We start from the raw sequence: 144,179 nt of genomic DNA, 5'->3' as shown, positions 1-144,179 counted from the left end.
CTTGCCATCCCTTGAGATTCATTATCAATACACTCTCTTAACTGTCTTTTCACCTTGAACATATATTACAGTACCTATAATCCAATAAAATAAAAGGAAAGTCCAGAATATAAGAGACATTACCACCATGGAACATGTTCTAAAGAAACCTGAAGGAATAAAGCTGAGCTGGCATAAAAGAGAGTTTACACGTGTGTAGGATACAGAGCCCATTGGAGCACAGATAATGACCTCTTAAGTTCCAGAAGACAGACAGAAAAGTGCAGGATTTAGTGTTCACGTGGTGGGTATTTTTCTTGTTTTCAGTCCAATTTCTTTTGACTCTGCCCTCATATCTCCATTTTGGAATGAAAATGTTTATTTTTGTTTCATTGTATACTGGAAGTATCTAACTTTTAAAATTATTGTTGTTTTAGTGGTGCATATTTTTTTTGAGAATATTTTTTCTTTCCTGTGCCTTCTTGGGGTTGTCTCTATGCTCTTAACTAAAATCCACAAAGCACTGTGATTCTTTTGTTATAGAAACATGCAAGCTAAGACTTTTTTTTTTTTTTTTTTACTGGAATTGCCTTTCCTGTTCAATCACATGCTCAGTTTATCTCCATATTCGCAGAGTTGGTGGATATTACACACTTTTTGGAACCAAAGGTCATGCTCTCCAGAAATTTCTCTTGAAGACATCATCTGCCCCTGGCTACTGTACTGGGTAGCAACGAGAAAATAAGGTTGCTACTAGACTCACCAATCTGTCACTAGACAAGTGTAGGACGCAGACTCGAGTCAACTTTCTACTGTCACTTCACACAGAACTGGGCAGTAACTAATATCTGAGAAAGTACCTTATTTTAGGGGAAAGAGCCACCTTTGATACACAGATTGTAGTTGGGATCCTCTCTGTAACATTTGGTCAGTTTTCTGTTCTACTGATCTCTGCATTCCAGGTTCATGGGATTAGATTGAGCCCACATGGATAATCTAGGATAATCTCTCCATTTGAATGTTCAGAACCTTAATTGTTTCTGTAAATTTCTTTCTTATCAATACATAGATTAGTGATTGTTTGAGAGACTCTGAAGAGCCTTCAGAAGCATCTTAGGATCTTGCTTAGCAATGTAATTGACAATAGAAGTCATATGACAAGCAAAACTAAGAAGGAACATCACGGCAGAACTGAATATAAAAACTTTTATCTTCTAAGGTGTCAAGGGGTCAGGATACATAGGAGGTTATAATTTATATCAGGAAAACTAAACTCATAAACTACAAGACTCCGGATTTTTAAATGAATAAGAGAAGGTTGCTTCTAAGAGCTGAACAGAAAGATAGAAACCTAAAGTATTTTGCATAACACATGAAGATAATTGAGGCGTCAGGTCTTCTGATCCAAGCATACCAAAAAGCGGGACTCTAAAGAGAAATACCCCATGTCGTCTTTCTTTGCAAATTCAACCTCAGAGCAGCTCCAATCTTCTGTACTGTCTGTCATCATGAAATGACTTCAGGGAGAGGGAACAAGGGAAAACTGGTGAGCATTGTGCCTGGGTGGGCAGAGAAGAGGCAAGTGAATGAGCTGAGTGAAGAGGAGCGATACAAGGGATACAAAGTGATGAAGCCAGAAACAGCTGAAAAAACCCGCGAGACAGAGACCGCTCAGAAATCTCAGTTATTTAGTGAGAACCTAAAGGTCCCCACAGGATGGGAGCTTGAGCCAATTTTGCACTTCAAAGAAAATTATAAACTTTCCTGAAACCGGAGTCACCATTTAAGATAGTTCTCAGTCCTGGCAGAATGTTAAAATACCTAGGGAGCTATTAATTAAAAAAGAAAAAAAAAACCTCCCAATACTTGGGCCATATCCCCGAGAAATTAAAACAGACCCTCTGGGGGTATCAGACTTTATATTTAAAGTTTTCTCTGGTGATTCTTATGTACAGCCCGAATTTAGGATATAGGAGAATCTTAAATTCTTACTTCTGAACAATGGCCATTGGGAGAGAAGGAAATGTCAGGAGCTCAAGGAGCTGGGAGGAAAAAAACTCAGTTAAAGACATTAGGGCAAGATGATTTGATTCTGCAGTGAATTTGAGTGCACAAGAATATAAAAGAAGCCTTCAAATTTGACTAATACCAAGGTACCAGTTTGTTCTATGTAGTACATTAGTAAAATGGTAGGGACAGCATTCAAACTAAAGAGCTCAGAAGAGCAAATGGAAGGGGAGCAGAGAGGTGGCTGCCTTCCAAGACTCTAAAGGGTAAATGAGGCACAAAACAGAGACTAAAGAGATTCTCTCACACTCTTACTTCCCTGAGGAAGAAAGGAGTTTAAGACTGGGTCATGGCTAACCCATGCTGTTTCAAACTTACTAAACAATGAATGCCTTGAATTCCTGTCCTCCTATCTCTGCTTCCTGAGAATTGGAATCTCAAGGGTGTGTCTTATGCAAACTCTCCATACATTTTTTATAGTCTTAAACAACTACAAAAATCATGTCTATTCAGAAGTGAAAAACACTCTCATTTTTCTCCATAAGAGATGGAAGAATAAAACATAAAAATCATAATGCAAAATATATTTAGATATAAATTAATAAACTTTATAAACACCAATATATAATATTATAACTTTGTAAACACCAATACTTTGCTTTCTGTGATTGTCTCTCCAATCTAGTTCAAGCTGTAGAGGTTTGGTCCATAAAATACTTTGCACTAATAACTTACAGAAAACAAGTAAACAATATATACAAATGTACAAATGTTCTCAGTTCTCAAAACTCTCATAAATATTTGTCATCTGAAATACAGAAAGTCAAAACCAGGCACTGTGATTCACACCTATAACACAAGATTATGAGTTCAAGGACACCCATAGGTATATAGCAAGTTCAAGACTAGCCTGGGTTATATGAAATCCTGTCTCCTAAAACTACTATATATATGCAAATATATAATATACTATTAATATAATGTGTCTAGCTCACTTCAGAATTTGCAAAAGAAAAGCTTCAGAATTCCTTCCTTTCCAGCAGAAAGCCTTCATTCAAGCTTACTGTCTGGCTAAACGTGAGTTCTTTAAAGTCCACCTCAGTAAACTAGCCCTGTTCTTCCCAGTCTCAACTCTGATTGCATGTTATAGGAAAATCCCAGTTTGCTCTGACTGGGACCTCTAAGATAGCTCTGGATCCTGAGGGAAATATAGAGAAGGTGAGAATGGTAGGAGCTATTGTGAGGCAGTATTCCAAAATAGACTCAGAATATCAATCAAAAATCTCCTTGTATTTTCCAAGGATAATAAACAAAATCATATCTTTATAAACTGTGTAGTCTGTTAGTGTTGTATGATCAGTTAGAATAGTTTATCCATAAAGTGTTCTTCAGATCACTGTGATCTTGCCATGGGGAAAGGGTGTTTTCTGGTTTTACTTTTTTTAAAATATCCAATTTTATTTATTTATAACTTATTTACTGATTTATTGTAAGTTCTTTCCTTGGTGGCACGTTGCATGGACTTCTCTGTTTTCCTTTAGAATGCACATGACCTTCTGAAAATTGGAAGACAAGAGGCCTGTCAGTGGGCTTCTTGTGTATCTCTGTCTCCCTTTAGATTTTATGACAACCTTGAAAAATGCCTTGAGGAGAACAACTATTCTTAGCAGACCCTGAGGAAAGGGCACTCAGAGTTGCTGGTGGCCAGTGTGGAGATGAACCTCAGGAGCAGTCACAGCAACCAGGCTTCACCACATTTTAAAGGTCACCTGAGAGCAACAAACAACCCCTCCAGCTACAAGGACAGCAGCTTCCTCTGGATGGGATAGAAGCTCCAGTTAGGGTCACATACAATGATCAAGTATCATGAGGAAAGTCATTTAAGATTCGATGGGGTCATTTTAAACATAATTTTAAAGTAGAATGTTAAAATAGATCTAATGCCCTCAGCACTTGGAATCACATTTAATAGATAATGAGAATGTGGAGGGTCTGGGATGGGCTCTGCTGCTGGCATTTGCATCACTTGACCCACCTTCCTCTGGTCCACAGTAACACTCATCCTGGATTGAAGACTCTCAGGGTCGTCTTGGGTAATAGAGGTGAGTTGGTTTCCTCACTTAGCACAGTATGGTGAATGTATCCTTATTCGTAGGTAAGATTTTCAAGGCTTAAATATGTTAGTTTAGTCAAGGCCAGAAAGAAAGACTGAAAATTTCTGCCTGAGACCCACTTGACGCTGGACAAACTGACTCAGAACTAACTGCACTATTGTGACTACCCAGATTATATCAGTTTTCTGTCTGTTTATAAAACTCCCTGGCTATAGAATAAAAGAGATCCAATCATCTGTGCCTTCAGAAGTTCAGTACATCACCATACAGTGAGAGCACTGAAAGTGATTACAGAGACGCTAAAGGAAGTTGTCAGTGGGTGAGAATGGTTCCATCAAATATGAATAACACTGGATACTCTGAGATTGCTACTCCTAGAGAAGAAGAGAGATTATTTTTTCTGCCTTGGATCATAAGACCACTAGCTCTATTTCAATGAATAATTTCAGAAATTATAGGCTGAATTTGTGAGTTTATTGGTTCCAAATAATAAGATCATCTTCCTAGCTGACATCAGAGACCCTGTGAGGAAGGGAAGAAGATAACCTTAAGATATTGGAACAGATATGAAATAGGAGAAATAATAAATTATAGTAACTTATTAGAGTAAATGATGTATAGGTAAGAAATAATAGTCAAGTTCTTTATTACATGTTGTTTTTATTTTTAGATTGATTGAATTTGTTGATAATTTCATATATATACATATATGTGTATATAAAATATATATGAAATATTCTGCTTATGCTCATCTCCTTCCCACCTTTGCCATTCCCCTTCCTCTCTACAGTCCTTTTCTATATTTATGCCGTCTTGGGGACTGTTTGCTTGTTTGTTTATTTGTTGTGTAATACACTGCCCTTAAGCAAGGCTACCAGTGTGGCTACAGCTTGGGAAGGGCCCACTGGAACTTGATGGACCAACCATTGGGTGAAGGAAATGGCTGTCCCTTCCCAGAGTCCATCAGCATCGTTTGCTAGAGGCTGTTTTTTCTCTAATGTGCATTTTTGGCCTCTCTAGATAATAGATGGACAGAGAGAAAGAAAGAGAGAGATTGAAAGAGAGAGAGAGAGAGAGAGAGAGAGAGAGAGAGAGAGAATAGACAAAGAGACAGACCAATTAAATAAAAATAAAATTGGACCATAGTTGCATGATTTTTCATTTGAATCTTCTTTTCTATTCTATATAAGTCTGTTTTCGTGTCAATACTGTGCTGTTTTTAATTCTTCAGTTCTGTTGTATAACTTGAAATCATATATGGTTATACTCATAGTAATATATTTACTAATGGTAATCGCTGTAGGTATACAAGGTCTTCTGTGTTCCCACGTGCATTTTTGGATTATTTTACATTAAATCCACAGGCTGATTTTGGCAAGATGACCATTTTTACAATATTGGCTTTAAATCCATGGCAAAAAGGAGGAGCTCAGACATTCCCTGACTCTCTTGACTCCCTGGTCATTATGCAGGGGCTAATTCTTTCTCCTCCTATCCTATCCCTGCTTTCACCCAGGAACCCATTCCTCCCTTCCTCCTTGGGGCCATAAAATCCCCCAGCTCAGTCATCTTGCACACTAGGACTGGGCTGTAAGGGCAACCCAGCAGGAGGGAGTTCCTGTGTTTCAATAGCCTGCCTGCGGAAAGGTAGACCCTGTGTCAGCACAACGAGATTCCTGGCCAGCAACGGGTACTGATCCTGTAGCAGAAGATTCATCAGAGGGGTGAGTTTGTTCCTGACCCATGGCAGAAGCCTGGCAAGAAGGAGCTTAGACATTCCCTGACCCCCTTGACTCCCTGGCCACTCTGCAGGGGCTAAGTGCTCTGGCCTCCTATCCCATCCCAGCTTTCACCCAGGAACACCTTAGTTTATTCCTCCCTTCCTTCTCGTGGCCATAAAATCCCCCAGCTCAACCGGCTTGCACACTGGGACTGGGCTGTAAGGGCAACCTGACAAGAGGGAGTTCCTGTGTTTCAATAGCCTGCCTGCAGAAAAGTAGGTCCTGTGTCAGCTCAGCGAGATTCCTAGCCAGTAAGGGGTACTGATTCATCAAAGGTGGGAACCTGACCCGGTACCAGAAGATCCATTAGAGAACATTTGAAGGAAGAGATGGACAGATGCCAAGGCAGGAATTCCTCCATCAATCTGAAAAACAACAGGAAAGCACCAGATCCCAGCGACCCTACAACAGAAGGACTTGAACACCCTAATCCAGAAGAAGTGGGAAAAAGTGCCTTTATGAAAGCAATAGAGTCTCTTAAACAGGATATGAATAAGTCCCTTAAAGAAATGGCTGAGAAGTATAACAAAAAATTTGAAGAAATGAGTAAGAAATGGAAGAGAAGTATAAAAAAAGTTTGAAGAAGTGAGGAAATCCGTAAATGATACCCAGGGAAACCAAGAAAAAACAAGCAAACAAGTAATGGAAACAGTTCAAGAATTGAAAACTGAAATGGAGGCAATGAAGAAAACACAAACTGAGGGTCGGCTGAATATGGAAAATCTAGGTAAATGAGCAGAGACTACAAAATCAAGCATAACCAATAGAATACAAGAGATAGAAGAACGAATCTCAGATTCTGAAGATGCCATAGAGAAAATAAGCTCTGATCAAAGAAAACAGCAAATCCAACAAATTCTCATCACAAAACATTCAAGAAATCTGGGACATAATAAAAAGACCAAACCTAAGAATAATAGGAGTAGAAGAAGGAGAAGAATTGCAGATCAAAGGTCCAGAAAATATATTTAACAAAATTATAGAAGAAAACTTTCCCAAACTAAAGAACGATATTCCTATGAAGGTTCAAGAAGCATACAGAACACCGAATAGACTGGATCAAAAAAAAAATCCCCTCGCCATATAATAATCAAAACACAAAACATACAGATTAAAGAAAGAATATTAAGAGCTGCAAAGATGGCTCCCTAGGTGAAATATATTGTTCCCTGATCCCATATTCATCCTACCTCCCTCCCCCCCCATCCCCGGCCACCAAGCTTTCCCCGTTCCTCCCCTACTCCCTTCTCTCTAGTCCTCTCCCCCTCCATCGACCCTCCCACCCCCCCATGCACCCGAGGTTACCTGGGACTCATGTATATTTCCTACCTCCTGGTGGATAGCTAAATAATCTTCATCAGGTTCATCTTCTTATTTAGCTTCTCTAGGATCACGAATTATAGGCTCAAAGACCTTTAATTATGGTTAGAATCCACTTATGAGTGAATACATACCGTGTTCCTCTTTTTGGGTCTGGCTTACCTCACTCAGTAAAGCGTTTTCTATTTCCATCCATTTGCATGCAAAATTCAAGATGTCATTGTTTTTTACCGCCGAGTAAAACTCTAATGTATATATGTTCCACACCTTTTTTAACCATTCTTCTATTGAGGGGCACCTAGGTTGTTTCCATGATCTGGCTATTACAAATAGTGCAGCTATGAACATAGTTGAACAAATGCTTTTGTAGTATGTTAGGGAATCTTTAGGGTATATTCCCAAGAGTGGTATTGCTGGGTCCTGAGGGAGGTTGACTCCCAGTTTCCTGAGAAACCACCACACTGATTTCCACAGTGGCTGCACGAGGAAGAATATATTTCAACTAAGGGAGTCATTTTAGGGTTTACAGGAGACTTGATTATATATGGGATCCCAGGTCCAAGGAGAAATCCCCCAGATTGCTCTCTGGACAGAGGAGAGGGTGCCTGAATCGGCCGTGGCCCATGACCATACTGATGTATATTTTGCTTATCACCATAGATCCTTCCTCTGGCGAAGGACGGCTATGCAGTCGGAGGCCCACATTGGAGCACCGGATTGAGCCCCCCGAGGTCCGGAGGGGGAGCGGAAGGAGGAGGAACATGAAAAACGAAATCAGTACTGCGAGGGATGCTATCACCCACTGATACAAGGGAACGGATCTGATGAGAGTTTACCAGGGCCAGCCGGACTGGGACTGAACGAGGACGTGATCTAGCCAGATTCTCGGAATTTGGCCGGATTCTCTGACTGTGGCTGGCCCGGGGTCTTTCTGAAAAGCCATTGACTATGACACTGGGACCTGTTTCCTCTGCATATGCTGGATTTTGGGGATCCAGTCTGTTTGGACGCTCGCCTTCCTGGACCTGGAGGGAGGGGGAGGGAGCTGGAGCTTCCCACAGGGCAGGAAACCCTGACTGCCCTGGGGGACGGAGGGGAAGGAGGGGGGGAGTGGGAGGGTGTTGGGAGGGGGGGCGGAAATGGAAACTTTTATAATTTAATAAAATTTACTAAAAAAAAAAAAAGAATAGAAGGGGCCATGGAATTTGCCTCCATGACTATGACAAGCTGTTGAGTCCAAGCATGTGTCAGTGGTGTCCCTTACTGGAGGCCTAGGGACATCATTGTGTGATGATAAAAAAAAAAAGAGCTGCAAAGAAAAAAGGTCAAGTAACTTATAAAGGTAAACCTATCAGACTTACACCGGACTTCTCTATGGAAAGCATGAAAGCCAGAAGGTCCTGGAAAGAGGTACTGCAGAAACTAAGAGACCATGTATGCAAGTCCGGACTACTATACCCAGCCAAGCTATTGTTCACTATCAAAGGAGAAAACAAAATATTCCAGGATAAAAACAAATTTAAACAATTCGTAGCCACAAACCCAGGCTTACAGAAAGTAAAAGAAGGAAAACTGCAACCCAAGGAATCTAACATTGCCAACACTGCTTACAATAACTCAGACATCTAAAACCCTTCACAAGCATAACTCAAAGAAGGGAAACACACAAACTCTACTACACAAAAATAAAAATAAAAAAATAACTGGAGTCAACAACCACTGGTCATTAATATCACTTAATATTAAGGGACTCAACTCAACTATAAAAAGGCACAGACTAAGAGACTGGATAAGAAAACAGGATCCAACATTCTGCTGTTTACAAGAAACACACCTCAACCACAAAGACAGACATCTACTCAGAGTAAAGAGTTGGAAAAAGGTTTTTCAAGCAAATGGCCCTAAGAAACAAGCGGGTGTGGCCATTTTAATTTCCAACAAAACTGACTTCAAACTAAAATCAATCAGAAGAGATGGAGTCAGACATTTTATACTCATAACAGGAACAATTCATAAGGAGGAAGTCTCAATTCTGAATATCTATGCCCCTAATATAAAAGCACTCACTTATGTAAAAGAAAAAACTTCTAGAACTCACGGCAGTCATCAAACCACACACACTAATAGTAGGAGACTTCAACACACCTCTCTCACCAAGGACAGGTCGATCAGACAAAAATCTAACAGAGAAATAAGAGAATTAATGGAAGTAATGAATCAAATGGACTTAACAGACATCTATAGAACATTCCACCCAAATAGGAAAGAATATACCTTCTTCTCTGCAGCTCATGGAACCTTCTCGAAAATTGACCACATACTCGGTAACAAAGCAAACTTCCACAGGTACAAAAATATTAATAACCACCTGTGTTTTGTAGGATCACCATGGAATAAAGTTAGAATTCAACAACAATTCTAACCCCAGAAAGCCTACAAACTCATGGAAGCTGAACAGTCAACTACTGAATCACCCCTGAGTCAAGGAAGAAATAAAGAAAGAAATTAAAGTCTTCCTTGAATTTAATGAAAATAAAGACACAACACATTCAAACCTATGGGACACAATAAAAGCAGTGCTAAGAGGAAAATTCATAGCACTAAGTGCCCAATTAAAGAAAACAGAGAAAGCACACATTGGAGACATAACAGCACACCTGAAAGCTCTGGGAAAAAAAAAGAAGCAGACTCACCTAGGAGGAGTAGAAGACTGGAAATAATCAAACAGACGGCTGAAATCAATGAAATAGAAACACAGAAAACAATGCAAAGAATCAATGAAGCAAAAAGCTGGTTCTTGGAGGAAATCAACAAGATTGACAAACCCCTAGCCAAACTAATCAAATGGCAGAGAGAGAACACTCAAATTAATAAGATCAGAAATGAAAAGGGGGACATAACCAGAGACACAGAGGAATTTCAGAGAATCATTATATCTTACTACAAAAGCCTATATGCCACAAAGTTGGAAAATGTACAAGAAATGAACTTGTTTTTAGATAAGTACCATTTACCAAAGTTAAATCAAGACAAGGTGAACAATCTAAATAGACCTTTTAGTAGCGAAGAAATAGAAGCTGTTATCAAAAACCTCCCTACCAAAAAAAAGCCCAGGACCAGATGGTTTCAATGCAGAATTCTACCAGAACTTCCAAGAAGAGCTAATACCTATACTCCTTAATGCATTTCACAATATAGAAACAGACGAGTCATTGCCAAATTCTTTCTATGAAGCTACAGTTACCCTGATACCAAAACCACAGAGAGACACAACCAAGAAAGAGGATTACAGGCCAATCTCACTCATGAACATCAACACAAAAATTCTCAACAAAATACTGGCAAACCGAATACAAGAACACATTAGAAAAATTATCCATTATGATCAAGTAGGCTTCATCCCAGAGATGCAGGGCTGGTTCAATATATGCAAATCTATCAATGTAATCCATCATATAAATAAACTGAAAGAAAAAAACCATATGATCATTTCATTGGATGCTGAAAAAGCATTTGACAAAATTCAGCACCCCTTTATGATAAAGGTGTTAGAGAGATTGGGGACACAAGGATCATACCTAAATTTAATATAAGCTATTTACAGCAAGCTGACAGCTAACATCAAATTGAACGTAGAGAAACTCAAAGCCATTCCACTAAAATCAGGAACACGACAAGGCTGTCCACTCTCTCCATACCTCTTCAACATAGTGCTTGAAGTTCTAGCAATAGCAATAAGACAACATAAGGGGATCAAGGGGATTCGAATTGGAAATGAAGAAGTTAAACTCTCGTTATTTGCAGCTGATATGATAGTAGACATAAGCGACCCCAAAAACTCTACCAAAGAACTCTTACAGCTGATAAACACCTTTAGTAATGTGGCAGAATACAAGACCAACTCCAAAAAATAGGTTGCCTTCCTATGCACAAAGGATAAAGAAGCAGGGAGGGAAATCAGATAAACTTCACCTCTCACGATAGCCACAAATAGCATAAAATATCTCATAACCAAGGAAGTGAAAGACCTATTTGACAAGAACTTTAAGTCTTTGAAGAAAAAAATTGAAGAGGATACCAGAAAATGGAAAGACATCCCTTGCTCTTGGATTGGGAGAGTCAACTTAGTAAAAACTGCATTTCTACCAACAGCAGTCTATAGATTCAATGCAATCCCCATCAAAATCCCATAAAATTCTTCACAGATCTTGAGAGAACAATAATCAACTTTACATGGAAAAGAAAAAAAACCCAGGATAGCCAAAACAATCTTATACAATAAAGGAACTTCTGGAGGCGTTACCATCCCTGACTTCAAACTCTATTACACAGCTACAGCATTGAACACAGCTTGGTATTGGCATGAGAACAGAGACGTCGACCTATGGAATCGAATAGAAGTCCTGGATATTAACCCACAAACCTTTGAACACCTGATTTTTGACAAGGGAGCTAAAGGTATACAATGGAAGAAGGGTAGCATCTTTAACAAATAATGCTGGCATAACTGGATGTCAAATTGTAGAAGAATGAAAGTAGATCAATATCAATTCCATGCACAAAAATCAAGTCCAAATGGATTAAAGACCTCAACATTAATTTGACCACTTTGAACCTGATAGAAGAGAAAGTAGGAAGTAGTCTACAAGACATAGGCACAGGAGACCACTTCCTAAGTAGAACCCCAGTAGCACAGACAATCAGAGAATCAATGAATAAATGGGACCTCCTGAAACTGAGAAGCTTCTGTAAAGCAAAGGACACTGTCAGTAAGACAACAAGGCTACCTTCAGGCTGGGAGAAGAAATTCACCAACTCCTCATCAGAAAAAGATCTGATCTCCAAAATATACAAAGAGCTCAAGAAACTAGACACTAAAAGTCTAATTCACCCAATTAAAAAATGGGGTACTGAACTGAAAAGAGAATTCACAACAGAAGAAGTTCGAATGGCCAAAAGACACTTAAGGTCATGCTTAACCTCCTTAGCGATCAGGGAAATGCAAATCAAAACAACTATGAGATACCTTCTTACACCAGTCAGAATAGCTAAAATCAAAAACACCAATCAGAGCCTATGCTGGAGAGGATGTGGAGTGAGGGAAACCCTCATCCATTGATGGTGAGAATACAAACTTGTGCAGCCACTGTGGAAATCAGTGTGGCTGTTTCTCAGGAAATTGGGAGTCAACCTCCATCAGGACTCAGCAATTCCACTCTGGGAATATACCCTAGAGATGCCCTAACATACTACAAAAGCATTTGTTCAACTATGTTCATAGCAACACTATTTGTAATAGCCATAACCTGGAAAAAAACCTAGGTGCCCCTCAATAGAAGAATGGTTAAAAAAGGTATGGAACATATACACATTAGAGTTTTACTCAGCAGTAAAAAACAATGACATCTTGAATTTTGCATGCAAATGGATGGAAATAGAAAACTATTTACTGAGTGAGGTAATCCAGACACAAAAAGAAGAATATGGTATATACTCACTCATAAGTGGATTCTAGCCACAATTAAAGGTCTTTGAGTCTATAATGCATTATCCTAGAGAATCTAAATAAAAAAGTGGACCTGAAGAAAATCATATAGTTATCCTCCTGGATATTGGAAGTAGACAAGATTGCCAGGCAAACTTGGGTACACGGTGGGGTGGGTGGTGGAAGTAAGAGGAGATGGTTAGAGAGAAGGGAGAAGGGGAGGATGGGGGATAGCTTGGGGGATTGGGATGGGGTGGAGGGAGGAAGGAAAGATATGGGAGCAGGGAAGTATATATCTCAACTAAGGGAGCAATTTTATTGTTTCCAAGAGACTTGATTCTAGAGGGGTTCCCAGGTCCAAGGAGAGGTCCCCAGATTGTTCCCTTGGCAGCAGAGGAGAGGGTGCCTGAACTGGCCTTGGCCCATAACCATACTCATGAATATTTGGCATATCACCATAGAACCTTCATCTGGCAATGGATGAAGTTAGAGACAGAGACCCACATTGCAACACTGGACTTAACTCCCTAGGTCCAATTTAGAAGCAGAAGGAGAGAGAACGTGAGCAAGAAATTCAGGATCAGAGGGAACCTTCATCCAACGATTGATGGAGATTGAGACAGAGACCCACATTGGAGCACTGGACTGAGCTTCTGAGGTCCAAATGAGGAGCAGAAGGAGGGAGAACATTAACAAGGAAGGTAGGACCGCGAGGGGTGCTTTCACCCACTGACACGAGGGGATTGATCTAATGAGAGCTCACCAAGGCCAGCTGGACTGGGAATGAACAAGCATGTGATCAAACTGAATTTTTTGACTATGGCTGACATGGGGGCTGTCTGAGAAGCCATTGATAATGGCACTGGGATTTGTTTCGTCTGCATGTACTGGCATTTTGGGATCCTAGTCTGTCTGGATGCTCACATTCCTAGACCTGGAGGGAGGGAAGAGGAACTTGAACTTCCCACAGGGCAGGAAACCCTGACTGCTCTTAGGTCTGGAGAGAAAGGAGGACAGGGAGCAAGGGGTGTGGGTGGGTATTGGGAGGAGGGGAGGAAGTGGATATTTGTATAAATTAATAAAAAAAGAAAAAATAAAACTCAAAAAATTAAATAAATCCATGACAAGCCTGCATTATTTTCAAGTGCTCTGTAGGTGAGCAAAAATAAGTGAGCCACAATATATCAGCTCTAAGAATTTAAAATACAATTAGGAAATAGAGATGAATACAGCAGTGCACACTTTAGTGTCAAAATAAGAAGTGCCAATAATAAACATTAAAAACCTTGGGGAAGAAATAAAGAACTTAAGACTGGAGTGCTCATTCACACAACTAATGTGTTTATTTAAATTCTCCTGTGGGCCAATCATGCTTAGAGAATCAGTGCACAGCTTTCCAGTGACCACATTCAATAGTTAAGAGGGTAGGACACACTTGTACAAGCAACAACTTCCTAGGCTCATAAATAACCACGTGTTTTCTACCCTAAACATTCAAAGATGAAAACAGCTTACGGCTCACAGCACATTCTGTATATTAGCTTGTTTTCACTCCATAAGAACCCAGTAACTAGCATACAGCTGGATCAGGTGTAGTCAGGACTTTTCTTCTACAGGGACCCCAGAAGGGCACTGATGAAACAATCGAATTTCTTACTGATGCAATTAATACTTGGTGCAATTGAAAACTGACTATGTTACTTTCATGTGTGTATATTACAGAGTAGATTGTTTTCAGCCTATCTAATTTCGGTTCCTGATCCAATTCTATGCTAGTCACCGAGTTCTTATGGTGTCGAAACAAGTTAAGACAGGAGAGACAATACACTAAGACAGACAAGGAGGCAGCTGCAGGATGTGTGAAAATTTTTACTAAGAGAATGAAGGATGCCAAGGAACAGATCACCAAGAGACTTAAGACTGCTCTCATTGAGAGCTTCTGAGTCTAGTCAGAAAATAAATCTTTAGGAGTAATAAATAAAGGATCAGACTTAGAAATCTCCTAAAAAAAAAAGGACACACCTCAGTCACAGCATGCTGGAAGCTGAGGAAGGAGAACCAAGGGCAACCTGGACTGAATAGCAAAACCCTGCCTCAAAGAATAAACAAAGTAAAAGAACCAAAATACTGTTCCCATTCGCCCCGCCACAAATCTTATATCTGAAGTCTTTCATCACTGAGCACGAAATTTGACATTTCTATTTACACATCTCAGAAATCACAAATTCCACATGTCTAGACTTGAAATCGTTATGTTCCCATCAAAAATGTTCTCTTCTGTTTTTTCCCATCACTCTTAAGAGATGGCCCAAGTCAACAGCACTTTGGAAACATCTTTGACTCCTTCCCCATCTGCGCACATCTAATTATTGTGTTGTAGTTGCTTTTCTATGTTAGCTATCTCTTTCAATAAACATTTAGTAAGTGCTACTATCTGGGGGCTGGGTTCAAATGGAAAGATGCAGAACCCACCCAACAAGACTCCTCACCGGATGATAATGCAGCATGAAAGATCCACGTTGGTTGTGTCATAGAACAAAGGGCATTTGTATTATTTTAGAGTCTGTATTAGGTAGTTTAGGAATGGACCAACAAATACAATGCACTGACTGGGAAATTATAATGATCCAATTCTAATCTTTTTTTGTATTTTAATCAGCATATCATGTGTTATATAACATGATGGATTTTTTTTAACAAAATACATTTTTATAGTCTTCCTTTTCCCATTTTTCTTTCCTGCTCCCCAGAATGACCCCTAATAACTTCTTCCCCAGATTTCATTCCTCTTTCATGTCCTTAGTGGTTTTTTGATTCCTTTCATACTCATGCTTCCTCACCACTTAATGTTACACTCTTCCGGTCTTCTTTCTTTATCATTAAACTTTGCCCACAATTGTGGTGTTGTGGGGTGTGTGTGTGTATGTGTGTGTGTGTGTGTGTGTGTGTGTGTGTGTAGTAATAGGATTGGATATTAGTGAAAACATGTGGTTTCTATCTTTCTAAACATGGGGGTGTCCTTGCTTTGCATTAGACTTTCAAAATGTACTATTGTAAACAGAGACTGAGCTTTCATTTCCTGGCCACTCAGACCCAAATAATCACACAAAATTATATTAATGAGAACATTGTTTGGCCAATGTTTCAGGCATATTCCTAGCTAGCTCTGACATCTTAAATAACCCATATCTATTATTTTATATTTTACAACAAGGTTCATGGTTTGTTGCCTCACATCTTGCTTCTTGGATGGCTACATGGCATCTGTCTGACTCTGCCTTATTTTTCCCTGCATTCTGCTTAATTTTCTGCCTGGGTATATTTTACCCTTTCATAGGCCAAAACAGCTTCATTATTAACCAATTGTAATAAAACATATTCACAGCATACAGAGGGGGAATCCCACATCACACCATTTTCCTGTAAGTGTTGTGATTCAATTTTCTTTATAGCTGACACCACATTTCAGTTATCCGTTCATCTGTGGCTAGACATCTTGGCTGGTTCTACTTCCAGAATATTTTGTAAAGAGCAACAGTAAAGATGAATATGCAAGTGTCTCTGTGGAAGGGTACAGAGTCCTTATGTTCAGGTGTGCCATAGCTAAAGCATATGGCAGTTCTAGTTTTAATTCTTTGAGGAACCTCCATACTGAACATGTATGCTAATTTGCACTCCAACAAGCAGTGATTCCAAGTTACTCTTTCCCCATCCTATCCAACATGAATTAAATGATGATCCATGTCTTTAGGGTGCGTCCTCATATCACTTTGAGAGGTTCAGTAAGTTCCTAAGGAATGTGCCTCTGCCAATTTTCCAGATTCATGACAAATTACTTGCTAGAAAGAGACCCCATAAGGGTACCATCTGGATTTGAGATCTGGAACACTTCCTGAAGGTTTATGTATTAACAGCTTTATTTTTCAGCATAGCCTACTGGGAGGCAGTAGGTCCTTTAGGAGATGCAAGAGGTTGTTTGGGACCAACTGATATTTATCCTTGTGGTGGCTTGTGCTTTTTCCACAGGCAAGGAGGAACCCCAGGTGGTTTTGAACAGGTGGCTTACATGATGTGACATCACAGGACCACCATTATCTTCAAACAATTGCCTCCAAAAGAAAATATAGGGCCATCACAGTAAAGTTCTAAGAGAGGCCAGATATTAGGCATTTAGGTAACATAGCCTTATTTCAAAATGATGTACTACACAAACAAAATCATCCTTGACTAATTGCCATTCTCTGACCTGGTCTGGAGGATCAAATCCCAAATTTTGGATCCAAAAGGAATTGAAGTTCCCAAGGAATGAGCCTCTGCCTCTTTTCCAGGCCCATCTCAAATTACTTGCAATAGTAAGACCCTAACATCTGATTTGGGTTCTAGACTACTCCCAACAGTTCGTATATTAACAACTTGTTCCAGCTCAGTCTACAGGGAGGTGGTAGGGACCTTAAGAGGTTGGGTCTAATAATAACTCTTCAGTTCACTGGGAGTATGAGTGATGGGAACCGTGACATCTTGGTCCCTTCTGCTTTCTCTTTTTCCCTTTGCTATGAAGTAAGTAGTTTTCCTCTGTCATATCTTTCTGCCATGATGTGCTACAAAATGTTTAAAGGTATCAGGCCAAATGGTTATGAGTTGTGCCATCAAACTATAAAACAAATAATCTTATTTTGTATATATAGGCTTATTGTCGTGTTTTTTTCTTTATACAGTGGCATAACACTAGCAAACACAAATGACACTGTTGTCCTTCTATCAGGGCTTAGAGCTCCTGTCTACTGTACTTTTACAGCCCGGAAACCTTTCTTAAATACTCTTTAATCAACTTTCATTCATAGACATACATTTGATATTATTTTATAGTCTGAATATCTGATTTGGGTTAGAGATGAGAAAAGTCTTGTTAGGAAAATTTCTATGTTTACCCCTAGTGTTTAGCAGGTAAAGTTAAGCCAATGAAGGTTCAAAGCCAGTCTGACAGCATATTGAGATCTTGTCTCAATAAAATAAAGCAAGTTCTTTAGGTAGACTAAGACAATTACTCAAAACTATGATATTAAAAAAGATTGTAAATGCCTGTTGCGTTCTGAATTCTATGCATAACCCGTCACACACTCAGTGTCCTGTTTCCCTCTTGAATTATTTTTGCTTGCTTCTTTCACCACCTACCTGGGACTAACCATGAACAGAAATTGTGTTCTATTAATTTGGTGTCACCTATAGCTAGAATATAATATGCATTCAACAAATATGTGCTGAACTAAAACATACTGTATGTTTGTTTCGGTTTGCCTTTTATTTCTGAGACAGGGTTTCTCTATATTGCCTGGGGTGGCCTTGATCTCACTAATGTTGTCTAGCCTGTTCTCAAACTCGCAGCTCTCCTGCTTCAGTTCTCAGAGTTCTGGGATTACATGAATATAACACTATAGTCTGGTGCAAACTATATTTTAAATGCAAACCGTATTACCTGGTCTTTTCATTGAGAAGTTCTTTGCATTTATTTAAGTATATTTTATTTGCTTTCAGTCATTAAAAAGAAAGTTCAGTGTGACCTTGAAATTCATTACCTTTCAGGGGGTAATGAACCAAAAGTCAGGAGTGCTGTCATTTTGATGCTATAATACTTGACTTTTAAAAAAATCATTTTTTCTGGGCATACTTTAGAACCCAGAGTATTAACTTTCCAGGCCTTGAATTCCAAGTTTCAATTCAGCAAGAAGCCCTACTTAAGGAAAGAATCTTATCCAATGATTTCAATCAGACACACTTAAACTACAGTTGGTATGTCTTCTTTGTATACTGAAAAGAAACTTCTATGTGGGATAACATTATAACCATATCTTCTTCCGTAAGTTACTTACACTCAATGTGATCTTGACGTATGATAGGTGACAGATTTGCAGTTGATACAACATAAATATTCTAGAGTTACTTCTAATGAAGAGGGAGAATTTGTCCACAGCCATTAAACTGTCTTATGTTTCCGCAAATATTTGTTTTGAAGGAAAGAAAATTCCAATCTGGCTAGAGCCTCAGAGGGTAGAATGATGTCCGAGTGCAGATTTAAACCATCTGCCTCAAAGCAGTATTTTTGTACCTTTACTCCCCCTCCATATCTCTAAGGAATCAAGATTAACACTATCCATAAGCCTAGCTACAGTCCTCAATCTAGGAGAAACCGGAGTTGAACAGGAAGAGAGATGATGTCTACATAGAGATAATCATTCGGAATATCAAGGTACATCTGGAGCTTCCCTACCTGTGACTCAGATTAGGTGTGTCCCTGACAGCGTGACTCCAAGCCCCTTTCCTAAAATATTTCTGTCCCTCAAAGAAGTTTTATTCCACTGGAGGATATGGTCAGGCTTTCCTGGGGAACATTTGTTTCCTGGGGCTGTACTGAATAGCGTGTGAACAGACATTCTGAGAAGGGAGATAATCTTTGAAGTGATCTAAAAGCCACTCTCCAGAGGTACTGGAAATGCTCCCATCTTGATATTTTAACAAACGTGGAAGTAAAATGTAGAGATATATGATGACATGATATTTTGTGTCTTCTAAAATATAAAGCAGTGAAAAAAGTTAGATTAAAGTTTTTGGAGTTATCTCTGTCAAATCACCAATAAATATAATTTTGACTCAAGTGGCTAATATAATCTTTTAGAAATATAACATGATTTTAATTTTTAAATTTTCTTGTTATGTTTTGTAGTGAAAGATGTAATTTAATTTATAGGATTATTAAGAAGCGATTATTGAAACCCCAAATAAAAAGTAACAAATATAGACATTAGTGGCTGGAAGGAAAGCTCAGCAGGTAAAGTCACCAGAACGAGTAATCTTAGTTCAAGCCTACTCCACACACATGCCACAGCACACACATACAAATCCATACATGCACTCACATACATGTAAATAATAAATAAAAATAATTTTAAAAATAAATTGAGTCCCATACTCAAGTACATGACCCCATACCCATGAATACATGGGTGGCACTAACTCCACTTGTTGGGACACACACATACACATACACAGACACACACACACACACACACACACACACACACACACACACACACACCATGAAATGAAGTTGAGAACTTTACATGCTGAGTGGACACGAGAGGAGCTAAGGGGAATGAAGCGTAGATGTGATAATATTTCATTTTATACACATGTGAAATTCTCAAAAATGAAGTAGAATATTTTTTAATAGATTCTCAAATTCTCTATGCCCACTAACTAATAGGGAAGTCTTGTAGGATTAAACTGTGTATATTTTCACATGCCAACTCAGATTCTTCCTTTAATGTTTTCATATTAAAAGCAAAACTTATGCATCCTTTTCCCCCAGATCCAATTCTCCAGTCTTCACCCCAGCTCTGCAGAAGAACACCTGTGTCAACCTTCACTGCTCCCACCCCATTCTTCCATCTCTGGTAGACCTTCCCCTTCTAACTTCCTTCTCCCAATTGTTGTTCTCACCCAGCAACCAAGTCAAGAAGGCATCATCTGCAAACCAAAAGGTTTTGTGCTACGGACCGGCTCAGGAGAACCACTCAGTCTATGAGGAAACAGGATGAAGGACAGGAGATTTCAGGACATGGCGGAGGAAATTGACAGGCAGACACCCTCAATGTATTTTGAACATGCTGCTGCATTTTTACTTTTTTCAGTGCAGGATTATATATTTTTTACAATCAAAGAACTTGGCAAAGGCATACATCATCAAATCATAAAACAGAAAAGAACAGCATAAAACAGTTTACAAAAAGAATCTTTGAAGATGTTTTGACTTGAACACAAGGACTTCTGCTCTCTCATATTTTGTAAAATAAACTCTTTTTTCTTGCCTTCAGAAAGACTATTGCCCTTGAGCTAGACTATCTTTATCAGTTTGTACCAGGTGGCTGGTTGGTTTAAGGTAGGTGACCTTGTGTGCCTGGGTGGGAAAGAAGAAGGCTACTATCTCCCTGGGAAAGCTTTCTGCTAGGAAATTTCTAATACATAGTCTTGAATCTCTCTGAAGTTCACTCTATATCACTAACCTCAACTCTCCTCCCTTCTCAATTCTCAGGCTCAGATATTGCCAGCTTAGGTTAGGTCTTTTTCTTCCCACGAGAAAGGTTTCATAGGCCTTCTATTTACAACTGTACATATTGCTCAGGCAAATGCCTAAGGCTTCTAAGGATTTTCCTAGTAAAATTAACTCCTTTTGTTCCACATCATCAAGGAATTGTCCTAATGATGACCCTGCCAATTCCCAGAACTGGCTACTTCTTTTAAGGCTTTAATGAATAGTGGGACAGAATTCAAAAATGTCCTTAGCAGTCTTGTTTGTATCCGCAACTGCCTGGATTAGTCTGATCTGTTAGCAATATGCAAGAATCACAAAGAACACACAGACAAGGGAAAAACAGACATATGGCTCCAAGTCGAGTCAGTACAAATGGCGACTCAGTTGTCATACACCACAACTGATTGCCAAGGAACCACATGGAACACACAGCTCCGAAAAGCACAAATCTCAATCCTCTGGCAACACTTGCCTGCCCAGTCAGCATTTCTGCTACACTGGCATGACAGCCATGGATGTAGCAGTTTTGCTGCTCTTTTCAGCTCAGGAAGTAGACAGCAGGTGGATCCTTACTTCTTTCTTCTCCTCCAGGACCAATCTGCTAGACTCATTCCCAGCCCCATAACAACTTTCTGAGGTCTCCTGTTCCTCTCTGACCCCTTACCCAACAGATCCCAAAGACATTTTCCTCCAGCCTTTCTTCCCTCAATTCATCTCAGTATACCAGTCTCTATCACCAGAAGGCTCTCCTGTGAAGACACCAGGTGAGCAGGCTGGGCAAACAGGTAAGTATACTGAAGACCCTCACTCTCCCTCCTCTCCTCCAAACCCAATCCCGCAGTCTCATTCCTACCTCTGCGTCAGAACACCCATTTCAGCCTTCCTTCCCTTCTGCTACATCTATGGATCTTACAGGCTTTCTCCTCCAATCTCCCTCTCCTTACTTGTTTCTTTATTTCAGTCCCCAACTCCAGCTGACCTGTCCTGCTATCCCACTCACCTCTCTTGTCAAGAAATAAGATAGATTGTGTCTAGATCTTCTGCTCTTCTTCTGTTTCTCTAAAGCCCATTTGCCTGTATCATTCCCAGAGCTATAGAAGAAACTGTGGGGTAAACTCTCTTTACTGTCTTCCCCTGATTCCAAGGATACAAAATAAACAGATCCTGGTTGATCACCCTACTCTCAACCCCTCAGATTCCTAGCCCGTCCCCATTAATTAGGACCATCTCTCAATATTCAGAAATACATTTTACATGAAACACTAAGTGGCCATAGTTATCAGTTTCAGAGATAATTTCCCACCACAGAGGTACCACACTCTCTGAAAATCTAGAGCAGAAACGGAAACCATGAAACAAAATCCCACCCAATGAAGACAAATCCAGATCAGCAAGTAGATATAGATTCATCCCTATCTCAGATATCTATATAACAACATGAAAGCACAAACAATAATAACACGAGTATTATGTCTCCACTAGAGCATCTGAATATTCCAACATAGCTGACACATAGCTTTTCCTTAAGGTCTTAAGGAAAAAGACCTTAAAACAACCTTATGAATATAATAGGGGTCCTGAAACAAGAAATGAATACATCCTTCAATGAAACCCAGGAAAATACAAACAAACTGTTGTCTGAGGTTTTCTGTCCTGCCTGGTTTCTCTCCTCCCACCAGGTCCCACAGCTGTTTAGCCCCAAAGAAATCACACAGAGGTCTATATTAATGATAAACTGATTGGGCCATTAGCTCAGGCTTTTTATCAACTCTTACATTAGCCCATTATTCTAGTATATGTTAGCCACCTGGCTCAGTACCTTTTTTTGGCAGGAGAGGTCACATCTTGCTTCTTCAGTGTCTGAAATGAACTGGGGAGGAATGGGCTTCCTCCTTCCCAGAATTCTCCTGTTTTCATTGACCTACCTCTACTTCCTGTCCTGTTGTCCCACCTATACTTTCTACCTGGCTTCTGGCCAATCAGCATTTATTTAAAACATAATTGACTGAATGTAGACAATTGTCCCACACCAGCAAATGGTGGAAGGTAATGAATACTATGAGAAGATGTAATCTAATAAATATAGAGGAAGGAGGAGAAATCCAGCTGAATGTCCAGGCAACTAAACAAATTCATCATAAATGGAAATTATAAGATATCGCATGAAAGAAAACATATTTAGACAACATTTATCTACAAAGCCAGGTCCACAGCGAGTGGTAGTAGGAAAACTCCAATCTAAGGACATTAACTACACCATGAAAATACAGGGAATAAATTATCCTACATCAGAAATGAATAAAACTTCTCAAGACTTGGAATTAGTAGTAGAATCGATAAAAGAAACCTCAAACGGAAGGAATTCTAGAAATGAAAAATTATGGACTTCAGAAAGAAACTGCAGTGGCAACCTTTGCAAACATAATACAAGAGATGGAAGAGAGAATCTCAGGTGTTGAAGACACAATGGGAGAAGGAAAATGATAAATATAAAAAATTACTGACATAAAATTTTTAAGAAATCTGTGATAATATGAAAAGTGAAGTCTAAGAAATATGGGTATAGAGAAAGGAGAATAAATCCAGCTGAAAGGCCCAGAAAATGTTTGGAACAAAATAATAGAAGAAAAACACAGGCCAAAGAAAACAACAAATCTAAAAAAATTACTGATGCAAAATTTCCAGGATATTTGGTATACTATGAAAAGTGAAATCTAGGAAATATGGGAAGGAAGGAGAAGAAATCCAGCTGAAAAGTCGAGAAAATGTTTGCAATAAAATCATAGAAGAAAAATTTTGTAACCTAAAGAAGGAGGTGCTTACAAAATCATAGAGAATACCAACCAGATTGAACCAGAAAGAGCAAAGATAGAATATTGAAAGCTGCAAAGGAAAAGACCAAGTCATGTATGAAGGAAGACCTACTAGAATTACACCTGACTCCTCAATGAAGATTATCAAAGCCAGAAGGGCTTGGACAGATGGGCTGCATACTATGAAAGATCACAAATGCCAATCAGGGTACAAAACCCAGCAAAACCTTCAGTCACCACAGATTGAGAAAATAAAATATTAAATGAGAAATCCAAATTTAAACATCATTTATATACAAATCCAGTCCTACAGAAAATGCTAGTAGGACAACTCCAATCTAAGGAGGTTAACTACATCCATAGAAAAACAGGGAATAAATGATCAGATATCAGGAAAAACAAAAGGGAAGAATACACACACACACACACACACACACACACACACCCACACACACCACACCACTACCACTACCACCAACAATAACGACAATAAATATGAATTACCAAGCATTGGTCATTGATACGTCTCAATATCAACAGCCTCAATTCCCCAATAAAAGTAACAGACTAACAGAATGGTTGTGTGCCATGGAACGCCTCTTGTGGAGACCACAGACCGAGGGAGAACAAGGGCGAAGGCTCAGGAGAATTCAGGAATCAGCAAGGAAATGACAGACAGACATATTCAATGTGGTTAAATACGCTGCTGCAACATTACTTCAATCAGCGCAAGGTTTATATTCTTTTACAATCAAAGAACTTGGCAAAGGCATACATCATCAGATCATAAAATAGAAAAGAACAGCATAAAGCAGTTTACAAAGAGAATCTTTGAAGATGCTTTGGCATGGATACAAGGACTTTTGCTCCCTCACATTTTGTTAAGTAGCTTCTTTTCTTGTTTTTAGAGAGGCCACTGTTCTTGAGTTAGGCCATCTTTATCAGTCTGTACCAGGTGGCTGGCTAGGTTGAGCTAAATGACCTTGTGCTCAGAATATCCTGGGTGGGAGAGGGGAAGGCCACTATCTTCCTGGGAAAACATTCTGCTAGGAAATTTCAAAGACATGATCTCAAACTTTTCTGAAACTTGTCTCACACCATTGACCTCAACTCTCCTCCCTTACTGATTCTCAGGCTCAGATATTGTTATCAGTCTAGGTCTTTTTCTGCCCACAAGAAAGGCTTCATAGGTCTCCTGTTTGCAACTGCATGTATCCCCCAGGCAGATGCCTAGTGGGGACTGCTGCAACTGTTTTTCTGTAGAAGGCCTTTAAGGTTTCTCCTGATAAGAGCAATCCCTTTTGCTCCACATCATCAAGGAATTGTCCTAACTATGGCCCCCAATTCCCAGAACTGGGTACTTCCTTAAAGGCTTTAATGAATGGTGGGGCAGAGCTCAAAATGTCCTCAGCAATTTCATTCATTGGAACAGCATGGTCTGTTGGCAAAATACAAGAATCACATAGAACAAAAGAACAAGAAAGAAACAGCTTCAGTGGTGCCAGTGGCAGCGAGTTTGAGTCAGTGCAGGTAGCAACTCAGGTGGCATCATGACCATAGCTGACTGCCAAGGGACAGCCTGGGGCACAGCTCCGTGTAGTGCAGACGCCGATCCTATGGCAACAGTCCGTCCAGTCAGCATTTCTGCTACACTGGCGTGACAGCCGTGGATTTGGTAGTTGTGAAAACAGGATCCATCCTTTTGTTCCATGAAAGAAACACACCTTAACATTGAAAATAGATACTACCTCAGGGCAAAGGTTTGGAAAAAGTTATTCCAAGAAAATGGATCTAAGAAACACTCTTTGCATCCATTTTAATATCTAATAAAATATACTTCAAAACAAAATTATCAGAAGACATAGAGCTGGACACTACATATTCATCAAAGAAAACAATTAAACACAATGACATTTCAATTCTTAATATATATACTCTAAGCACAAGAGCATCCATGTTTGTAAAAGAAATACAACTACAGTTTAAAATGTATGTTGGCCATCAAATCCTGATCTCAGGAGACTTTAATATTCCACTTGAACAAAGAGAGAACATTCAAACAAAAACTTAAAGGGAAATACTGGAGCTACTAGACATTATAAAGCAAATAGAGCTAACATATTTACAGAATATGTGACAAACACACACACACACACACACACACACACAAATATTTCTTCTCTGCACTTCACTGATGTTTCTCAAACTCTGACCACATACTCAAAACACAAAGGAAGTCTCAACAGATACAAGAAAAGTAAAATAACTTCTTGTATCCTATCAGATCCAAACAGATTAATGTTGCCTATTAACAACAACAGTATCTACAGAAAGCTTAAAAGTTCATGGAAACTGAACTATTCTCTGCATAATGGAAACTGATTAAGAAATTAATTAATTAATTAATTAATCCCTAGAATTCAATGAAAATTATTACACACCATATTAAACTTATGAAATAATTTAAGTTGTTATAAGAGGCAACTTAATAGTATTAAGCACCCATATAAAAAATAAATAACTGGAGAAAGCTTATATTAGCATATTAACAGCACACCAAAAAGCACACTCAAAAAGAATAAATCAACTGCTGCCAAGAGGAGCAGTTGGCAAGAATTGATGAAACTCTGGTCTAAAACCAATACAGCAGAAACAAAAAAATACGAAGAATCAATGAGTCAAAGAGGTAACATTATGAGAAAATAAACAAATAGACAAACCCTTATCAAAACTAACAAAAGAAGAAAGAACATATCCAAAATTGTAAAAGAAGAAATATAATAATAATCTCCAAGGAAATTTATTGAATCACTAATACATATGTTTAAAATCTTGAACTCCCCCAAATCTGGAAATCAAAAGAAATGGATAATTTCCTGAATAGGTACCACTTATCAAAGTTAAATCATGAATAGATAAGCAATTTGAACAAACCTATAACCCTTAGTAGAATAGAAGTGGTCATTAAAACTTCTCAATGAAAAAATAAGAACCCAAGGATCACAAGGTTTCAGTGCAAAATTCTAATAGACTTTAAAAGAATTGTCAAACCAGCCAACAAACTACAATCCCAGAGAACTTAGACAACAATGAGGACACTAAGAAAGACTTACATAGATCTAATATACGTGGGAAGTAGAAAAAGACAAGATCTCCTGAGTAAATTGGGAGCATGGGGATTTTGGGGGTTGAAGGGGTTGGGGAGAGGCAAAAAGGGGAGCAGAGAAAAATGTAGAGCTCAATAAAAATCAATTAAAAAAGAAAAAAAGAAGTGTCAATCCCAATACTCCTCAAACTATTCCACAGAGGAGAAATAGAATTACCATTTGTCCATTTTTTATGAGGCTACATCTACCCTGACACCCAAACAACATAAAGACCCAACAAAGAAGAAAAATTACAAATTTCCCTTATGAACATAGATCCAAATATATTCAGTAAAATAATTGCAAATCAAATCTAAGAACATATTAAATAGATCACCCACAGTGGCCAAACAGGCTTCAACCCAGAGATGCACAGTTGGTTCAGTACATGAAGGTGAATAAATACAATTTGGTATATAAATATACTGAAAGAAAAACTCCATCTTATATTTTCATTAGATGCAGAAAAAGACCTTTGACAAAATTCAACACCTTCATGATACAAGTCCTGGAGAGAGTATGAATATAAGGGACATGACTAAACACACAAAGGTAAGTTATAACAAGCCTATAGCCAACATCAAATTAAATGGGGAGAAACTCAAAGCAATGCCATTGAAATCAGCAACAAGATAAGGGTGTATAGTCTCTCCATATCTATTCAATATAATACTTGAACTCTTAGCTAGATCAATAAGACAACTGAAAGGAGGTTAAAGGGATTCAATTTGGAATGGAAGAAGTCAAAATATCTTCATTTGCAGATGATAGGATAGTCTACATAAGTGACCCTAAAAATTCAACTGGGTAACTCCTAGAGCTGGTAAACACCTTCAGAAAAGTTGTAGGATGCAAACTTAACTCACAAAAATCATTGGCCCTCTTATATTAAAATGACAAAAGGACTAAGAAAGAAATTAGGAAAAAACCTCCCTTCACAATAGCCTCAAATAATATGACATATCTTGGAGTACTCAAGCCAAGAAAATGAAAGACATATATGATAAAACTTCAAGTCTTTGAAGAAAGAAATTGATGAAGATATCAAAAGATCTCCCGTGATCATGGATTGGTAGAGTTAACATAGTTAAAAAAAAAAAAAGACATGTTCACTGCACCTTATAGAAGAGGAAATGGGGAATAGCCTTGAACTAATTGGAACAAGTGAAGATTCCTTGAACAAAACACCAAGAGCATAGCCACTAGAATTAGGAATTAATAAATGGGACCCGATGAAATTTAAATCTTCCATAAAGTAAAAGACACCATCAGTGGTACAAAGCAGCAGTCTACTGGGGAAAGATTTTAATGAACCTCACACATAATAGAGGAATAATATTCTAAATCTATAAAGACCTGAAGAAAAGTAGATATAAATAAACTCCAAGCAATTGCTGCCACCTAGGGATCTGCAGTTTCCTGGGGTCTGATCAGCCAGCTGGGACCATGCTGCCACCAGCTGAGCTGATCTGGGTGGTCTGAGATGCCACCAGGACTGTGGTGGCATCCGACCTACGCTTCTGCCAAGGGTCTTGTCTCTGTCATGGTCCTATCACATCTGGGGGCTCTGGTGGGATCTATGGGCCATGCTGACATGGGGTTCACTGGCCCTAGGATGGATGGCCCTACCCCCTTGCTGGAAACTGCAGCAGGAAAGCTGGCCCTACCACCCCCAGGAGAGAGCTTGCCCCTGCAAGCCAAAAAGATGAGCTCACCCCTCAACATAGGCATGCACTTTACGTAGGAAGTGCACTACAGCTGTTCCTGTAGTTTGGGACACAGATGGTCTGTCCCCGAGGGCATGAGAGCATGAGAGTTGGGGAGTTTACCCCCCAAACCTTCCTGACAGCCCTGCTCTCCTCCCATCCTCTACTCCTAGCTACCTGTGGCAGGTAAGAGAGCAGGTACCAGGGTATGGAGAATGAGAGACTAGGCTTTCCCCACACCAGCTCCAGCACACCAGAAACTAGACCATGCACCCCACCTGGACAGTGCAATAGAGTTGACCCTGTTGTCAGGGCCACAGATGAGCCAGTCCTGAGGGTCATGAGAGCAGGAAAACTGACCCTACTACCCTTCAGCAATCTGTAGAGTAGGCCCTGTGCCTTGCTTGGAAAGTAGAGTTGTCTATGGTGAGTCAGAGAGACCTGGATGTGAAGTCCCAAGAGCAGGAGTACTGGCTCCACTCCTTGCTGTAGGCTGCACTGGATGAACTAGCCATGGGAGTGCTGGGGAGCTCGCTCAGGTAGTGACAATGACAATAAGGGAAATCTATAGAGCTGACCAACCCAGCTACCACCCAGGCCCATAATTAGAACTAAGGGTTGGCATACCCCAGCATCCACCTCATCTATGAACTGCTGGAGTCTGTGAAAGTGGGATGAACCTAGAGATCCAAAACAGCAGGATCTTCATGACACATGACCACAAGATATCCGAGATGAGCCCCAATGAGAGCCCATTATTGGTGGTGTAGCAGAAACCAGATGCCTCAAGTCAGACTAATGACAAATGAACACTTGCAAGTAAAGATGAACGGACCAAAGGGTAAACCGTGTGACTCAGCAGCTCAGCGGGCCACACTACAACTTCCACAATCATCATCATCATCATCATCATCATCTTCTTCTTCTTCTTCTTCTTCTTCTTCTTCTTCTTCTTCTTCTTCTTCTTCTTCTTCTTCTTCTTCTTCTTCTTCCTCCTCCTCCTCTTCTTCTTCCTTTCCTTCTCCTTCTACTTCTTCTCCTTCTTCTCTTCTCCTTCTCTCCTTCTTCTCCTTCTTCTCTTCTCCTTCCTCTCCTTCGTCTCCTTTTTCTTTCTTTTTGCTTTTATTTTCATTTTTGTGATTTTTTTCTCTGCCTTTTTTGGGATTTGGTTATTTCGTTTGTTTTGAATTCGGTTTTGATTTATGGGAGGTTGCAAGTTCAGAGAGTAGATGTGAGGAGATGGGTGGATAAGTGGGAATGAAATGCATGGTGTGAAATCCACAAAGAATCATAAAATAAAAAAACACAAAAATCATCCTATTGAAAAATGGAGCAGAGACATACATGGAATTCTCTAAAAAGAAAATGCAAATGGCTGAGAAACACTTAAAGAAATAGTCAACATCCTTAGCCAGCAGAGACTTCTAAAACAAAACTACTTTGAGAATCAACCTTAACACCTATCAGAATGATTAAGGTTAATAACACAAGTGACAGTTCATGCTGGCAGAGATATAGAAGAAGGGACACACTCATCCACTGCTGGTGATAGTGCAAGCTTCTACAGACACATTAAAACCAATATGGCAGTTCCTTAGAAAGTTGAAAATCAATCTCTCAAGATCCAGCTATATCCCCTTCAGCATATACCCAAAGTATGCTTCATCCTACCATAATGGAGGATACTCAGCAGTTAAAAAATGACAACACAAAATTTATAGGCAAATGGATGGCACCTGAAGAAATCATCCTTAGTGAGGTAACTCAGAACAAGAAATATAAATATGGTATGCTTTCTCATATATGTGGATATTAGCTGTTGAGTAAATGTTAACCAATCTACAATCTGTAAACCCAGAGAGGTTATATTAGTTAAGATTTCTATTGCTGTGGAGAGACACTGTCACCATGGCAACTCCTATAAAAAACACTTAATTGTGGCTGGCTTACAGGTAAGAAGTTTAGCCTGTTATCATCATGGCAGGAAATATGGTAACGTGCAGGCAAACATGGTGCTGGAGAGGTAGCTTAGAGTTCTACATCCTGATCAGCAGGCAGCAGGAAGAGAGAGAGATGCCAGCCCTGGCTTGAGTATCTGAAACTTCAAAGCCTACACCCAGGGACACACTCCCTCCAACAATGTCACACTGACTCCAACAAGGCCATATCTCCTAAAAGTGCCACTTCTTTTGAGTCTATGGGGCCACTTTCATTCAAACTACCACAGAGGTTATGTATCCAGGAAGAAGCTGTGGTGGGGTATGTGCGGATCCTCCTGAGAAGGATCAGTAGAACAAATTTTGTCCAGCAGTCAGGGTGCCAGTAGGAATGTGAATGTGAGGATCAGGTAGTAAAGAGTAGAGATTATGTTGAGTGAGGGAATGAAGAAAGAGATAGCTGTATTTGTGGGGCATTTGAGAGATGGTATCGAAAATTCATAGGGCAGTAGAAATCCCCTTAAATGTAGGAAAGCAAACCAAATCAGGATTCCTAATAATGGGGAAGGCAAACACCTAACTTGTCATCTTGTCTCAAAGAAGACTTTTAGTAACAGGAATGCATTGCATTCTACTAATCTGTTTACCACGAGGTCCTACAGAAGTCTCCAAACAACTGAGACTGTTGTTAAGAGAATGGTTTTCTTTCTACAAACTGACGAAGGGGACCCATTGCCAAGAACAACATCCACATACAACTCATTGAATGAGTTTAATGGTGCCTACATGGAGCCTTCGCTGCTGTGTTTTGTTATCTTTGGTCTGGGAAGGTACTTTGTAGGCTACCAAAAGAGAAATGCAAGCATCAAACCAGCCACTAATCCTTGGACCTATAATCAATCTTATCTGTAATATATGGTAAGGCAATGATGACACAGAAATATGGGAATAGCCAACCAACATCTGATTTGACTTAAAGCCCACTCCATGAGACAGAACTCATACCTGATACTGCATGACTAGACAGAGAATAGACAGCCTAGAGACCAAGGGTAAAAACAAGTGCTACTGGTCTTAAGATAAAAGAGTATAAATAAAATGACTCCCAACAATATTCTGCACAAACACACACACACACACACACACACACACACACACACACAGAGAGAGAGAGAGAGAGAGAGAGAGAGAGAGAGAGAGAGAGAGAAAGAGAGTTCTGTGTATTCTTGGAATACATGGATCTAAGTAGAATGTTTCCATCAAATTCCTCCTTTCAGAGCTCCAGAACCCAGAGAAAGAGGAGACAGAAAGAGTGCAAGGGCCCAAGGAGATGGATGACACCAGAAAAATGGTCCTCTGTATCAACAAAGTTCAGAAGAACTCACAGAGACTAAAGCAGGAAGCAACGGTCCTACAATTGTCTTTACCAGGTCCTCTGTATCTATATTATAGCTTTCAACTTAATATTTTTATGGGGCTTCTGAGTGTGTGGTGAAATGTGTCTCTGATTCTTGTGACTGCTTTTGGGGGCTCTTTTCCTTCTATTGGGTTGCCTTGTCCAGCATTGATGTGATGGTTTTTCTTTTATCTTATTACACTTTATTTTGCCATGTTTAGTTGCAGCCTCATAGAAGCCTTCTCTTTTCTAATATGAGACAGAAATGGGATGCATCTGGAGGGGAGATGAGGTGGGAAGAACTGAGAGGGGTAGAGGGAAGGGAAACTGTAGTCAGGATAGATTAGAGAAAAGAATATATTTACAAGATAAGGGAAAATAAGAAGCCCTACAACATCTTTTTGAGTTAAAAAGTGTATATTTTAATATATTCAATAATTTTAACACAGATTATATTATTATGCTCATAATAACACTTATGAGATTACAATAAGTATATTTTTAAATGTAACTATTTACTATTATTGTTTTAAAGGTTATCAATATGATATTCCATTGATGATGGGAAAAGATACAATTCTTACCCAATGGAGAAATCTTTTAGAAATTAAGTTTTTTCTTGTTTACTTGCATTTGCTTTCTTAACTACATTCTCAGTGTTTTGTTTTACACCACGATTATAGTTGCAAAGTGCCAAAAGACTAAAGAAGGTCAAAGATGCTTGGAAAATAATACCTGAATAAAGAAGAAATAATAATCAGGAATGTAACTATTCCTTTAACAAAACTTTTGAAAAATATCTATTTACCTAAACAAAAGATAAACTTCCTTCTTAAAGTATTACTTTCCCAATTACAAATATAGTTAATAATATAAACTTACCTCAAAATATTTATTTAAAATCTTTACAATTTTTTTATATTCATCATATAGAGTCTAAAGATTAATATTCAATAAATTTATGAAGTGTGCTAATTTGTGAACACATAAATGAATTATATTTTTGATAGTTAACCAAGTTGCTTTAGCCTTCATGTAGCTATTTAAATATTAATTTATAGAAAATAAAATACTTTTATAATAATTATGTACTAAGACATGTGCTTAACACCGAGAGGGCAGAAGTTCAAACATTAAAAGGGTAAAACTATGCCGTGGGTAGTATTGGCCTTGTTATTCAGAATCACAGATGAAAAAAAAAAACAAATGAAAAGACTTGGTGAGTTTATAGCCTGGTCAGGAAAGAACAAGACCAAATGTTTGGAAGAAGAAAATACAAGTAGGGCTCAGCAAGCACTTGCTAATGAGATTAGTGTGACTAAACAGGAGTGGGTCATTGTGAATCAGAACAATGAAAAGGGGTCTTCAGAACATTTCAGAACTCTTGGGAAAATAGTCTGCTCCTGCCAGGGGAGAATTCTTCAGTGGCTAAGCTTCATAACTCTAAATGGACTTTCTGCTTAGGGGAACTTTTCTTGCTTCCAAATAAGTACCACTAGGAAGTTGTGGCTTAGACTTAACTTCCAATACATGTTGGAAGCAAGTCTTACTAAGTGGTCCTAGTCATCCAGAGGAGAAACTGCAAATATTTTGGGATCTTGACACCTTCAAAAATTTTGAAAAAAAAAAAAAAAGCCCGAAATCTGCTGCAAGATTGGAGCCCACATAGAACAGGCCTAATAGGACAATGCCAAGTTTAGCTTTTGAAGTGGACATCTAGAGTGAACAATAGACAGCCAGAGAAGCTAGAGATATTAAGCAATATCTGTAAAAGTTGTAGATGGAATATAAAGGCAGACCTAAAAAGAAACTATGAGTCCTGTAGAATCTCCAAAATCACAGATATAAGTTGCCTGAGAGGGCACCCTTCACCACAGTGATCATGGAAGATCAGGTTTGGAGTTTTAAGAGTATTATCTGCTGTGACATTCTATTCTGTGAGGATTAGTGTGGTTGACTTTATGTTGAGGACTTTGATTCATTTGAACTTAAACTTTGTGTATGGTCATGCATATGGGTCTATTTTCATTCTTCTACATGTTGATATTCAGTTATGCCAGCAAAATTTGTTGAATATATTTTTTTTCTGTTTTATACTTTTTCTGTTTCTTTGCCAAAAATCAGATGTTTGTAGGTGTGTAGATTGATATCTGGGTCTTTGATTTGGTTCCATTGGTCCTCCTGTCTGTTTTCTTACCAATACCAGGCTGTTTTCAGTACTGTAGCTCTGTAGTAGAGTTTACAGTCAAGAATTGTGATGCTTCCAGAAGTTTCTTTATCATACAGAATTGTTTTGTCTCTCCTGGGTTTTTATTATTTTTCATATGAAGTCAAGTATTGATCTTTTGAGATCTGCAAAGAATTTTGATGGGATTTTGATAGGTATTGTCTTGAATCTGTACATTTCTTTGGGTTAGATTGCCATTTTGACTATGTTAATTCTGTCTACCCAAGAGCATGGGAGATATTTCCATTTTTTGGTGTCTTCTTCAAATTCCTTATTCAAGGATTTAAGTTCATGACATACAAATCTTCCACTTGGTTAGAGTTACTTCAAGATATTTTATGTTATTTGGGGCTATTGTGAAAGGTTATGATTCTCTGATTCCTTTCTCAGCCCATTTATCATCTGTGTACAGGAGGGCTATTGATTTTTTTCTTGTTAATCCTGTATTGTGCTACCTTATTGAAGGTGTTGTTTACAAGTTATTCAAGTTCCTTTGTATAATTTTTGGGGTCACTTATGTAAACTATCATAGTGTCATCAAACAGTGAGAGTTTGACTTCTTCTATTCTGATGAGTATCCCCTTGATCTCCTTTTGTTGTCTTATGCTCTAGCTAAAACCACAAGTACTATATTGGATATGGAGAGAGCAGACAACTTTGTCTTGTTCCTGATTACCGTGGAATCAATTTGAGTTTCTCTCCATTTACTTTGATGTTGGCTGTTGGTTTGCTGTATATTGCCTTTATTATGTTTATGTATGTTCCTTGTATCCCTGATATCTCCAAGACCTTTACCAGGAAGGGATGTTGTATTTTGTCAAATGCTTTTTCAGCACCTAATAAGATGATTGTGTGGTTTTTATTTTTCAGTTTGTTTATATGGTGGATTATTACATTGACAGATTTTCATATGTTGAAATAGCTCTGCTTCTCTGGGATGAAGTCAACTAGATCATGGTGGATTTTTCTGATACGTTCTTGGATTCAGTTTGCCAGTAATATATTGAGTATTTTTTGCATCTGCTACTTTCATTATTTCTCTGTTTTCCATCTGGCAGAACTGTCCAGAGGTAAGAGAGGGGTGTTGAAGCCTCTCACTATTATTTTGTGTGATATAATGTGTGATTTAAGCTTTATTAGTGTTTCTTTTACATATGAGGGTGCCCTTGTATTTGGGACATACATGTTCAATATTGGGATTTCTTCTTGATACATGTTTCCTGTGACTGATATGAAATACCCTTCTTTGTCTTTTTTGATTGAGTTTAGTTTGAAGTTTATTTTGTTAGGTATTAAGATAGCTACACCAGTTCATTTCTTAGGTCCATTTATTTGACTGGAAAATTTTTTTCCATCCCTTTGCTCTGAGGCAATGTCTGTATTTGAGGTTAATTTGTGTTTCTTGTATGCAGCAGAAGGATGGATTCTGTTTTCATATCAAATATGTTAGAGGTGAGTTGATTCCATTTATATTATTGGATATTAATGACCAGTGATTGCTAGTTCCTGTTATTTAAGTTTTTGTTGTTGGTATTGTTATTGTGTGTGTTTTTCGTTTTTGGGATTTGATTCTGTGAGATCATCTATTGTCTGTCCTTGGGTTGAACATTTTCTTCTAGTACTTTGTATAGGGCCAGGTTTGTGGCTAGGTATTAGTTACATCTGCTTTTGTCATAGAATATCTTATTTGTCCAGCGATGGTGTTTGAAAGTTTTGCTGGGTATAATAGCCTTGGGTGGCATCCATGGTCTCTTATTGTCTGTATAACGCTTGACTAGAACCATCATGCTTTTATTGTTTCCATTGAGAAGTCAGGTGTAATTCTAATAGGTCTGCCTTTTTACGTTACTTTGCCTTTTTCCTTTGCAGCTCTTAGTATTCTTTTTTTATTATTATTTATACTTAGTGCTTTGATTATTCTGTGGCAAGGAGACATTTTTATGACCTGGTTTATTTGGTGTTCTGTAAGCTTCTTGTATCTTCATAGGCATGCTTTTTAAGGTTGAAAAAGTCTTCTTCTATGATTTTGTTGAATATATGTTCTGTGATTTTCAGTTGGACTTCTCCTTCTTCTATCCCTATTAATTTTAGGTTCGGTCTTTTCATGGTTTCCCATATTTTCTGGATATTTTGTGTTAAGGTTTTGCTAGGTTTAATGTTTTCTTTGATCTATGACTCTCTTTTCTCTATTGTATCTTCAGTGCTTGAGATTAACTCATCTATGCCTTATATTCTTCTGTTCATGCATGCATTTTTGGTTTTGATCATTTTCTCTTATTTTCCATGTCCAGAATTCCCTAGTTTCTGTTTTTTTATTGCCTCTATTTCAGTTTTCAAGTCTTTAATTATTTCTTTAATCTGTTTGATTGTTTTTTCTTGTTTTCTCTAAGGGATTTGCTAATTTCTTCCATTTTTTTGTTTGTCTTTTTCTCCACTTCTTTGATGGAATTTTTTCTGCTGAGGTCACTGGCTCAGGTGGTCCCTGGTTCTGTCCTAGTCCTGCAGATGTCTCTGACTCTGAACTCCTCCCTTGGCTGTTAATCCCTTGTACCTGCTCCTGTGGAGGTTATAATGTTCTGTCTCTTTAACAGACATGCCATGCCCACTCCCTTCCTGCTTGCAGCCTTAGCCTCTCTCTCTTCTCTTTCTGTCCCTCTCTCTCTCGAAGCAGCTTCTAACTCTTCTCTCTCTCTCTCTCTCTCTCTCTCTCTCTCTCTCTCTCTCTCCCTTTTCTCCCCTTTTCCCTTCCCCTCCATAATCCACCTAATAAATGTCCAACTTCACTGTGCATGGGTGTGCCTATCCATCTCTCTCTCCCACTGCCATCACATGGAAACCTGCAGACCTGCAGCGTGGTCTCATGCTCGTCCCTGCTTGGGGCTGGATGCTTTCGGTACTCCACAGCAAGCTGCTGGGGACTCACAACAAACCCATTACATTGGTACCAAGACTCAAGAAGTTCTCCCGCCCCTGTCCCTCTCTGGGAGGTCGGAATCCAGAACCAGGTATTTTCTCCACAACAAGCACGTGTTCTGTAAGCCCACTTCCATTGGTGAGTTTCCCCCATTCTGCTATGGTCACTTCCCTTAGCTAAGATTGTGTTTGGACTGACCTGGGTGCAATCTATCTGTGCTAGTACTGCACACTCTGTGTGGTGCATTTGACTGGGGGCCCAGGGTCCCTCAGATTCTTCTTTCTTTTTTCCCATTTCTTTTCTTTTTTTCCTCACTGTAAAAGGCTGCTCAGAGTGGCTTCTGACCTCTCTGGCTTCTGAGTTGTGACCAGATCCCATCAGGCCTTACCTTCCCATTCATGGTCTGGGTGGATGCCCCTCAATGAGTCTTGCAAGCTGATTCACACCCCGCCCACAGTCGAGAGACATCTCACTGTGCACATTGTGGTCTTTCGCAGGTTTTCACAATTTCAGCTATGGATAGCAGCCAATCCTGTCTGTCCCCCGGCTTATTTCAATTCTAACCATGGCATGGTTTAGCTTTTTCAGTTCCAGCCTTTTGCTCCCCTCTGCAGCTTGTGGCCTGGCAACTCAGCCACAGTACAGATCACACCTCTATGTCTCTTTTATTTAGATTAAAATCCCTGCAGCTCAAAAATTGTGGCTTTTCCATACAACATGTGATTGCTGCCATTTTGACCAGGGTCAGGTGACTTCATTGCCATCTTGGCTAAGAGCCAGGTCAGGTGACCAAGTTCCGCCATCTTTACTGAGGTATTATTCCCTGCCTGGTTCCCTAGTGTTAACTCTTGTTACATGGATAACTTTGTGGCCATCTTGGCTGACAACCGGTCGGGTGACCAAGTCCTATTTTTACTGAAGTATACCTTGCCTTGTCCCCCTGGTTTATTACCTTTTTTTTCCACTAAGTTCCTCTTGTTGACTCTGTTACATGTGTGCTTTCTGAAGTGGCATGCCTTTGGTAGGGCCCACCAAGAACATCCACTTTCCCCAATCCCTGTCCACTCTATGAGTGAGTGCTCATGCATGTAACTTTAAATGCAATTATGTTTACTATTAAATGTTACAGTTGTTCATTACATCTCATTTCATACTACAAAAACAATAAGTCTCATGTTTTAAACTGATATATACTTTTAAGTCTCTTACAAAAATACCTTATATTTAATCCAACCCTCATTTAAAATATATTAAGCTGTTTATCTACTATTTTCAGTTCTGCCATTAACCTTCTATTGCTAGCAGTTTTTCTTCTTTCTGTCTTTTTATTAGTATAAATCTTACATGTTTAACATATATATATATATATATGTTAAAAAATAAAAAGAATTAAAAGTGGGGGGATTGTAAATTCCTCCTTCAATGGTTCAGTTTGATGCTGAGGTCAGCAAGCACTTAGCAGGTCAGTCCCTTCGAAAGGTATGCTCTAAGAAGCCATGAAGCCATGAAGTTGTGAAAATGAATCCTGGTTTACCATTGAGATTACAAGATTTTGAAGATGCCAGAGCAGTGAAATATCTACCAGAGAGCACAGGAAACAATGTGGAATAACATATACATTGTGTTCAACAAATATGGAGAGGTAGAGCCATCTAAAACTCTTGATACTTGGCATGGAGTTACAGGGCTAGATAGTTTCATTTCTGGGTTTTGGTCTTGCTTTGGTGTGTTATTTTCTAACACTTTTCTCATCCCTCCCTTTGTGAAAGTAATGTATACAATGTGTGTTGTAGGCTGAAGTATGTACCTGTTCTTTTGACTTTATGTAGGGGTACAGCTAAAGGATTGTCTTGAATCTCAAGAGACTTTGGTCACTGAAACAGTGTTAAGACTGTTGAAGTGAATGAGGATTTTTAAAGGTAAACTAAATGCATTATATATGATGATGCAGCCATGAGCTTATTTATGAGAACCAGGAGTAGAATGTAGTAGTTTGAATGATAATATCCCCATAGGCTCAAGGATTTGAACACTTGGTTTCTGGTGATTAGCACTATTTTGGGACGTGGAGCAGCCTCGATGGAAGAAACACTTCACTGGGGACAGGGAAGGGCTTGAGAGCTCGTGTCTTTGTCCTGTATCCTGATCACTGATCACTGTCTCCACTTTCTGTTTATTAAACAGACATCGACTGTGGGAACAAGGCAATGACATGTCAACATGTATTTGAAAGAAAAATACTAAGTAATTTTATGAGATTTTTCAGTGTCTGAAAAATAACATGTGTCTTGTATTACCATTACAAAGGAGAAATTGTGAAGTTTAATCTTCAGAAGATTGTGATAATATTATTTACAACTATGATAATTTTTATTCAAAGTTACATAATATTTAATACTATAAAAATGAAAAATTCATAAAGGAGATCAATTGGGCTGTATCAATGTATTGCTAAAATTAGTTAATAAATTTAAATCATACTAATTATAACTCTTTATTACATAATAACACAGAAATCAAGAGCATTTAGAACAAATCTAAGTATCTACATAATTCTGTAGTACAAGTTTATAAAATATTTTGTACACAATTGTATAAGATTTAATTAGCAAAGTATTTACACATGGTTAATTATTACCTTATTATAAACAATTATAAATTCTAAAAACAATTTTATCTGTATGCATCACTTACATATTCCCATCAACATGTGGACCACTTTTGAGCCATTGTAGATCCAACAGTGTCCTCTGAGTCCACAGTTATTAATGCTCCAGTAAATGCAAGTTTCTTCTAATGCTTTTTTAAAAATCACTGGTACAACGATAGATCCTATGAAGTAGTCAATGATTGTAAGTTCTCCATAGAAACACTTTGATCGCTATTAGAATAATTTCTTCTTAAAATGCACACACATACACTCCTCTAAACACATTATTTAAAATTCATAATGATATTTATAGATTGACCTATTAACGCTGGTAATCAATATCCTGAATCCTGAATGTGAAATGTATATAAATGTTAGCAGTGTGAAGTGATTTTAGAATTGTGTCTATGCTATTGTTTACAGGGCATCTTAAAAGTAGTTGCTGAATTTGCATGGGAGATTTAGGAGGACATATTTAGTTTAAAGGAAGTAAACTAGATGATTTTGTTATTTCTAGTATCTGTAAAGATACACAACTATGAAATTTTTTAATGACTGAAATTGACTTAATGTTTTCTGACTGTATTCTCTTTTTTTTCTACAGTACTCTTTCCATACTCGCAGGAGATTCCAAGATTCTCCAGTGGATGTATGAAACTACATATGGCACCAAACTGCACACACTCACACAAACATGCACACATACACACTACTTTCGGGCACAATGTGCTACTGTCACTTAAAATGAAATACATTGCCTACTCATGTGTTTTATTTTCATTTAGCTTACAAACTTGTGAGATATCATAAATCTTCTATAATTCTTAGCTTTGGATTCATCCCCTATTTTTCTCTCATCCATCTCATCCCAATTCTCTTAATTATTAGCTCCCAGTATTTCTCTTCTGCCTTTTACATCACATGAATCACATTATTCCCTTTTATTATACTTTTCCTCAGATACAAGATCATTGCTGCTTCATTTTGTGTAACGCTTCCTCTTGCTCATCTTCCTGCTACTCCATCACTTCACTTCCTGTCTGAACCCTTCTGTTTCCTACTTTCATCTCACCTATATTCTGCTATCTCTTCTTCCCAAATGCATCCCATCAAGCAATGAATCATTTCAAGTCCACGTGTACTTTATGTTAACATGGAAATGAATGGAAGCTGTAGTCACATGAGATGGAACATTCTGAGTTGTGTCTTCTGACCTGGATGGCATCACTCTGTATAATTTCTTTCAGTTATATTAATTTGCCTGAAAGTTTCTCAATGTCACTTTTTCTTTTCAGGTGAGTAATATGTATGTATGTATGTATGTATGTATGTATGTATGCATTCTCATTGCCCATTCACTAGCTGATGACCATCTAAGTTGACTCTATTCCTAGCTGTAATGGCTATAAAATCAGTGAACATGAATGTGCAAATACTTTGTAATAGCCTATAAACTCCTTTGGTTATATGCCCAGGAGTGGTATATCTGGGTCAGTGGTAAGATCTAGTTCAGAGTTTGAACCGAAGTATGCCACATTAGTAAATGATCCTGCTTCCTGTAGATATGTATCATTAAATGAAAATCTCATTGCCAAACATGGTTTTCCTCTCCTTTGGGTATTGACCAGGGAGGACAGAGAAGTACCTGAATCAATACAGTCTAATGCCAGTGATCATAATCCCAACATAACCCGATAATAGTAAGACCCTATTACTGAAGACACTGCACTCTTTGGTTATGAGACACAGAGAAAACAGCCCTAAGCTCCCGGCTTGCTTGTATTCACAGTGCTATAAGGCACTATGCAGCCTGATGGAGGAGAAAAAGCAGTTCTTACCTAGCTAGCACCAGACCCTGCCATAGTACCAACCTACTGGTCTGGTAGTACCTTTGGTGCAAAAGTTGCAAGACTTTATATAGAGACAACCAACTACTCTCTTGATTGATTCTGAGGTCTCTTTGATGGAGGAAAATCATGACTTGTGCTGTAAACATTGACTAGGGAAAATTATTTAAAGAACTCTTTTGGCTTGGGGACTTCACAGGCACATAAGAAGTATGAAATTACTGTGAGCATGTGGATTCTTTGTATGATCTCTTGGAGTTACTTGTCTGGTTTGGATCCAATTGCATGGCTCCAGGTGATGCAATATGATTGATGCATTTCTTTGTTTAACAGGATAGCTTTTATTTCACTTAATTTCTCTCTATATTTAACTATATTTTTTAAAAGGAATCTCCCAAATTACTCAGGAGATCTTGTCTTTTTCTACTTCCCATGTAGATCCCATGTAGATCCATGTATGTCTCTATTAAGGTCCTCATTATTGTCTAGGTTCTCTGGGATTGTGAATTGTAGTCTGGTTTTCTTTGTTTTATGTCTACTAGCCACTTATCAGTGAGTACATATGATATTTATCTTTCTGGGTCTCAGTTACCTCACTCATTATAATGTTTTCTGGATCCATTCATTTGCCTGCAAATCTCAACATGTATTATTTTTTCTGCTGTATAGTATTCCCTTGTGTAAATGTGTCACATTTTCCTTATACATTCTTCAGTCGAGTGGGGGACGGAAGGAACAGGAGCAAAGAAAAATATATAGTTCAATAAAATCCACTAAAAAATTTTAAAAATAGGGAGGAGATAGTATGTTACAATGAGTGTACATGTATATGCAGTAAACTATGCACCAGGCAGAAAACCCATGACTAAAATATAGAACTAGAAGTATTGGGAGAGCCATAAAAAAGCAATCTCCTATTTTACATTATTGTTTACCTCTAGGATTAAATACATATATAGGCACATTTATATATTAAAAAAGGATGATTTGGTACATCAAAATACATACCCATTAGTCTCCAAGTTGTAAATGTCACACCCATGCTCAGTGAATTATAACTGATAGGTGTACTTCTGAAAGCAAATAGCAATGATATTACTTACTACATAAAACTAGGTTTATGCTTTAAAATATATTTATATATATTATATGATTTATATAATTATATTACAGATTTATATATATATATATATTTATACTACAGATCATCAGCTAACAGAAGTTCAATTTGGCTTATAGATATAGTGTAAATCTTTTGATTTTCCCATTCATTCTTTGCCAGCTCTTTATTCTTCCAAAGAGAAGGAACTTCGTGTATTAAATTCCCCGTAAGCCTCCTTTTTTTTTGAAATGACATAGTTCTCTGCCTCTCAATTCATCTTTCCTCATGCTGTCAGGAATAGGATTGTTTAGAATCCATTTCAGCTTTGTGAAGTCCACTCCATATTTCTCCAGTTTGTTGACTGTTTTGGATTCTGTACTCCACAAATTATATCAGCAATGTTACCTTGGAAGGAGAAGAAAGGTGAAGTCAAGTCTCTGTCTTCAGGCTTCCTCCCCATAGTTACTCAGGGAGACTGAGTGCCACAGGAAGGTGTCCTCCTTACAGGTGTTTCTTCTCACTCTTAGTCCCTTGAGTAGGAGGTGGCTACACACCATACTCTGCAATGGTGTTCCTTACATCCAACTGGCAACTTTATTCAGCTTTATTTACATAGTCCTAGTTTCTGAGTGTTTTATTTTCTGTGTTACCCTTATTATAGTCATTATATTTGATATACAGCCATATGTTTAAATAGATGACAACTAACTTCACAACGTTTTAAATAAGTGGTGTCCACCCACAAGGATTCAAACAACTCTAATTCGTTCAGCAAGTCACACATGGAGAGAAGTCACTAACGAAGAAGCTTATTGGGAACAAGAAAAGAACATATTACATGGTAAAAACAACTAAATCCCATATTTTAGTATGAAAGTGTTGAAAAATAAGGAAGAAGATATATGTATTTCTCACTGATTAAATATTTATTGAAGAAGAAAATTGACACATAGGTATATTATTCAGTTAGCATTTTGTCAAGAAACTTACTGCTTTATTTCCTTGTACTAAAACAGAAAACACTTTGCATAATGTCTCTTTTATAAAATTCAGCTTTACTATTTATGATAAATAGTTTCATAATCTGTATATAGAGCTTTCTGAAAATTTTCCTTTTTTTCCTCACTTATTTTTACATTCTGATCACAGTTTCCTCTCCCTCTTCTGCCATTCCCTTCCCCTGCCTCCCATCTACACCTCCCAACCACTTCTCTGTCTCTGTTCAAAAAGGGGCAAGCCTCCCATGAGAGTCAACAAAATCAGGCACTCCAGATTGAGGCAGGACCAAGATCCTCCCCTGTATAAAGGCTGGGAGAGGTAACCATGCATGGGTCACAAGATTCCCAAAAGCCTGTTCAAGCTTCAGGGATGGGTCCTGATCCTACTACAGGGAGCCCCACAAACAAACCAAGCTACAGAACTGTCACACACATGCAAAGGGCCTAGGTGAGTCCCATAGAGCCTCTTTAGTTTTCAGTCCAGAGTCCATGGATATCCACTAGCCAAGGTCTGCTCTCTCTGTGGATTCTTCAGTCAAGATATTGACCTCCCCTAACTCCTACAATCCCTCTTCCTTCACTTCAACAGAAATCCCAGAAGTCAGGCCAGTGCTTGGCTATGGATCTCTGCATCATCTGTTTCTACCTATTATTTGATGAAGGCTCTCTGATGACAGTTAGGGTAGATCTGATTACAGGTAATAGCATGTTGTAGAATAATACTTTTGTACAATGGAAATATATATTACTCTCATTTGTTTAATAAAGAAGCTGACTGTCCAATAGTTGAATAGAAGAGAAATAGGTGGGAGAGTCAAACTGAGAATGATAGGAAGAAGAAGGGCAGAATCAGGGCCATCAGCCAGACTCAGGGAGCAGGAAATGAACGTTTCATGCTATATACCTGTACAAAACACATGAGAGTGTGTAAATAAGGAAGATGAGTTAATTTAAAATGTAAGAACGAGTTAGTAATAAGCATGAGCTATTGCCCAAACATTTATAATTAATGTTTATACTCAGAATGGTTATTTGGTCCTGGGCAGTGGGGACAAAAAAGGTCCCTCTCGCCAGGTGATGGTGGCACACATCTTTAATCCCAACATTCAGGAGGAAGGCAGACAGAGTTTGAGGCCAGCCTAGTCTACAAGAACTAGTTTTGTGACAGGCCCTATAGAAAATCCTGTCTTGAAAACAAACAAAAACCCCAAAATAGTTTCCTCTATAGTTGCCAGTTTAGGCACCATCTGAACTATTGACAGGAATCTTAGTGCTGTCCTTGTGGATTCCTGGGAGTTTCCATGGCACCAGGTTTCTTCCTAACCCTGAAATATCCCACCATCAAGACAACTCTTTCTATACTCCCAATCTTTGACCCACCACTAACCTCACTACCAGATCCTTCATGTTCTGATCCCTCCAAACCCCCATTAACACAACACTCCTGTCCCCAGTTTACCCAGAACATCTATTTCCCATTTTTAGGGAAATCCATGTATCTACTTTTGGGTATGCTTTGTTATACAGCTTCTTTAGGGATGGGGAATATGTAGCATGGTTATCCTTTACAGCACATATCCACTTATGAGTCAGAACATACCATGTTTGTCTTTATGGGTCTGAATTATCTCACTCAGGATGTTTTTTTTTTCTAGTTCTATCTGTTCACCTTAAGATTCCATGATGCCATTGCTTCTTACAGCTGAGTAATACTCCATTGTGTAAATGTTCCACTTTTTTTACCCATTCTTTGGTTAAGGCACATCTAGGTTGTTTATAGGTTCCAGTTATTGCACATAACACTGCTATATGAACATAGTTGAGCAAGTGTCTTTGTGTTACTGTTGAGCACAGTTGGGTATATTCCCAAGATTGGTATAGCTGGGTCTTAACATAGACTGATGCTCAATTTTCTGAGAAACCACTGTACTGATTTCCAAAGTAGCTGTACAACTTTGCATTCCCACCAGCAGTGGAAGACTGTTCCCTTACTCCAAGTCCTCGCCAACATAGGCTGTCAGAGTGGTTAGGATCTTAGATATTCTATAAGATGGTATCTCAGAGTCATTTTGATTTGCATTTACTTGAGGGTTAAAGATTATAAACAATTACATAAGTTTATCTCAGCCATTGGACATTCTTCTGTTGAGAATTCTCTTTTTAAATTTGCACCCATTTTTAAATGAATTATTTGATATTTTGATGTCTAGTTTCTTAAGTTCTTCATATATTTAATAAAATAGCCCTCCATCAGTTGTGGTGTTGATGAAATTCTTTTTCAATTCTGCAATTTGTAGGCTGCTATTTGTTCTATTGACAGTGTCTGTTACATTAAATAAGATTTTCTGTTTCAGGAGGTCCCATTTACTAATGTTTTATCTTATCATCTGTGTTACTGGTATTCTACTCCAGATGTTGTCCCCCAAGGCAATGTGTTCAAGGATGCTTCTCACTTTCTCATCTATCAGCTTCAGTATAACTGGATTTATGCTCAGGACTTTGATCCACTTGAGCTTGAGTTTTGTACAAGCAGATAGTTGCAATCTTCTATATGCCACCATCCAGCTATACAAGCACCATTTTTTGAAGATGTCTTCCTGTATCCATTGTAAAATTTTTGCTTCTTTGTCAAAACTAAGATGTTCATAGTTGTCTAGATTTACTTCTGGGTCTTTGATTTGATTCCATTTGATCAGCCTGTCTGTTTTTATGCCAATACTATATGGTTTTTATTACTTTAGCTCTACAGTAGAGTCAAAGTCAGGGGTGGTGATCCCTTGAGAAATTCCTTTATTGTACAGAATTGTATTGTTTTGGCTATCCTGACATTTTTGTTTTTCTGTATGAAGTTGGGTATTATTCTTTAAGGGTCTGTAAAGAATTGTGTTGGAGTTTTGATGAGGATTTCACTGAATCTGTAGATTACTTTTGGTAACATTGCCATTTTTACAGTGTTAATCATACCAGTCCATGAGGATGGAAGTTATCCATCTTCTGATATCTTCTCCATTTATTTCTTCAAAGATCTTGTCATACAGATTTTTCCTTGCTTGGTTAATCCCAAGATATTTTATATTTTTATGGCAATTATAAAGAGTATTGTTTCACTGATTTCTTTCCCAGCCCATTTATCATTTGTATATAGGAAGGGTACTGATTGTTGTTAATCTTGTTTTGAGCCACATCATTGAAAGTTTTCATCAGGTGTAGAAGACCCCTTGTAGAATTTTTGGGATCATTTAGGTATACTATCATATCATCTGCAAATACCAAAAGTTTGAGTTCTTCCTTTTCAATTTTTAATCATTTGATCTCTTTTTTTCTTCTTATTGCTCTATCTAGAAATTTGAGTACTGTAATGAATAGGTATGGAAAGAGCGTTTACTCTTAGCTTGTTGCTGATTTCAGTGGAATTGCTTTGAGTTTTTCTCCATTTAATTTGATGTAGGCTATAGGCTTGATATAACTTACCTTTCTTGTGTTTAGCCATGTCCTTTGTATTCATACTCTCTCCAGGACTTGTATCATGAACAGTGTTGGATTTTGTCAAAGTGCTGTGCTGCAACTAAGAAGATGATAACATGATTTTCTTCCTTTCAGTGTTTTTATATGCACTGACAATTTGTTTATTGCATTGACATGCAATGTATTCATTGCTGCATCTCTGAGATGAAGCTTGCTTGATTATTCTTGACAATTTTTTTAAAGTATTTTATTGACTTTATTGAGTTTTATATTTTCTCTGCTCCCCACCCTTCTTTTCCCCTCCCCTTCCATTCTCTCCTAAGGTCTCCATGATTTTTTTATGTAATCTTGCTTCATTTCACCAATATTTTGTTGCATCAATGTTCATGAGGGAGTTCAGTGTATCATTCCCTTTATTTGTTACATATTTGTGTGGTTTGGGTAGCAAGGTAACTGGCCTTATAAAAGAATTTAGTAATGTTTCCTTGTTTTTATTGTGTGGAAAAATTTGAGGAATGCTGGTATGAATTATTCTTTGAAAGTCCAATAGGATTCTGCATTGAAACCTTCTGACCCTGGGATTTTTTTTAGTTTGGAGACTTTTGAAGACTGAAACTGTTTCTTTAGAGGTTGTATGTCTATTTAAATTGCTTATCTGGTCTTGATTTAATTATGATATGAGGAATCTATCATGAAAATTATGTATTTATTTTAGATTTTCCTTTTTTTTTAGGAATACAGATCTTTGAAGTATGACCTAAAGAGTCTCTGGTTTTCCTTAGTGTCTGCTATGTTCTCCTTTTTGTTCTTATTTTGTTAACTATAATATTCTATGTCTGCCTATAGTCAGTTTGGATAAGTATTTATCTATCATGTTGATTTTTTCAAACAATCAAGTTTTGTTTTCTTGATTCTTTGTATTGTTTTCTTTGTTACTGTTTTATTAATTTTAGTCGTCAATTTGATTATTTCCGGCCATCTATCCCTACTAGGTGAGTTTACTTCCTTATGTTATAGAGCTTTCAGGTATGCTGTTAAGTTGCTAGTGTAAGATTTCTATAAATTGCTCATGTAGACACTTAGTGCTATGAACTTTCCTCCTAGCACTGCTTTCACAGTGTCCCATAATTTTAGGCATTCATTCACATGAAATTCTAGGAATTCTTCAATTTTTTTTATTGCTTCCTTGAAAGTTTGTCTTTATGTATTATTTAATCTTTTTCCTTTGTAGCTCTTAATTCTCTTTCTTTATTCTGCATACTTAGTGTTTTAAGTATTATGTGGTAAGGGGACTTTTTTTTTTTAGTACACTTTATTTGATTTTCTAGAAGCTTCTTGTACCATTATAGAAATGTCCTTCTTTGGGTTGGAAAGTGCTATTCTATGATTTTGTTAAATATATTTTCTGAGCATATGAGCTGAGCTGGTGTTTTTCTCCTTTTATTCCCATTATTCTTAGATTTGGTATTTTCATGATATTCCAGATTTTCCTGGATATTTTGTGTTATGATTTTTTGATTTAACAGTTTATTTTACCAATGAATCTATTCACAATAGTGTATCTTCAACATGTGAGATTCTCTCTTCCATCTCTTACATTTTGTTGGTGATGCTTTCTTGCATCTGTAGCTCCTTACCCAGATTTTTCATGTCCAGAATTCCCTCATTTTGTGTTTTCTTTATTGCTTTTATTGAAATTTTCAAGTCTTGAAACATTTCCTTCACGTCTTTGTTTTTCCTTCTTTTCTTTAAGGAATATATTGATTTCTTCCAATTTTTGGTTTGTCTTTTACAACATTGCTTTGATGGAATTTTTTATTTCCTCTTTAGGGGCCTCTATCATCTTCATAAAGTTATTTTTAAGTTTGTCTTCTTGTGATTCAGCTGCACTGGAATGTTCAGGTCTTGCTGTTGCATGGTCACTGGTTTCTGGTGGCACCATATTGCTCTTTCTGTTGTTGAATGTATTCTTACACTGACATTTATGCATCTGGGTTAGGGATGATTGTAGGTATGGGTGTTGATTATTGTGTTGTCTTTGTTGGGTAGGTGTTTTATTCCAACCCAAAAAAAAGTTTCTTTTTTTAGCTTTTGGCAGAAATTGCCAAGGGTTCTGGTGATTGGTAGATCTTCAGGTCCAGTAGGGCTGTCTCAGCTGAGGTTTGTGGCCATTTGGGTACCTAGATCCAGCATATCCTCCTGTTCTTCGGGCTGATGTGGGCTGTACCTGTGCCTAGGAAGTCTTTTCTTCCAACTGGTGTGGGCTGTGTTTGTGCCTATGTACTCTGCTGGGGTTTGGGGTGAGGGCTAGCTAAAGGGAGGCTATAAGGTGGGTGGTTGTTGGATGGCAAAGTGGGTCTTGGGGGAACAGAATAAGGTGTGTGTTGGCCATGGTGATATAGTCTACAGCCAGGTCTCTCATCTGCTGACTGACTGCTAAGGAGTGCCAGATTTCAGAATTTTAAATATAAATTGGAATGCGGAGGCAGTGAGCTCCATGGAAACAAGACTGAACCAGCTACCTAGACTAGAGTGGGCCTGAGAAAGTGAGCTCCAAGGGAGCAGGAGCAGATCCAGACCAGGGACATTTATGAACGCAAGACTGAGCCAGCAACCTGGACCAGAAAAGACCTGAGACATCAAACTCCACAGAAGCAGGTACAAGTGAGCAATGGCTGAGTGAGTGGGCCAGAGACAGGACCACTGTGGTCTGGTCATGAATCTGGGACCTTCAAGGGAGTAGACCTAAGCCAGGACCCCTGTGGGTCTGGGTGTGAGTATAGAACCTCTGAGGAACTAGGCCTGAGCCAGGACCTCTGCGGTTCTGGGCTTGAGTCTGGGACCTCTGAGTGAGTAGGCAGGAACCAGAGATCTCTAAATGTCCAACCATGAGTCTGGGACCTCCGAGGGAGAAGATCAGAACTACAGACCTTTGCGGAAACAACCCCAAGCCAGGGACCTCTGCAGGAATGGATTCAGACCAGGGACATTTCCAAAAACAGGCCTGAGCCAACAACCTTGGCTAGAGCAAGCCTGAGACAGCAAACTCCATGGGAGCAAAGCAAAGCCAGGGAGTGCTGAGTGACCTCCAGGAACACCAAGTGACCAACAGGGTAACTAGAACCATGTCACTGATAGTCATCTGAGCCTTGAATTCACTGGCACCTAGAAGATTTATCAGCAGAATCACAGACAGACCTTCCATACCTATTAGAGGAAAAGATGAATACAAAAGGTAAGAACACAGGCAATACCACAAAGAGCAACACGACACCAGTAAAACCGAAAGACCCTACAACAATAAGGCTTGAACAACCAAATGTAGATGAAGCAGAAGACAATGATCTACAAATAACTTCAGAAGAATGTTTGAAACACTTAAAAAGGAAATGAGAAATTCCATCAAAGAAATGGAGGAAAAGACAAACAATTGGAAGACATCAGCAATCCCTTAAAGAAAACCAAGAAAAAGCAATCAGACATATGAAAGAAACTATTCAAGATTTGAAAACTGAACAGAGACAGTAAAGAAATCATAAGCCAAGGGATTTATAGAAGCAGAAATCATGAGACAATGATCGGGAACCACAAGTACAAGCATGGACAACAGAATACAAGAGATGGAAGAGAGAAACTCAATTGCTGGAGGTATAATAGATGAAATAGACTCATCAGTCAAAGAAAACATTAAATCTAATGAAAGCTTAACCCAAAATATCCAGGAAATATGGGACACCATGAAAAGGCCAAACCAAAAAATAATAGGTATAGAAGAAGGAGAAGTTCAACTCAAAAGCACAGAAATATATTTAACAAAATCATAGAAGAAAGCTTTCCCAACCTAAAAAAAGATATGCCTATGAAGATACAAGAAGCTTACAGAACACCCAGCAGACTGGATCAAACAAAAAAAAAAAAAAAGAATTCCCCTCACCACATAATAATCAAAACACTAAATGTACAGAATAAAGAAAGAATAAAGGAAAAAGGCCAAGTAACATATAACAGTAGACCTATCAGAATTAAACCTGAATTTTCATTGGATATGATGAAAGCTAGAAGGTCAAGTCCAGAAGGTCGTGAGCAAGCATTATGCAGACATTAAGAGACCATGGATCCCAGCCCAGACTACTATACCCAGCAAAACTTTCAGATACCATAGAAGGACAAAGCAAGATATTCCATAACAAAACCAGATTTAACCAATACCTAGCCACAAACCCAGTCCTACACAAAATACTAGAAGGAAAACTCCAACCCAAAGATGTTGGCTACATCAAAACCACAGACAATTGATGGTCTCATAGGAGCAAATTCCAAAGAAGGGGAAAATGCACAAATTAACATCATCAACAATGAAGACCAAATTAACAGGAGATAACAATCACTGGTCATTAATATCCCTTAATATAAATGGACTCAACTTACATATAAAAAGGCACAGGCTAAAAGATTGGATACAAAAACAGAATGCATCTTTCTGCTGCATACAAGAAACACTTCTCAACCTTAAAGACAGAGGTTACCTCAGAGTAAATGTTTGGAGAAAACATTCTAATCAAATGGACCTAAGAAACTAGCTGGTGTAGCTCTCCTAATAGCTAACAAAATAAACTTCAAACTAAAATCAATCAAAATAGGCAAAGAAGAACATTTCATATTATTCATAGGAAAACTCTATTAAGAGGAAATCTCAATACTGAACATCTATGCCTCAAATACAAGGGCACCCTCATATGTCAAAGAAATACTTCTGAAGCTTAAATCATTTATTAAGCCCTACACATTAATAAGAGGAGGAGACTTCAACACTCCACTCTCACCACTGGACAGGCCAGTCTGAGAAAACAAAATTAGCAGAAAAATAAGGAAACTAACAGATGTTATGACTCAAATAGACTTAACAGTCATCTATAGAATATTCCACCTAAACACAAAAGAATATACTTTCTCAGCACCTCATGAAACCTTTTCAAAGACTGCCCACATATCAGTAACAAAACAAACCTCAACATATACCAAAAAACTGGAATTACCCCGTGTATCTTATCAGATCACCGTGGCTTAAAACTAGAAGTCAACAGCAATATTAATTTCAGAAAGCCCACAAAGACATGGAAATTAAACAATACTCACCTGAATCATCAATGAGTCAAGGAAGAAATGAAGCGAGAAATTAATGGCTTCCTAAAATACAATTGACCACACAAAATACCCAAATTTATGGGATACAATGAAAGCAGTGTTAAGAGGAAACCTCATAGCATTAAGTGCCTACATAAAGAAGCTGGGAAAATCCCACACTAATGAATTAGGGAACATTTGAAAATGTTAGAACAAAAAGAAGGAAACTCAACAAGAGAACTAGACATCAGGAAATAACCAAATTGAGAGCTGAAATCAACAAAATAGAAACAAAGAAAACAATACAAAGAATCAATGAGCCAAAGAGTTGGTACTTCGAGAAGATCAACAAAATAGACAAACCTCTATCCACACTAACCAAAGACAGAGAGAAAATATCCAAATTAACAAAATCAGAAATGAAAAGGGGGCATAACAACAGACATGTAGGAAATGCAGAGAATCATCAGGTCATATTTCAAAAATCCATATTCAACAAAATTGGAAAACAAAGTAAATGGGCAACTTTCTGGATAAATAACTCTTACCAAAATTAAATGAAGACCAGATAAGCAAATTAAACTGACCTACAACTTCTTAAGAAATAGAAACAGTCATCAAAAGTCTCCCAACCAAAAAAAAACAAAAGAAAAAAGAAAAAGAAACTAGGATCAGATGGTTCCAGCTCAGAATTTTACAAAATTTTCAATGAATAAATACAAACACTTCTCAAATTATTCCAAACAATAGAAACAGTAGGAGCATTGCCAAATTCTTTTTATGAGGCTACAATTACCCTGATACCAAAACCACATACAGACATTACTAAGAAAGAGAAGTACAAAAGAATCTCACTCATGATCATTGATGCAAAAAAATAGTAAATAAAATACTGGCAAAGCAAATCCAAGAATGCATCAGAACCATCATCCACCATGATCAAGTCAGCTTCATCCCAGAGATGCAGGGATGGTTCAACATAGAAAAATCTGTCAATGTGATTCATATAAGCTATCTGAAAAATAAAAACTACACGGACATCTCATTAGATGCTGAAAATGCTTTCTACAAAATGTAACATCCCTTCATGATAAAGGTCATGGAGAGAGCAGGTATACAAGAAACATAGCAAAACATAATAAAGGCAATATACAGCAAGCCAACAGCAACAATCAAACCAAATGGAAAAAAACTCCTAGCAATCCCACTGAAATCAGAAACAAGACAAGGTTTTCCACTCTCTCCAAATCTATTCAATATAGTTCTTGAGGTCCAAGCTAGAGCAATAAGATACCAAAAGGAGATCAAGGGGATACAATTCGGAAAAGAAGTCAAACTCTCACTATTTGCTGATGATACAATAGTTTACATTAGTGACCCCAAATATCCTACCAAGGAAATACTACAATTCATAAACACTTTCAATAATGTAGCAGGATGCAATATTAACTCAAAAAAATCAATAACCATCCTGTACACAGATGATAAATGAGCTGAGAAAGAAATCAGAGAAACATCACCCTTCACAATAGCCACAAATAGCATAAAATATCTCAGAGTAACTCTAACCAAACAAGTGGAAGACTTGTATGAAAAGAATTTTAAATCGTTGAAGAAATAAATTGAAGAAAACACTAGAAAGTGAAAAGATCTCTCATGCTCTTGTGTAGGTAGAATTAACATAGTAAAAGTGGCAATCTTTCCAAAAGAACTCTACAGATTCAATACAATGCCCATCAAAATCCTAGCAAAAATTCTTCACAGACCTTGAAGAACGGTACTCAACTTCATATGGAAAAACAAAAAAACCCAGGATAACAGAAACAATTCTGTACAATAAAAGAACTTCTGGAAGCATCACAATCACTGACTTCAGACTCTACCACAGCTACGGTACTGAAAACAGCCTGGTATTGGCATAAAACAGAGAAGAGGACCAATGGAACCTAATCTAAGATCTGGATATTAATCCACACACCTTCGAACACCTGATTTTTAACAAAGAAACAAAAAAAAAAATCAAATGGAAAAAAGAAAGCATATTTAAAAAGGGTGCTGGCATAACTGGAAATCAACATGTAGAAGAATGAAAATAGATTAATAACTAACACAACAGACAAAACTGAAGTCCAAATGGACCAAAGACCTCAACACAAAGCCAGTCACACACAACGTCACAGAAGAAAAACTGGGAATTACACTTGAGCACAATTGGCACAGAAGACCACTTCCTAAATATAATTCCAGTAGCACAGACACTGATAGAAACAATTAATAAATGGGACTTCCTGAAACTGAAAAGCTTTTAAAGCAAAGAACATGGTAAACAAGACATGTCAAAAATACTGTTGACACCTTAAGCTGGAGAGTTTGTGGGTAAAGCGAACACTCCTGCATTACTGATGGAAATTCAAGCTGCTACATCCTCTTTGGATGCCAATGTGGTAATTTCTCAGAAAATTAGGAAACTACCTTCCTCAAGACTCAGTAATACCACTTTGGGGTATATATTCAAAGGATGCTAAATCGTGCCACAAAGACATGTGCTCAACTATGTTCATAGCAGCATTGTTTGTCATTGCCACAACTTGGAAACAGCCTAAATGCCCCTCGACCAAATAATGAATAAGAAAAATTTGGTACATTTACACAATGGAGTACTATACAGCAGAAAAAAATACCGATATCTTGAATTTTAAAGGCAAATGGATGGGGCTAGAAAACATCATTTTGAGTGAGGTAACCCAGACCCAGAAAGACTGTCATGTGTACTCACTTGCAAGTGATTTTCAAACATAATGCAAAGAAAACCAGCCCACAAATCACAATCCCAGAGAACCTAGATAATAATGAGGACCCCAAGAGAGACATATATAGATCTAATATACATGGAATGTAGAAAAAGACAAGATCTCCTGAGTAAATTGGGAGCATGGGGACCTTGGAAGAGGGCTGAAGAAGACATTTGGCTTGTATATTTCAAACCATCTTTAAAGAAGTCATATTAATAATTTTCTAAAAATTTCCTTGTGTGTGTGTATGTATGTGTGTGTGTGTGTGTGTATGTGTGTGTGTGTGTGTGTGTGTGTGTGTGTGTGTGTGTGTGTGCATGCACAAGAGGGGGTTAGAGAGGAGATGATGTAGGAGTCCAAGGAAAATTTTCAAGAAATGTTTAATTTTTTTTCTGCCATGTGAATTCGAAGAATTGAATATAGGTCCTCAGATGTGGTAAAAAGTTTCTATACTCACTGAGGCATTTTATCAATTCAAGCATGGCTTCTTTTGCATTTTATCTTTGTCTGATTTTATACATTAGTCATTAGAACTATCATTCTTTTAGATGCACAAATGGGAAGTCTGAATATGATACTATAATCCTAATCTAGCATTTAGAAAACTAAGTACTTCCTGAATATGCTCTATCATATTTTCTATAAACATTATCATTACACTCTCATTTTCTTTTTGCCAATTTTCTCTTTTTGCTCCATTTTCCTGACTCTCTTCAATCGACCCTAAAAGATATCTATCTCATTGGAAATCCCATCAAGGGAGTGGCAGAAGCAGTGGATTACGTATTTGAGGGTAGCTTAGGTTATTTAGGAAGACCTTGTTCAGAAAAGAAAGCAAAATGATGGAACTACATAGAAAAAATAAAACAACATATATCTCATCAATTTTGCTTTTCTTTTATAGAGAATTCCACTCTTCATATAATGAATCTTGATCAAACACACCCCTATTTTTCCTCCCCTATAACTCCTTCTTATTCTCTATCAGACCTTTGCTTTCATCAGAACCACACACTTGCTAGGATAGTCTACACATTGCTGTCTCTACATTAACTCCACAGCTAATTGAGATCACGCCAGAAACAAGCTATATTTTGTCATTTTGTTATTCAGATCTTACATAGTAGTTAGGATTCAAATACAGTTGTTAGCCTCTTTTTTCTTTTTTACAAAAAAAAGGCTTCAGAATACGCCCTTTTAATCAGTTCCTAGAATAAAAATCAATGTTAGGTGGACTTAAACTATTCTGGAAGAACACATGAAAGAAAATTTGGGCTCAATTTAGAATAATAAGTTAAAATTGTAAAAGTTACTGTGTTCTTCTGTGGATGACTCTAGTGTTTCCTCATAGCCAGGATTTTAATGTAGAACTGGATTAAATACCCAGACCAATGAAGGAACTTTACACTAAAATAGGTTACAATTGAAAATTTCCTGTTTGTGGATTTTTCATGTAGTGTTAAACAAAATAAAAGTAAGTTTAGTTTGTTACTGGTAAACAGATACCTATATTTTCTACAAAATTTGAAAGTAATATGTGAAATTCCAAAACCTTACACTTATCTTGAGATTAATTTGAGACCAAATGTAGCACCTATATATTAGGAAATAAAAAAATTAAAAAGAAAAATTATACCTACACACGAATTTTAACAATATAAATATTTCATCTTTATATTTACTGCTCTAAATCACAAGATATCATTTCCTTTAATAATCTGAACTATTTCTAAGTATATCCTTCTTTTGTATTAAGTAAATAATAATTATGAAAATTACATACTTACTGGAGAATAGACAAGCTGATAGCTACACTAGACAAATTAGCAAAAATGACTGAAGAAAAGAAAAAAGCAAAAAACAAAGGTAATGAGTCACATTTGTTACTACATTTTCCAGAAGTGGCATCAATAAAATGATCATCAGAATCTGAAGTTGCCAATCCTTCCTTAATGCAAGAGCAATTGTAGTATGTCTGTAAATATTGAACACAAATACAGTATTTCAGAAACAGAGAAGAGATAATAGCTTTAGTACTATAAAAATAAAAATTAAATCAATATTTAAAGGGAGACTGTACAGAGTTTTGATTGTTTTTCTGTTAATATTTTTAATTTAGTGATATTAAAATATAATGATGACTTTCCCCCTTCCTTTCTTCATTCCAAAGCTTTCTATGTATCCTTTTCCAAATTCATAGCCTTTTTTTCTTAAGGCAAGTTGCTCAATATGTATAATATTATTTGTATATATGCTTTTAGGGTTGACATTTTGGTATTCGATAACCAATTGGTGGGCGTTTCCATAAAGAAGAATATTCTCCTGCTCTCAGCATTCCATAGCTAGGATCTCATTATGTAGCCCTGGCTGACCTGGAACTCACAAAGATAAGTTTGCCTCTTCTTCCAGAGCACTGGGATTAAAGACATTTGCAATCATATCCAGGTTATACGGCCTACTTTTAATGAATAAACTTGTGTCATACCTGCCATACATTATTTAGAAATTCAATATTAGTTATAAAATGTATAGTATTTTACATGGCAATGTATTATTTTATGCATATGCTTTTGTGGGTATAAAATCCTTTTAAATGAGGAGAGTGCTACATTTAAGAAATAATTATCATTTTATGCTTTTTATCATTGAATATGATGATAGATTAAGCACAAATAAAGGTATGTAGTGAATAAATTAAATTAAATAGCTAAGATTTGAAATATAGACAATACCCCAACTCTGAAAGATTGTGTAACCATGTTCATAATTTCTTTTGTGAATAATCATGGCAACATTTATTTTTTTTTAATCAGAGTAGACACATTGTTTCTGAGATGAAATATTTTCAAGAGTACACAGATCAGCAACTGTAATCCCAGCACTGAAGAGGCAGAAGAAAACACACACACACACACACACACACACACACACACACACACACACACCAGAAATCAGTATTTGGAGATTGTCTTAGGGGTTTCTTACTGTGAAAAGATACAATGACCATTAGTCCATATTCATCATTGTGAAACATTGCAACACTCAAGAAGACATGGTTCTAGAGAAGGAGCTAAGTGTTCCACATTTTGATCCTCAGACAACAGGAGGTGAACTGAGTCCAACATCGGTGTAGTTTGAATATATGAGACCTCAAAGCTGGCCCCCACAGTGACACACTTCTTCCAGCAAGGCCACAGCACCTTACACTCAACTTCCTAAGAACCTATGGGGGCCATGTAAATTCAAACCACCACAGAGATGAAGAGATTATATAGGAATTCATTAGACCATTTAAAATGCCTTGAGCTAAAAAATGATAATTATAACCGAGAAACACCAACAAAGTAAATATACTGCTAATAAAAAGTTATGAACGCCCTGGGCCTGAGGAGTTCAGAAAATAAGAGTATAAAATTGTATAGCATAAATATAAAAACAAGCTAAAATGATCTTTCTTCCAAAGTTTTTAAATGTCTGTATGCCAAAAAAACAGCTTAAATTGAGGATATATTGTAAACAATACAACAGAACATCCTGCTTAAGAAGGCGAACAATGATACAAGACAAAAGAAAAGGTTTTATGTAATATAATGTGGCTACTATGAAGAAAAAAGGCAAGGCCAAATTGCAGGCAGTGTTTATACAAATACTTCTGTACTACACAGGATTAGAGAATGCATAAATGATGGAGTACTTTTTGAGATGAAACTTAAAAAACATATGATTCTAGTTAAGAGAAATATGTTACAGATAACAGAAGAACAGCAGTCAATCATAAAGGCAGTGAGCTCAAATTTGCTTAACAATTTCAGTGACCAAATATAGCAAGGGTTAGAGCAGAAAGGATGTGAAAGAATCAAAAAACAAAAAACTAAGATAGAGCCAGGTTTTGACAGTGTACACCTTTGATCCCAGTACTCAGGAGGCAAAGGCAGGTTTACTGTGATTATCGGACCACTCTTGTGGGCAAAGTGAGTTTCAGAACAGAGAGGGCTACATTGAGAAACACTGCCTCAAAAAAATAATAAAAAAAACAAAAAAAACCCACAATGGGATGAGATATTAAGTTGTACAGATGTTGGCAATGCAACAGTAGTTTTGGGAACTTTGGTATTTATTCTTAGAAGTCATTCTGGTTGCTGAGATTACTGAAATACCAAAACAAAGATATAAGCTTATATACATCATAAATGGTAAATAACAACAAAATTCAGTGCTGATGGAATGCATTATGTAACAAAAAAATAAGTAAAATAATCCTATGTAGAAAGTAGGTATGAAAGACTTTTCTGGAATCTCTGTATAATTACCTGGAACAAAAGCAAGAAAATCACAGAAAAAGTTTTACTAAGGGAAGAGAAAATCGTTCCAGAGAGGCAGCAGAATAAAACAAGAAAATAGAATATTGATTTCACTTTTCTTTTCTATCTTTCTGATGTGATCAAGGGATCCCTTTATAAGCCTCTAAGAATATGATTGACTTCTGGGGCAGAACAGATGTACCTAAGCATACTGAACAGATCCGAAGAACCAAGATGCAGTGCAGTAATAGTCTCCAAAGGATAAAAAATAAGGTGACAGACAACAAGACTGAAAACATCAAGTTTAGCTGTTACCTGGCGAGATTTCACAATGTTATAGTCTATAAAGTTATTTTTAAAAAATAAGAAGTCCATATATTAGCATCAAATGAAAGAAATGCATCAGTGACTCAAGCTCTAAACCCTCTGCAAGGAATGGGAGGAATTTGCTCAAACCTGAATCTGAAGGAAAGAAGGAGGAGCAATAGAAGTCCATTCTGGTGAGAAAAGTCTCAGTGAGAGGTATTTAGGAGGAGGAGGACAGAATATGCCCTAAATTGTCATGGAAACACTAAGAATGCTACCTTTTCAAGGGCCTCTTAATGTGAAGCAAGCAGGAGGGGTAGTCTTGAGTCAGAAAATGAGATGGAAAAGGAAGTAGTACTTGAACAGAAAACTCTGTTTTTGGAGGGCAGAGTAGAAGAAATACATGGAAAATGAAATCAAATGATGAGATACACAAATCAGAAATATATGGGAATGGAGATGAGGAATTACCCTAAAAGCTAGAACTTGGGTTAGAACTGAATACTAAAGAGATCATAGTAATTAAAATCTTATAAAAAAAACAGACACCGGTATGTTTTTATTAGTAGGAACCTAAGCAAGTTAATCAATGTCTGCAGTCCATCTCAAGCATGCAAAGTCTCCAAAGAAGAGAACTTGTCATAGTTCATTTTAAGCAATTTGCATCGCTTCATGACTGACTGCTTTTTTTCTCTTTATCAGAAATGTATTTCTAGATATATCTGGCGGAGTTAGTAGCAAGAAAAGTGCATTTATTACAAACTGCAAGTAAAAGAATAAAATATGAAAGTGGTGAGTACAACTGGGCAGGAGTTCCTTTGTTTCACGGAACCTGCACACAGCAAGCTGCGAGGTCCCTGGCCAGCAAGTGGTCCTGATCCCCTAGCAGACTATCCATCAGAGAGGTGAGTGTGTTCCCGATCTACCTACAGATGCCGCAGAAAGGGAGCACAGACACCCCTCAACCATCTAAACTTTTTGACCATCCAGCTAGGGCTTCTCTACTGGCTACTGCCTCTCTCTTCCTATCCCATTCCAGCTTGCTGCCAGGCACCCCTTCCCTTCTTGGGGGTCAAAGATCTTCCAACTCAGTTCAGGCTCTGAGAACAAAGTGGTGAATGCAACTGGGCAGGAGTTCCTTTGTTTCACGGAGACTGCACACAGCAAGTCCGCACTTTTGTCTGCAGGGTCCCTGGCCAGCAAGTGGCCCTGATCCTGTACCAGAAGATCCAGTGGAGAGCATCTGAAGGAAGAGATGGGCAGGCGCCATTGTAAGAATTCCTTCAACAATCTGAAAAACAACATGATAATACCAGAACCCAGCAAACATACAACAGGAAGACTTGAACACCCTAATCCAGAAGAAGTAGAAGAAATAGACATTATGAAAGTGATAGAGTCTCTTAAAGAGGATGTGAAAAACTCCCTTAAAGAAATGGATGAGAAGAATAACAAAAAGTTTGAAGAAATGAATAAATCTCTAAAAGATACCCTAGGAAACCAAGAAAGAAAACAATCAAACAGATAATGGAAACAGTTCAAGACGTGTAAACTGGAATGGAGGCAATGAAAAAAAAACACAAAACGAGGGACAGCTGGATTTGGAAAATCTAGGTAAATGAACAGGGACTACAGAGACAAGCATAACCAACAGAATACAAGAGATAGAAGAAAGAATCTCAGGTGCTGAAGACACTATAGAGAAAATAAACAAACTGATCAAAGAAAACAGCAAATTCAACAAATTCTCCTCACAAAACATCCAGGAAATCTGGGACACCATAAAAAACAAAAACTAAGAATAATAGGGGTAGAAGAAGAAGAGGAATTACAGCTCAAAGGCCCAAAAAATATATTCAACAAAATTATAGAAGAAAACTTTCCCAACCTAAAGAAGGATATTCCTACGAAGGTACAAGGAGCATACAGAACACCAAATAGACTGGATCAAAAAAAATCCCCTTGCCAAATCATAATCAAAACACAAAACATACAGAATAAAGAAAGAATATTAAGAGCTACAAGGGAAAAAGGTCAAGTTACACATAAAGGTAAACCTATCAGAATTACACATGACTTCTCTATGAAAACCATGAAAGCCAGAAGGTCCTGGATAGATGTGCTGCAGAAGCTAAGAGACCATGGATGCAAGCCCCAACTAGTATATCCAGCCAAGCTTTTATTCACCATCCATGAGGAAAACAAAATATTCCAGGATAAAAACAAATTTAAACAATTCTTAGCCACAAATCCAGCCTTACACAAAGTAATGGAAGCAATATCACAACTCAAGTAACCCAACAATGCCCAAAATAACTCAGACATCTAACATCCCTTCGCCAGCACAACTCAAAGATGGGAAACATACAAAATCTACCACCACCAATAATAATAATAATAATAATAATAATAATAATAGTAATAATAATAATAACCGGAGTTAACAACCACTGGTCATATATAAATTATCTTTTATCATACCTAAGGAAAATTATAACTATCAGTCTTCAACTCCACCAAACCCCAGAAGGATAAAATATTATCCAAGTAAACAGGAAGATGATAGGCAACATCCAAAACTGTAGAATTAACAGAGACATCTAGCTACCTGTCCAGTCACCTAAAGTTCTTCTGTAACATTGGTGCATCCATTTTCAGCCTACAAGCCCATAGTATCTGGCAGACTTTTCCATGAATCAGAAAATTTAAAAGGCTGTTTAAACTATATTGGCAGTTTTTCAGTCCTTCAGAATGTATGGTAGTTTATTCTTTCATGAAGCAGGAACCCTAAAGGACAGTCTCACCTTCTTTAGGCATGTTAAGTGGTCATTTTTCTGTGGGTCCTGCATGTCCAATTCATAGAGCATACCACCAATAAGTCCAGGCAAAAGCAGTTTCTTGCCAAAATGGCGAGCCTTATCACAATGAGAGCAAATTACATAACGAATTCCTGCAATGCCCCTCAAGTTCTATTGGTGCTGCCCAAAGCAGATATGTCTCATTGTCAAGAAAACTCTGAGTTCATAAGACATTTTAAATACCATATTCTGCAGGTTTATGTAGAAAGCCTAACTAACACAATTAATATTTAATTATTACAGATGACAATCTATTAATCTGTATTGCTTAATTATTTATTGCACTTTTAAATGAGCTATATGAACATAACACCTTAAACAAGAGTAGAAATATACATACAACAAAATTGAGCTTAAATTTCTATCAATAGATTAAGATTCATATCAATATAAAGTTTTAATTATTATATCATATATAATTAAATGTAAACAAACATTTATAAACAATAATTGTGGAAATTTGGGTGTTTTTTTTCCAAACTGCTTCCTGCTGTTTGTTGGGCAAAGTATTTTTAGGGTTCATGGAGAACTTTTGGGAGGGTCAGGTTCCATCAAATCACATTAGCCAGGAAGGAATCAACAGGTTCTCATCTTCTGTAAAATCAAAAGCAGAATCTCTTTCCAAAGACATACATCCTTAGACTTAAATTTTGACATCAAGATACCTTTAAAGTAAATATGTTGGTTTAGCTTTCCAGCCTGTACAATGAAATGTCTCAGTGTTCTTCGCTCATTAAAAATCAAAAAGATCAAAGAAAACACAGTAGTATACATAATCGAGACTCTCTGCATATTTTCATTCTTTATGTGGCGTTTATTCTCTGTGACTTTTTAATACTTCCTTTAATCTATGTGTCTATACTTTTTATAAGTTTTATTGTCTCCTTAAAGATTGTTTTATTTTTAAGAACTATTTTGTTCTATATCTGCCTATAGCCCATTTTTTCTTAAGCCTACATACATCTTTTTTTAAAAATACTCTGTGTCCCATTCAGAGGGTTTTTTTTTTGGTTGAATCTGTCTTATTGTGTATCTGTATTATTTTCTGACAAGGAGTGCATTTTTTAATGCAAAGAGGGTGTGACTGGTACCAACTCTGCAGCCCTGCCTGTTGGCTCTGCCCCATTCACCATGGCAGAGGTATGTTCACTGCTTCTGTGAGCCATCCTCATGGCCTCAAATCCAGGAAAGAAGTGGGTCTATGCCACCATTAAGAAATTGGTTACACAATTCTCAGAGACCCCACTAAAGTTCTGCCTAATAGGACAAGCATGAACCAGGAAGCTGGCTCTTAAAGGAGCTGCACAGTTTTTGCTGCTAGCACTGAGTCAGGACGCCTTCTCTTAAAAGAATTATTCCTCTGCTTGCCTCTAGCAAACAGAACCCAACCAAGAAAATGTTGCTACTGAGAAGTCATGCTTAACTCTCGTCTTTTGTGTCTAAAATTCCTCTCCAAGCTCTCTCAAATTTTTTGTGGAGGTAGAGCATTGGATTCAACACCACATTAAGAAAAATCTTATTCCATCTGAGTTGCTGTGAGGCAGAAGTATAGATACAGCATAGGCATTTTGAATCTTAGCGGAAGGCACATTTGAAGAAAAGATGACTTGCAGGATGGGACCAGGCAACCTTTGGTGTGCGAAAGATGGTGTTCAAAGTTCAGTAAGTGCTGCTGAAAGGGAACGCAGGAATCATAAACTAGGTTTTACTTCTCTATTTCAAAGATTAAAAAAAATAAGGAACCTGTTACTGGAAAAGGAAAAACATAATAGATAAAAGTTACCTTTTCACCTCGAAAGGATTTATAAGCATGGCAGCCTGCATAGCACGCAGAGAAGTACTCTGTATCATCTCTTCCACATATGGAAGCATAGCGTGTGCTTGAGCAACCACAGTTCTCATTGCATGGAGCTGTGAGGTTTCCAAGGATACCTGTCCTGTGAAGTTGACATTAAATACAATTATAACATCACCATTTGAATTATTGGTGCATATATCAGTATATCAATAAGATCTGCAAATATTATCATTTAAATATTTTTTCACAGAATTACCAAATTATAAAAAACATAAAATGCACATTTAAGAGTATATCATATGATAGTCCTGAAAAGATATCTTAGTCCTTAACAGCACTTCCTGTTCTTCCAGAGGACCAAAATTTTATTCCCATCATCCACAATGCAGCTCACAACCACCTGTAACTCTAGTTCCAGGAAATCTGATGCCCTCTTATGATCTCTATAGGTACCAGATAAATACATGTAAGTAATTATTTTTGCTTTATATGGACATATGTTTCCATTGTTCTTGTGTTCAATATTAAAGTAGAATATTTAAATTTTATGAAAGGTTTTATGCAACTATTTTAGAATTATTTTACATGTGTACATGTTTTGTTAGAATGTATATTTATGCACTTTGTGAGTACAACACCTGTGTAAGCAAAAATATTCATTGAATCCCTTGGAAATAGACTTACAGACAGTTATGATACCCAATGTGACACTTGGAAACCAAACCTGGGTACTCTGGAAGGAGAACAAGTGTTCTTAAACACTGAGCCACTCTCTACCTACCCTTTCCTTTTTAAATGTTTTGAGAAACTATCAGTTTCCCAAAATGGTTTATCCTTAGGAGCAGAAATTTCCTTGTGCTCACAGATCAGCTGGGAAACCAGGAAATGTTAAGTGCTCATGGTTTTCCTCTCAAAGGAATGGACTTTTAACCTGTTCTTCCATCAAGAAAGCTGTGAATTGGAGGTGATTAATAGTCTGCATTATCCATTGGGTAGGAAATACAAAGATCTCAGAGCCAGGACCAGAGGTAATATAAATAATCCTTATATTATATTTCATGTATAGCCATGAGGTCTCCCAAGCTCCTACAACAAGGAAAAGATGTAGCTGATATCTCTGCTCTGTCTGTATGACCAGGCCCAATCTTTCCTTAGGTCCTTAAGATAATACAGGTAGCCTATCTCTATAAGCCATTTTCTTGGAAGAAATGACGTGTGCCCTGAGTTGACTTTCAATGTGATCATGCTTCCTTGTGCACTGGGGATGCTATTACGCTAGGAAAGTATTTTTTGAAATTACACTGTGTTTGAATACGGTGACATTATATTTCCTGGCATCAGACCACCCAAAGTTTGATCCAGGTCAACGAAGTCTGTCGGGATGGAGTTTTCATTCTCACTTCTCCCTGGTTCATTTCACTACCTGCAGTGACACCTAACAGTGCCAAAATGTGGGGCATATGACCCTCTGAGAAGTTAAAGAAAGTTTTCTTTAAAAAGCTGTTGAGGTCACTTATGTGAGCTTGGGAGACAAACAGAGATAGAAATGAGTAAAAAGTACAATCCAGTAGGTAGATCTGTAGTATTTATTCTTTAGACCAGGAAACTTAGACTTCTTGTTTATTATTAACTCAAAATACAGTTCTCAGATGTGTCTTCCCATTTCTATAACTTCTATGTTTGGTCTAAACAATACCCAAATTAACACTACAAAAATAAATAAATAAAATAAAAAGCTACTGGGGTTTCAGGAAACTGAGGCCTCTCACTGAAAAGAGTTATAAATCCTTGAGAGAGGGGTTCTAATGTGTATTCTTCTCAGCCTTTGGGACAAATCATTTTGTACAATCATTGAAATGTTTGTTAAAATCCAGAAAAACAAAATATTCAGATATATGGTTTTGCAACTTTATAGGCGTAGGAACTGATATGAAGAAATCTCACGAGAAGCGAGTTACAATCCCTGTCCATTATTTAAGAAAATAGAGCAGGGAAATCAGGAGAGAGAGAGGGGGGGGAGAAGGAGGGAGGAGAGGGAGGGAGGGAGGGAGGGAGGGAGGGGGAGAGAGAGAGAGAGAGAGAGAGAGAGAGAGAGAGAGAGAGAGAGAGAGAGAGAGAGAGAGAATTTTTTGCCATTCACACTTTGGCAAGTGAATGGACTCCGCGGCTGTTCAGGTTCCAGTCCAGCCACACCGCTTCGGCGCTCACCCTCCTGCATGATTTGACCAGAACTCAGAGCTGCCCCTCTGCATGCCTCCTCTCAATCATTCCTGCTCAGAGCCGCCTCTCTCATGCCTCCAGTCAGTCTTCCCTGCCCAGGGCCCACTAGTTCAGAGCAGTACCTGAACTCCAAGGAATGACAGAAGGAACTCCACAACCTGCAGCTTGACCTAGGAATAGAGCTTTGCTCTTTTGTTTTTGTTTTGTTTTGTTCTGTTTTTGTTTTCCCTCATATCAGGAACAGCTCATTTCTTATTGAGAGAAAAACATCAAAAAGAGGTCATCTTTTACTATAGAAACAACTGCAGCTTAGACAAGGCAATCAAGTTGATGTTGATTAAATTTCCTGAGGTGTGGCTCATTCAGTATATGGAGAACTTTCTCCTCTCCTGCTCATCAAATCAGTGCTTAAATGAGTACTTAGCTTTTATATTAGGTTAAATAAAAGATCAAAATTAAAATTTTGTGTCTATAAGATGTACTTTTAACTGCCTAGCACTACTAAGGGTTTGACCCCACTCTTTAAGTTGCTTCCTGGAGACTCTTGGTTAAATTTGACAAGAAATTTAACGCCTAAAATGCAACAGGAATTGTGAAACTCAACATTAACCCACCTCATGTATATATTAACATATGAAGGATAGAGATACACTGAGAACTTAAAACAACCTAACTTAAGAGAAAAGAAATATTGCAGAAGGGTTGTCAATGTAGAAAGGGTGCATGAATGGAAACATTTGTAACAGTGAAGCTGGTGGAACTTAGTAAACTGAAGTTGGAAAGGGTGGGACATGAGGGACTTGGACACCAAAATGGAAAAGAATCAAAATGGCGTCAGACTTGCGAAAGTTTGATCAATGTTGGCAAAGTCAATCTGAACGGAGATTTCATTCTGACCTCTTGGCAATTCATCTCCCCACTTGCATGACTCCTTTAGAGACCCCTCAGTTTGTGACCGCAATTCTGCTTCTAGTATTTAGGAGCTTCAACTGTTCCCCACATTTCTCTATAACAGTATGATTTCAATGACCTAAGCATTCTGATATGGGAACAATAGTTTAGACTGTAACATTTGATTCCCATTTTTTAAATTAGTAATAATAAATTCTTTCTGCATATTTGCCAGCTGTATGTATGTATGTGTGTGTGTGTGTGTGTTTGTGTGTGTATGTGTGTGTGAAAGTCTTATTTCAAATTGTTTTTCCATTTTGTTGTTTATTTTTTATATTAGATGTTTTATATGATCAGAAACAAATCTTTCGTTTTCTATATATTATTTTCAAGTATCTTTTTGAAAATCTGTCTCTTCATTTAAAACATTGTTCTTTAAAGACAAACATGGCATATACCTTTAATCCCAGGTTTTGGGAGGGAAAGGCAAAGGCAGATGAATTTCTGCATGTTTGAGGCCATCGTGGTCTATATAGTGAGTACAAGAACAACCAGGTATACATAAGATGACCCTGTATCAAGCCCTCCCCCAGAAAAAAAAGTAAAAGAAGTTCTTGAAAGGGAAGATTTAAATTTTATGAAGTTCAACTTGCAATGTTCTTCCTGGGTTATGTGTTTTATATCTTGCAAAGAAATCCTAAGATTTTCCCTTATATTCTTAGAATGTTATATTTCATATTTATACTTATGGTTCATTTTAAATTCCTCTACATAATACAAAGTAGGATTCCACGTTGGTTTGTATGAAAATAAAGACATGTAATGGTCACAAACCAATAGTATTATTACACCTTTGTTTTTATTATATTTTATTTATGAGTATGCATGTGCCTGTATAAGATCAGCTCCGGGGAATCTGATTTCCTCTTTTGTGTTTGAGCTGGGATAACAGGCAGTTCTGAGCTGACTGACATGGGTTTTTGGAACCAAATTCATGCTCTCTGGAAGAATAACAGGCATTCTTAAGCATAAGCAATCTCTCTAGCCGTGCTAATAGTATTTATATATAATATGAATTTTGTTCTTTAAACTTTTTATAGTTTTTGAGATTATAATATAATTAAATTTTTCCACTCCCTTTCTTTCCTTCAAGCCTTGCCTACTCACCTTCAAATTCATGGCTTAATTTTTTTCACTAAATATATTGAATGCATCTATTCATATGCATATATTTCTAAATATATAATCTGTTTACTCCATATGAGGCTATACACACATACAAATATATATATATATACATATATATTCTTTATATATAAAGAATTAGTGTGTACATATGTGTGTGTGTGTGTCTGTGTCTGTGTGTGTGTGTGGGGGGTGTATAGCCATGAAGTCATCTAATAATAATTTTGTAAATGGTTCTAGAGTCTCTACTTCATTGCATCTGTACTCAGCCCAAAGAACAAACTTCTATACAGACATGTGACTCTATTCATGCACTCTTCATTTTGGTCCACTGACAAGCTTTTAACACTTCCGTGGTTAACAGATGTCTACCTTTTTTTTTTCCGAGACAGGGCTTCTCTGTAGTATTGGAACCTGTCCTGGAACTAGCTCTTATAGAACAGGCTGGTATAAAACTCACAAAGATCCGCCTGTCTCTGCCTTCCAAGTGCTGGGATTAAAGGTGTGTGCCACAACCACCCAGCTGAGTTCTACAATTCTTTTTGGAAGCAAATAGAATTAGTCTTTTAATTTTGTTTATTTTTGACCTTTTTGTTTTTCTAGGTCCCTGCATATCAATGACAATAGAGGATTTTATTGCTAATATCTACAAAGAACAGCCTGATGGGATTTTGTTGTCATTAAACTGAATACATAGAAGATATCTGTGAAGGAGTCAACTCTTCATAAAGAATAAATTCTCCAGTTTAAGAACATGGAATTGCTTTCTTTTAAATTGTCTCTAATTATTTTTACCAATATATTGTAATAATCAATACAGAGTTTTCAGATTTGATTTACATCATTGTTAATAACATTTTAAATACTTTAGCTCTTTTATATGTGAAATTATATTCTTTTGTAATGAACATAAGAAATTTATGTTCTCTTATAAGGATTGTGTCTCTTCTCATTTGTATGAAGATTCTCTATTGCTTCAGGGGTATGTATGTATTTTCTGTGAGGGTAAAAATATGTAGTCATGCAATAATTGTGCAAATGGACAATCAGTGACCTACAGCTCCAGTCATAGAGAATCATGGATTTTTTTAATATTCAGAATGTGTTGTGTAATTATCCTCAACTCAATATGTTAGTTCTAGTGCCTTTTGAATTTTCTATAATCATATTACATTTAAATAAGCATAATTTTAGTAATTATGTTTATGTGAAGTTACCTTTATTTTTCTTTAATTTCGCAAAACTTCTTGCATAATTTGAAAAGAAAATGTTGAAAACAAACACCATTGCATTCTGATCAGTTAGTGTTTCAACCCCTGAGTATACTCTGTCTGTTTTAATAAATCATCACAGGCTATGAGCCTTCAGCAATACAGTTATTTCTGGGTCTATGAAATCAAGAACCAAGATGTTTGTCTTAGTTATTATTGTTTTCTTTTGTTTTTGCTTTCATTTTAGAGACAGGGTTTCTCTGTGTAGACCTGGCTGTCCTAGAAATCATACTTCCTCGTGCTGGTTTCAAACGTTTAAGCTACCATGCTCAGCTATAGTTAGGCTTTCTATTGTTGTGATAAAACATCATGACCGGAAACAACTTGGGAAAGGATTTTTTTCCTTACAACTGTCATATCACAAGTCATCACTCTCAGGGCATGGATTCAAGGCAGGACTCTAAAGGCAGAGCCCATGGAGGAGTGCTGCTTCCTGGTTTGCTGAGTTTGTTTTCTTATATACCAGGTCCACCTCCCATATTAGTATGATCTATAATGGCTGTGCCCATCTATTTCAATCAATAATGATAAATACTGCTCCACAGGCTTCCTAGATGCTGATCTTATGGAAGCGTTTCTTCATTTATGCTCTCTCCTCTTAGATGCCGCTAGCTTATGTCAAATTGACAAAACAATAACCAGAATAATTCCAGAGGAACAGATTCCATATTTAGTGATTACATACATACTAGATTACAGAGGACCACTTTTTCAGTGTATTTCCACATGGGCTAAAGAGTACTGGCTCTGGAAACTTCTGCATGTGAGAAGACTAAGGTGATTCACGAAATCTTCATCTTCATGTTTTCAACTAAGACTAGCATCCCCAAAGTTCCAACTAACGTTGTAATACAGGTGTTGAAGCTATCAATATGTGAGTAATGAGCCAGATTAAAAACATTCACATTATAAATTATAAGCATAAAGGTAACTATAGTAATTCAGAATCCCATAAAGGATTGAAATAATGATCTCTAAATTCCTACTTTCTTAATTTATTTAAAAGTAAATATATGCTGAAAAATCATTTGACAAAATTCAACACTCCTTTATGGTAAAGGTGTTGGAGATATTAGGGATATAAGGATCATACCTCAATATAATAAAAGCTATTTACAGCAAGCCGACAGCTAACATCAAATTAAATGGAGAGAATCTTAAAGGCATTCCACTAAAATGAGGAACACGACAAGGCTGTCCACTCTCTCCATACCTCTTCAATATAGTGCTTGAAGTTCTAGCAGTAGCAATAAGACAACATAAGGGGATCAAGAAGATTCGAATTGGAAAGGAAGAAGTTAAACTTTCATTATTTGCAGATGATATGATAGTGTACATAAGCAACCACAAAAACTCTACCAAAGAAGTCCTACAGCTGATAAACACCTTTAGTAATGTGGCAGGATACAAGATCCACTCCAAAAAATCAGTTGCCCCCCTATACACAAAGGATAAAGAAGCAGATAGGGAAATCAGAGAAGCATCACTTTTCACGATAGCCACAAATAGCATAAAATATCTTGGGGTAACTCCAACAAAGGAAATGAAAGACCTATTTGACAAGAACTTTAAGTCTTTGAAGAAACAATTGAAGAGGATACCAGAAAATGGAAGGATCTCCCAGGCTTATGGATTGGGAGGATCAACATAGCAAAACTGGCAGTTCTACCAAAAGCAATCTATAGATTCAATGCAATCCCCATCAAAATCCCATAAAATTCTTCACAGACATTGAGGGAACAATAATCAACTTTATATGGAAAAACAAAAAACCCAGGATAGCCAAAACAATCCTATACAATAAAGGAACTTCTGGAGGCATTACCATCCCTGACTTCAAACTCTATTACTGAGCTACAGTATTGAAAACAGCTTGGTATTGGCATAAAAACAAAGAACTCGATGAATGGAATTGAATAGAAGACCTAGATATTAACCCACAAAACTTTGAACACCTGATTTTCGACAAAGGAGCTAAAAGTATACGATAGAAGAAAGAAAGCATCTTTTACAAATGGTGCTGGCATAACTGGATGTCAACCTGTAGAAGAATGAATGTAGATCCATATCTATCACCATGCACAAAACTCAAGACCAAATGGATTAAAGACCTCAATATTAATCTGACCACATTAAACTTGATAGAAGAGAAAGTGGGAAGGAGTCTATAAGACATGGGCACAGGAGACCACTTCCTAGGTAGAACCCTAGTAGCACAGACAATAAGAGAAACAATGAATAAATGGGATCTACGGAAACTGAGAAGCTTCTGTAAAGCAAAGGACACAGTCATTAAGACAAAAGGCTACCTTCTGACTGGGAGATCTTCACCAACCCCTCATCAGACAAAGTTCTGATCTCCAAAATATACAAAGAACTCAAGAAACTAGACACTAAAACTCTAATTAACCCAATTGAAAATGGGACACTGAACTGAACAGAGAATTCTCAACAGAAGAACTTCGAATGGCCAAAAGACACTTAAGGTCATGCTCAACTTCCTTAGCAATCAGGGAAATGCAAATCAAAACAACATTGAGATATCATCTTACACCTGTCAGAATAGCTAAAATTAAAAACACCAATGATAGCCTATGCTGGAGAGGATGTGGAGTGAGGGGAACCCTCATCCATTGTTGGTGGAAATGTAAACTTGTGCAGCCATTTTGGAAATCAGTGTGGCGGTTTTTCAGGAAACTGTGAGTAAACCTCCCTCAGGACCCAGCAATTCCACTCTTGGGAATATACCCAAGAGATGCCCTAACATACTACAAAAGCATTTGTTCAACTATGTTCATAGCAGCACTATTTGTAATAGCCAGAACCTGGAAACAACTTAGGTGCCCCTCAATAGAAGAATGGTTAATGAAGGCGTGGAACATATAAACATTGGAGTTTTACTCAGCAGTAAAAAAAAATAATGACATCTTGAATTTTTCATGCAAATGGATGGAAATAGAAAACACTTTACTGAGTGAGGTAACCCAGACCCAAAAAGAGGAATATGATATGTACTCACTCATAAGTGGATTCTAGCCATAATTAAAAAACATTGAGCCTGTAATTCGTGATCCTAGAGCAGCTAAATAAGAAGGTGAACCCAAAGAAAATCATATAGTTATCCTCCTGGATATTGGAAGTAGACAAGATAGCCAGGCAAACTTGGGTGCATGGCGAGGGGGGGCTGTGGATGTAAGGGGAAATGGGTAGAGAGAAGGGAGAATGGGAAGATTGAGGGGAAAGCTTGGGGGAATGGGATGGGTGGGATGGAGGAAGGGTGGATATGGGAGCAGGGAAGTAAATATCTTAATTAAGGGAGCCAATTTAGGGGTTGCAAGAGACTTGATCCTAGAGCGGTTCCCAGGTCCAAGGAGAGGTCTGCAGATTGTTCTTTGGGCAGCCGAGGAGAAGGTGCCTGAACTGGCCTTGTCCCATAACCATACTGATGAATATCTTGCATATCACCATAGAACCTTCATCTGGTCATGGTTGGAGATAAAGACAGAGACCCACATTGGAGCAGTGGACTTAGCTCCCAAGGTCGAAATGAGGAGCAGAAGGAGGGAAATCATAAGCAAGGAAGTCAGGACCACGAGGGGTGCGTCCACCCACTGAGACACTGGGACTGATCTAATGGCAGCTCACCAAGGCCAGCTGGACTGGGAGTGATGGAGCATGTGATCAAACTGGACACTCTGAATGTGGCTGGCAATGAAGGCTGACTGAGAAGCCAAGGACAATGGCACTGGATTTCAATTCTACTGCATGGACTGACTTTGTGGGAGCCTGGTTTGTTTAAATGCTTGCCTTTATAGACCTGGATGGAGGGTGGAAGACCTTGGACTTCCCACGGGGCAGGGAAACCTCACTGGTCTTAGGAGTAGAGAGGGAGAGGGAGGGAGGGAGGAGGATGGGAAAGGGAGGTGGTTGGAAATTTTTTATAAAAATAAATAAATAAAAGTAAATATTGTATGTCTTATAATGAACTTTATTGATACACACTTCTATGATTTTAGTATATTTGTGTATATGTGAAGTCACCATAGTAGTCAGTTATTAGAACTGACTCATGTTCCTTTCTCCCTCATTCCATCCTTTCATTCATCCATCTTTCCTTCTTCTTTCTCTTCTTTTCCTTTCCTTTTCCCTCTCTCTTCTTCTTCTGTGAGACAGAGTGTTCTCCCATAGATCAATCTGACCTAAACTCATAATATAGCCAAGGCTGAACCCCAACTCATGATAATCCTTCTCCCTCAGGTTCCCATTTGTTGTAAAACATTTACATTATCTCAGAAAGTAACAGATATTGAATTTTATCAAGCATTTTCTTTGGCTCTCTGTATTGTTTTTTACTTTAAATTCACTTTGTTTACTATGACATATCTATAAATTTTGATCTATCAATCCTATTTTCTTGATCTTTCCTGGTTATCATAATTTATATAATAAAATTATTAATATAATATTCAACAATAAGCTTAAAGTAATTGGTATATCTTTAACTTACACACTTATCATTTCCTTTGTATTTGGGAATACTCAATTTTCTCATTGCCAGCTACTTAAAAAATTTTAAGAATTTATTAGCCACAATTATCTTATTGTACTATACAACATTATTCATGAACCCTTCTTCATCCACCTCTTATTCCCAAAACTATCTTAGCTTCTGGGAGTCACTGTTTTTACAGTGTCCTTTACTATCTTGATTAGGGTTTTATGATTTTAATTTAACTTAATTTTTATATAGACTGGCCTAGAACTTACTATGTAGTTATAATTTTCATTGCACTAATTTAATTCTTTGGTTAAAGGTACTCTTGTGAATTTTATTTTATTTGCTATTTGCAACTACAGCTAAAGAGCTTGCCTTTTTCATAATTATCTCCTGATGTTTTCATGTATTGATGGAACATGGCTGCATTTGGTTCTTTCCTCCAAGTCCTTTGTGACTTCCTGCTGTCAGCTCTACTGGCTCTCTGTGGTCTCTAATTTCATTTACTTGATTTTCTGTGTTTTCCTTGCAAAGTTCAATGAAGGACAATTTTTTTCCAAAGAAAATTGTTGTGTTGAAGTAATCTTTGGGGTTCTGGAGAAATGGTTCAGCTGTTAATAACACTTTTTGCTCTTCCATCTAGAGAACTCAAGTTTAGTTTTTAGGACCCAGGTCAGCAGTTCCCAAATTCCTGTAATTCCAAGTCAGGTGAATCTGATACCCTCTTCTGGCTCCATTGTATCCACACATGTGTGCTAGATACAGATACAAATGAATAAAAATACAAAATAACTATTTTTAAAGAAGTGTTGTGTTTTCTATGTTTAAGTTTCACTTTCATTACTTCTGATACATCTTTTGTTTCTTTTCTCTGTTTTTGTTTGGTTTTTGGATTTTGATTTTTCAAGACAGGGTTTCTTTACATATCTCTGTATTGAAATCCACTCTGCAGTCCAAACTGGTCTCAAATTAACAGAGATCTGTCTGCCTCTGTCTTCCTGAGTGCTATGATTAAAGGCAGGTGCCACCACTGCCTGGTTTGCTTCTTGTATATCTTGTTTCCATTTCTACTAATTTCTTCTAGTGATATACCTTTGGCTTTCATTGTTACATGGCCTATTTGAAGTATTTCTGCGTTTATGATAAAAAATTATTCATTGCTATAAACTTGTACTTTATTGCTTTTATGTCATGTTTCAGTATTTTGCATGTTTCAACTTTTTTGCTTTAAAAATATGTGCGGATCCATTCATTGTTGGTTTTTATATCACTGCTTTTTCATATAGCTGTACATAATTTTTAGTCTATCTTACTAGTTTCTAATTTTATATTATTTTTGTGGTTAAAATGAACACATAAAATTATTTTGCATTTCTTAAGATATGTTGAGACAGATATTGTTACCTAAGCTATAGTCCGTTCTAAATAATGTTCCCTTTTCTTATAAGAAGTATGATTCAATTTGATGTTAAATACAATATTGATTAAAGTCTGTGAGGTCCACTTATTTTACAGTGCAGTTTAAAACTAATGTTTTTTTAATCCTTCCGAAGTATTTGTGCTCAAGACACATGAGGCATTTAAATCTCCACAATTATGTTATTAGATTTTAATTCTCCTCGTATGCTTAGTGATATTTGGTTTATGTATTTGGGTAGTTTCTGTAGCTGCATTGTGCGTATATATATATATATATATATATATATATATCATATATTTATTATATATAAAATATATATTTGTAGAAGGATGCTTAAAAGAAATCCCACACTAGCTCAAAATTGAGAAATAGATGATTATTTATTTAGGGGTAGACTCACAAATCAAAATCCTCTGCTTGAATGGAGATCAGAAACTAAAATATGTAGCCAGAACAGAGAGTCCAGAAAAGAGGCCAGAAGCATCTTCTACAATCAGCATATATAGTATAAGAGACCACGACCCAGTGGGCAGGTAACCACAAGCTGTAAGACTTCCTACAGCACATATTATACATAAAATATATTTTATATAACATACACATTACGTGCTCTTCTAATCTCACAAGGTACCCCACTTATATAAATAATTGGTGTTCTTTATATATCAGTTAAAGATAATTTAATTTTGACATGAGAATTTTTGGAATGATGATGTATCAATGCTTATGACAAATTTATGCCCTACTATGTCTTTTCTTTTTGTAATATATGCCTTACTTTTATTTAGCACATACATGGCTAATCAGAATAAAAGCAATTTACTACACCAAACCTATTGTGTGGATGGTATGTCAGACAAGCATGTTACATAAGTGTGTTTCCTTTCTGAAATTGTTCATAAACCCTCATTCCTTGCCTGATAAAGGCTGGGATTGAGACATAACACCTTTAATTGTCATGACCAGGATTATGGAAGTCAGAGTTAAACTACTGCATTATAGAGCAACAAGAATGAAATGGTTCACTGACTGAACACCGTGACGTGCTATACTAGTCCTTTCTAAGTTCATAAAGCTTTCTTGAAGTGAAATAAGTAAACAGACTCAGTGTTGTTCAGCACACGTTTGCTTCCTTCATATGTCACTTGTCACCCAACTAACTAGAACATGATACCACTCTAAGCACAAAATACTGGTCCTATATGAGTATTGAAATATTATTTAAAATTGTACATAGTGCTTAGAACACAGTTCAGAAAGCACGGTGCTTCTCCAGATTAACAAAGTCCTGTCTTCTATCCTGAGAATTGCAAAAGCCAGGAGTAGTGCTTGGGAGTTGGTTATAATAGGGTTAGCTTTGGCTACACTCTTCATTTAGTTCAAACCTAGGATTCATGAGATTTGTTCCCAAAAATTATAGTAAGGATGAACATTGGGTTTGATAAACTATCAGGGAACTCCTCTCATGCCTGGACAAAACTGTTTATTCCTTTCTTAGTGACCATTAATTGTCTGCAGTTCTTAATTTGGGAATGAGGCCTTGTGAGATTCCTCCCATCCATGTTGGTATGTCAACTGCCATTGTGTCGTAGAGGCCTTCTTTCAGGAACCATATTGTAAAGATTTCCTAAGCCATCTATTTTGAATCTTGTAGAGATTTTTCAGAAATACAATACCACTATATATTGTTTTTACTTCACAATAAATATTTATTTGCTGTCACTGAGTCCTCCAACTTGATTTCATTGTTTTGATTTTTAAAGCAATGTATTATCCACTCATAACCTTTTGTTTTTTTTCCTCTGCTTATGTATATAGGCTCTTTGAAGTATATGGAAATCTTTATTTGGGAAAATGTCATAATTCTATTTTAACTCAAATGTATTTTGAAAAGATATTCTATGAATTATAAATAATTTACAAATATATAGAGAAGCAGCATGTTCATACCATTTAATATTCACTTATATGAGGGTCAATAGTACCTTAGCTTAGACATTAAGTGAGAAATACTTTATTTTATATATAAATGATTTTGGTCATATTGGATATGTGAGAAATTTATTTGGGAAACTTATTTACAAACAAAGACTTAAAAATTTTTTCCATTTTTCTTTTTGCTGGAGTGAGGAATAATTTAACATTACATCTTATTAATTTGTGTTCAGAGAATCTTTTTCAGTTGACATGTCATTAATTTTCCAGGTGCAGGCATTAATTTTCATTTTCTTCACTGCACAGTATGATTGTTCCACCAGATTAATAAAAGGTTTTGCACAGGAAAGGATTTTAATTTTTACAAGACTTTTAATTTATCATTTTTTTCAGTTACAGGTGTGTCTTTTTTTTTCCTATGTCTACAAATTCAAGACCTTGGCTCCATTTGCTGTTTTTTTTTTTATTAAAAATTTCCACCTCTTCCCCTCCTCCCATTTTCCTCCCCCTCCCCCACTCCTCCTTCCCCTTCCTATACAGTCCAAAGAGCAGTCAGAGTTCCCTGCCCTGTGGGAAGTCCAAGGTCCTCCCCCCTCCATCCAGGTCTATAAAGGTGAGCATCCAAACAGACTAGGCTCCCACAATGCCAGTTCATGCAGTAGAATCAAAACCCAGTGCCATTGTCCTTGGCTTCTCAGTCAGCCCTCATTGTCTGCCACGTCCAGAGCCTTGGCTCTATTTGTAAGAGAAGTGATGCTGAAGCCATGTTTTCTAACCCTGGGGCCAGCTCCAGGAGCATGAACTGGACATTGGTTTGCTGTAAGCTACTCCATTAAAGTTGAAAGTACTCTTGTTCTCTTTTATCCTTTCACTTGCTTATCCTTTGGTTTTCAGTTGCATTTCTGTTGTACAATATGTAATATTAACCTATGCCAAACGCTTTGAACTTTTGTATATTTAAATTAAAATGTTCCTGTGCATGCTCATGCATCCTTTAAACCCATCCTCGATGTCTACAAGAATGCTGACAGATCAGTTCAAGAACAAAAAATCAGATCACTGTGTACATATTCTTATACCATTTTGTACTTGCTGCATACCTTAACACGAAGTTTACATTTTGATTCTAAATCATTTATGAATATAAGAAAAACATATCTCTGTGTGTTATGTAACTTTAATATAAGGAGTAAAACTGTGTTTTTCATTTCATTTATATGTCTAAAAACTCCATGAGTTATATAAATATATGTTGTTACTGGATTATTGTTCTGGAAATTATCTCCTGGATTATTAGTTAAATAATTATCTAGTACAAAAAATTATATTTACCCATCATAATCTTCATTGATTCCAGCAAACTTCACTGTTTCACAGTCTACAGAGAGGATTAATAAAAAAAGAGAAACTGCTATAAAAGATGTAAACACTGTGAATCTTATTTTGTTCTTGCAAGACATTTCCAATCTGTCAACAATTAAACCTCCCAGGAAACGGCCAATTGCATATCCTGAAATCATAAAAACGGCTGTGAAAAGAAAAAAAAAACACTGTTAAAACGTAACCTGTTGAGATTACAGAAGAATTACACATAAACAATCCCTCTAATCAAATACATTTTTCTTTAAAAAACAACACAAAGCAGAAAACCTGTATCTGGACTTTTTAATATATACCATCATGTGCATGGGGATGGAGCCATTATATGTCTTCTGGATTTTGGTAGAGAAGGACAGTGCTTTGTTGCTCCAATACACAGGATATCCAGTAATGACTAGGAACTTAGTCCATACCACACAGAAGCTATGATCTGTCTTATTGAGAGATATTATTACTTATCTAATTGAATTATGTTTATTGTAAGAGATTTAATTTAAATAAAAGAAGAAGTAATGGAAAGAGAACAAATACCATAAAACAACACAAACACATGATTAAATCATACCATAATAAATATACATACCTGAAAGGTTCCACAAAAAATGGAAAAATTGAAAGATGTCATGTAATATTAATTTAAGATGTGTTACATTTATTTATGCTATGGAATACTTGTTTAATGATGCAAAGATATGTTACATTCTGTTATGTTGCATCTGTTTAACTCTTTGAAGCTGTGTTACTACCTGTTTAAAACACCTGTTTGCTCTAATAAAAAACTGAATGGCCAATAGCAAGACAGGAGAAAGGATAGGCAGGGCTGGCATGAAGAGAGAATAAATTGAAGGAGAACTCTGGAGAGAGGGAGGAACAAATGAATGGGAAAAAGGAGAAGAGGAGAACTCAAAGGACCAGTCATCCAGCCACACAACCAGCCATGAAATAAGAAGTAAAGAAAGCTATACAGAAATAGAGAATGATAGAAGTCCAGAGGCAAAAAATAAGTGGGACAATTTATTTTAAGAAAAGCTGACTAGAAACAAGCCAAGCTTCGGTCTGGCACTCATAATTAAGAATAAGCCTCCATGTGTTTTATTTGGAATAAAGAGTCAGAGTAAAAAGATAACCAACAACAAAAAGAATCAAGAAATAAAGGAGACATTTGAAAACAAAAGCAAATGAGAAAAGTGGTTAAGAAAACATAATTGAGATAATAAGAAGAAATCAAGTTCAGGTCCAAAGTGGTAGAATAGGGATAACAGGCACTAGTTTTCTCTTCCATGGGGTGGAAACAAAATGAAAGACTTAGAACTTGTCATGAAGAGAAAAATGAATGAGCCTGGAAGATTCCACAAACCTGGAAAATGAAACCTGGCACATTCCACAAACTAAAGAGAATGACAAGGCAAGGGGATCAAATACCCTGGCTCCTAGAGTACAAAATTCAGTAGAGAAGTGGAGTCTGTGTTTCTAGGGAGGAAATGACAGTGGAAGACAAGACTTGGCCTATAAGGCTGCATCCTGTATACAAGTAGCCTATAATACCGAACCTTGCGTCTGAAAACAAGGTAGTTTGACAAAAGATATTAACAAGAGGATCAGGGAAATCTTACTGCTAGAGTATCTGGTATCAGAGACTCAGTCACTTTGAGAATGGAAATCCCAACAGAGTCTATCTCAGACTTCAACTTAACACCTCAGTGCATAGCTAGGAAAGCAGCAACTAAAGGCAAAGTCAAGAAAGTTATACCTGAGTATGTTTGATACAATGTACTGACAGATATATGCCCACACACACTGTAGGGGCATTCCAGGAACATCCCCATGTCTTAGATGCTGCCTATGACCCCAGATGCAAAAACTATAAGTCTTCAGAGCAAATGTATCCATTCAGAATAGTGCTTATAGGTCCAAATCTAGTGTTCAGTGAGAAGAGCTTGCTGTACCCCAAATATTGTCTATTTCTCCATCTACAGAATAAAATGCCTTTTTAAGTAATGATATATCTAGAACAGATTTTCGTTCCTATGCTCATATGGCAAGACAGTGTCCTGTTCCACTATCAGTGTCCATGCTCAGGGCATTGAAGACCGAGACTCTAGAGAGTACATGCTCCTAGTATAGCCAACATGCACTCTGACTTTGTCAAATGTTGGTCGTAGTGTGCTTCTGTGTCCACTATTTTAGTTGCAAAAGAATTAGAACAATCTGAAAATACAACCTACTCTTCTCATCTTATTCACTAAATTTTTCAACTCTAGAAGATTCAGAGAGATCTTCGGCAGAAAGATTATTTCACTTAATTTTTCCCCCATTCATTTTTTGGCCTTCTGTATAGTCAAATATTAATGTAAATACTCCTTTAACTATCTATGCCTTCACAGGTTACATTAACTCTATAACAAAGCTCCTTGACTTTTTGTTACTTTTTTTTATTTTGTTTGTCATTTCTTTTCTTGCTTGTTTATTTGAGATAAGGTTTCTCCTGGCTGTCCTGGAAACTTGCTTGATGTTTTGTAGCCTAAAATAAACTTTTAGGTTCATCACTTTTTAATTAATACTAGAACCTTTTAATGCTTTCATTTAGAAATATTATTTGGAATCTTTTATTGAACAAAATTCTCAATTCTGTTTTAAGATTAAAAGTGTAAACAATAGCAATTCTTGCTTAGTGTCAAAACATAAAACAATATTTACCAATACGAATATATTTACCTATACGGATATCAAAGGGCTTATGTACTGTGACAGTGTTTAGGGAAATTAAGATTAAATCTAATTTTATATCTCTTAGTATAATAATGGATATACAATTACATTACATAAACAGTGGCATGTCTCTGGCAGTTAGGGAATAAGCTGTACCACAGCATAATTATAATGCATTCAGTTCAAACCAATTTGAATCCAGAAAATACAGAAGAATAAGTAGGGAATTGTGTGAATATTTTAGAAAAACCTGAGTATTGACACACAACAGAAAGGTATAGACACACAGAGAGGAAAGACAAATTGTGGCTTGCTAAGACTGACTTTCTATAGATAAGGGGAAAATAAATATGCAAGTATATATAGAGAGAAGATAGAAGATAGTGGCTATAAAAGAAACATTGTAGAGTTTTATGTATTAAAAATATTGATGCAGTGTAGAATGGTCATGTTTATATAGTTTCTGCAAGTGACATCCACCCTGTGTCTTCTGCTTACATGACATGTTTCGTAAATATACATAACACACTTACATATACACATCACGGGAATTTTGAGATCAGCACAGTAAGAAGAAAAACCTACCTGTGAGACGCCTGGCAAGTGTTGGCGCCATCAAAAACCGACTTTCTACATATAGGGGCACAAACTCGTTGCTTCCCTTAAGAGTCAGGCGCTCTGACACTTTGCACAGTGAGCAGCACATCAGCAGCGGGTTGAAGACCAGACACTGAAACAGAACAGGTCATATCACTATCATTTGATGTCTGTAGAGGCTAATGATCAACCTGCAGAAGTATCTTTCCATAGACAAATCAGACTTATGCAAACAAAGCTGTATAATTCCATAATAGACACATTCCATAAGATATTTGTAGTTTGGTTCTTCTATACGACCAAAATAGCTTTTATCTTTGGATCTTTTAGCTTGTTGAAAGTATCTCTCAGTGCCTATTTAAATACATCCATATTTTGAATTTCCTTCACTCAGCTGGTGGGTACTCTGTAATTTTGCATCATGTGATTGAAATTGATTTCTATAGGATAAAATACTTATGACACCTTCAACTCCACAGTGTACATGATTACAATAAAACCCCTATGAATATACTCTTGATTTCCTATGACAAAGTATGTTTAGAATTGTGCATCTTTGCAAGGGGTTTTTTATATTGGATTTATGAGTAATTTCTTTCATTTTTGATCCAAATTTTTCTTTAGTTTGTATCTTTTTATAATAACACCTTAATGACAGAAAGTCTAGTTTCCGAAGGATGCAGCATATACTCTAAGATTCATCAGAATAACATCTCATGTTTGGAAGACTCTTGCAGACATATATGATTGCATCAATAAGATCCTGAGATGGGAAAGTCTAACAATTGCCAGCAAGACTGTGTTTGAGTGTTCTAAAACCTAGCCAGCAATAATGCTAATGCTAGAGCACAGAAGCCTGGAGATAAATCCATCCTTCACACTGTTAGTCACCCCATGTGAAGCTGAGAGGAAAAAGCCTCATACAAATGTTGCACTGATGAGTAAAACCGTTTTCTGTCAGGCTACTAAGTCTCGTCATGCAGCAATAACTAAGAGGCATAGATCACATAATTAGGAACAGATATAAACCTTTGCTGTTATTTGTAGACCTCGAAAATTTTGTCCTACCATCATACACAAGATAGTATTTCTTTTGCATTTCTATTTGCAAATTAAATGTGCATTTTGGGGGCTGGAATGTCTGTACTTGCTCTGCCTAAGGACCTGAACTCAATGTGCAGAACTCAGATAAAAAAATGCCAGACTTGGTGGCATAACATAGTATCAGTGCTCATAACATAACTTATAATATAAGTGCTGAGAAATGGTGATGGCAAAGACAGTCCCTGAGACCTACTGGTAAACTACTCTGGCCTACATAGCAAGTTCCACCACAGCATATCCCCAAAATTAAATAAAAATGTATAGTACCTGAGGAATGACACCTGAGTCATATGAATTTCACATATATGTGTACTCATTTGCACATGAATGTGAACATATATATAGATATATAAATACACATAAATATGTGATTTTTTATAATTTAGAAGTCCAGTTTGTGTGTTTATGTGTGCTATTCTTTAATACCTCCTTATGGAAGGGTAGATTTCCTAAGAATTACCAATTCATTCTTACTATTCACTTCTTGTATTTAGATAGCCAATACTCATATACTATAGATTCATTCATAAGATAAATATTCTTGACTTTACTTACATTATCTGACCTAGTAACTTTTATCTTGTGTTTTATAATGGTTAAAATTTACTTAGAACACATTTCCACTTCTCTTTTATACATATATTCTCTGTCAACATTTACTTTTTAATTTCTCTAAAGAACTCAATAAACCTGCAAAGTATCTATGTATATAATATAAGGTAGGAGGTCTTATATTTATTATAACATTCACTGAACAATACCTTGTGCTTTGCTTAAGCCACAGAAAATATTTCTTAAACATATATGTATATATATACACACAGATAACCAATTGTTAGATAGTCTGCTCTATGATTTATTAGGATCCAAGTAAGAAATGTGTTTTCTTTAAAATATAAAATGCATATGCCATTTTATTGATTATTATTGCATTGAATTTATAGATTATTGAGCCTTTATGAATAAACATTACATATGTCAGCTTTCCTGAGTGCTAGGAACAGATAGGTTGCATTAATTTTTCTTAATGAAATTTTAAACATAGCTGTTAAATGAATTTCTGAATTATTTACAATTTTGTCACTGTTTTAGCTGACAATCCAATCTTTGATTTAGATAAATGGTATTTAAATGGTGGTTACAGGACAGGGTCAAATTATTATTGTTTAAAGATTATATGTTTTCAAATACAGAAAAACTTAAGGTTAATATTAAAGCATCAGTAAAACCAATACATTAATTTGGGATATTTGTAGCATATAAAACTGACCCACAAATCTTAGTGATGTTTAATTAGCCAAATGAACTTGCTGTGGAAAAAAATCACTGAAAAACTCACCATCAAAACAGCTGTAGAGAAAATGCCCAGAAATAATTTCAACCATGGAAATGAGGTACTTCTACAATGATAGTTGTAAAACACTGTGGTGATGTCTTGTTTATACGTTAACAAAGAAAGCACGTCTGAAGATCAGAGGACAGAGCTAGCCACTAGTTAACCACACAGATCTGAAGGTCTGTACAGACAGATAAAAAGTCGTATGGCGGGGCAGAGAATATAAAACAGGAAGAGATGGGAGCTTGGTCCCTTTTCTGATTGAGAGTTGTGGTGGTAAGTAGTGACTATGGCTGATCCACTACCTCTCTGATCTTTCAGTATATACCCTGATATCTGACTCCAGGTTTCAATTATTAAGACCAATTAGAATTCATGCTTCAAAACACAGATGAGTGAAATTGAAGTATACACACATACAAAAAGGGGGGAGATCATACATGATCATGAGAGAAGAATTAATGTTGGAAAATGAAAAAGGAATCTATACATTCAGTACAACCTCAACCAAAACACTAGTGATACTATTTCAGAACTTTTAAAAACAATATTGAAATTCATAAGACAGAAAAAAAGACCTCTTTAAGTTGAAGTAATCTGTCACACAGGAAAGTTGGCGGTGTTTGTATACCTGATATCAAGACATACTACAGAGCCACATTAGACAAAGCAGCATGAGAAAGAAAGAAAAAAGACACCGAGCCCAGTGAGCCAAGGGTATAGATATGCACGCTATCCAAGAAATTATCAGTCATCTATAGCCAGTTGATTTTTGATAAACAGTCAAAAAGTAAAGACTGAAAGAGATAGGTTCTTTCATATGCAGAGTTCTACATGTAGAAAACCACAGTTTGACCTCTGATTTCATTCTGTAGAAAGAGCCAACTCAAAGGTGATTAGAAAGCAAATGCAAGACCCGGAACTACGAATCTACTAAGTCGGAACATAAAGGCTACACTACATCAGTATGAGTGATGATGCTATTTTTCATCTATGACTCCAAAGGTAAAGAAAACAGAAGCAACATAGTCGAGCAATATTTAAAAAACTAGAGGCTGCTTTGCAGGATAGAAAACAATCACTGGAATGAAAATGTAACCTGTAGAATGGGAGGAAATGCTTGCCACACATTCTTCTGTCCAAGAATCAATATTCAAAATGGGAAAAATTCTGAAGGAATTTAACAACACAAAGTAACCCAATTTAAAAATGAACTAATGATCAGAATATGAATCAAAAGAAATAAAACATCTGAGAAACATAAAAATGTAAAAAAATTAATCATCATGAAAATGCAAATAAAAGCTACAATAAGATATCTCTATTCCCAGTGAGAATGATGTTATGGTATAGACATGAATTGCTCCCCAACAAGTTCAGTTAGTTGGTAGCTTCTTGGGATGTGAAGTAGATTAAGTTAGAAACAGGAAGACAAACACAAAATATTCTGTACTGTAAGAAACAGTTTGTCTGCATGGAGAATATGTTATAATTGGGGGGAGGTTAGAAAATTGATTGGGGAAGAATAAAGGTGGCACAAAGCCATGCAAGATTGAATGAGCTTTCATATTTTTTTATAGAGTAGGATGACCATGGTCTTCAATATTCTGTTGTAAAATTCTAAATAGATTTTCAAAAGAATGCCTTAAATACTACAATACAAAAAAATTTATAAGGGTGAGATGAAGGGACACTAATTATTATGATTTAGTCAGTGTCTGCTATCTTCAGTATGGGAGATACCATAATGATCCCCATTAACATAGATAGTTAACTCATTTTATCAAAGAATTTTTAATGATAACCGACTTTAAAATACCAATTCTTAAATTATACTAAATATTGTTAATAATTTCAGCTTAACATTTAACAATGTAAAGTAGTTATAGTTGTTTAGATTCTGCATTGTTAAAATATGTGCATGTAATATTTGATAATAATTAATATTAAATGGGCCAGCTGTGGTATTGCATTCCTAAAACCCTCAACTCCAAAGACCCAAAAAGAGGTTAAATACTCAAGAGTAGTCTAAACAAAATAATGTGATTTTAAAAAATGATTTTTGATGTAGTATGATCAAGCATTACAAACGGTGTATTATTTAATAAAAAATAAGCATTGGAAAATTGGAATAGGTGAAAATAAAACTTCTGTAATATATCCACTTAGATTTGAAGGATCTCAACTAACAGCAAAAGTCATAGCATGTTCATGCTAGAGCCCTAGGTCCTGTTCACATTTACCATTACAAAGTTAATTCAAACTACAGATAAAAATGTTAACTCAGTTCTTCACAAAAATAAAAAATCTTAAAATTCACATGGAAATATGAAAGATTTTGACTTTAACATAGTAAAATTATATATAACAAAGCATGTATCAAGCAAGAATTGCAGTTACAGCATTTATACCAACTTTTTCTTTTATCACAACTAAGAAAAATTATAATTATAACTATCTATTCTTAAATTCCATCAAAGACACCAGAAGGATATAATATTACCTAAGTTAACAGGAAATGCATTGTAAGCAGCTTCCAAAACTCTAGAAATGACAGACACATCTTGCTGTCTAGACAGCCACCCAAAGTTCTTTTGTAACATTGTAACACTCATCTCCAGCCAACAGGCCCATAGTATCTGACAAACTTTTCCATGAAGCAGTAAATTTGAAGATCTCTTACGTTTTATATTGGCAAAGTTAATCAGTTGTTTTCTCCTGTGTCCTGCAAAATTCCTGGCAGATTCCTTCCTGAAGCAGGAATCTGAAGGATGATCTCATCTTTAGGCAAGGTCAGCAGTCATTTTTCTGTGGTCCCTATGTGGACAGTTCATACAGCACTGTATCAAACAGTCCAGGCAAGAGCAGGTTCTTGTTCAAATGACTAATAAGCTCTATGAGAAGCCTCTCTCATGCCCATCTTCCTCTTGAAGTAGAGTGGTGTTGCCAGGAGCAGATGTGTCTGATTGTTGTGAAAAGTTTTAAATTCTTAAAACACATTAATGCCATATTCCATAGGTCTTTGATAGGTTTGAAGATTATCTATCTAGCTGAAATTTATCTTTATGTAAGAGAAAACATAATATCACTACAAGCTTGACTATTATAGATGATTATTTATTAACCTATGTTTCTTAGTTATATGCTATATTTTTTAAATGACCTGTGCAAAAACAATACCTTAATCAAGAGCAGAAATATATATGAAAATATTAAATCTAAAAAACTTCTCATATGAAAATTGCAGGGAATATGACACATTATGAAATGATAAAATATGAGGAGAATAATAGTAATAGAGGAAGGAGTAGAAATCCAGCTTAAATACCAAGAAAATATTTTCAGCAAAATCATAAAATAAAGAAGGAAATGCCTATATAGGTATAAGAAGCATACAAAACTCCATAGATTGGAACAAAAAGAAAGTCCCCTAAATATTTAATAGTCAAAACACTAAACATACAAAACATAGAAAGAATATTAAAAGCAGCAAGGTGAAAAGACCAAATGACATATGAAATCAGATCCATTAGAATTATACCAAAAAATTATAAAAACTAGAATCGCCTGGGCAAATAAACTGCAGACTCTAAGTTACCATAGATACCAGCTCAGACTACTTTACCCAGGAAAACTTTCAATAAACTTAGATCCCCAAAAAAGATATTCCATGATAGACCAAATTAAACAACATCTACAAATCTGACCTAAAGAGGGGACCAAAAATAAATCCCCAGCCTAAGAAGTTAATTACACATATGAAAAAGTAGGGAATAAATAATCTCACACAAGCAAAACCAAAAAAACGGGGAGCATACACACATGCACACACACATGCACACACACACACACATACCACCAGCACCACCACCACCATCATCACCACCATCATCACCAAGAACAACCACATCAAAGTAATAGGAATGTCTTTCATTCCCAATAAAAAGATACAGGATAAGAGAATGGACATGAAAATAGGATTTAACCTGCCAAGTCAAAGAAACATCAAGGATAGAGATCACCTCAGGATAAAGGATTGGTAAAAGGTGTTCAAATCAAATGGATCTAAGAAGCAAGTTGGTATTGTTATTTTAATATGTAGTAAAATAGACTTTAAATCAGAACTAAACAGAAGAAATGAGAAGAGACACTACATATTCATCAAGGGAAAAATTCAGCAAAATGACATTTAATTCTAAATGTCTATGTGCCACTTTTGTTTAAGAAACCCTACTGCAGTTCAGATCACATATTGACCCTCACACACTGATAATAGGAAACTTCAATATGCCATGTTCAGCAATAAATAGTAAACAGACAAACCATAAACAGAGAAATGCTGGTGCTAATAGGTGTCATAAATCTACTGTATTTATAGCACACTAAACCCAAACACAAAACAACAAACCTTCTTCATTGCACCCCATGGAACTTTCTGCAAAGTTGATCACATACTCAGACATGAAACAAGTCATCATAGATACAATAAAATTGAAGTAACTCCCTGCATCCCATAAGACTGCCACAGATTAAAACTGGAAATCACCAACAACAGAAATAAAAGAAAAATTACAAACCTCTGGGAACTAACCAACCAACGATCTACTGAATAAAAAAATGGGTCAAGATAGAAATAAAGAACTTAAACACTACGTGGAATTCTTTGAAAATGAATATATCGCATATGTGAATTAAAGGACTATAATGAAAACAGTTCTAAGAGGCAGGTTCATAGCACAAAGTGCCTACATTTAACAAAAATGGAGAGATCTCTATTTTTAATAGAGAGATCACTAGCAACTCAGTGGCATACCAAAAAGCTCTAGACAGAAAGGAGAAACCATGACCAAGAAAGAATCAAACTGTGGACTGTATTCTATGAAATAAAAACAAAGAGAGCAATACAAAGAATGAGACAAAGAGTTGATTCTTTGATAAGCAAAATAAGATAGACAAATCCTCATTCAAGCTAAAACATAGACAGAAATCATCCAAATCAACAAAATAAAAAATGGAGATGGCTAAGAGTCCCACTCAGTGCTGCTGGACTTCGGCAGGAAGAGTACACTCGACGTCATGCCAGGTGCTGCTGTGCTTAGATGGGTAGAGGACTCCAGAAATAACCCTGTCAATAGCAACATGGATTTGAAAAACACTTGAGAGCACCCCTCTACTTTCCCCAGCCAAGATATGAGGATGGGACAGAAGCCCCTGAGATGCCCACTAAGATGACAAAGTACATGGTAGACAGATGATAGAGAAAGATAAGTGGAATGTTTTTTTTTTTTACTCTGAAGAGAGACAGAACATGCAAAGGTGGCAAGGAACAGAAAATGTGAGTAGGCAACACTGTCACCTGAGGCCCTGAAGATGACCCGCCTGTGCTGCCACCAAATGACATGTCTGGGTCCATAGTCCTGCAGGAGAGCTGGCCCCTCCCACCTACACAAAGCAAGAGAGCTGACCCTGAAGTTGAGGGTTTGGGAGAGCAGGCAGGCTCATCAACTCAGCTACCGCTCAAGCCCAGATCCAGGGCTCTGAGTTAGCCAACCCCAATATCTATGCCATCTAAGAAGTGTTGTAACATGTGAAGCGTCTGGTCCTACAGAACCAAAGCTGAAGTATCTCCATGACACAGGGTAACAACTAGTTACCCAAAAGAAGTTCTGGTAAGGATCTAGTAATGATAGTACAGCATTGTCCTCAATGATTCCTTACAATGAACATTTGCAAATAAAGCTGTTTTGGGTGTCACATCATGACATACTGAAGCGTCCACAGAGAGATGCTTCTGTTTTGTTTAACTTCTCTCTCTCTCTCTCTCTCTCTCTCTCTCTCTCTCTCTCTCTCTCTCTCTCTCTCGCTCTCTATTTATTTATCATTTCTATTGTTTGGTTTTTTGGGAGAGGGAAGGTTTTAAAGGCAGAGGGCAGTTATGGAGGGATGGGATGATAAGTAAGATTGAAGTGCATGATATAAAATTTACAAATAATCTATATGAAGTTTTAAAGAAACGGAAAAAATGAAATAGAAATGCAGGCATAACAAGAGACAACAAGGACATCCAGAGAATTAAAAAACCATGTACTAAAAAAACTGTACTCCACCAAATTGGGAAATCTAACAGAAATGGATAGTTTTCCAAAAATGTATCGTATACTAAAGTTAAACCAAGATTGGATAAGCAATTTAAAGATATCCATAACACTAGTGAAAGACAAGCACTCATCAAGAGTTTTCCATCTAGAGAAATTACAGGGCCAGATATTTTTAATGCAGAATTCTACCAGACTTTCGAAGAACAGTTGATGCCAATACTCCTCAAATTATCCCACAAAATAGAAACAGAAGAAACAAAAACATGCATTTCTCAACTCATTTTTTGAGGACACAGATACCCTGATACCAAAATCAAATAAATATCCAGCAAGGAAAGTCTTACAGACCAATTTCACTTATGTATATAGATGCAAAATACTCAATATTTACTTGCAAACCAAATTCTAGAACAGATTTAAAAATATCCACTAAGATTAAGTAAGTTTCATCACTGATTGCAAGGATGGTTCCAATTACAAAAATGAATAAATATAATCCACCATATAAGTAATCTGAAAGAAAAAACCATATGATCATCTCTGTGGGTGCAGAAAAGGCCTTTGACAAAATCCAAAACCCTTAATGATAAAATTCCTAAAGAAATTATAAATACAAGGGAAATATCTAAAGATAATGAAGGGATTTTACAGTAAGCCCATAGCCAACATCATATAACATTAAGAGAGACTTAAATCAATCCACCAAAAATCAAGAAGACAAGGGTGTCCATTTTCTCACATCTATTCAATTTAGAAATTCAAGTATTAGCTATTAGTATTAGTAAGACAACTGAAGGAGACCAAGGTGATACATTCATAAAGGAAGAAGTCAAAATATCTTTATTGGCAGTTGATATAATAGTTTATTTATAAATATAGTATATTTTTGGAGTCTCTCTCTCTCTCTCTCTCACACACACACAAACACACACACACACACACACACACACACATTATGGGGGTATGTGTGTGTGTCCAAAAATTCCACCAGGCAACTCCAACAGATAATAAACACTTTCAGCAAAGTATCTGGATACAAAATTCACTCACAAAAATCAGTAGCACTCCTATATATTTATGCAAGTGGACTGGGAAAGAGATTAGGAATACATTGCCTCCCACAATAGCCACAAACAATATAAAATATCTTGTGATAACTCTAACCAAGCAACTGAATTACATTTATAATCAAAATTTTTAGATGCTTAAGAAAGAAACTGAAAAAGAGATCAGACACTGGAAAGATATCTCATGCTTGTGGGTGAGGAGGATTAATACAGTAAAAATGTCAACTCTACGAACAGCAATCTACAAACTTAATGCAATCCCCCTTGAAAATACAATATAGATCTTGACAGAAAAATCTCAACTTTATATGTTAACAAAACTAAGAAATAACTCAGGAATGATAAATAAATTCAGAACAATGAAAGGACTGCTAGTTATATTACCTATCCCTATTTCAAGTTTTAATAATAAAGAAAGCATGGTACTGTAATAAAAACAGTCATGTTGATAAAGGGGATTGAATTGAAGACCCAGAAATAAATCCACATAGCCATGGACAATAGATTTCTTATTGCGAAGCCAAAAATACACAGCAGAAAAAAGATAGCATCTTCAAGAAATGGTACTGGTCAAATTGGATGTTGGTATGTAGAAGAAAGCAAACAGATCTATAGTTATCACTCAGCAAAAAACTCAACTCTAAATGGATCAAAGAGCTCAACATAAAAATAGATACACCAACCCTGATAGAAGAAAAGGGAGAAAACAACCTTGAACTGACACAGAAGAAGGTTTTCTCAACATAAAATAAATAGGGTAGGTACTAAGATCAACAATTAATAAATGGTATCTCAATAAACTGAATAACTTCTGTAAGGCAGAGTCTACAGACGTTCAGGTAAAGCAACAGGCTACACAACAGGAAATAGTACTTATCAACTCCACATCCGATAGAGGACTAACTTCCAAACTGTATGAAAAAATCAAGGAACTAGATACTAAAAGAAAAGATCCAACTAAAAAATGGGGTACAGATACAAAGAAATAATTTTCTAAAGAGAAAGCTCTGATGGCTGTAAAACAAATAAGTGTTCATCATCCTTAGGCATCTGGAAATTGCAGATCATAATGATTCTGAGATTTTATCTGAACCTGTCAGAATGGCTCAAATCAAAACATAAGTGACAGCTCATGCTGGGGAAGATGTGGAGTGAGGGGAACACTCCTTCATTGCTGGTGTGAGTGCAAACTAATACAGCCACTGTGGAAATTAATACAGCTACTCCTCAGAAAGTTGGTAATCTATTTATCTCAAGATCTAGCTAAACCACTTCTTGGGCACACCCAAAGAATGTTTTATCCTACCACAAGACACTTGCTCAACCATGCTCATTAAAGCTTCATTCATAATAGCCAGAAACTGAGACTAACTTAGATATCCCTAAAAAGAAGACAGATGAAGAACAGGTGGCACATTTACACAAGGGAGTATTATTCAGCTGTTAAAAACAATGACATCACGAATTTGCAGACAAGTGGATGGAACTAGGAAAAAACTTATCCTGAGCAAGGTAGCCCAAACCCCAAAAGATTAATATGATAGGTATCTGTATACAAATATAGATATTAGCCATTAAATAAATAATAACCAAGATACAATTCATAGACTCAGAGTGGGTTATGTATAGAGGAAGGGAGTGGGAGTAAAACAAATAGTTATTAAGTACTTTAAGAGGAATAAGAGCCTCTTTCCTGATGAAGGTTATTTCCTTTGTTCTCAAGTTCCTTAATTGACTGTAGTAGTTCTTTACACTACTTAATAAAGTATCAAGTTATATGGGGATACACAGAAAGGGAAGGAGGGAAGAAAGGGAAATGGGGAAAGGCCATGTTATGTTGTAATTTTAAAATAAAAATATTTTTTCACAGGAATAGAATGTTTTGAGTAGAACAATGAGCAATGAAACAGCAGATATCTCCAGGAAAGAGAAAATAATGAGAAATAGGGAATACAGAGATACAATTGTCATGTGACTTAGGAAAATTCAATTGATGTTATTTTGAAGCCATTGGAAGTTTAATTCAGAGTGTAAAATACACTGAAAATGAATGAAATCCTTATGTGAATATTACAACCATGCAATCTATATGCCAGAAAGAATGTTATAAATAGAATAAAGACACTGACAATAGAGTTATAGTGTTAGAAGGGGCTTCATCTGCATCCCCGTACCTGTTAGTAGTTGTCCTGTTTAACATCTAAAGAAATGCAGGATTTTGTATTCAGTAGTGAGACTTTTTTGTATGTAGAAAATATGTGTTTACAACAGAATTCTTCCAATTCATGACCTTTTTAAAAATGCCTTATTTATTTATCCAAAGGGAATAGCACAAAATATTATAAAATCAATTTAAAAATCAAAATTACAGTTGGGCATAATCAGTCTCAAACACTAGACAGGTCCCCACCAATGCCAAAAAGTGGGTCTTCCTTTTCATCACAAGGAAAATGAACAATTTAATTAAAAGGCCCTGAAACTTTCACATAAGTTTAAAGAGTTTGCCATTTTCTTAACTCTATAAGAAAATTAAACAAGTCAACTTAGCAGGCTTGTTAACAAAGATATTTTACTTTACCTTAACAGCCTGAAATAAATCCTTCAAACTAGGTCCAAATTCCTTATTTTTAAGTCTCTTGTCAAAGGAGAGATGTTCCTTCTCTTTCTCAAGCATTAGCTTGTGTGCACCTATAGGTCACAAACAAACAGTCTTTTGATATGCCCAAATCCATAAGAAAATATACACCACGCATTTGTCTATGTTACAATAATCCCAATTTGTCGTGGAAAGAAATGTGAATTATTTTAAACGAACTAAAACCAACGTATATTTTAGAATGCAAATTCTTCTACAGTAGTATTTCACAAAAGACAATTTCTTGGTTATAAAAGTTTCCTACATCTGCACTGCCCAATTCTGCAGTCAACCACTATGTCTGTCTTTTTACTGCTGGAAGTGTGTTTCCTATGGCTGAATTAATTAATTCTTAATTTAATGTGAAGTTCAATAGCCATATTCAATAATTGACATTTGATGACACAGCCATAAAATGCATAGTTATGGTGTGTGTGTGTGTATGTGTGTGTGTGTGTGTGTGTGTGTGTGTGTGTGTGTGTATCAAGAGAGAGGGATTCATTCTATATAGAAAGTTCTATTACTCTAGCGAATGCTGACTAAAACACTAGGCAAATAGATTCGAATATACTTCACTTTGAAAAGACACAAATATAAAGGGTTTTTAAAAGGAAATAATGAGTGATACAATATATGCTCATAAAAATATAGCACACAAATATAATATTTGCATGTGATACTGATTGTGCTGATAAAAAACACTGTGATACTACTGTATTACAGAGCAATATTAGTAGGAGAAAAATATTAATACGTAAATGGAGTTTATCTATGCTTCGAGAATGGGATCCAAGGGGTCAGGATTACTCTAATATTCTTATACTCACCAGGTAGCCTAGGTGGAAAGCACAGGAACAGGGGAAATAGACACCATGACAGCACAGCAAATAAGATATAAGCACTCCACCAACCTTTCTGCCATTGCCGAAAGTTGTTCGCATTTGCACTTGAACAGAGAAAAGTGGGAAATTTCTATTAGGGTTATTTTTTAAAAAAAACAGATCATAGTAGCAAGAGAATTCCCAGTTAATTTGCATTCATTTGTAATTTGTCACAATTAATTTTTGGGTTTTGCTGATATGGGTCAGGTGCTAATGTTCAGTCGTGTGGTGTGTTTGCCCCCATCAGAGCCTAACTTTCCCATCTTCCTTTTCAGTGACACTCCTCGGGTTGCAGAAGTTCCTGTTTGCTCCGATTCAAAATTATCTCCATTAACAGGAGCCCCTGGGAGACAAGTCTTTCCTCTTTATCCTGCTCCTTTAAACATTACACTTGGACCTCTGGGGCAGCTTCTCTTGTACATGGCACCTGACCCTTAGAGTCACATATCATCTGAAATCTCTTTCTTCATAACCCTGGCTCCATGGTGCTTGTAATATCCAGAAGTATTGTGTTACTTAGCATTTAGAATCCACTCGTATGTTTTGTTAAAAACATGTCACATATTACACAGTTGTTTCATACTGTGTGTGATTGTGTACCAGAGGAGCAGAGGCCTCAGACAAAGCAAAACATACAACAGACTATTAAATGTAAGCAATATCTTTGACAGAGTGATCATATTTATAAGATACATTGTTGACAGCAAAAATACTTCTTTTTATAAATAAGTGATTTGAAAATTCAAAACTGTAATGATTTCACTATGCAACCTGTTGGAAAATCCCTTGCACTCATTTTCTGATATATATTTAATAATGACTATAATAAAACTTCTTTGAACAACACTAAGAAGACTAGAGAAAATGACATATCATGCTGTTTTCTTTCATGGAAAGAAATTTGACACTTGAATTTAGTTGAAAGATAAGTGCTTTGATTATTTTCAGAATGCCAAATATATCTAGAAGAATACTTGTTTATTTTAAATCATTATTATTATTTTTAAATCTCTTGTTATATACACTTTATTTTATGTTATGTATATGAGTGTTTTGCCTACATTCTATGTATTATGCCACATGTAGAGTTCAGAACAGACTGTTAGACACCCTGGGCTTGGAGTCACAGATAGATGTGAGTCAACATGTGGTTGGTGGGAACCCAATTCAGGTTCTTGGAAGGAAAATCAGGTGATGGCTACTGCCAACCTTCCTCTTTAGCTCCAAAGTGTGTGTGTGTTTGTGTGTGTGTGTGTGTGTGTGTGTATGTGTGTGTGTATGTGCATGTGTGCATATGTGTGTGTGCTTATAGACAATAAAATTTCAAATATTAAAAAAATATGATTTTAAGCCAGTCGGTGGTGGCACACTCCTTTATACCCAGCTACTGCCTCTCTCTTCCTATCCCATCCCAGCTTACTCTCAGGCACCCCTTCCCTTCTGGCTCATAAGATCCTCCAACTCAGCCTGTTTTGGGGCTGAGGCTCTGGGACAGGGTGATGAGTGCAACCGGGCAAGAATTCCTTTGTTTCACTAATCCTGTACCCAAGCTAGTCCTTTTGTCTGCAAGGTCCCTGGCCAACAAGGGTCCCTGATCCTGTACCAGAAGATCCATCAGAGAACATAAGAAGGAAGAGATGGGTGAGCAGCAGCAATGCAAAAATTCCTCCAACAATCTGAAAAACAATATGATAACACCAGAACCTAGCAAACATACAATAGGAAGACTTGAACACCCTAATCAAGAAGAAGTAGAAAAAATAGACATTATGAAAGTGATAGAGTCCCTTAAAGAGGATGTGAAAAACTCCCTTAATGAAATGGATGAGAATAACAAAAAGTTTGAAAAAATGAAAAAATTTCTAAAAGATACCGTAGGAAACCAAGAAAAAAACCAATCAAACAGATAATGAAAACAGTTCAAGACTTGAAAACTGAAATGGAGGCAATGAAGAAAACACAAATTGAGGGCCAGCTGGATATGGAAAATCTAGGTAAACAAACAGAGACTACAGAGACAAGCATAACCAACAGAGTACAAGAGATAGAAGAACGAATCTCAGATGCTGAAGACACAATAGAGAAAATAAACGCACTGATCAAAAATACAGCAAATCCAACAAATTCTCATCAAAAAACATCCAGGAAATCTGGGACACAATAAAAAGACCAAACCTAAAAATAATAGGGGTAGAAGAAGGAGAAGAATTACAGCTCGAAGGCCCAGAAAATATATTCAACGAAATTATAGAAGAAAACTTTCCCAACCTAAAGAAGGATATTCCTATAAAGGTTCAAAAGCATACAGAACACCGAATAGACTGGATCAAAAAAATATCCCCTTGCCATATAATAACCAAAACACAAAACATACAGAATAAAGAAAGAATATTAAGAGCTGAAAGGGGAAAAGGTCAAGTAACATGTAAAGGGAAACCTATCAGAATTACGCCTGACTTCTCAATGGAAACCATGAAAGCCAGAAGGTCTTGGATATATGTGCTGCAGACACTAAGAGACCATGGATGCAAGCCCAGACTACTATACCTAGCAGAACTTGCATTCAGCATCAATGGAGAAAACAAGATATTCTAGGACAAAAACAGATTTAAACAATGTGTAGTCACAAATCCAGTCTTACAGAAAGTAATAGAAGGAAGATCACAACCCAAGGAATCCAACAATGCCCACAATAATTCAGACATCCAGTGACCCTTTACCAGCACAACTCAAAGAAGGGAAACACAAACGCTACTACCAAAAATAAATAAATAAAATGACTGGAGGTAACAACCACTGGTCATTAATACCACTTAATATCAATGGTCTCAATTCATCTATAAAAAGGCACAGGCTAAGAGATTGGATGCCAAAACAGGATTCAACATTCTGCTGTTTACAAGAAACACACCTCAACCACAAAGACAGACATCTACTCAGAGTAAAGGGTTGGGAAAAGGTTTTTCAATCAAATGGACCTAAGAAACAAGCAGGGGTGGCTATACTAATTTCCAACAAAACTGACTTCAAACTAAAATCAATCAGAAGATATGGAGATGGACATTTCATACTCATAAGAGGAACAATTCATCAGGATGAAGTCTCAATCCTGAATATCTATATCCCTAATATAAAATCACCCACTAATGTAAAAGAAACATTACTAGAACTCAAGGCACACATCAAACCACACACACTAATAGTAGGAGACTTCAACACTCCTCTCTCACCAATGGACAGGTCCATCAGACAGAAACCTAACAGAGAAATAAGAGAACTAATGGAAGTAATGAATCAAATGGACTTGACAGACATCTATAGAACATTCCACGCAAATAGGAAAGAATATACTTTCTTCTCAGCATCTAATGGAACCTTCTCTAAAATTGACCACATACTCAGTAACAAAGCAAATTTCTACAGATACAAAAAAAAATTAGTAACCACCTGTGTCTTATCGGATCACCATGGAATAAAGTTAGAATTTAACAATAATTCTACCCCCAAAAAGCCTACAAACTCATGGAATCTGAACCGTCAACTACTGAACCACCCCTGGGTCAGGGAAGAAATAAAGAAAGAAATAAAGTCTTCCTTGAATTCAATGAAAATAAAGACATAACATCCCTAATTCTATGGGACACTATGAAAGCAATGCAAAGAGGAAAGTTGATAGCTCTAATTGCCCACATTTAAAAAAAATTGGAAAAAGCTCACATTAGAAACTTAACAGCACAGCTGAAAGCTCTAGAAAAAAAAGAAGCAGACTCACCCAGGAGGAGTAGAAGACTGGAAATAATCAAACTGAGCGCTGAAATCAACAAAATAGAAACACAGAAAACAATCTAAAGAATCAACGAAACAAAGAGCTAATTCTTTGAGAAAGTCAACAAGATTGACAAACCTTTATCCAAACTAATCAAAAGACAGAGAGAGACCACACAAATCAACAAGATCACAAATGAAAAGGGAGTCATAATAACAGACACCGAGGAAACTCAGAGAATCATTAGGTATTATTACAAAAGCTTATATGCTACAAAGTTGGAAAATGTAAAAGAAATGGACTTGTTTTTAGAGAAATACCATTTACCAAAATTAAATCAAGACCAGGTAAACCATTTAAATAGACCTATAAGTCGTGAGGTAATAGAAGCTTTCATAAAAAACCTCCCAACCAAAAAAAGCCCAGGACCTGATGGTTTTAATGCAGAATTTTATCAGAACTTCCAAGAAGAGCTAATACCTATACTCCTTAATGTGTTTCACATAATAGAATCAGAAGAGTCATTGTCAAACTCTTTTTATGAAGCTACAGTCACCCTGATTCCAAAACCACACAAAGACCCAACAAAGAAAGAGAATTGCAGACCAATCTCAATCATGAATATCAATGCAAAAATTCTCAATAAAATTCTGGCAAAAGAATTCAAGAGCACATTAAAAAAATATCTATTACGATCAAATAGGCTTCATCCTAAAGATGCAGGTCTGGTTCAACATATGAAAACCTATCAATGTAATCCATCATATAGATAAACCCACTGAGACAGTGAGGGTGATCTAATGGGAGGTCACCAAGGCCCGCTGGACTGGGACTGATGGAGCATGTGATCAAACCAGACTCTCTGAATGTAGCTGACAATGAGGGCTCACTGAGAAGCCAAGGACAATGGCACTGGATTTTGATTCAATTGCATGAACTGGCTTTGTGGGAGTCTAGTCTGTGTGGATACTCACCTTCCTAGACCAGGATGGGGGGGGGAACCTTGGACTTCCCACAGGGCAGGGAGCCCTGACTGCTCTCTGGACTGGAGAAGGAGGGAGAGGAGGAGTGGGGAGAGGGAAGGAAAATGGGAGGAGGGGAGGAGGTGAAAATTTTTAATAAAAAAATTAAAGAAGAAGTTCTTAAGGAAAACAAAAACAAAAAATATCTTCAATTTAATACATACACACACACACACACACACACACACCTAGTAAGATGATCTGGAATAGTAAAAGAATTGGTGAATATATCACTATCTCCAATTGTTAATTTATAAGAGTTATAGAGTAATATAGTAAGCAGCATTGTATTGGTTAAATCACAGACACACTAATGAATTGGGTCAAATTGAAGAACCACACAGGTACCCACTCTGGAATTTTTACTAAGAAACCAAATATACATAGTGAAGAAAAGAGTATCTTCAAAAACAACGGTGGTAATACTGGCTAGAAACTGCATTACAAGACTGCAAATAGATCCTTTTCTGTCACTCCAAATAAAACAAAACTCCAAGTGAACCAAGGAGCTCAACATGAGACCAGATACACTGTCCATCACAGAAGAGAGAGGAAGAAATATGCTTCAACTCACTGATACAGGAAAAGACTTTATGAACAGTACTCTTATAGCAAAGTCACTAAGACCAACTTTAATAAAAATGGTACTTCATGAAGTTGAGAAGCTTCTATAAGACAAAGGATACACAATCATTCAAGCAAAACTCATAGTCAAAAGAATGAGTAAAGATATTTATCAGTTATGTCTGATAGAATAGTAATACCTACGAATATATAGAGAACTAAAACAAACATAGAAAGATCTAAATCATCAAGAAAATAACCCAATTCAAAAATGGAGTACAGATCTAATCAGAGTCTCAAAATATGAAACACAAAGAGCTGAAAAACACAGAATTCTCAGCAATTGTATTCATCAGAGAAATGCAAAAAAGAGCTACTCTGAGACTTTATCTCATACCTATCAAACTGTCAGGTTAAACAAAACAAATTACAGCACGGGCTAATTACAGTGTGGTGTGGGATAATGTCTGTTTTCTGTCCATTATATTTTAGATAAATGCTCATTGGCCAGTAGCCAGGCAGGAAGTATAGGTGGGACAACCAGATGGGAAGTAGAGGTGGGTCAAGGAGAACAGAAAAATACTGGGATAAGGAAAGCTTGGTCAGCAGGCCTGCCCGAATCACAGAAGAAGCACGATTTGACTGCCTTGCGGAGAAAGGTACTGAGCCATGTGGCTAACATATATTAGAATAATGGGCTAATTTAAGAGTTAATAAGAAGCCTGAGCTGATAGGCCAATCAGCTTATAACTAAGGTAGACCTCTGTGTGATTTCTTTGGGACAAAATGATTGCAGGACCAGGCAGGACAGAAAACCTCAGACAACAACAACAGTGCACACTCGTACAGCCATTATGGAAATCAGAATGGATTTTCTCTTAGGAATCTGAAAGTCAATCTACCTTAATCCAATTATATCACTCTTAGGTATATACCCAAAGGACCTTAGTAATAAGTGCTTATCTATGAGCATTACTACTGTATTCATTGTAGCCAGAAGGCAGAAATAGCCTAAATGTTCACAAACTGATGAACAGATAATAAAAAAGTTGTATTTTTACAATATGGACCTAGAGGGAGGGGGGAGGAACTTGACCTTCCCACAGGGCAGGAAACCCTGACTGCTCTTAGGGATGGAGAGGGAGGAGGAGAGGGAGTGGGGGGAGTGGGAGGGTGTTGGGAGGAGGGGCGGAAATGGAAACTTATATAATTTAATAAAATTACTTTCTCATAAAAAAAAGAAAAACCAGAAGTTAGGTATCTACTAAGGAATCAGGAGGGAGGAAAGGATGTACCAAGACAGGGAAAATACAACATAGTGTTATGGGCAGATAAGAAAGAAACTAGAATGGGAGGGTTAAACAGGGAAGGGAATGATGAACACGGATTAACAAAGAAATATGGCAAAACATCCAACACTAAATGTCATTTGAAATCTCATTTAAAAACCAACTACACTAGAAGCTTCCAAAAATATTTTGATATATGAAAAAAATCAAAATAGAGTCATCAAATAATTGGGGAAACAATGCCCGAACTAGATGTTAGGCCATAAAGTCCCAGGAATAAATTAAAACTTCTTGAGTGTGTTTACCAAAGGCATGCCAATAAAACCACCATACACCACAAGTTATTACCAGGGCTATTGGTTTCTCTCCACAATTGGACAGTCAGGCCCAGTTGCTAAAGACAGCACTTAATTTATGTCATTAAACATGGAAAAGTTGAGCTAGTGCTCAACTAGAGACACGTCATCCCTACTGACATGTGTTCATGGCACTGGAAGGTACTTTGCATGTTACCAAAGGAGAAAAATAATTATCAATATCATGAATCTATAAAATTTGTGACCTACAACAGTACCATTCCTTTAAGTTGTATTAGTACAAGCTTTTCACAAAGTTTCTGAGAGTAGTCAAGAACTTTTTGAATGGATTTAAGGTTCACTCTATAAGATGGCACCCACATATGATACTGCTAAAATGCCCAAGAACCTGAGACAAGATAAGTCATGGCCCTAGGGTAAAACCTAATTGTATTATTCTGCTGAAGGACTACTAACATTCTTGTATACTTGTCAATCATTGACTTGTTCAGCCCACATCACAAAAGCTTTTTGTGGAAGAGGACCACAACTGGATAATGTGGAAAAAGTGAGAGACTTTGAAGCACTCAGTCTTGAAAGGGATGTCTACATCAAAACCCTCACTTCAAGTCTCAGGACTCTGTTTGGAAGAGGAGGTGAAAAGATTTTAAGGGCAGGAAGTGATAAATGAATTTATGGAAATAGCATCTTCCAGACACAATAGGACTGATACACATATGAACTCAGGTACTGTAACAACACACAGAAGATCTACACTGGTCCGAGATGGGGGTCTCAGAATTGAGATGGGGAAAAAGACATAGGGTCCCAGTCCTAACTATGAAACTGTTTCCAATAAATGCCATTTGCAAAGGGACAGTACGTTTTCTACAGTAGAGGGTGACTGTATATAACAGCAACATTCCATAGCTTGTCTCATGACTGGGAGTAGTAGACAGACAAAAAATGAAGAGTTTTTTTTTCTAAACTTTTTTTCATTTTTGTTTTGTTTATTTATTTATTTTTGTCTCGCTAGACTTTGGTTGTTTGTTTTGATTTTCACTTTTGTGCTTTTATATAGGGGTTGTTTCATTTTTTTGCAATAAATGAGAAAGAAAGAACATAAGCAACTAATATGGCTAGGGAAGTATCTGGGAAGAGTTTGGTGTAAGGGAAGAATATGACCAAAATATACTGTATGAAAAAAAACCCTTAAATAATAAAATAAATAAGATGAAAACTTCTACCTATCCTGATCATATGTTTACTATTGTATTGCATTGAGTGAATAAGGCATGTTTTTCAAAGACAAAACTTAAAATAATAGTAAACTGTTTTCTAAATTTGTTACAAATTATTTTATTTTATGTGCTTTGGTGTTTTACCCTGCATACGTATCTTAGGGTGTTAGATCTCCTGGAGCTAAAACAGCTGACACTTGGCCACTGAGTTGTCTATCCAGGCTCAATTAGTGAACTTTTAAGTAATGGTTTTAGTTACATTTCAAAGAGTAAAAATATAAATGTATGCTATAACTGTACATCACTCACGATTACATACACTTTCCAAAACGTTTGCTAATTAAATGTGTACTACTTACAAGCAATTATATCTTATTAAACTAAATAAATAGAAAAGCAAATAGCATAACTTACCCTGCATTCAAAGCTTGATTCTGAGCAGATTTAGTACCATGGGTTCCTATTGCAAAACCTATAGCGTATCCAACAACTTGTGCAGAATCAGCAATAGCTTGAAAATGAACACAGCACCAAACAGCTTCATAACTTGGTCATACAAAATACCTGAGCAATTTGTGATATCTGAAAGTTTTTCGTGCTAATTTTTATTTCTTAAGAGAGGAAGGAAGGAAAAGAGGGGGAGAAGTAGGGCAAAGTGAAGGAGGGGTCAGATCGAGATATTCAAAGTATATCAATTCTAACAAATCCCAAATTAGTAGTCCATGAGACTGGTGGGAAATTCATGTGAGAGTTGATGCAAGTCTTATAGTTGATGCTTGTCCTGAGCCACAGTCACTGCTTCTTTGGGAACCGTCACTTTGCACTGTTGGGACTTTACCTTACTTGTGTGAGAACTGTTCTTATTATAAAGGACATTTCACAGTGTCTGATTGTGAATGCTTATCAGATTCAGGACAATGTCAGAGAGCCATATAGACTACTCCCTGACATACAACTGGGTGCACATTCTCTTATCTAATCAAGTACTGGATACTCAGAAAATTTAATTGTCAACTTGATTGTTTATTATTTAATCTTTATACTTAAAAAGTAAATATACTTAAATTCAATATGAACATAAGTAGACTGTACTTTCTTTAATATTTTACTAGAGACATTTTCCACGTAAGTTCAAAGTAAGATTTTATTTTAAAAAATGACACCAAAATATCTCTTTGAAAGTACGTCTTCATTCTGACCTACCAGAACCAGATTCCATTACTGATTATTTGGTAAATTATTTGGGGATGAATCAATGTTTTCTTAAGGACAGAGTTTACATAAGATACTGTAAGCAGATGAGATGACTCTGTATTCAATTATTTATCCCCTCCCTCAGACTTCCCCTCTCTCCCTCTCTGCCTCTCCCCTTCCTAAACCCCTCCTTCTACCACATAAATGTGCAAGTGTTTTCTATTCCTATGTCTTTTCAGAGACAGTTAGACGATTCTCTAGTATTCTAAATCTCAAAATTAAGTACATCAGTGTGTGATTTTTTGAAGTTATGCACACAAGTCATCACAACTTGATACAGTGTTATCTCAGAGTCAATAGTACTTCTGTGTCAGTTAAAAACCTACAGGAACCTGATGTATATTCAAAATGGGTCGTACATATTACAAAAACCAACTTGCCTATATTGATGCCAGCAGAGAATGTGGGAGTATGCTCATAAATGAAAGTGAAACCAAGGATATACAGAGGCATCCCTGCTATTCCATGGAGACACTGGCCGAAGAAGAAGAGATAGATACATATTGATCTGTGTGGTATTCTAGTTGTCTCACAATCCGTTGCATTTGTTTTTTCACACAACTCTTTTGAAAGATAAGAAATACATTTTATTGAATCAAATTTAAAATTAAATGAACAATTAAACTTGCAGTGGTTACCACCATACTTTTTCTTTTACTTAATTTTTGTGCACTGAGTGTAGTCATACAATCAATTATCATTTTCTCAGGAGAACTAGCACAATCACAGGAAACGTGGGAATACTGAGAAAGACACACACAGTGTGAATGAAGCAATGTGACTGTTATATGTACAGGATTGCATGTACATAGATATTCTTATATACATACACATTTATTCATACATATGCACTCATTTTGTCTGTGCTTTGCATACTGTTCTTCTGACATTTGGCTCCAGAATAAAAAGTACTTGCAATGCCCTGGATGATCATACTTGTCAAAGTCCATCATCTGAGTTAATTTTGTTAGCAATCTTTAAAACATGTGCACTACTTTGACTAAGTAATTTTCTATTTCAGACCCATGAGCTTTTATAATCCATACTCAAATGGTTTGTATAAGAGAGAGAGAGAGAGAGAGAGACCACTGGTCTCTGATGGGAATGTCATGTCCTAGTCCCTTCCCAGCTTCATTCTGCTTGTGTCCTAACATGAAGTATACAGACTTCTCTTGCCCACCCCCAGTTTTCTGCCTGACCATGGGCTCAGAGTCAGTGAAGCCTAGCAACCATGGAGGAACACTCTGAAAAGCTAAAATAGATCTTTCCTACTTGCAAGTTGTTTACATTAGTTCACAACAACAGAGCATCTAGTTACACATAGGATCATTTTAAAAAAAGGAAATATGACATCATAACAATTTCTTTAGTTACTTTGTGGTCATCTACCCACTAGATTTTGAAACCTTTGGATGGCATGTTAATCTTCATTTTCTTACTCAAATGATTATACGATTTTTGTGTTTATACTTGCTAGGAGACTTGTGGAGCTAAGTAATTGATTTCAAATCATATCCACTATGATCATCTTGGGTGAAATTTAACACAAACTTGACATGTTACTGTAGAAAAACTATTAAAGTGAAATTCATGACCTAGAACATTAGAGAAAAGGTATTTCACTTAGTTTCTATGGACTAGTACACTACAGAAAACGGGAAGATGTTCCTAATATTGTGGTTTAATTCAATGTTTTCATCCTTTTCTTTTGAAATATAATAATATGTTCAATTGTGTGTTCAATCAATTTCTTTATGACATTTTCGCACACAAATATAATGTTTCTAATCAATTTCAACCCTTTTCTCTGTCTGCTTCACACTCACACAGAGTGGCTTCCTCTTCCCAACTACACAACTCTTCTACATCCATGTTCTTCTTCATTTTTAAATGACTCAATGGGCTGTGTGAAAATTTGTCACAGGATGATGGGTGAAGATTTGTTTTTGTAGAGGCCCTGGCACCTTGGCTAGGACTCCACTCCTGCTCTCTCTTCCCCCCCACTCTCTCTCTCATTCTCCACAATATGGCTACATATAAATGTCCAAGAATACAGGGAACTTGTAGGCTCATTTCTCTCCCATGATAGTGTTTGCACACACTATCTTGGATAATTTGTGTGCAGATACTCATATCTTCCGTGAGCTATTTGACTTCACTAACTATTTCATGCCTAAGTCCAGCATTTAATATTACTTCCCACACCCTTAAGCTCATCCAGTTCTTTCATTCTCCTGCATCTTCATATTGGGTATTCAGTGTGCCTTGGAAGAATTATTAATGGCTGAGCATACAACAGTCAGACATTCTTATTTTGTATTCTTCTAATCTTTCCAGATTTTTAGTATGTGATTCAAATAATACATAAAATCCTATTAGAATGTTCCTGTTAACTAAGTTATATAACTATCCTTTATATGTTTCTTCTGTATCTGTGCTCTCTTTCACAACATACAAACTCTCAGTAAAATTGCAGTCATAGTCAAAATATCACTTTTCCATGATCTCTAGCTATAATTTTAGAGCTAAAGATACACGTAGCATTCAAACTCTATTTTGACTTCATGGAAAATAGAGTCAAAAAAATCCTTCATGCTCTTTGCAGTCATAACACATCTCCTGAGACCAGTTACTTCTGCCTTGCTCTAGAAAGTTGAGCTCACTAGTCTACCTACTACTAAGAGTCATAGTTCTGTGTTTCCCATTGACTAATACTTGAATACAATCTTTTTTACTCTTAACAATAAAAATAATTCTATATTAAAGGAGATTGAAGATTGTAAATAGCATAAGTAGCATAAAAGTAACACACATAGAAATTCTCAGAAGAGAAACTAACAAGAAATGGAGTTTGTTCAATAATACAAATACTGACTAAAGTTCTGATTTTGTAACATGCAAAGCTTAATTATAGTAAATATCATGAGTTATGTTGATGAACAGACAGAAATAACTGTTTTAACAATTTGGGTAAAGTCATGTTAAAATTTCCCGAAAGAAATGGGTAAAAAAATATCAAGAAATCATACAGATACTGCTCAGACTCACATATGAAAACAAGATGATTTCAGCAGTTCATATAAAGAGGGCTGATCAGTAGCATGCCCACTATTTATTCTTTAAGAGTGAGAGGAATGTAGTGCTAAGGAGGTGGCTCAACAATTCAGTACTCTGAGTGTCCTTCCAGAGAACCTGGATTCTGTTTGCAACATCTAACTGGAAACTATCAACCATCTGTAGCTCCAGTTCCAGGTTTTGACAGCCTCTCTGGCCTCATCAGAAATCAGACACACACACATGTGTCCATGTGTATACATGCATGACACTCAAGCAGATAAGACAAAATTAGTATTTAAAAGATTTTAAGAAATTTAAAAGATTCCCCCCTCCTTCCCCAATTACAGTATAACAATAACAAAGAAATAGAGACCTTGAATTTGAAAGTGACAAAGTTGGAATTTTTTTAAAAATTGGAGAGAAACAAAAACAAGGGGCAAGATGTAGCAAGGGTAAGAAGACAGAAAAAAAGAAAGGAGGAAGTGATATCATTTTGTTTTAATTTTAAAAGCTAAAAACTGAAAAGGATTCAAAATTTGAAGTGGATTTAAAGAGATTGCTCGTATTCGGGCATTAGTAAGAAGGGACAGAGAAGGGTGGCTTGCAGAGGGCAGGAGGAGGGGATCAGGAATGGAGCAAAGGGTGAGACAGGAGCACAAGAATCATCACTAGAGGATACCTCCTGCTTTTCAACTGGGGGAAGAAGGGAAGCATACTAACATGTAACTGTGGGCTCAATGAACATTTCAATGTACAGAAATTAAGATGATTTTTCTCTATAACATTAGTTTCCATCCAAGACAGGACATGTTAGTGATTCAGTGAGAAAAACTAAATTGTTTTTAAAGGTTAGAATAGAGTGTTCCCTAAGGGACAATGAGAGAAGAAGGCTGAGGGCACTCACGGGAGGAGTTCTGGGTGATTTCACTGTGCTCTGCTGACAGACAGGAAACAAGCTACAAAGAAGGGAAATAGCAACTATGAGAATCAGACAAAGCAGGTGTCACTATCATCTCGTCCCTGTGAAAGAAGTGCGCCTTCATTCTGAGTAAGCTGAAAACACCTGTGGCTGTCACCATTAAGCCCAGTTCAGTATGTCTGCTGAGAAAGATGTGTGGATGGTCACTTCATAGAAAATTCTACCATGCAAAGGTGACTATGTGGTATGAGTATTTTCATGAATTTGTGCAAAAATTTTCTGTCAGATATTTCAAGATGTGGTGAACATGTGTGTTGAGGCACCAGGTTGAATATGAAGACTGCAGTCATCTCTGTAAATAACAGATGGAATCATGGAGCAGAAAACAGAATAGAAAAATCCCAAGAAAAACAAAATGTAGATGACACGAACAAGGTTCAAGAGGAAGAAAAAGGTATTTGCTACTGTGACTCCTTTCCAGCAGTGACAACCTTTTAAAGATTTATATTAAATTTTTAAATTGTATGTGTTTGTGTAAGTCAGTGCCAGCAGAGGACAGAAGAGGGTGTCGAATGCCCTAGAGCTGTAACTATGGGATGTTCCTAGCTGCCTACTGGGAATCAAATTCAAGTCCTCTGAAACCATGGAATATGCTCTTGCCAATGATCAGAATTTTAAGATTTATAAAAAAAAAAAAGAAATTTGTGTTCCTTAAGATTCTACCATTTCTGGTTATCAGAGAAATGCAAATCAAAGCAACTCTGTGATTTCATCTTACACCTGTAAAAAATGCTGATGACAACTTATGCTGGAGAGATTATGGGGTAAAGGAAACATTCCTGCACTGCTCGTAGGAATGCAAGATTGTAAAACCCCTTTGGATATTACTATTGCGATTTTTCAGAAAATTAGAAAACAGCCTTCCACAAGACCCAGCAATACCAATTTTGGGTATATATCCAAAGGATGCTCAATCGTACAACAAGGAGGACTTGTGCTCATCTCTCTCTCTCTCATTATCTCTCTCTCTCTCTCTCTCTCTCTTTCTCTCTCTCTCTCTCGTGTGTGTGTGTGTGTGTGTGTGTATCAGCATTGTCTGTCATGTCAGAACCTGGAAACAACCTAAATGACCCTCATCTGAAGAATGGATAGAGAAAATGTGGTACATTTACACAGCAGAGTACTACACAGCAGAAAAAAATAATGACATGTTCAATTTCACAGAAAAATGGATGGAGCTTGAAAACATCATTTTGAATGAGATTACCCAGACCCAGAAAGACAACTATCAATGTGCTCACTCATAAGTGGTTTTTAGACATAAAGCAATGAAAACCAGCCCACAAATCACAATCCCAGAGAACCTAGACAACAATGAGGACCCGAAGAGAGGCAGCACAGATCTAATCTACATGGGAAGTAGAAAAAGACAACATCTCCTGAGTAAATTGGGAGCATGGAGACCATGGAAGCGGGTTAAAGGGAAGGGGAGAGGAAGGGAGAGGAAGGACAGAAAAAATGTTTAGCTCAATAAAATCAATAAAAAAAATTAAAAGAAGATTCTATCATTTCTGACCAGTATATAGTTAAGAAAACAAAGAAATAAAATGTTTTTCATTCCCTTCTTTTTATCAGTCATCTTCTCATTCCAACTGTCAGTTCTATAAATATAGAATACATATTATAAGCATATGTGTAATATATAGTCCTTACAGAACCAATGATTTTAAATATTTAGTATATGACAATATATTTGAAAAATCTCACCTTCATCTTCATTAAATTGTCTAATAATTTCATACTTGTAGAAAGGAATAGCAAATATAAATGATGAAATTCCTAATATAAAGGCAGAAGCTGCCACCCATTTTGACCTGTTTCCTTGGCCTCCGTAGTATGCTACAAATATTGCTACCATGAAAGATACATAATAATCAGTGCAATCCATTACGTATCTCTCTGATTCTGTCAGAGATAATTCCTTCTCCATTATTTTCAAATTCAAATCAACAAGGGCAAATAAAGATCCTAAAAATTCAAAAGGAAGACAAAAGACAATATAAAGATTTTAATATACAAACATATCACCACTATAACCATTCAAAAAAGCATTGAACTGATTTAATTTATTTTATAATAATGTGAATGAGAAAAACTTACACGCAAAAATTAATTCATTTTCCTCAAATAAATATTTACTTGAATATTAAAAGCTATTTTAACTACCTCTATTAGTAGCTTATTAAGATAAACTATGGTCTATCATCTCATCCCTCTTTTTAAATGCATTATGTATCAGATATGTAGAATAAATAAATAATATATGGGATGTTTACATATTTTCTAAATTAAAACTATAAAGACATTTGAAACCCAGTTTTGATTTTGTTTCTTTTTGGGGGGAGTGCGGTTGGGTTTCTCTGTAGCTTTGGAGAGGATTCTGTGTTTGAGGTTTAACATTTTTGAGCATTTCAATCTTTCAAAACATAAATGTGTTCAATGTAAATTATTTTATGGTCCTGTGTATTAAATAGATGGCAACGTTATTTCTTTAAAATCACTATCCAGCATGCTAAGAATAAAAAAAAAAGTCATACTAAGTGAAACAAAAATAACTTGATACAGGGAATAGCTAGAAAAAGTATTATATTTCTTGGAATGAAAACAGAAATAGTTACAAATTAGAACTCAAGGCTATATCTGGAAAAGGGTTAGATCAAAATTCACTGAGCAGTATCCATAGCTGCTGTTGTCTGTCTCAAGCACTCCTTTGTTTGCAGGGATCCAGGAGTCCAGACTCTTCCTAAAGCTTCTAAAGCTCTGAGAAGCCGCTCATCTCCTGCTGGTCTGCTGCCCCAGTAGTAGTCAAGGCTAGACCCAAGGAACACAGGGCTGCTGAAACATTTATGCTGCTGATAGAATGTCTATTCCCTACTTTAACTCCAAGAACTTCAATCACCCTGTATTGGTCCTGCTACCAAAATCACCAGAAAAACATAGAAGATTCTGGCTATACATTCGGTGTGCTTCCTGCTGGAGCCTCTCATTATCAACAGTGTGAAGGTGGAAGGTTGTGGGCAAATGCAGTTTCCAAGTTCACAGAACATTTGCAAATAAAAGTAAGTTCAGAAATCGAGCGATGGAGCTTGAGAACTATGGGCAAAAGCAATGAGATTTATTATAGTGACAAAAATTCATGAAGAAAAGTTTATAACTAAAATTATACAAGGATGAGGAAGATGAATAGGAAGGAGAAGAGAAAATGTGAATAAAAACACCCTTTACTTTTCTCCCCTGACAATTCTAAGATGAAGAAACAAAATCCAGACTAAAAGATGATTTGTCAGAGTGTTTCAAAATTGTGAGCAGAAACTACCTCAGGATGGCAATGCTGTTTTCATCCTTAATCTCCAAGAAATTGAACCCAGAACTCAAGTTGGTCATCAAATGACATGAACCAACAATATTACCTTCCCACTAGCTCTGTATCTGGATACCAGAAGCTGGTACCCACTGTGGAGTGCACCAAGCCAAGTAGATTACCAAGGACTGGACGCAAGAACAGAGGATTGGATTTACTGATTTTGATTCCATTCATGCCCAGCATTGACCCTTTCCTTCTCACAGCATGTTGGCCATGTTTACTCTCAATAAAGCAACTCTACTTCTCCAACTTACCATGAGCTAAGACCACCACAAAGAACAAAAACAGGAAGAAGTCAATATTGTTGAGACGTTGAAAAGCAGGGAAAACTAGAGGGCCCAAGCCGAATGACCCCTCCAGGGAATCACTGTATTTTGAATCTGACATATTTGGGGGACTTGAAGAAGCAGGCGTATTCTCTAGTGGGAGCTTTTTAAACTTTGTCACGGACCTTGGAACTGTTGTCAGATAGGGAATTATTTTATTGGATTTCTGAATCTCCTTGTTGTCCTTGCCATCCCCCTCTTGCGCCTGAGCCACCTCCATGGTAGCTTGCTCTTCCCCCGGGGCCTGTGTCATGGCTTATCTGTGACAGATCCGTGGAGACTGCAGGGATGTTTCCAGGCACCTGTGCACTCTGTAGACTCCAATGACTAACGCTGTGGCTCTCACTCTAACCTCTTCCGGGAACGTTACTGCCGGTGCAGGAAGCTAACGTCTCCACGGAAGGGTTGACTGACGTGGCCAAAATTCCAAGATAGTATTCTGTCTTCTCTATGTCACAGAAAAGGAAAGAAAAAAAGGACAGGGAAGGAAAGAAAAAAGGGGGAAAGGAGGGAAGTCCTTTACATCATGTATTCTGATCCCATTCATTCCCATCCCTTCATGTCCACCTTATGCTCCCGTACTCCCCCAACCCCACAGAAAAAAAAAATATTAAAGAGAAAAAGGAAGTAAATAAATCGGAAAAAAAATTAAAAAGGAAAAATTTAAAACTCTTGTCATGGAAGCCGCAGTTCGACCCAACAAGTCACGCCGTGTACCCCTTTATCCATACATCTCTACTTGCAAGCATCGTTTGCAAAGAGTCATTTTCCCCTTTCCCATCAGGCGGACCAACAATATAGTCCTGCCCAGGCCCAGACCAAGGATTATAACTTGACATGCGCCAACATCCACCCCATCTATGATCTTTTGGAGCACATGAAGGGACCCAACCCACAGACCCAACGCTGCAGGATCTCTACCACACAGGGTGGTGTAGGTACAGGAAGTCCTAGAGGGGACCCAGCATCTATTGTGTCATGGAGACCTGGGGCCTCGAACCAGACCAAAGACTCCTTAGAAGACAAATATTTTTAAAAGAAACAAACAAATAAATAAATATTTAAGTATATGACAGGGGAACAAACCTTCAGTATCTCGAGAATGGCTTTTTTTGTGTGTGTGTGGTCTTTCTACAAATTGATACTCCCACTTGATACAAATTTGTGAAGTGTGCTCTGGGTTCTAGCCGCTCCACCACCCTCTTCGTCGCCATGGCCGCTGCCTTTGCTCGCCATGCTCTCCACCCGCATCCTGCTCACCACCATCACCGACCAGCAGCAGCTGAAGGTGTAGCCACATGCCCGGGAGTCTCAGCGGGACCCGCATCCTGGCGAGCAAGACAGCAAGGAGTATCTTCTGGACAGGGCCGAAGAGGAAAGTAAAGAATCTAATAAGTCCAGCATTGAAGATGAGCCCTTACTGAGAGAAAATCCCCACTGCTTCATTGTCTTTCCCATCGAATACCATGATATCTGGCAGATGTAGAAGAAAGCCGAGGCCTCCTTCTGGACGGCTGAGGAAGTAGACCTTTCCAAGGATATCCAACATTGGGAAGCGCTGAAACTGAACGAGAGACATGTTATTTCTCACGTCCTGGCTTTCTTTGCTACGAGTGATGGCATAGTCAATGAAAACCTGGTGGAGCTCTTTAGCCAAGAAGTACTAGTTACAGAGGCCCGCTGTTTCTATGGCTTCCAAATTGCCATGGAAAACATACATTCTGAAATGTACAGTCTCTTCATTGACAGTTACATTTAAGATTCCAAAGAGAGGGTATAACTCTTCAATGCTATTGAGACAATGCCTTGTGTGAAACAAACAAACAAAAACCCAGAAAACTCCCTGGGCCCTGCGTTGGATTGGGGACCAAGAGGCTACCTATGGAGAATGAGTTGTGGCCTTTGCTGCTGCAGATGCGATCTTCTCTGGCTCTTTTGCGTCAATATAATGGCTCAAGAAACCGGGACTGATGCCTGACCTTACATTTTCTAACGAGCTTATTAGCAGAGATCTGGGTTTACACTGTGATTTTGCCTGATGTTCAGGCACCTGGTACACAAGCCGTCGGAGCAAAGAGTACAAGAATCATCAGTGTAGTAAGGATAGAGCAGAGGTTTCTCCTAGAGGCCCTGCCTGTGAAGCTCATCGGGATGAGCTGCACCCTGATGAAGCAGTACATCGAATTCGTGGCGGACAGGCTTATGCTGAAGCTAGGGTTCAGCAAGATTTAAAGAGTAGAAAATCCGTTTGACTTAATGGAAAATAATTCACTAGAAGGGAAGACCAACTTCTTTGTGAAGCAAATGGGCGAGTATCAGAGGATGGGGGTGATTTCAAATACAGCAGAGAATTCTTTTACTTTGGATGCTGACTTCTGAGTAAACCACCTGCTCTTTGTTGATTATTGTTCTCCCCTTGTCATAAACAAAAAAAAAATCAGCAAAAGCAATCAACTGGCTACACCATGAATTGTAGTTGAATTTGTTAACCAGTATCTAAAAACTGAGTAGCTACCTCAAAAAAAATTGTGAAGCATTATGATAGACAGATAGATAGATAGACAGACAGACAGACAGACAGACATTAGGTATATGGTAAGACATATCTGCATCTACTGTGTTGGGAGAGCTGGAAGAACAATCAAAAATCAGAACACAAGGAGTCAAGCAAGGGCCTTGAATGAAAGGTCTTACAGTGACAAAAGCATTGTCATGAGAAATTCATTCCGCTCCAAGAATAGGAAGCAAGTAATGTATTCCACTATAAAAGAAGTGAGGAAATGAAGAACAGAGTTTTATTTCTGGGAGTAAAAATCTTACTTGCGTGAAGGACCATGGTTTATGGCATTAAATTTGTTTCATATAAAAATGCAATTTCGGATCTCCTCCTTCCTTCCTGGCTTGAAGCTGAGTCATGTATATTTCTGAGGGTGACTTTCCAGCACAATTGAACCTATTTCCACTCTTAAGACATAGACTTGTTGTCAAAATTCATGAAGCCTTTGAACAATTTTGCCACTCAAAGTGTCGTCATGGTATCCTAGGAAAAATAACCAACTGAAGCCTAAGCCAGCAAACCCACATGTATTTAGTTGACAGAAAATGTTGACTTTTTTCGTATATTAAGAGACTCAAATTGTCATCGTACTAAATACACAAATAAGGGTAACTGCCTAGTGTACCATTTTGTTATACACAACATAAATATCCTTTCATATTGCTTCATCATATTGATAAGCACAAATGAAATGAGATTCTTAGGAATAAAAAGTATGGGATGGTGAGAATTGCTATTCTTGTTTTCTGATACCAAACATGCATAGCCTAAAGGCAGAAGAATAAAGATAGCTCTGCAAACAATGAAAGCTCTGGAAATTTTGTTTCTGATGAGACTATAAAAAGTCAAAGAGAACTCTGTCCCAGTCTGTCAGTAATAGTTATATAGGTCTTCTAAAAATAATATTTTGGGATTTCAGTAGAGAGCTGAATTTGTGAATTCATTACAAAGTATAAGAAGGTAATAAGAAGCAGTACAGACTGTGTGTGTATCATATTGAAAAGACACAGAGAAGGAAAGAACATGGGGACCTCTTCAAAGCCAAGTGGAGACAAGTACATACTCTGAGAAACCTCAAAAGTCTGAGGAACGAGAGATAGCTCATCCCAATTTAGCAGAGTTTGTCAGCAATTAAGAAAGTATCTGGTAGTAATAGACTTGCTCTAAGGAAAACAATGTTCAGCTTCCTTCCCGAATGTTATACTGCTGGTCCCTTTGGACATACACAGCAGAAGCACTTTGCCTTTTCAAACAAACCAGGGAAACATTATGTCCTCTAGTCCCAGGTAAATGTCCTCATAAGGAGAAAAAGGATCAGGAAGACTGGGTTGTCTATCTGCAGTCTATATATCAAAGGTTGGATGCTGCCCCAGGGACTGATTTAAGTAAAAAAAATTGCCAAAGAAAGAAAGAAAGGAACTTAATTTGATCTGAAGAAATTCATCAAATCAAGACAAGATCTATCCCTTAGGTCTAGACACTAAGTCATTCTGAAAGGCAGATTAAACCAGGGGAATTAAGTCCAACTTAGATGACTAGGGAAAAATGTGCCATGTGAGCAACACAGACAAGTAATAGCATCCTAGGAACATACCATCTGTGTGGTGCACACAGCAACACTAGCACAGTAACACTATCAAGATTTTCTAGTGCTCCAGGTTTTACCAGAGGCACGAAAAAGTTCATTCCCCAATGGAAAAATTTGAAGTTCGTGCTTCACTGACAATGAATAGTATACAAAAAAAATCCAACTCAAGCTCTGCTTGAACACCCATTAACATATGTAGTATCTAAAGAAGTGCAACAAGTATTCATCTGTAAATATTTCACTCAGTCTTCATCGTTCTTCATATTCACTGCCTGAAAATTTGTGTTAACTTACCTCATACATGTGAAGTTTAGGTACTACCATGAGACAAAAGATAGAAAACCCATTTGAACACACAACGAATGCAAGTTTTAAGAAACTAATGAAAGTTACAGAACCATATATGCAATAATACCAGTAAATAAAAAATTAACACAAATAGAACCTAAACAACAGTTACTTATGTAAATGTCAAGATGCCAATTCCTCCTTTCTGTCGTCCCTCTCTGCCATCCAATCTAGCCCATCCCCAATGCTTGGTGCTAGCTGCCAATACCTAGAAACAACCTTAATCTGGACCTCCCTGTAGCCCTGGATGGCATTTTTTTCGTTTACATCTGGTCTTCCATTATAGTCTTGCCCATATCCCTCTCAGTCCTGCAGCAATCTACTTACAGGTGCCCTCATCCTTCTCTACCTCCATTTCTTGGCAATTCTGTTGAATCTTAGTGCAGATATAGCTTTCTTTCTTCCTGTGGTCCTTATCAGTCCCTGTTATTTTTTTCACAGATAAGAAAAATGTTCTTTTCATTTTTATTTGGAAGTATAATGACACTTTTCCTGAGTGAAACATTGATAATACTCCATTGATCTTTAGAAATGAAACCATGTTTCTTCCTTAATCCTTTTAAATAGGTTGACTTGTAGCAATCCATTATATTTTACTTAGTCTCATACTCTCATGCTAAGAAACACCTTAAAACCATCTATTTATAATATGAACTATGTTTTTCTAAAACACATCAGTCAATATATAAACATGAAATTTTCTAAAAAAGCATAAATTTGGGTATTGCATGATAATATTTAAATTTAATTCTTTTTTATTTCCAATTAATTTACTTGGGAAAGCTTTGCATCATGAATAACAAAAGTCTTCTCCCATGAATATTGATTATGGCATTTCTTCAATGGTAAGGTTCACCAACAAAATACAAGACATAGGGCAAAACTACAGGAGCTGAAGATGAGGAGCAAGAAATTGGTACCTAGGTCAAAGAAAATGTTAAATCCACAAAAGTCCAAGCACAAAATGTTTAGAAAATCTGGGACACTATGAAAAGCCCAAAGCTACAAATAATAGGAAAGCAAGAAGGAGAATATGCGTAGATCAGGCCCAGGAAAAAAAGAAAAACATAGAAGACCCCAACCTGAAGAATGAGATTCTGTCAAAGTAAAAGAACCAAATAGATGGGGGGTGGATGTAAGGGGAGTTCGGTAGAGAGAAGGGAGAAGGGGAGGATTCGGGATAGTTTGGGGGAATGGTATGGGTGGGATGGAGGAAGGATGGATATGGGAACAGGGAAGTAAATATCTCAACTAAGGGAGCCATTTTAGGGTTTGTAAGAGACTTGATTCTAGAGGGGATCCCAGGTCCAAGGAGAGATCTCCAGATTGTTCTCTGGGCAGCAGAGGAGAGGATGCATGAACTGGCCTCGTCCTATAACCATACTGATGAATATTTTGCATATCACCATAGAACCTTCATCTGGCGATGGATGGAGATAGAGACAGAGTCCCACATTGGAGCACTGGACTTAGCTCCCTAGGCCCAAATGAGGAGCAGAAGGAGGGAGAACATGAGCAAGAAAGTCAGGATCACAAGGGGTGCGTCCACCCACTGAGATGGTGGGACTGATCTAATGGGAGCTCACCAAGTCCAGGTAGACTGGGACTGATGGAGCATGTGATCAAAATGAACACTCTAAACATGGCTGGCAATTAAGGCTGACTGAGAAGCCAAGGACAATGGTACTGGGATTTAATTCTACTGCATGAACTAACTTTGTGTGAGCCTAGTTTGTTTGGGTGCTCACCTTTAAAGACCTGTTTGGATGGGGGAGAACCTTGAACTTCCCACGGGTCAGGGAACTCTGACTGCTCTTAAGACTAGAGAGGGAGGGAAAGGTGGGGATCGGGAGATGGGGAGGGGGAGGTGGGGAGGGAGATGGAAAAGGGAGGCGGGGAAGAGGTGGAAATTTTTAATAAATAAAAAAAAATAAAAAAGAACCAAAGAGAAAGAACAAGGAAAGAAATTCTACATTAAACATAGGGATCAAATGTAAACTAAATGTACAGAATAAAGCATATAAAACATTGCAAGGGAAAAAGATCAAGTAACACAAAAAAGAAAAACCCATTAATATAACATTTGTCTTATCAATAGAAACTCTTTCCTTAAGCAGGCCCTGGGTGATTGTTCTGCAGAAGCCACAAATTTGGCCCAGACTATTATACCGAAAAACTTTATCAAAATAGGAGAAGAAAAACAAATCATTCTACAATAAAAACAATTTTGAGCAGAATCTATTTACTAATCCTGCTTTAATAGGGAAAGTTCTGTTTTAAGAGGTTAATTATAAACAAACAAAATAAAATAATAAAAAAATAGTCTCATACCAGGACACAAAAAGAGGGGGGAAGGCAAACACAATAATGATAAAGTAAGAGAAAATATCAGAGACTACTTACTCACCGATGATTCTAACATTAAGGATCTCAATTCCCTATTTAAAAAAATACAGGCTAACAGAAATGATGCAAAAATAGAATCCATCCAAGAAACACATCTTACCATCAAAGTAGGAAATCACCTCATGGTAAAATGTTGGAAAAAGATATTAAAATCAAATGGTCTCAAGAAGCAAACCAGTACAGAAACTTAAATACAATGATTTTCTAATTAAAACAGTTCTGAAGTTAAGGAAGGCCACTGCATACTCATTAAAGGAAAGCTCAACCCAGAAGATGTTGCTATTGTTAAAGTCTGTGCACTAAACACGAGGTCACCAAACTTCTTAAAAGAAATAGTACTAGAGCTAAAACCACATGTTGCCCCTAACACAATGGCAGTAGGTGACTTCAATACCAATTTCTTGACAATAAAAACAAAAATTAAACAGATAAATACAAGAGCTAACTGGCATTGTTTACCGAAATAACCCTAAATGTTATTTATAGAACACTTGTAACAAACTAAAAGAATCTACCTTTCCTCAGCAGTTCATGAAATGCTCTCCAAAATTGGCCACATACTTAGACACAAAGCAAGTATCAACAGACACACAGAAATTTGAATAACACCCTGAATCTTACCTGAACACCATGAATTAGGCTGAAAATCATCAACAACAAATGACAAAAAGTTTAAGAAGGCTTTAGAAGTTGGAAAAATCTCCCATCTTTCTGGATAGATAGAATTAATACAACAAATATGACCATTCTAACAAAAACAGCCTACGTATTCTACTTATTCAATGCACTTCCTTTCAAAATTCTAACCTAATTCTTCACAAAATTTAAAAAGACCATTTCCAGCTTCAAATGGAAACAAAATCCCAGGATCCTTAAACGATCTTGAATAGCAGAAGAACTTCTCAGGGTATCACCATTCCCAATCTTAAATTGTACTATAGAATTATTGTGATTAGAAAAAAAAACAGTATGGTATTGGCATAAACACAGGTTGATCAATGGAATGGAATTGAATGCTAAGACATAAATCCACATAACTATGGACATCTGATTTTGAAAAGGAAACAAAGACTTCATACTGGAAAAAAACACTGCATCTTCAATAAATAGTGCTAGCCAAATTAGGTGACTACAGGTAGAAGAATACAAATAGATCTACAATTATAACCATGAACAAAACTCAGGGTCAGGTGGATTAAGACCCTAGATGTAAGGCTAGATACCCTAAATGTAATAGAAGAGAAAGCAGAATCTTGAATTCATTGACACAGAAAAAGATTTTATGAACAGTATAGCATGGTAGTATAGGCACTAAGAACATCAACTAATAAATGGAACTTTATGAAACTGAAAAGCTTCTGTATGGCAAAATAACACATGATATTTTGAACACAGGTTGTATATTTCTTGTTTTGTTCTTGTTCAAGGTGATTTGAACTATGTAATTTTATAGGGTAATTTCTGTAGATTTTTAAGATTGATTTTTCTAGCTATATGAAGAATTTCTTTGGTTTTCTTATATAGTGATTGCACTGACTCTATATTCCTTTGAATAGAATAGGTTCAAATATGTTTTCACTAAATCCTAAGACTAAATATAAGAATGGCCTTCAATGATATGGTGATGTGAATTCTGGCATGAAAGCCATTTGGTCAAAAATTCATCAGATTAGAACTGCACATATCTTGATAAAGTCATTTAATATTTCACTATGTTAGGGATTCATTTTCCTAGACAGAGTCTCACTATATATTGTTTTGCCTGGTCTTGAGCTCACTATATAGAACAAGTTGATCTCCAACTCATAGAGATCCTCCTGCCTCTGCCTTCTGCTCACTGATATTAAAGTGGTGTGCTATAGCCCAAATGTTTCAGGCTTTCATATTTTGGGCCACCAACCAGTTCCCAAATCAAGACATGGGACTTATTATTAGTTATGAATACTTGGCCTTAGTTTATGCTTGTCCTACTAGCTCTTATAGCTTATTTTAACCTGTTTCTCATCATCTACATTCTCCTCAGAGCTAGTCCTGGGCTTGTCACTCTCTTTCTCCCTAGTTCTCCCCTCCTTCTCTTCCTTTGCCTAGTTTTCTGCTCCTACTGAATTCTCTCTGCCCAGCAGACCCACCGATCCTATCCCTACCTAGCTATTGGCTGTTCAGCTCTTTATTGGAACAATCAGGTGCCTCAGGTGAGGTGAAACAAAAGCAACACATCTTTACATACTTAAAATAAATGTAGCATAAACAGATGTAACACATCTGATTATTAAAGTAATATTCTGCAGGATAAACAAATGGAACAGATATTTACATAGTTAAAATAATATTCCACAGCAACCCAAGTTCTTAGGAAAATGGATTACATTTGTCATTGGCCTGTAAACATATGCAGAACATTACTAAAGGTCTGTGCTCATCAGGTGTTACCTGGTGAGTATACAGACCCTCTTCATGTGATATTAAGAAAAAAAGCTAAACACTGGATTTGGTGGCACACACTTTTAATCCCAGCAATCAGGATGTAGAGGCAGGCAGATTTCTTTGAGTTCAATGCCAGCCTAATCAACAGAGAAAGTTACAGGACAATCTCCAACACTACACAGAGATACTCTGTCTCAAAAACCAAACAAACAAACAAACAAGCTGAAAGTTATTTTAGGTTCTAAAATATACTAATTATACTATATATAATGGAATTTAACTACACTAATGCATACACTTTGTCTTTTTAAGTATTTATTCAGTTATTTTAATAAGATCTTGCTGTTCAATGTTTCTATCTCTTCATTTAATTCAGATTGCAAATCCTAAATTGTCTACCTAATTTCATTTTTCCCTCTGGATGCTATGCCTGTTTGGGTCTGAGCCTGGAGAGCCATAGAAGACTGGTGATGGCAGCAACTTGGGATCACAGGTGTGTAGGGTCAGCCTCAGCAACAGAGAGTTCAGATGAAGCTTCAAGATAGGGCTGGGCCTAGAGGGAAACCACATGGATGGAGGAAAGTGAGTTAGTTAGACTCACCAACAGCTCTCACAGATTGGCTTCTGCCTGGGCCTTTCCTTGGAGGGACATTATAAATGAGGAGCAAAGACAAGGGTCCTGGCTCAGACAGGGCATGAGAGTTTGTACCTATAAAATAGGATAAACATCTAAAAACTGCACTTCATGATTAAAGTGTGTGTGTGTGTGTATGTGTGTGTGCATGTGTGTGCGCGCACGCTTTGAAATGTGGACTTCTAAAACCATAATGAGTAGTGGAAATTCTTATTACTTTAAATTTCATAATGTATCTGCATTGATAAACATGAAAAGATTAATCATTTAATCTGCAATTTTCAATTAATTTACAGTCTTTCCTTTCTCAAAGAAAGGGTCACCATTGTAGAAATGCCTCCTGCATGCCTCAGCTTTTCATCTCTGCTTTTTAACTGTGAACCATGCTGCCCTCTGCTGGATAATCAGAAAAGGGATGACGAGTCTTTTTTTTTTTTAAGTAAATTTTATTAAATTACAAAAGTTCCCATCTCCACCCCCCTCCCAACACCCTCCCACTCTCCCACCCCCCCTCCTCCTCCCCCTCCGTCCCCCAGGGCAGTCAGGGTTTCCTGCCCCGTGGGAAGCCCCAGTTCCCTCCCCCTCCCTCCAGGTCCAGGAAGGTGAGCTTCCAAACAGACTGGATCCCCAAAATCCAGCATATGCAGAGGAAACAGGTCCCAGTATCATAGTCAATGGCCCTTCAGAAAGACTTCGGGCCAGCCACAGTCAGAGAATCCGGCCAAATTCCGAGAATCTGGCCAGATCACCTCCTCGTTCAGTCCCAGTCCAACTGGCCCTGGTAAACTCTCATCAGATCCGTTCCCCCGTATCAGTGGGTGACAGCATCCCTCGCAGTACTGATTTCGTTTTTCATGTTCTTTCTCCCTCCGCTCCTCATCTGGACCTCGGGGGGCTCAGTCCGATGCTCCAATGTGGGTCTCCGACTGTATCGCCGTCCTTCGCCAGACGAAGGATCTATGGTGATAAGCAAAATACACATCAGTATGGTTATGGGCCATGGCCGATTCAGGCACCCCCTCCTCTGTCCAGAGAACAATCTGGGGGATCTCTCCTTGGACCTGGGATCCCATATATAATCAAGTCTCCTGTAAACCCTAAAATGACTCCCTTAAAAAGGTGTGGAACATATACACATTAGAGTTTTACTCAGCGGTAAAAAACAATGACATCTTGAATTTTGCATGCAAATGGATGGAAATAGAAAACGCTTTACTGAGTGAGGTAAGCCAGACCCAAAAAGAGGAACACGGTATGTATTCACTCATAAGTGGATTCTAACCATAATTAAAGGTCTTTGAGCCTATTATTCGTGATCCTAGAGAAGCTAAATAAGAAGATGAACCTGATGAAGATTATTTAGCTATCCACCAGGAGGTAGGAAATAGACAAGAGTCCCAGGTAACCTCGGGTGCATGGGGGGGTGGGAGGGGTGGTGGAGGGGGAGAGGGTTGGAGAGAAGGGAGTAGGGGAGGAATGGGGAAAGCTCGGTGGCCTGGGATGGGGTGGGAGGGAGGAAGGATGAATATGGGATCAGGGATGACGAGTCTTGTAAATCCAAATAAGTAAAACCTGTGGTCAAATAGCAGTAGGACTTCTGGTTACTCATTCGACAAGGGGAGAATCCGGAGTTAAGGAGGATCTGAAGGAGATGAGGGAGGGGAAAATAAGATCAACATTTATTAGTAATAAAAGACTTTTATTTTTCTTTTGGGTTTTTCAAAGGAGGATTTCTCTGTAGCTTTGGAGACTGTCCTGGAACTAACTCTTGCAGACCAGGATGGCCTTGAACTCACAGATATCTTCTGCCTCTGTCTCCTGAGTGTTAAGATTAAAGGCATGTGCGACCACTGCCCAGCTTAAAAATGCTTTTTAAGAGTTTGGGTTATCAACTGCTGCGTGGACATCTCTTATGAGAACAATAACACTGTTTCAGAAAACGGTAAAAGTAAACTTTTCGTAGAAAAGAGCTATCCAAGTTGGTTCCTCTCATATGTCTTTCCCTGATCCTAGGTTAGAAAAGATCTGGCAATAAATGGATGATGCAAACAGACACAATTTTAAAACCCACTTTCAGAAAATGCATCTAAGCAGAGAGCTTTAGAGAAATGCTGATTTGCTCCAGAACACAGTAAAATCAGGGCCCTGACCTGGTCCCTGCAGCAATCTTGGTGCACTCCTGTGCAGTGACTTGTAGGGGTGGAAGCTGTGGCTGTGGTCAAGCAATGTGTTTACCCCATGGTTACAGTTAAGCACTGGAGACAGAGAGTCAGTTCTGCAGCACTGAAGAACTTGAATTCAGCTGCTCAACTTCACCAGGCATCACTTTCCTCACCACGAACTTCTGGGAAGCAACTTTTGCTTCTTAAATCACCAGAATTTGACAAGGGTGTCATAATGTTATGTGTTTTGATTTTCTTTGTGGGAGGAAATGTGTAACACATAAATTCATTTAAACAAAGCCATGTTAGAAGACTGGAAGCAGGAGAGAACCTTGACTACCCTACACTCCAAAGAGCAGAGACTGTAGATGCAGGCACACAGGGAGCATGGGAATACTGCCCATTAGCAGTTCAGTGCTTTTACACACTAATCTACCAAAAAATGTGCATATACTAATATTTACAATATGGTAAAGACATATGATTTAAATCTCCTGTAATTTATAGCTAAGCATGCTTGGAATACATGAAGGAAGGTTTTCTTCTATCAATAGAGTACATAAACCATTTCTTAAAAAGGTTAGAATTGCATATTTTTGTTGCTAATTATTTAAGACTTTAATCAAAATTACACTTAATGTCATGTTATGCAAATTGCCATACAATAGAAAAGAAACAATCTATAAACTAACAAGCAGTACATGTTAATATGCTATAAATACTTGGGAGTATCACCATACTATTAAACATAAGCACTATATCTGATACTTCAAACACTCTATATTTAAACTAGATAAGAAACAAGTTAGACTTTGAATAGTCATGGTCACAGTGGGAATAGAATCATTGGCTTGGCCACTGTCGGTCTATAGGGACACGTGTTCCTAGGAAACAGAAACTTGAGTCTTTCCTACCATTTGGCATGAGTATTCTAAACAGGGGATGAAAGCAATTTCCAAGTCACAATCTGGCTTTAAAAAGCCAGAAAAACAGCCCAGTAGTAAGTGCACATCCAGACCAAAGAACAGCTTTCTCAAACATACTTTGATGACTTTCCCCTCCCAAGTCTAGCATTTACACGGGAGGCGCTTGTGCCCTGATCATCTTAGAAAGTTATTTAGCGTCATTTACAAAACACAAACACAGTGCATATTTTAAAACTCTGTGCAGTACAGAATATAGAAATATTTACTTTTAAAAGATATACCCCCTCAAAAATTTACTTCTCATCATATTTACAGGAGAAAATGATGCCATGGTGTAAGGGGAACTGATCCTAAGGTACTGTCCACCTGCCAAAGTTTTACCCTTTGGGTATTGTTCACCAAAATACATTTAAAAATGTATTTTCTGTTCATTAAGTGGAAGAGACTTTCCTCAAAGTTCTTGTCTAGTTTAGAGTTTCATTTAAAATTACAAAGTATTGGCTATCAAATTCCATTTCATTTCTCGCACTCGACATTTTTGTGTCCACTGCTTCGCTTGTCGTAAAACTATGTAGAAAAATCGTACTAAATTATCTGAAATTAACAAATTCTTAAGTTAATTTAAGAAAAGTTCTTGTAATTGCATAAAGAAAACTTATTTCTTTTCTTAATTAATGAAGGTTTTCCTATCTTTGCTCACTTGGAATAAGACATGAATATTGTGTAAGATTAATAAAATTTTATCAATAATTACATTTGGAAGGTTCGGGAGGAGGCACAGCAGAAAGAGTACATGCCACCTCAAGAGACCCTGTAAGGAAAATTCAGACTGAACATGAAAGACACTCTGACCTTCATATTCATATAAATATGCATTTATGTATACCACACATACACACACATGTATCTGTGCCCACACATATTACAACTTGCCTACACACAAGCACACAATAAGTACACACAAATACCAAAATATAGGTGAACTTCTGTAACATAAGTATTGTACTCTAATCATTTTTGCATGTGCTAGGCCTGGCTTTGTTTCTGGCACACTCTAAATCTAAACTAAAGTAAGTTCAAGGAATAAAGAAGCAGTTGAATAATGGATCTGGGGACAAGGAGCAATAAATCACCTTCCTCCACATTCATTTTTATAATGTTCTATTTGACTTTCCATTCCGGTGACAAAATACCCAAAAGAGAACACCATTTACGAGGAGAAAAGTTTATTTTGGTAACCTAGACTCAAAGATTTCTGTCCACATTCAGGGTTCAGTTGCGTTTAGGATTAGGGCAATTTAAAACATCATTCGGCTATAACAGTGTCAGCACAAAGCGGCTTACTTCATGGTAAGAGAGAAGCAAAGCCCTAGAAGAAGGGTAGAGGAAAAGAAATGGCTTTATAAGCAATGCTATCACAGACCTATGCTACCCAGCAAGGCCTCACCTTCTAGAATTTCTACCAGTCCCTAGTAATGATGAACTGGCATCCAAGCTTTGATATATATCCCATAGGCACATTCAAAATCTAAAGCACAGCATACACTACTACTACTACTAACATTAGCAAATCAAAAATAAGGGAAAGTAAGACCTTGTGAGTTCAGAAGCAGTGAAGTCCCCTGTTTTCATGGAACTCTGTTTCAACTTTCTACTTTACCTTGGAGGAAAGAATTCTTTCCAGTGGTCAATCTCTGGGACTCATGCTCCATTATTGAGTCCTTTATTCTTATTCCATCATCTATTAGAATAACAGTATTTAGAAAAATGTTCATTCTTTTTTGCTTAAAGTATTTATTTTTCTTTTTATAACATAAAAATCACAAACAGTCACTTAGAAAGATTCAAAATAAAGTAGAAATGCTTTAATAATACTAAGGCGAAGCATTTCTATTTTGATTTTTTCCCCTCCCGTTTATACACTAAATGGAGCCATTTGCTTAAACTGGTTTTAGGAAAACAGAGAAGGTGCCAAACTATTGTCTACAATAACTATAGCACTTTCCACTCCACCAGTAGCACATGAAAATTCAGAGGGCTTCATTCACATCCTCACTGGAGTTTTACAACTTTTTATTGGACTCATTCTAATAGCTATACAGCTGTACGTCATAGTAGGTTTTAGTGTGTGTGTGTGTGTGTGTGTGTGTGTGTGTGCACGCACGCGCGTGTGTGTGTGTGTTGTAGATTTGTACTTGTTTATGTGGGTGAGTGTATTTCTGTGTGCAGGTGCGTGTTCACACACATCTAGAGGTCAAAGGTCAGCATTTCTTTTCTGAATCATTCTTCACCTTTGTTGTTTGAGACAGGGTCACTCATTAAACCTAAACCTCACAATTCAGCTAGTCTGGCCGGCCAATGAACTTGAGGAATATGCCTATCCCTGTCTCATGCCTCCTCACCCTATGACATCACACTCCAACTTCACCATTACTGATGCCAACTTGTGTGATAGACTCAGGACTTAGCTGTTTTCCCCACCTTGGATGTTGAAGATACCAACTCAGGTCCTCATGTTCCAAAATGGGACATCTCCCTACACCATCACTGTTGTTTTTGTCTTTTCTTAAAGACTGTTAATGGTAAACATATTTCAAATATGCTTCTTAACTCACTTTATATACTCTTCGCCAAACTACATCCCCAAATGTTTTGTTTATTATTTACTGATTTGTTTCTTAATTTCTAGTTGTACAGGTTCTTTATATTACTACACTACACAGAAATTCCAGTCTTTTACACTTATTTAAGATAAATAAAATCATATGCTGACACAAAGATCAACACGCACATGTGTTTAGCAGTGTTATTTATATGTACCCAAACTAAAAATTGCACATCGGCAGAAGAGCAGACAAACTGTGCTTCACACACAGCGTGGAATAGTAAAAACAGTGGAAAGGAAGGACTTGCATAAAATGGGATGAATCTTCAAAATGCAATGCTGAGTGAAAGAAATCAGGCAAAAAACAGATGGTGTGTTGTAATATTTTCATGACATTCTTGAAGAATGTACAGAGACTTCAAAAGTTTGACTGGGGTTAGAAAGAAGAGACTGAACAAACAGGGCACAGACAAATTTGGGGTTGGGGGAGACTATGTTAGCATTCAGGCATTATGCTGGTTCAGCCCCTGAAGTCACAGGTCTTGGTTTCTCTCTCTTTCCTTACGTGGCTTCTGTCCCCAGAGATCGGTCTCCCCACTCCAATCCCCCTTTCCCCTTTTTCCATCTCCTCTCTTCAGATAATAGCCCTCTTTGTAGCATGGTCTGCATGGATTTCTCTCACCCACCTTGGGGATCCTTGGCCCACTAAGGCCCCTCTCATGCTGGATCATAACAGACTAAAATATCCTATAGCTCATTAGCAATAGTTCTGCAACTGTACTTATATCCGGGTAGCTTATACAAGTTTGGGAAATCTGGGAAAATAGACATCAATTGAGAAAATGCTCTATTTTGTTGCCTATAAAGATGTCTATGAGCCTTTTCCAATTTAATAATTAATGTAGGAGGACCACGCATGAGGGAGGAAGGAGAGTTTCAGCCATGGGCAGGTGGTTCTGGATATGTAAAGAAAAAAAAACTGAACAACCTATGAGCATCAAACAAATCCTCTCTGATTTCTGCTTCTTTTCCTGCCTTCAGGTTCCTGCTTTTGAGTTCCTGCACTTACTTCCCTGATGAGGGACTATAGCACATAAGCTAAATAGAGTTCTTCCTCAAGTTGCTTTTGGGCATGGTGTTTTAGCACAGCATCAGATAGTAAACTAAGACAGTGCATTTCAGTAAAGTAATTAACTATGCATCTAAAAAGGCAGACTTGGTTCAAAGTCATTATCAAAATATTATAGGACCTTTGATGGCTTCATATCAAATCTTTTAATATTAAACTAACCCAATATACAGAAACTTGATTTCTTGCTGTGTTTTAAGGATGTGTATTGATAAGATTTTCCAATAAAATTGTATGTGTGTGAGATATTCAGTTATGTAACTCTGCCAAAGTTAATGTTTGTTTTCATAACAAATAGCTCAGACAAAGGCTGTGAAATAACCTGAGGATCTTTGCAAATCAACAAACCATCTAACTATTTCATGTTAGGACACTTTTCTTACTTCTTTGGTTTTGACCAAGATCAAGTGGAACATAAATAAATTCTCTCTTTTGTATACAGGAGAATAAATTTTACTATTAAATGTTAAAGAATAAAAAGTATTATTAAACAGGAGAACATTTCCAAGATATAATACATGCATAAGCATGCACATACATATGTATTAGTTATATATTTCCTTTAAGTCAGATGAAAGTAAATCTATATTGGAAGTTACAAAATAAATATACTTCTAATGTTACCATTATACCTCAATATTTATAAATAACTTCCTTTGAATATGCCAGTTATAAGCTTTCATCTGTATTTCATGCAAAGTAAATAGATGAGGAGTTTTTAAAAGGGTAATATCCAGTGTATCTTAAATAAATTTTTATCATTGGCACTATAAAAATATTCACAGAATAATTTCATATTTAATTCATGCAACGAAAAATATCTAGAGTTTGATACTCTGATGCAGCCAAGAAAGAAGACTGGCAGAAACACTTCAACAATATGACAAAATATTAAAAGATTTTCAATGAAAACTTGGTTTTGGGCTTGCAATAAAATTGTAATCTTCAGCATTGTAGAAGGATATAAAGTAAAAAGATTACAAAGGAGGATAATTGTAGTAAAGCCACAGAATCTTGGGCTATCTAGAAGTTCATTTTGCTCCTAATATGAAGACTCCTGCCTCCTGGATCCTAACTATATGAATCAGCACCTTTGCATTTGGATTTATTCTATTTGTTCATGTTTTGATTTTGTTTTTATTTTAGATGCGTTTATTTAAATGAAAGCCAATTTAGTAGTTTTTGTATACTTACTCACAGATACCCAATAACCATGGTAAAATTTAGAATATTCTAAAAACAGGCTTTATACTACAATTATCACTCTTCTCATCCTTGAATCCACCTCTCAGGTCTATGCAAATACTAAGCTATTCTGGACTTGCACATGAATGCAACCATATTTTAAGTGGTCTTTTTCAATAGATCATTTCCCTTAAAAACTTGCTTCTTTTGGCACGGAACTGCCTCAAGAAGACGTGCTCCCAAGCTCCAGTCCTCCCAGAGATGCACATCTGAATAGACTCTTAAGTCCATGAATAGAATGGAGGATGATGCTTGGAGAAAACATAAAATCAGCAGCAACAAATGGCCGAGGAAGAATGGGAAGGGTTGAAGAGCAGAAAGCTTTGGTACAAGAACTAGAACAAAGGAGCTCTGTGCTCCTTACTGGAGCTCTCAGAAATGAAGGGCATTACCTATATTTTAAGAAGAGTAAATGAAACAATCTCATTGCTTACTCTTCTCACCATACAGACATTTATGGCTTTTCTTGAATAAATCTTTTTCTCCTTGTGTGTGTAGATATGTATGATGCACATATATGTGCGTACATGTACATGCTGATATGATGCCGTAAAACAATCCCACACCAGTTCAGAAGTATTAGATATAAAAAGGGTTATTAATTTAAGGGGAAAAACTTACAGATCACTATCCTAAACAACAGTCCTGTGAGTGAAAACAGGAAACAGAGTCCAGCAGCCTGAACGGGAGCCGGAAGCAAGAGAGCAGGTGCACATTTCCCACTGCTTTTTAAACTATGAGAGACCATGACCAATTGGGTTGGTATATTAAAGGCTATTGGCTGAAGGAGCAGAATGACTCAAGTACGTGCTCTTTCTGCAACAGGGGATCACTTTAAGTTTGGTTGGTTTAATAATAGAAATGACAATAGGCTATAATTTGGTGGGGAATTGTGGAACTTTATGGACCAAAAACTCAAAAAGAAGTAACCTATTTCTGGCACAGAGATTTTGAAGTGTTAGCCTATGATATCTACTAAGAGTATAGCAGATTTCTATAGGATAATATCATATGTATGTGTGCGTGTGTATGTCAGTGTCTATGTGTGTTTGTATATGTCTGTATCTGCATGTGTGTATAATGTTTAATATAAACTGTTTTTATATAGAGAACTATGTATGCAGATGCACATTTATGTATATATATGCAAAATGTATATATATTGGTTATTGGTTTTAAATATATGTGCGCATGTGTAGAGAAGTATGTATTCAGATGCACATATATGTATATAAACAAAGTGTTATGTGTGTGTGTTTTTTATAGGTTTTAAATGTATGTGTGTATGTGTCTGATGACTCTGCATATATAATCTTTTATGGCAACTTTCTTTTTTCACCAGAAACTTCTATAGTAGTAGTAGTAAATTTCCATATGATGTTTTGAAAAGGCCATTAGTGTTCTCTAACCCTCCGCCACCCTCCTCCCTCTACCCTGACTTCCCTTCATACACCTTAATTTAACCCTCTCTTTTAGTTATTCCCTTTTAATCCGTTTTATCAATGATTCTATCTCCCCTCTTCTGAAAACTTGCCCTTTTAGTTATTGAGATGGTGGTCTAATATACTGCCAAGACTAGGGTCAAAGATTCTCATTTAGTTCTTCCCTGCACACTATTTCAGCCTTTCTTTCCAGCCCGTCTCCATCCATGCATGACTCTCACCAAGGTGCAGAATCAGTCTTCCAAGGACCCATAGCAGTCACTCGAGGCTAGGATTCAGGTAGGTGACTTCCTTCTTGTTCGCCCTTCCAGTGTCTCAAGTTTAAGTGTTACTGAACCCTGGCCTTGTGAGCATCTTTCCCAGTCCTTTTCTGTCCTCTAGGAACATGGTTTTGTAGTGCAGACCCAGCAACCCTTAGTTCTTTCCTGATGTACCTTTAAATCTTTTCTGATAGTCCATCTCCATTCTTTTGTGATTCTCCTTGACTAAAACCACTCTGTATCAGGGATCCAACAGTCATTACACTTGGATAGAATCCAGAGTTAGTAACAACTACCAAGAACAGAAGGTCTGTAAAACAAAGAAGACCAGATATCTCCATTAAGAAGCACTTCAAATGCCATAAATCCAAATGCTATATCCCAGCACAAAAATACAAATATGAAAAACCAAGACAATATGCCTCCTCCAAAAGCCAATAACCCTATTGCAATGAGCCTTGAGAAAGCTATGTAGTTGAAACACAAGGCAAGGACTTCAAAATTAAATTATGACTATGTTCTAAGAAAGACTTCAAAAATAGAGTTTGTGAAAACAGAAACAGTTTAATAAAATAACAAAAACAGCTCAGGGTGTGAAAGAAGGATTGAATAAGGAAATAGCACCACTGAAGAAAATGCAAAGTGAAATAAAACTGGCTACAAAAAACTTAGGAAGTCAAACAAAAGCCTCAGAGGTAAGCCTCACAAACAGGACACAAGACATGGAAGGAAGAATCTTGTGCATTGAAGACAAAGGGGAAGAAATGAACATCTCAGTCAAAGACAAGGTTGAAACCAAAAATCCAGGCACAAAGCATGTAGGGAATATGCTGCACTATGGAAAAAACAAATCTATGAATAATATATATTAGTCATATAGAAAAAGAAGAAACCCAGATTAAAGTCATAAAAAAGTTTTAATAAAATCATAGAAAACAATTTCTCCATTGTGTTGTGGGATGTGGCTGGGCAGAGATAGGAATATAAAGAGGGAGAGATCAGAATGCACTGGAGTGTGGAGTTTGAGGTTTGGTAGAGACACAGTGCAGTCTAGGAAGTCTGAGGATCACCCCTTCAGTATGAGCACTGATAGACAAAAAAGGTCTTTCTATTGCTCTGCTTCTCTGGTCTTCAACTTTAACCCTTATATCTGACTCTTTGTTTTGATTAATTAAGACCAACTAGAATTCGTGATACAACATTTGTGAGTTATTGGTTTTAGAAAATTGTATTGGTGTTGATTTTTGCACATTGATATATTAAATATTGTATGTGAGTATGTTTCTACCTCTATTTGTATTAATATATATACATATATTTACATTCCTACCTCTGATTAAGATATTTATGTACATTGTTTACATTTGGAGGTCATTGTCCTCACTCATTACACAGTTGTTCATTCTCTTAGTTTCAAGTTAGATAGATACAAATCAATAGTCATATATGTTTATTATATTTATATTTAGGCTAATCAGGTTATTTAGATGCATAGAGATTATACTTAGTATAGATAGCATAATCTTCAACCTCTTCGAAGAGCTATGGAAAATGGCCTTTAATCTATCTCATAGTTCTATAGTAGTGAGACACAATCACTCCTGGCATCACCGCTCTACTCCCGAGAGAACGTTGAGCACCAAAGACACTCCACATGGAGCTTGTCTTCTTCCTGACAGAACTGGCCTTTGGGCCAAAAAAAAAGCCCATACCTCAACCACTGACAGAATTGCAAAATATCCGTAAATGGATAAAAACAGGATTGTCTTATCTTACCAAGACAGGATGAGAGAGTCCTAAAAGGTTTCTTGCCTTTAAAAAATGGCATGTCAGTTACATCAGGCCTTAGCCAAAGTTGTTTGACTCAACATTGCATATGAGACTTTGGGTGATTGCCCAGGCATTCAGTTGTCTCTTCCATTCGTTGCACATTTCGGAAATTTCCTGCTTATACTTCCGGGCTGCTTGAGTAAAATTATTTTCCTTCTCAGATCTTTGATGGAGTTAAAGATTAGATAGTTGTAATTACCATCTACATTATTTAGACTCCCTGAAATAAAATGTTTAGCAAAACTTTTGTTACAGGTTTCTTGCTTAACATTGTTTGTTGTTTGTAACTTTATATTTATTATTTGCTTCTATTGTATATAGTTGTATTTGGTTTGGTTCTGTCTTATTTTAGAAAAAAAGGGAGAGATAATAGGGGAGTTCAGCCAATCACATTCTGTTTTTGGGGCGTGCTGCCCTCAGACAAAAGCCTGCCTATAAACCTAGTAAGCGCGCTCTGCTAGCTCTCTTTTCGCCTGGCTCCTGTGTCCAGACGGATCGTTTGGATTCTGGTATAAGCTGTTGTAAGTCTTACTTCTGTTTATTAAAGCTGTATATTTTGTATCAAGGTAGTCTGGGGACTTTTCTTTACCAATAGCCCTGCAACTTCAATTGCTCAGCCCACATCAGAGAGGCTCCTTCTTTCAGTAGCTGCCAACTAATACAGAGACCCACAACTGGACAATGAACAGAAAGTGAGAAACTTTGGAGCACGGTGTAAGTGGGATTTCTTCATCAAAACCCTATCATCCAGGATCAGGGTATAAGTAGAGACTACAGGTTGGTTTCCTAGTTGTCCAGACCCAGATAATCACACAGAAACTATATTAGTTACAACACTGCTTAGCCAGTGACTCAGACATATTCCTAGCTAGCTCTAACATCTTAAATTAATCAATTTCTATTATTTTATATTTTACCATGAGGCTCATGGTTTGTACCTCTTGCTTTTTGTTTGGCTACATGATATCTACCTACCTCAGCAACAGCATGCCGTCTGCCTGAATCTGCCTACTCTCTCTTTGTTCAGGTTTCCCGCCCAGCTTTATTCTGCTAAGCTGTTGTCCAAAACAGCTTTATTTTTTAACCAATAAAGGCAACATATATACAGAAGAAAACCCCACACCACAGGAATATTTGTGGAAGAGGGGAAAAGATTGTAAATGCTACAGGAGGTGAATGACTCTAACAAAATAGGGTCTTCCAGACACAACTGGACTGATACATTTATGAAAATAGAGCCTGACAAAATTCCAGGATGTAGAATGGATGCGGACACAAAGTCCCATCCATAACCAAGATGCTATTTACAATTAATACCTGATGGAGGAAAGGAAAATCAGCATTTTCCACTGAAGGATTGGGTATATCAACTACTTCAATGACTGCACAGGTAGTCCCAGGAGTAGTAGAGCTATACAAAATAGATTTCATACATTTTTTTTGTCTTTGTGGATTGTTTCATTTTTAATATTTTTGTCTTATTTTTATTATTCATTTGTTTTGATTTTGTTCTTTTCTTTTTTGATTTGTTTTTCATTTTTGTTTTGTTTTGACATTTCAGAGAGAGAGAGGAAGAGAGAGAAGGAGAGAGAGAGAGAGGGAGAGAGAGAGAGAGAGAGAGAGAGAAAGGAAGAGAGAGAGAGGAAGAGAGAGAGAACTGGGTAAGGAGGTGAGGAAAATCTGGGAGGAATTGAGGGAGGGGGAAAATATGACCAAAATATGTTATATGAAAGAAAATTTTAAATAAAAAGAAACAAACATATCCTTTTCTCATCTTCCTAAGCTGCTATGAATATGGGAGTGCAGCATGATCTTCAACCTTCTTGGAAGTTTGTCAGCATAACAAAAACCATATTATTTGGTATAAACAGTTGACATTTTCTTAAACTTAACTTTTAAAAAATCATGTTATTTTTATGGTATCTGAATATATATTCTGAGTTAATCACAACAAGCAAATACAAATTCATATTTTCCACCCTTCTATTTTCAATAATTTAGTTTTAGGCCCAAAGATTTCTTAGCTAGAAACTCACCCCTATTTAGGGAGAGAAGAATACAGTTACGTGGTCCAATATAATGGCTATAAGAAACAAGTATTGTGCTTTCTACTGTAGCACTGCTGGGCTAGCTGTTCCAAAGACAGTCTCTACTCATGTTTCTGTGTTCCTATAAACATCCTCCCTGTCACAACATCAACTGAATCTTAGTTTTTTTTTCAAATACACACACACACACACACACACACACACATAATCATAAAGTTATTGCACAGAGACACACTTCACCTGTGGTATGAACATCTCAGGTGGTAAAGAAGGATTTTCCTCATCATGTACACTTTTAAACATAGGCTAAGTGAAATAAATCAGAACGACAGAGACTCAGGTAATAGCACGTCTGCTGCTTATTGTGTTCTTTACTGAGATGTCATCATTGATCATCAGTCTCCTGGGACTGATGCCTGACTTTATATAGTCTTGTCAGCAAGAACTGAAAAAATGCCAGCCTCTCTCGTAGCGGAGTCTCATAGGACTCACAACAATACTATAGTTTTAGCTTCTATATGAATTATGTCAGAGTTGCTGGATTCTCCCGGAACCAGGTTCTGAACAAGACAACATGCTGGACAGTGAGAAAAGAAAGAGAGATGTGATTAATTGTCAAAGGAAAAGCACAGGAACATAACTCTCCTTCCTGACAGATGCTCCGATCAACAACAGAGTCAGGGAGCAGCACTGCTAGTGATGTCTGGCCAAGTGCTTTAGGCACCCTGCCCCCTCCCTCAAAGAACAATTCCTTTCAAGGATGAAAGGGAAAATTTGCAATTTTCCATCGATTTTCAGTAATGTGAGGCACTCATATGCAACCCCCCCAAAATTATCTTCATGCAAGGCAAAGCCCTTAGGATTGAACTGAACTAAGGGAAACAGTGATTTGAAACTGAAAACTAAATATTTTCAATTGTCTGCATCCTCTAAAAGTGGTCTGAAATTCAAATTGACTGAAGCAGCTGAAATTTAAATCTCAAGTTGAACATTTATCTTATTATATAGACTGCTATTATACTTCCTCTAAAGACTGCAATCAGAAATTAAGGCAATAAAGCAAATTTGTGGATAACTCATAGACTCATCTAAGGGGAGCTCAGCAGAGATGTCAGCAGAGATGAAACCTATGTGTGTTCTGCTCTCCAGTAAATGTTTGTTGAAATCATTTATACATCATATAAGAAACTATGTTAAATGTCAAGATAAAAAGCAAATTTCTGGAGAGAATAGAGAAAAGGGAATAATTATTGTGCCTGTATTTTACTTATCCATGTAAAATTTCTCCTTAAGAGAGCTAACAAATTGATATCTATGATTTAGTCAAAAGAGTTTAATTAATTAAATAATTAATTAATTAAAGGTAGTTTACACCATATAGCCCCTTACTTGTTTTTAATTTCAAATGTTTCATATATATTGGAGATTTCAGGAATTTAAATTTATACTATAGATAACATTTAGTCAATCCTGTATCATTTATTATTCTGTTAATAAAATGTTGTTGAAAGCTTGGAGATAATTGTCTTCCTTTATTATTTTAACAAAAGTATAACAGATAATATATTTTACTGTGACTACTATTATATACCTTAATTTACTCTATTTGATTTGTTCCCAAGACCTCTAAACACTGTGTTCTGGTGTGCTAAATATTTTAAGCTAAAGAAATTTGAGAAACAGAACATGCAAAAGCTTTTTCTAAGCTTTCCCACCACTCTTATCTCTGTCCTTCCCTGAACTAAGTCTTGAGGTCTTCGCGTGAGACTGTTCTCCTCCCTAAACCCAGAGAACGGGGTGCTCACCTCTGAAGTCTAGGAACATAGAGGAATTTCATCCTACTTCTTACTAGTAGGCCAAACCATTTTCTTATCCTATTTTAAACACCAGATTTACCTCTTATTTTGAATCTCATAGGCTCAAACTGGATCAGCTCCACATCTCTGAAGTCCTTGGTGGTCTTTCCAAGGTCCTGGCATCACCAATATGCAACTGGTGCTACACCTTTACCAGTGGCCTCCTGGACCCTCCTCAGGGATTGCAACCCTGTCATATGAATCTTTCCTCTAGATCTTCAATGCTGGGGGCCTACATCATAAGTGAGGCTACACCTTCACCAATGGCCTTTCCTGAGCTCTCACAGTTCCAGGCCACAGGTCAGTCATTCTCCATAACCCCTTCAATTCTGCAACTTTTATGTCATCAAAACCGATACCACGTGGCAGACATTTACATATTACCAAGGTTGAGATGCATCCTTTCCCAACTCTGACCATAATTTCTGTGTGCAGACCCTGAGAAAATAATTCCCTGAAGATTGTACCTCAAAGACACTTCTCTCACATTAATCACAGACTTTTGCCCCATCTAAACAACAATGATTGTCCCAGTAAGCTTTTTGCTTCCATAGTTCCTTTCTTTTCCTTTTTCTTTTCTTTTTTCATGAGTTTTGGGCTCAAGCTCAGATCATCAGGCCATCTTACCAACTGAATTATCTCACCAGATCCTTCTTTGTTTTCTTCGTAAAAAGATGCTCTCAGATATTGCTGGCCCCTTCAAATCAAGGTCTGAGGTTCATTTTCTACTCTGAGCAGAGTTTAATAGTAAAAAGTGGGTATTCTGATTAAGGCTGTGACTTAAATGATGCTGAGAGCAAAGTGGAAGGAACAAGTGCAGCCTGCACACAGGAGAGCTGCTGTTACACCTTCATTTCTAATGCTTTACATCAGTATTCTTTTCTAATACTCTGCATTCTTATTCAATATTCTGTATCATTGTTCAATATTCTGTATTCTTTTTTTGGAGAAGGGATTAATAATTTAACTTTTTTTAATAATTTAATTTTTATATTAAATATTTTTATTTGTTTTACATATCCAACACAGCTTCCCCTCCCCTCCTACTATTACCCTCTCCTTGCCCCTACTCCACCTCCATCGACTCCTCAGAAAGGATAAGGTCTCCCATGAACCATCAGCAAAGCCTGGTACATCAAGATGAGGCAGGATCAAGTCCCTCCCCTCTGCATCAGGCTAAGTAAGGCATCCCACCATATGGATGGACTCCAAAATGTCAGCTCTTTCATCAGGGATAAATCCTGGTCCCACTGCCAGAGACCCCCAAAACAGACCAAGCCACACAACTGTTACCCACTTTTAAGAGGCCTAGAGCAGTCCCCATGCAGGCTCCCCAGCTGTCAGTCTGGAGTCTGTGATCTTCCATGAGCTTGGGTCAGCAGTCCCCATAGGTTTCCTCATCGTGATCTTGATGCCCTCTCTTGCTCATATAATCCCTCCTCCTTCTCTTTGACTGGACTTCTGGAGCTAGTCTGGGTGCTTAATTGTGGATGTGCTTCTATCAGTTACTGGATGAAGTTTCTATGACAGGGTACTCACCCATCTGATTAGAGGCGAAGGCCTGATGAGGTACACTCTCCACTATTCCTAGGAGTCTTAGCTGGGATCATTCTTGTGGATTCCTGGGAATTTCCCTGCGACCAGATATCTCTATAACCCCATAATCACTCCCTCTATCAAGATTATCTCTTTCATTGTTCTCCCATGCATCCCTTCCGTAACTCAACCATCGCGTTCTCTCCTGTTCTCATCCTCCATCCCTTTCCCTCTACTGTGCCTAACTCCCAGTGTACCCGAGAAATTTCTTCTATTTCCCCTTCCCAGGATCATTTGTGAGTCTTTCTTAGGTTAGTCCTTGTTATCCTGCTTCTTTGGGACTCTGGATTGTAGCCTGGTTATCCTTTGCTTTATATCTAGTATCCTCTTATGAGTGAGTACACACTGTGTTTGTCTTTCTGGGTCTGGATTACCTTACTCAGGATGACTTTTTTTTTTCTAGCTCCATCCATTTACCTGCAAATTTTATAATGTTGTTGTTTTTTCTTTGTTTTTGCTGTATTTCATTTTTAATTGGATTTTATTGAGCTCTACATTTTTCTCTGCTCCCCTCCCTCCCTCTTCCCTTCCCCTTTTAACCCTCCCCCAAGGTCCTCAAGCTCCCAATTTACTCAGGAGATCTTGTCTTTTTCTACTTCTCATGCAGATTAGATCTATGTAAGTCTCAGTGTCTTTATTGTTGTCTAAGTTCTCTAGGATTTTGGTTTGTAGGCTGGTTTTCTTTGCTTTATGTTTAAAAACCACCAACTACTAAGTACATGTGATAATTCTCTTTCTGTGTCTGGGTTACCTCACTCAAAATCATGCTTTCTAGCTCCATCCATTTTCCTGCAAAATTCTAGATATCGTTATTTTTTCCTGCTGTGTAGTACTTCATTGTGTAAATGTACCACATTTTCCTTTTTCATTCTTCGGTCGAGGGGCATTTAGGTTGTTTCCAGGTTGTGACTATGACAAACAAAGCTGCTATTAACATAGTTAAGCACATGTCCTTCTGTCACAATTGAGCATCTCTTGGATATATACCAAAAAGTGGTATTAGATGTTGTTATTTTTAACAGATGAGCAATACTCCATTGCATAAATTTACCACATTTTCTTTATCCATTTTGGTTGGTTGAGGGTCATCTAGGTCGTTTCCAGACTCTAGCTATTATGAATAATGCTTTAATGAAAAAAAATGAGCAAGTGTCCTTGTGGTATGATTGAGCATCCTTTGGGTATATGCTCAAGAGTGGTAATGTTGGGTCTTGAGAAAAACTGATCCCCAATTTTCTGAGAAATTGCCATATTGATTTCCAATGTAGCTATACAAGTTTGCACTTCCATCACTAGTGGAGGAATGTTACCTTTACTCCACAACCTTTCCAATATAAGCTGTCATCAGTGTTTTTGATATTAGCCATTCTGAAGGTGTAAAACAAAAATGTTATCTTAGAGTTGTTTTGATATGCATTTCCCTAATGATAAATGATATTGTGGATTCTTTAAATATCTTTTGGCCATTTGAAATTTTTCTATTGAGAATTCTTTGTTTAGATCTGTACCCCATTTTTTGGTTGGATTATTTGGTAATTTAATGTCCAGTTTCTTGAGTTTTTGTATATTTTGGAGATCGGCCTTCTGTCAGATGCAGGTCAAATCTTTTCCCATTCTGTGGATTGTCATTTTATCTTATTTACCATGCCCTTTGCATTACAGAAGCTTTTCAGTTTCAGGAGGTCCCATTTATTGATTGTTGCTCTCAGTGTCCGTACTACTGGGATTATATTTAGGAAGTGGTCTCCTATACCAATGTTTTCAAACCTCTTCCCTCTTTCCCTTCTACCAGATTCAGTATAATGGGCATTATGTTGAGATCTCTGATCCACTTGGGCTTGAATTTTGAATGGTGTTAGATATGGATCTATTTTCATTCTTCTACATGTTGACATCTAGTTAGGCAAGCACATTTGTTGAAGATACTTTTCTTCTTTTTATTATATAGTTTCTGCTTCTTTCTCAAAAACAAGGTGTTCATGGGTGGGACTTCCAGAGTTTCTTAATTCAAAACATCACGAGTGACTCTTTGTTTTCCTCTGAAACTTCACAAGCAATGTCTTTGCCACCTGTATCTCTCATTGTTCTTGTCTTCCAAGATCCCATAAGAGTTCTTTGAGCTTGGTGTACTTATTGATCTTTTATAGATAAAAGTTCCAAACACTTTCCACAGCCATCCATCCCTAAAAGAGCCAGACTAATTTCAGTAACAAGTCAATGTACTACAGCCAATTTTTGTTCTAATTTGCTTTCGTTTTTGTAGTTGTTGTTTTGATGAAGTATTGCCCAAAACCAACTTGGGGAGGAAATTTTTGTTTCTCTTACACTTCCATGTCAAAGTCCATCATGGGGTTTCCAGGTCAGGAAATCAAGTAGAAACCTGGAGGAGAGAAACAAGATAGTGTGGGAAAATGATGTTTACTGGTTTGCTTTCCTGGTTTAGTCAACGATATCCCTTATTCAAGCACCACCACTTATTCAGGGATAGTACTTCCCACATCAATCGGTAAACAACAAAATGTCCCAGAGACATACTCATAGACCAATCTGATACAGGGAATTCTTCAACTGAGGAACTTCTTCTGCCCAACTTGATTCTAGCTTCTGTTAAATTGACAAGTATGACCAGGACAACATATTTCTAGTAGTGCTGAAGCAGATACGATTTCAATCGATTTTGCCAATTTATTTTTTTCATACATTATCTCTTTATTGCTGTTCAAATCCAGCCATATCCTTCGTTATCTGTTCTCTGACAGTAGAAAGGATTCTTGTAGGTAATTCTTGGCAGTATCGGACATTCATTTGTTTGAGAGGGGAAAGAAGACTAGAAGGGGAATACAAGAAACAACTGGGGACCTCTCTACTTCTTCTTTAATAATCTACTTATTTATTGTTTGTTTTTGTTCCTCCCATGCCATAACTAGAGGATCAGAGATCCACTCTTTATGCTTCCTACATCCTATGATGGAGCCAGAGCACTTATCAATTGAGGAAGCCTTCAAAAGTGAGACACTGTAGCACCCTGCAGTGCTCTGCTTTGTCTGCTCTGAAGCCTCACTCCATTAGTGCCTTCCATACACCCACAGACTATACACCAGCTATGGACATGCAACATTGCACATTTATCCACAATGATAGCCATACCTTCTCTAGCAAAAATCTGAATTACATTTTGCAACTCATATTTCCATTTTAGACTCTACTCTAATTCTATCTTTGTTATTTTTCCACTAAACCATGTAGACAATGGTTTCTAATCTTCTTCAAATAGAAGTCTTATGCTAAAATTTCTCAGTTCATAATTTGTAGATCCTGCATCATAAGTAAATTTTAAACAATAATTCTACCATTGTGGTTTTTCAAATATTCCATATATATTATATGATTTCTTATTTCATAATTGAGTTTCAACTGATTTCAGCCTGTTTTTCCCAAATGCCAAGCAAAGGGGGTTTAGAGGGAAGCATTATAAGAAACAACTGAAGATAATTGTCTTACAGGCCCAACAAAAATGTTAAACAGTGAAAGTAACATCAGAATTAGGTCTACAATTCACAGTAGTACCTCAGCAAAACATTCCTTCCTAGAGTTTGCATGTTATTATCAGCCAAAAATGTAATAAATTGTTGACCGTTAAATCAAAAATATAAATTCGGAAATGTATTTTTGAAATGGCAATAGAAATTCAAATTTCTATTTTCAAATTATCTGGAAAAACAATAGACACAAACTTGTTTAGGGCTGGAGGGATTGCTCAGCAGGTAAATGTGCTGGCTTACAAGCCCAAGGCTCTGAGTTCACTTCTCTCCCCACTCCCAGTGTGGAGAAAGAACTCTCTCTGACTTCCACAGGACTGCTGGGGCACACTACCCCTCCCTCAACACACAAAATAAATGAATATAAGAAATTTTTAACTGGTTTAAATTTGATAATGAGCATTTAGTAATAAGGGCTTACATGCAATTACCAATACAACATACTTCAGACTGAAAATATTGACACACCTGTAGTTCCAGAAACTAAGGCAAGACTTTGCGTTTGAGGTCAACATAGGCTAAATACTGGAACTTGGATTAACTCTGACACTTATGAGAAAATTCCCATTTGTTATGAACTAAACTTTTGTATCGCATATCCCCAAACAGCATATGTTAAACTCTAACCTCTGAAATGGTACGTCGAGAGGTTGTTGGGCCCTTGTGGTGGAACTAGTGACTTTATTGGAGCAGGAAGGAGAAACAAAGAAGCCTTAAGTAGTGATTCCAATCTACTGGTATCTGGATCTTGAATTTCCCAGATCCCCAAAACATGAAAAGCTAGTGTATGTTGTTTAATGCACATTATTTATGACAGTTTGTAAGAGTAGGTAGAGCTAACCAGTTATTCTGTGTATGTTGTGTGTGTGTGTGTGTGTGTGCGTGTATGCACATATGTGCACTTATGATCACGTACAGGGATATTTTTTGTATTGACAAGAGTAGCTATGAAGTGTGGGTACAGAAATGCAAAGTATTGCTTTTTGGAAGGACATTTCAACATTAAAGAGCCAAATCAAATTGGCTATGTAAATCAACTCTATTCAAAGT

The 144,179-nt window shown here is 37.1% G+C and overlaps 1 protein-coding gene and 1 pseudogene across 1 annotated transcript; one reads left to right on the top strand and one right to left on the bottom strand.

The window, feature by feature from the left end:
• Positions 1 to 32,205: 32,205 nt before the first annotated feature.
• LOC148123309 (solute carrier organic anion transporter family member 6C1-like) lies at positions 32,206 to 113,242 on the bottom strand. Its single transcript, XM_087908165.1, has 13 exons — positions 112,463 to 113,242; positions 110,552 to 110,812; positions 105,131 to 105,371; positions 103,969 to 104,100; positions 95,323 to 95,441; positions 94,439 to 94,548; positions 82,244 to 82,388; positions 78,902 to 79,097; positions 64,138 to 64,291; positions 56,677 to 56,864; positions 42,417 to 42,481; positions 39,606 to 39,743; positions 32,206 to 32,505 (listed from the first exon to the last, which is right to left on the bottom strand). Exons 1-13 carry the CDS (start codon positions 112,785 to 112,787, stop codon positions 32,378 to 32,380), a joined length of 2,202 nt encoding a protein of 733 aa, XP_087764291.1. The 5' UTR covers positions 112,788 to 113,242; the 3' UTR covers positions 32,206 to 32,377.
• Positions 113,243 to 113,768: 526 nt separating this feature from the next.
• LOC146896092 (ribonucleoside-diphosphate reductase subunit M2 pseudogene) lies at positions 113,769 to 114,913 on the top strand (annotated as a pseudogene).
• Positions 114,914 to 144,179: the final 29,266 nt, after the last annotated feature.

This window comes from Myodes glareolus, chromosome 1 (genome assembly GCF_982192425.1).
Source record: "Myodes glareolus chromosome 1, mMyoGla1.1, whole genome shotgun sequence".
Classification (NCBI taxonomy): domain Eukaryota; kingdom Metazoa; phylum Chordata; class Mammalia; order Rodentia; family Cricetidae; genus Myodes; species Myodes glareolus.
This window is presented reverse-complemented; position numbering and strand designations above follow the sequence as displayed.

Bases quoted from the DNA above. Each gene is read 5' to 3' on its own strand.
- LOC148123309 (XM_087908165.1), bottom strand. From the start codon at position 112,787: ATGACACAGGCCCCGGGGGAAGAGCAAGCTACCATGGAGGTGGCTCAG. The intron at 110,813-112,462 runs GTAAGTTGGAGA...TTGAATTTTTAG, and splicing joins TGTGGTGGTCTTAGCTCATG to GATCTTTATTTGCCCTTGTT. The intron at 64,292-78,901 runs GTAAATATAATT...TCAACTTCACAG, and splicing joins ATCAATGAAGATTATGATGG to GACAGGTATCCTTGGAAACC.